We start from the raw sequence: 143,831 nt of genomic DNA, 5'->3' as shown, positions 1-143,831 counted from the left end.
AATAATACATTTAAAAAATAAGGGTAATTGTGCTCTCCATGAGAGCCTAACCATCCCATTGTGATTATTTTTTATAATTTGCTATCCCCAGGTTCAAATCCAGCCTGGGTCATATATCCCAACCAATCCTTCCCCAATCTTTGGGTTTCTTCCAAACTAATACCTCCTGTGCTCTCCTTTTTCTTGTGGCCTCACGTTTCTCTGACACCCCACCCTCCATTGAGAAATCAATTATGTTTCCCCACACTCAGTCTAGGCAGAGCAACTTTTGGGGCCCATTCAAAAATCAGAAAAAAATATTATTAAAGAATGTCATGTTGTTGTTGTTGTTGTTGTTATTGTTATTATTATTATTATTATTATTATTATTATTATTATCATAATATCATCATTGTTATCATTTCCAGAGCCGTGTATTAGTTCAATTATATGCAAGTTAGTGCAAGAGTAAAACTGGTAAGTTGGGACTGGTGCGTCTTTTCCATTCATAGCAACACAAAGTAACCCTATCACAGTAAGTGTGGACTGAGGCTCAGACTGACAATCAATCTGTGAAACTCTCTTATACTGTGGTGTTGTATAATGAAAATTTCAAAGCACATCCTTTTCAGGATCCCATGGCATTACATTTTCACTTTCTGCGGTTGTTTGGTTCCTGTTGCCTTCGTTAAAAAGGGGACATATATTGCAAAATCACTTTTTGGGGGCTTTCCTACTCATGTTTAGGTGCTGCTGACAGAAGCGGCCGCCTCTCGATTTTAAACACCGCTGTTAAATACACCTGACCGTAACTTTGATTACACACATGCATGCATGACTTCTCAGCTCATATAAAAATACAGTATATATATTTTTTTCATTCAATTTTTAATTTTTCAATCTATCATAATTCATATTCTGAAGGTTGTTGTATTCTATGCTGTTTGTGTAATTTGTAGAGCCAGAAAAGAGCTTTCAAGGACCTACACTGACTGATATAATCAAGGCTGAATGTATAGTGTCCTACCGTAATATGTAAACCTTTGCCAGTCTGTTTCTCCCTTAATATTGGTGTCAGATTCACACAAATGCAGTTCTGGGGTGCTACCTTGCTACTAAACAGGCACAGCAAGTATGATTGAAATCGGTGTCGGTCGGGTCCCAAAGTGTCTGATTTCACGTGAAATGACCCTATAGCCTACACCAGTGGTCTCCAATTATTTTTCTCCAAGGGCCAAATTATGTAGAGCAAGTGAGCCTGCGGGCTATACCAACACCCCAACCCAATGAAAAACAAATTAGATGTCTAGACAGAGAACAGAGTTGGGCTTTTCCGTTTTCCTTTTTTGTCAATGTCTGTTATGAAACTGTTAGCACAAGCTCTATCTCTCTGTGAATGCTTTGGAGAGATATGACACACTGAAGTTGTAGTAATCGAAAAATCACACACATTTATGTTTTCATTTGTTCTGACCTCATGGTGGGCCAAATGTTTGCCATGCCCGGGCCGGATTTGGCCCGCGGGTCTTTGTTTGGAGACCAAGGGTCTACACACTTACGGCACATCTAAAAATTGACACAAAATGTGTTTGTCCCTGAGCACACACATTCAAATGTGTTTGTCCCTGATCAAGCACATTTTGTAATTTCTGACACAGTAGTTCGTTAGTGTAAAATCTGTATGTTTGCAATAATTAATGAAAACACATCCCAAGTTCACAATGGATTTTATGTCAAAATGTTGGTAGTGGAGTGATGAAGTGGTTGTGGTGTAGTGTAGTTTCAGTCCCCTGGCCAAAGTGAATGTGATCTAGCTCAGTCGTTCTCAATGTGGGGGCCGGGGACCCCTGGGAGGGGGGGCGTGAAGGGATGCCAGGGGGGGCCGCGGCAGGTTGGCAGGAAACATAGCAAAATAAAATGAATATATTGAATAACTAAAGTAGCCAAAATAAACTCGACAATCCCAGTGGAATCATTTTATTCTTTACAATGTTTGTACAGGGCCTATGTATTATGCTTTCTGTAGTACTTGAAAGGGTTTAGGAATACACCAACTTCATAGAGTTGTGAAACAGGATGCCTAAAAAAAAATAGTGTGACACAGCTCACATCAGTGGGGGCCTTGACTGGAATCTACTGGTGGGGGGGGGGCTTGGCTGGAATCTCTCGGTATATGGGGGGCCTTGACTGGAATCTGCCGGTATACGGGGGGCCTTGGCTGGAATCTAGCGATATACGGGGTGCCTTGTGGTAAAGTTTGGGAACCGCTGATCTAGCTTGCACAGCACTATCAGCCTCTCTGTCGCCATCTGCTGGCCTCATTAGGCCACATAGAGGAGACAATGCTTGAAGAAGTTGTGAAATGACTTTATTCAGATACTACTGCCCCTAATACTAGTATTTCTCTTGTATGTCATTCAGGGGTACGGTGTGGTTTTTATCATGTATTTTCGGGGCTTTTTTGGCCTTTTTATTATGACAGGACAATATGAGAGGAGACAGGAAACGGTTGTGAGAGAGAGACGGGGTAGGGCTGGGAAATGAACCCGGCCGGACTCGAACCGGGGTCCCCATGGGCAATGTAAGCCCAAATGTGGGGGGCTAAGCACACTGCGCCCCCCAGTGTGGTATAATGCCTACTGCAACCGATGGGGCCTTATTTCTCCATGACATTTATATTTGATATTCTTTCTCACATCAGACCGCTCAGTTCCATCAGGTTAGATCTTGTAGTACACATCGCATTTGCTATACACAGACACCATTTATTTTTCACACAGACACATAAACATCCTCAGACATCCACATACAACGCTGAACGCATATACACACATCTATTCATATACACTCCAATATACTCTCCTCTACATACAGTCCCAGGAAAAAGTTTGTACACCCTTTGAAAATTCTTACCTTTCTGTCAGGCACGTGCAGAGCATAGTTGCCCACGGTGCCCGAGCAACGGCCCTTTTGCCCACATTGGCTGATATTGCCCTTCCAAGGGAGGGGAAAATAATTTGGCAATTATAATTTCATATTTCAATATCATTTGATTTCTTTATAATTCATAATTTTGATTGAAGTTTTGTACAATAAAGACTTAAGTCAGTCATACAAATTCATCAGACCCGTCGAGAATGCGCACGAGCGATATGAGGTAGTTCTAGGCCTACGCAACAACTCCGGTGGGGAGGGGCACGCGACAGGCGCTTGAGCGCCTATAAGAGACACGAAAGATTTTGAAGATGCCTGGGTGTCGGCTAGAGCCCTACACACAGTCTACATATTAGGGTACAAAATATGCTCACAATCAACCTCTCTATTATCAACAATGTGGAGTTTAGAACTTTTAGTTATCATACATCTGACAGCCAGCCAGCGCCACGTTTAGGTAGCAAAACAAAAAACAAAAAACCCGACAGCCAGCTGTAGATATGCCTCGGAAAAATAGGCTAAGATTTCATGTTTCAACTGATTTGCTTTGCAATTCGTATTTTTGATTGAAGCTTCCTAAATTAAGTTTTCAAATTCAGATTCACCTGCACCTCGAGAGATAGGCAAAGGGAGGGGCAGCATGCGCGTTGGGGGGGGCACGCGCAGCTCTAGGCTACATGGGAGGCAGGGGGGAGCAAGCATGCATGCGATGCGACCAGGGCAGAGACGCAAAATATGTCGAAGATGTCGTGGGAGTAGAGCGACTGCCCTGGCGGCCTGAGGTGAGCTGGAAACATAGCAGACTACACAGTATTACACTACATGACCACAATTAATGCCGCTTAAAGCCGATGTCGAGTTTAGGACTTTAATCTGACAGTCGGTGTGCCACGTTCAGATATTGGGGAAAAACGACTAGCTTGCCGTCATTGTCAACGTTTTACATGGCTCAGGTTGTTTTGTGGAAGGCTAACTCAACTAAGAAACGTGCAGATGACATGTCGTTTTATCAAGCAAGAGATAACTTAAGGGGGTAGGCTAGCTAAAGGAAGCACATCTCTGCAGAGTTGGCTGCGAAAAAAAAATGAACAGGTGCAGGTGAGGCAGAGAATCTTTTTCAGGATTGTAGAGGTTTGATCTTGGTGACCGCTTGGAAAGTGCTTTTTCCTACCCTGATATATTCTCCGACCCAAAGATACTGTTTCCACTGTCAATGTCCACGTAATTGAAATAAATCCACTCCATGATAACTGGCGTTTACTGTTCTTCTCAAGACATAGGCCTACAAAATGTGCATGAACTAACTAAAATATCTGTAATGAAAATAAAAGGTTATAAAGTATGCGAGAAGCTCTGGGCTTCAGAGCAACAGATAAGAACTGGTCGCTCCCACGCCACGGTTCTTTGCGATCTGAATGAAAGCCGGCTCGTCAATTCTTAAAGCGACAGTACACATTTTTAATATAGGCTACAAAAGACCCAACAAATGACCTAAACCTGTGAATTCTTATTGTTTTAGCTTTCCTATATAATATTCATCATTTTAATCATGGAATATGCATATTAACGAAATTTCAAATTCAAATGAAATGATCTTTTAACCATTTTTAAACTATTTCTATTTATTATAACTTAAAGTCTACTTTGGCTGCTACAAGGATTATAAAGATGACAGTGGGTTAATTGCTTAATCATCTTCATATTTAGCCTATTAATTTACTCATCATTTCATTTCATTTAAGATGAGGATGACTCAGAGCCACAGACCTCTGCACATAGGGCAGGTAGGCATAAGACTGATCATCTCTGTGACTGATAAGTTACAGGTTTAAAAACTACTAAGGCTTTTTCTCATAATTTCATTTAATTTAGGGGCAGCCACATACCACACATGAGGAAATGTGGATCAGGAGACATTTAGGGCAGGTGGGCATAAGGCTGATCATCTCTGATATGATTAATAGGTAGGCCTACATGTTTAAAAACTAGCATGTTATATCATATGGTACGCATTCAAGATACTATACAATAAAATAATATTAATAATTATGACAATAATATACTACTTCTACTACTACTACTAAAAATAATAATACCCATGGTGCAGTTTCCTAAAAATTTCTGAAGGCCGCTCATTGTTGATGGGTTTTTTTTTTGGGGGGGGGGGGTTGCCCTTTCTTCAGGTTAGAGCAACTGCCCTTTGAAATTCCTGTGCACGTCCCTGCTTTCTGTCAAAATTGGTCATAAAACATGGTCTTATCTTCCCAGAAATCACAAGAAGGAACAACCAGAGTCTGCTTTAACTAATTCAACCCAAACATTTACAAGTTTTCATATTTTCATTGGCCATAAGATGTAAACATTCACAGGACATCAAGGCATAAGTAAGTACACCCTTGCATTCAATAGGTTTTAACCCTAAGTTAGTCGCAATAACCTCAACCAGATGTTTCCTGTAGTTGCAGATCAGATTAACAAAACAATCTGGATGTATCTGGTCTCCCTCTTCTTTAGAAAACTGCCTCTCGTCAGCAAGGTTTGTGGGATGTCTGGAGTGCATAGCTTTCTTGACTTCATGCCATATAATCTCAATTGTTTTTTGTCAGGGCTTTGACTGGGCTATTCCAGAATGTGTATTTCATTATTATGAAGCCATTCTAAAGTCGATTTACTTCTAAAGTATGGGTTATTGTCACATTTCAGCACCCATCCTCTTGTGTGCTTCAACTGTGTGACAGACTACCTCACTTTTTTCTGTAAAATATCTCGATAAACTTCTGAGTTCATTGTTCCACTGATGATAGCAAACTGTCAAGGGCCTGAGGCAGCAAGGTAGCCGCATATAATGATGCTCCCGCCACCATACTCAAAGGTGGAGATGATGTTTTGGGGAAGGTGTGGTTCTCCAGTTCTCCTCCAAACGTGACATTGTGTGTTCCCCTGAACAATTCAACTTTGGCTTCAACGTTGGTCTACAGAATATTTTGCAGTAATTCTATGAATCATATAAATGCTTTTTCGCAAACCTCAAAGGTGCAGCAATATTTTTTTGGACAGAAACCCCATTAATTTTATATTGGCAGAATGAATCCCATTTTTAGCTATTCTTGGTTACATCTCCTCTTCTGAGTATGGTGGCGGGAGCATCATTATATGTGGCTACCTTGCTGCCTCAGGCCCTTGACAGTTTGCTATTATCAGTGGAACAATGAACTCAAGTTTATTGTGATATTTTACAGAAAAAAAACTTGAGGAAGTCTGTCACACAGTTGAAGCACACAAGAGTATGGGTCCAAAAATGTGACAACAACCCATAGAAGCAAATCGACTTTAGAATGGCTTCATAATAATGAAATACACATTCTGAAATAGCCCAGTCAAGGCCCTGACAAAAAACAATTGAGATTATATGGCATGAAGTCAAGAAAGCTATGCACTCCAGAAATCCCACAAACCTTGGTGACGAGAGGCAGTTCTCTAAAGAAGAGGGAGACAAGATACAAAACAGATTGTTTTGTTAATCTGATCTGCAACTACAGGACAAGTCTGGTTGATGATATTGCAACTAACTGAGGGTTAAAACCTACTTAATGCAAGGGTGTACTTACTTGTGCCCTGCTCTCCTGTGAATGTTATGGCCTTATGATCAATACAAATATGATAACATGTAAATGTTTGGGTGGAATTAATTAAAGCAGACTCTGATTGTTCCTTCTTGAGATTTCCGGGAAGATCAGACCATGTTTTATGATCAATTTTGACAGAAATGTAAGAAATTTCAAAGGGTGTACAAACTTTTTCCTGGGACTGTACCTATACATTCCTCTCCTCCACTACAACCCATCCATTTTTTCCATTTATCTATTCCCGCCCCCATTGGTCAGCACCCTGAGAAGCGAAGGTTGAAGCATGAAATTACTGCTCAATAGATATCTGTGCCTCCAGTTTCTGTCCTGCATGTTATTCAGGGGCATGGTGTGACACCGTGTGTATTGTGTGTTTACTTACAGTTCCCGTTTCGAGAAATGAAGCATTTTGTCTTCTTCCGTGGCTCATTATTTTTTAACCAAACTACACACTGTAAAAGGTGTTGATTTTTAGATGCGTCCCAGCATCTCTGTAAGAGAGTATGTCCGTCCGTCCGTCCGTCTGTCTGTCTGTCTGTCCGTCTGAAATGCATTGTTTAAATTGTAATTCCCTCTTATGTCCACAAGGCGGCAGAGTTTTTGACCTGGAGCTCCCAAGACCCCTCTGCACAGACAGAGCACGCATCTTTGTTGTTCATTGCATAGTTTAGTGGATTATAGACATGGAATGGTGATGGCACAGGTCAACATTGACAGAGATTGGAGACCTAAAAAAAAAGAGTCATTGACAGAATTAACTTCTACAAGTATGTATTGTCGTGTGGTGGTCGCTTCAAGTCAGAGTAACTCCATGATGATTTGAAAATGTACAGTATACAGTATATCCAATTATACAAAGGCACTTTGTGGCCAATTCACATCTAAAGCCTCTATTATCAGACACATTTCTGAAAAGAGGGGCCCACGAAGTTGTGGGGCCCACCGGGAAATGGCTGCTATGCCAGATGGCCAGTCTAGCCCTGACTCCTGACCGTACACACACACTGCCATGTTAGCCAGGAGGCCGGTCATGAGGCACAAAGGAGAGCTAATGACTAAGATATTCCCTCTCACTTTCTTATAACAGTTCAGTTAACAGTTCAACTCGCATCTCATTCAAGTGGGATGAGTTTGCGAAACATCTGTGAGCAGCAGACGGCAAAAGACAGAGAGAGAGAATGAATGAACAATGAAAGAGACGAGGAGAAGAGGAAAACGGAGAGCAGCGGAGATGGGGAGAAAGAGGAAGGGGAAGAGGGGGAGGAGACAGTGGGAGGAAAAAAATAGACCCAAGCTGGAGAGAGGAAGAGAAAAAAATGCGAACACACGTACACACATACGGCCTAGCTGTCGCGGAGATGGAGCGTCTCAGCATGGGACAGCACTGAGTTGCAGCACGGCTCATCAGCGGAGCAGAGACGAGCAGCCGCCACAGCTGCACCATCTCTCTCCATCACACGGATGCACACACACGGACGCATACACACATACACACATGCATACGGACACAGAGACACACAGATCTCTCAGCAGTCCTGTCGCACACATATGGAAAAAAGCGCACTCATACTCATACACACAAAGGCATCTAGACGAGTTCTCTAAGGCACAGACGCACACTCGCGCGCACACACACACACACGCTTCAGATCAAGCACTTAATAACTACAATAACTCATGAGTGTCAGGTGGAAACATTTTGTTTAACAAACAATATGCTGTCTAAATGGCGTGCTCAATCATCTTGGTAGAGTGCAACTGCCGCTCTCTCTGCCTTGTTCTGCTTAGCCCTATACATGGGTTCGCAGTGTTTGTAAACACTGGCAGCCAACCATGTGAGCTAATTTTTTGACCGACAGCGGTTTCCAACAATCAGAGGTTGAGTTGTGCACAGCTAATTTCGTGCAGTCAGGTTAAAACAATAATTTATAACCCATGTATACCATTTAGAATGTGATTGAACAACGTGTATAGTAGCCTATGTAGGCTATGGTGGGCAGCATAGACTAGGTGAGGTAGGGAGCAGGGATTAAGTGAGGTGAGGATATACTTGAAGAGTTCAGATGCAAAACCCCCTAAGTGCCTTTTCAGAAAATAATCTTAATTCATTTTCATTTAATACAAAGCTATCAAAATGGCATATATTTTCATTTTATGTATGTAATATAACTATTTATATGTATTATCAAGTACATGAATGTAAACCAAACCAACAACAGGGTTCTCTAAAAATATAGAAGTGCAGGTCTTCAGAAATGGAGTTAGGGAGTTTTGCATCTGAACTCTTCACTTGTATGTCATGTAGAGAGCATGAGGCATTGAGGTTGAAGAGTGATATTGGGTTTTTTTAGGATGATGTCGCGCTAGCTTATCTACATATATTTCGGATGTAGGTCATTGAGTGGGTCATAGACAATCAGGAGAGTTTTAAACTAAATTCTAAACATCACAGGGAGCCAGTGTATGGGAGTGATATCTCTTTGTTTTTTTGTTTTCTCCATTTTTGATCAGTTGCACCTGCCCAAGTGAATGTTGGAGAAGGCCTATATAAGTAGGGTACTGCAATAACATGTAACTCCGCAGAAAATAAAAGCATGGGTTAATTTCTCCAGATACAAAACCTGACAAAAAGCCGATTTAGTTTCTGATGTGAGCACTGAAACTGAGATCAGTATCCATCATCATCAGACCAAGGTTTTTGACACAACACTTAAAGGGACAGGAAATGGTCAGAAAAGGTACTGCAACTATGCTGCTTATTGAAATTGGGCTGCCTATTGCCAAATTCGATATTTATATGAAAGTTTACTAAGTATTAAACACATATTTTCTAGTATGGTCCAAGTACAGTCATTTTTGCAGCTAAAAATGGCTATTTTTTGAAATTCAAAATGGCGGACCATGGAGAAGATCCCCCTTCTCATGTATGAAAAGTGCAATTTTTCCAGTCATAGTGAATACTTAGAATTTGATGCTGGTGGTAAGTATTCATGAAAAAGGTAACATTAGTGAATGGGCAGCCTGAATTCTGGAAATTAACGACTAAAAATCTCACACAGTGTCCCTTTAAGTGATTTGGATCTCAGTAAGCTCATGGTTTTCTGTCTTCCATCCTCATTTACAAAAACAATTAGGCCTATTTCAGTCTTGTTTTTATTCAACTTCAAGACGTTGTGTTACAACCAACCATTTATTTAAGTTGAATAGGACTATATATTTTCAGAAGTGTTAAATTAACACTGTATTTTACTGTGTAGGCCTATAATATACATCATACGCTTTGACTCGCCTAAAATAATAAAGTCTGAAATAAAGGGCCAACAGCCGCCAGTCTAGCACACAGCGCCACAATGGACAGCAGAGTAGAGAAGGCCTTGGAATTCACTGCTTTGAGAGTGGGAGAGTTAGTGATTCGTGATCGAATTCAAAAGTAATTTGTTTCTAATTACGAGTGGAGGCCATTAACCCCATGCCAGGCTAGAGCAAGCTGTCCCTAATTGGCCCATTTCCTGCCATGCACTTGCTCAGTGCAAAAAGACGTAGCAAATAATAAGTCAACTCTCAAGTCCTGTCTCTCTTGATTAACTCCAGAAGCCACAGCCTTCTCATGTAGAGGACACACAAACAGTACACACATCACAACATAGAACCACAGAACCAGAGCGAGAGTTAGGCCAATCCCGTTGACCTCTGTGTTCCATTTGTACACAAAGATGGCGGCTCAAGGAGCCTTTGACGTACAGATTTCCATTAACATAGTTCCAAAATAGTTCCAGGAAGTCAGTGTCAAACACAGAAAGTGCAGTTAAGCTCAATGTGATTCATATTAATTAATTTTTACATCATCTTGGCTTGTTATGTAGCCTATTGGTTCTGTGTTAGTCTCTAGTGAAAATAAAGCCGCTGCCCAGAGAAGTGTCTGTGCTGTAGACCTTCTGTGGTGTTGGCTGTAGCCATGCAGTGATGCAGCCTCTACAAATGGCCCTGTTTGTAAACTAACTGTGCACTAGCAAAGTTCTCTATGCCTCGTTTTACATGTCAACAACCCCGTGACTCTGCGGAATGAAGTATTGAGCAACTTCAAGCCTCGTAAATGGGTGGAAAGTAGAGATTTTTAACGATCGCTAAACAGGTGTCGGTTCATCACAGCAGAAGCTAAATTTCACCTAGCTCTTGAATAGCGCTTGGACTTGGGAATTTAGGGGACCTATGGAGGCGAGGTATGAGGCAAAAGTTAGGGCTTAGTATCACGTTTTAACCAGGGACGTGCACAGGAATTTCAAAGGGCAGTTGCTCTAACCTGAAGAAAGGGTAACCCCCCCCCCAAAAAAAAACCATCAACGTTGAGCGGCCTTCAGAAATTTTTAGGAAACTGCACCATGGGTATTATTATTTTTAGTAGTAGTAGTAGAAGTAGTATATTATTGTCATAATTATTAATATTATTTTATTGTATAGTATCTTGAATGCGTACCATATGATATAACATGCTAGTTTTTAAACATGTAGGCCTACCTATTAATCATATCAGAGATGATCAGCCTTATGCCCACCTGCCCTAAATGTCTCCTGATCCACATTTCCTCATGTGTGGTATGTGGCTGCCCCTAAATTAAATGAAATTATGAGAAAAAGCCTTAGTAGTTTTTAAACCTGTAACTTATCAGTCACAGAGATGATCAGTCTTATGCCTACCTGCCCTATGTGCAGAGGTCTGTGGCTCTGAGTCATCCTCATCTTAAATGAAATGAAATGATGAGTAAATTAATAGGCTAAATATGAAGATGATTAAGCAATTAACCCACTGTCATCTTTATAATCCTTGTAGCAGCCAAAGTAGACTTTAAGTTATAATAAATAGAAATAGTTTAAAAATGGTTAAAAGATCATTTCATTTGAATTTGAAATTTCGTTAATATGCATATTCCATGATTAAAATGATGAATATTATATAGGAAAGCTAAAACAATAAGAATTCACAGGTTTAGGTCATTTGTTGGGTCTTTTGTAGCCTATATTAAAAATGTGTACTGTCGCTTTAAGAATTGACGAGCCGGCTTTCATTCAGATCGCAAAGAACCGTGGCGTGGGAGCGACCAGTTCTTATCTGTTGCTCTGAAGCCCAGAGCTTCTCGCATACTTTATAACCTTTTATTTTCATTACAGATATTTTAGTTAGTTCATGCACATTTTGTAGGCCTATGTCTTGAGAAGAACAGTAAACGCCAGTTATCATGGAGTGGATTTATTTCAATTACATGGACATTGACAGTGGAAACAGTATCTTTGGGTCGGAGAATATATCAGGGTAGGAAAAAGCACTTTCCAAGCGGTCACCAAGATCAAACCTCTACAATCCTGAAAAAGATTCTCTGCCTCACCTGCACCTGTTCATTTTTTTTTCGCAGCCAACTCTGCAGAGATGAGCTTCCTTTAGCTAGCCTACCCCCTTAAGTTCTCTCTTGCTTGATAAAACGACATGTCATCTGCACGTTTCTTAGTTGAGTTAGCCTTCCACAAAACAACCTGAGCCATGTAAAACGTTGACAATGACGGCAAGTCGTTTTTCCCCAATATCTGAACGTGGCACACCGACTGTCAGATTAAAGTCCTAAACTCGAGATCGGCTTTAAGAGGCATTAATTGTGATCATGTAGGCCTAGTGTAATACTGTGTAGTCTGCTATGTTTCCAGCTCACCTCAGGCCGCCAGGGCAGTCGCTCTACTCCCACGACATCTTCGACATATTTTGCGTCTCTGCCCTGGTCGCATCGCATGCATGCTTGCTCCCCCCTGCCTCCCATGTAGCCTAGAGCTGCGCGTGCCCCCCCCAACGCGCATGCTGCCCCTCCCTTTGCCTATCTCTCGAGGTGCAGGTGAATCTGAATTTGAAAACTTAATTTAGGAAGCTTCAATCAAAAATACGAATTGCAAAGCAAATCAGTTGAAACATGAAATCTTAGCCTATTTTTCCGAGGCATATCTACAGCTGGCTGTCGGGTTTTTTGTTTTTGTTTTTTTTTTGCTACCTAAACGTGGCGCTGGCTGGCTGTCAGATGTATGATAACTAAAAGTTCTAAACTCAACATTGTTGATAATAGAGAGGTTGATTGTGAGCATTTTGTACCCTAATATGTAGACTGTGTGTAGGGCTCTAGCCGACACCCAGGCATCTTCAAAATCTTTCGTGTCAAGCGCCTGTCGCGTGCCCCTCCCCACCGGAGTTGTTGCGTAGCCTACCTACCTCACATCGCTCGTGCCCATTCTCGACGGGTCTGATGAATTTGTATGACTGACTTAAGTCTTTATTGTACAAAACTTCAATCAAAATTATGAATTATAAAGAAATCAAATGATATTGAAATATGAAATTATAATTGCCAAATTATTTTCCCCTCCCTTGGAAGGGCAATATCAGCCAATGTGGGCAAAAGGGCCGTTGCTCGGGCACCGTGGGCAACTATGCTCTGCACGTGCCTGGTGTTAACACAACGTAAGCCATGTCACACCGGATGACTCCTTTAATATAAAGTCTTACTCTCTATAATACTCTCTCTTTCTCAAGCACATGCAATAACAGCTGTGTATGATAGTGTACTATAAAAAATGCTATTGACTATGAGGCATACAGGTGTGAAAATGGAAAACAAACATGTTATGCCAAAGGAACGCCACCACCCATCAGCGTCATAAAGCATTTTGCATCATTAAGAATTATAACAATAAGGTGTGTTTGGATTTTTTTTCTCTCTGTCAACAGTTTAACACACCAAATCGTTACAAATGGGGCCGCTAAACCACCAGAAGACAAGATTAACTGCCACTGGTTACACTGCCGGGGAGTGATGGAGGTGGCAGTCGGGGGGGAGCCGGCACCAACATCTGTCCCCGCCAAGATGCTGTGTACACTTCACACTTGAGTTTGCAGCAGATGAGGGCCAATATGGTGGCTCTGCTGCTGCTGCTGCTGCTGCTGCTGCCATATTTCATTGGAGCACACGTGGGCGGGCGGGCGGGTGAAGAATAGGGAAAATGCTTGCGGCTTGCCTCTATTCTGCAGTGTAAGGGTTTCTTCATTAGTCCCACTAAATTTAGGAAATATTTCTACTTTATCAAACCTTACAAAAACACATCTGCGACAAACTCACACAGAAACACAATGACTCAAGCAAAAAAAAAAAATACAACCGCAAATAAATAAACGCACATTATTTGTTATTATTATTATTGTTGTTGTTGTTGTCATTTTCATCAGAGAAGACTGCACAGTGAAAATTGCTCGGAAAGTTTTTTTTTACTAGCTTTGTGTGTATGTTTGTGGACTTTGGTGATTTGAAAGAAACTACGGAGAGGGAGGGGGGTAGGAATGATCATGGATATACAGTATATATATATATATGGATAGATAGGCTATAGAGAGCTATATATTTCTGCATTTATATGTCAAATGTTGAATTGCATGTGTGCAGGTATAGATGCATCAAGAGTTATACCAGAGACATTGTATTAGGACTTTTGGACTAAGAAAATCTTTTGCTATATGTGCAACGTGTGTTCATATCATTGTGGATGTTACGCCCCAAGTGGCGTGACTACTTTCCTGTCATGTGGCCGTTGGTGATTATGCTTTGCAGGTGCGTTGATTGCTGGGATGCTGATGACTGGCAATTGGTAACCGGTGCGCAATCCTACCGGTGCCCTATTTAAGACGTCAGTTGGCATTCGGAAGCAGAGAGCAGCGGACGCAAAGCACAGACTTTGGCTGTGTCTGGGTTGCTTGCCCTTGAGGGCCTTAAAACCCAGCCTAATGCTGCCTTGTTGCTGCCTTCGATTATTTGTATTTGCATGTGTTGGTCCGTTGGAAATGTGCGTTGTATTAGTTAACTTGTGCGTTGAAATATTGGTACGTTGGAAACTTGGAGCATTGAATTGCTATTGTCATTATGGTGCGTTGGTCCGTTGTAATTTGGTACGTTGTGATATGGTGCGTTATGGAACATGTAAAATAAATAATCGATAGGCCTAATTATCCATCTGACTCCGTCTTCCTTTTATGTTTTGGCTACCTTGAGCCAGGTGGCCTTAACAGTGGAGTAGATATGTGCAATGTGCAAAATGTGTGTAGGTCTCGGTGTATTTGTACTAGGCTTTGTGTATGTTTTGTATTTGTGTATCTATGTAAGCTGTCAGACACCTTAATTTCCCTCTGAGAATTAATAAAAGTAGGTAGCCTAATCTACTCTACTCTACCAGGTGTTTGTGTGTGGGTGTGGGTGTGTGTGTGTGGGGGGGTGATCTGGCTGTTGTATGCCAGCAGCTCTGACGCACCCACTAAGGCCAGGCCACATGGCAGTTGGCAGCTAGGGGGGCAGTTGGCAGCTAGGGGGGCAGATCTACGCGCCTGCTTCCTGGTGACAAATGACGCCACTCACATACCAGACGAGACGCCTCTGGAGTGACACTGACAGCAGACAACTCTGGACAGCAGCAGAGACTGCTGTGCCTGTGTGTGTGTGTGTGTGTGTGTGTGTGTGTGTGTGTGTGCGTGTGTGTGTGTGTGTGTGTGCGTTTCTGTGTGTGTGTGTGTGTGTGTGTGTGTGTGTGTGTGTGTGTGTGTGTGTGTGTGTGTGTGTGTGCGTGTGTGCATGTGTGCGTGTGTGTGTGTGTGTACGTGGACACACATTTGAGAGTGTAAATAAGGGTCTTAGGGTGTCTGGATGAGATGTGTTTAAATCGAGTGAAAGTGAGATAATGTAGGCCAGTGTGTTTATCATTAAATGTCCCCAAAGACCTTCTTCTCACCCTCTAAACAAACTTCATAACTAACAGGGTTGCCAGTTTGGGTGAATATCAGGGTAGATCACAGGGTTGCTGGTTCAATCCCAAACCTTACTTACCAATACCTTCCTCCCCTCCTATGGCTGACCCCATCTAACCCCACGGTGCCCTTGAGCAAGACGCCCGACCCGACATTGCTCCGAGACGTATCTCTGTCATTTTGTGAAGTATTCACGAAAAAAATAACTTTAATTTTCGTGGTGCATTCACGTTATTGCCCGTTTTTCGCGGTTGGGCAATGAAACGCTGCCTATTCATTTGAATTGCCCGACTGCTGCTATGGTTATCCAAGCGTCTGCAGGGGCGGGGAGGGGGTGCTGACAGAACACTGCTGATACACTCGGGACTCACTAATTCGACGCCCTTTCGGTACTTACGCCTTATGTCATACGACCCTAAACCTAAACCTAAACCTAACCTTAACCCTACTTAACCCTAAACCTAACCCTAACCCTAACATTAACCCTAAACCTAACCCTAACCCTAAATTGCTTGTTTGAAATGTTTGATTACCATGTGACGGTACCGAAAGGGCGTCAAACTAGTGGGTCGCTAGGCAGTCGGGCAATTCAAATGAATAGGCAGCGTTTCGTTGCCCAACCACGAAAAACGGGCAATAACGTGAATGCACCACGAAAATAGTTAAAAAGTAAGTAAGTTATTTTTTTCGTGAATACTTCACGAAATGAAAGAGATACGGTTGTTGCTCCAGGGACTGTAACCAATACTCTGTAATATCTGTACATTTTCATTGTTGGGGGGATGGCATCCCCCCTCATCCCCCCTCATCCCCCTACAACTCGAGCCCTGGTTGTATTACATTCAATGCAGAGACTTGACGGCCGCTGAGGAGGTGTAGCAGGATCTGGATTGAGCCACTGATGTCATCCGAGACCTCCCACTGCCAACACAACACATGCACTATGACTGTGCACCCATGGAATCCCCAATGTGATTTGGGTTTTGACATTGGTCCCTGCATGCATACTTTTGTCAAGGGGCAGGGATTGGACATTTTAAAGACTTCCTCTTGCAGTAAGTGCTCCCTTCAAGGAACAATTTAGTTCTAACTTATTACTAAAATTAAGTTGTTTTTTGTCAACCTTTTCATGTTCGTCTTCTGAGCACTAGGCATTTGAACCTTTACTTTAACCTTTACCGTTTGGCCGACAACAACACTAAAGAAATACCTCAAAAACATATTTCTGGCATCATTGCATGGAAACAAAAAGCTATGTATTTGCCACACAATGTGTGCCCTTTGAAACAAAGGGGGGTGAGGGGACCTCACCTGGGCAGTAAAACAGTGTAGGATTTACCACTGAGCAGGCTGAGGAATGGCGTGCAAAAGAATAAAATTGAGAGCCTGGACAAGAGAGGGAGAGACAACAAAAACAACAACAGAAAAAGGGAGAGAAATGAAAGAAAAGAGGGAAGAGAGAGAGAGGGGTGGGTAGGAGAGTGGAAGTGGCCTGGCACAGGGCTGGACTGGCCATCTGGCATACCGGGCATTTCCCGGTGGGCCCACGAGGGTGCGGAACCCACCAGTGAGTTGGTTCTGCGCTGCTAATTATGGGGAGGGGGGGATGGCTTCAAGCCCAGGTGCCCAGGCCCTATTTTTCCCCAGTCCAACACTGGCATGGCCTGGCGTGGCGTGGCATGGCATGGCAGGGCTCACCTGTCAGCAGGGTGCATTGCTATGGAAATGGGATGCAAATGTATGTGGCGACACCTGACCAGCCGACCAACCTCATCGCCGGGCAGAGAGGGGCCAACGCTCCAAAGTGTCAGTCTGCAGGACAGAGCTGCCCCTGCATGCGCTGCTGGGAACAGAGTTGCCAGATGAGACTGATCATTTCCAGACTAAAAAAAAAAAAAAATTGCTCAAAACACACCTGGAACTTGAAGCACTAAATCCCGCCCAATTTTAACTAATTTCTATTGATTTCTATGGCCATGAATTGGAAAAAAAACTGCCCAAACACATTTTTTTATCCTAAGCAGCTCAATTTGGGTGGGAAACCGCCCAGAAACACTCCCTGGGAAACACACACGTGCCCAAAACACACAAAACTATAATAATCTCTTCCATACTGGTACAGTTTGCCAAGCATAACTAGTATGTTGCCCTACAAATGCAAAGAGCAGTAACTCATCCAACATTGAAACAGAGAAAAATGCCTTCAAAGCCTTGGTGGATATTTTCATTACTGCAAATTTGCAAATAGCATTTTTTTTTTAAATGAGACACAGTTGGACCATAATGCTTTGTCATAAAATAAAGGAGGTGTAATGAAGACCATTTTCAGTCTACACTCAATTTTGACAAAATATATACGTACTTACTGCACTTTGGTTTTGTATGGCAGTATAGTTCAGACAAACACATTTGTGGTCAATAGTACATCTTCACTTATAGATAGCCTATAGGCTACTATGCAAGATGTAATTACAGAATATATTAGATTAGATTGATAATGTGAAATGTATGTGTTGTGCTTTTGGTCATAACAAATACAATATTTTTGATATGGCAATAGCAATTTCATTATGTCATAACACCCCTTCACATCATCTATCAGTGAAAGCTGACATGAGTATGATGTATGATAGCAAATTGACATTTCATAATGATTTGGTAGCACTTAAAATTGGTTAATTATATGGCTTATAAATGGTTAATTATATAGTTTATAAATGGTTAATTATATAGTTTATAAATGGTTAATTACAACTACAGTGTGCTAATGAGGGAGATTAGACTGAGGCACGTGTGTACCTGTTTGGAGCCTGGAGATATATAAACCATTTCAAATTATTAAGACAATTCAGTCTTGAATGTAACAGTGTTGCATAGCTTCCTGACAACACATTGGCAGACAATTTTTCTGACAAGAGTCCAACATACGGCCAATCTGGAGAGATGATTAGGATACACCTTGAAACAGCAGAGCAACAATACATCGTGCACTTAACCTGACATCTTTTCGACCCAAGACCTCAAAGACTGACACACACCGTCTGTATTACTTGCGGTGGCAAAGGCGGGAGAGAAGTTGCCAATCTGTGTCTAAAGCTGAGACCCATTGCATCACCTTCTCACAGGACAGGGACCAACTGGCAATGGAGGCTGAGGAGGAAGTGTGGGCATCACTCTAGGTGATTTGGTGGTGATCCGGATGACGGTCGGGATCCAGGACTTTTTTTTCCCGATTCTTCACCATTGCAGGATAGGGCAAATTTTGACATTGCCGTTTCTAACTCCACAAAACCGAGGCAGGGGTGAATTTCTCAAAACCAAAGTTGCTTACAACTACCAAAGTTGCTAACAGGCTAACAACTTCTCTTTTGAGAAACTCACCCCAGATAGACATGAGAAAATGAGGCTGCTCTGGCCAGTGGAACTGCAACTGCAACTGCAGGGCCAGCCACTGTATCCACCCCTGTGCTTTTTACTTGAGCCAGCGGTGACCAGCCAATAGCCACCCAAGAGCATGGAGATGGACCCAGAGCAAGGGGCATAGGATGGGAACTCCCATCCAGAGATGTGCAAATCCTCCACACGCCCATATAAGGCAGTGGCACCCCACTTTGAGGCCCTGCCCACTGCTGGTAGCCCCAAATACATGGGCTGGAGACACACACACACACACACACACACACACACACACACACACACACACACACACACACACACACACACACACACACACACACACACACACACACACACACACACACACACACACACACACACACACACACATTTGCTCACCCGTTGCCCATTTTTCCCCTCTCCTTTGTCCTCAGTCGCTCCGCTCCTCTCTCGCTGGGTTGCTCCTTTCCTCCGTCACTCCTCTGCTCCATTTCTGGGTTTCTCCTTTCGGTCCCATAATCCAGCTGGACGATGCCTCCACTGCTGAGAACTTGGCACATCAGAGGGGATGAGGTGGTGCTAAAGCACCTGCCCCTTTGCCCTTCTGCACAAAAAAAATCCCTTTGTAGCCTCATACTGCAGCCAGGGTCGCCTGCGACCCTATTCACTTGCTGAAAATGCTTACCTACATCATAACAACATTGTCATGACATTACAGAGAGTCATAGGTGCTGCGCTAAGGGGTTAAAATGTTCCCTTTAATTTATTTTGTCACAATTTACTGTAGTCCATGTTACCGACATGATCATCTACGGTGCAAATACTTGATCAAAAGTGCGACTGACAATGCAGCTGGAAATTCCATGTGCCCCCCCAGCTCCCTTTGAGCACCTGCCCCCCGAAATGTTGGTGCACGCCATTGCTTCCACTGCTGAGAAGTTGGCACAATACATACAATGTAATGAGGACCCAATTCTGACCCCCCTATCTCCCTGGGCCCAGGGCAACTGTCCTATTTGTCCCCCCCACCCCTGTCGGCACCCCTGCTTCCACTGCTGAGAATTTGGCACATCAGAGGGCGCCTCGAAGTTGCACTTGCCACTGCACTCTTTTCTTTCCTCCTCCTCTCATTTTCTGTTGCTTTGGTTGTTGCTGCCTCTGCAACAGAAAATGTGTGTGTGGGGGGAGGGAGGGAAAGTGTGTAATTGTTTTGTGCTTGTTGTGTGTGTGTGTGTGTGTGTGTGTGTGTGTGTGTGTGTGTGTGTGTGTGTGTGTGTGTGTGTGTGTGTGTGTGTGTGTGTGTGTGTGTGTGTGTGTGTGTGTGTGTGTGTGTGTGTGTGGTCAGCCCTCTCTTTCTCACGCTCACAAGACAGAGCTCACTTCTCCTCTGTGGCCACTGGCACCTGCTGATTGCCATGGCGACACCGTGGGAAGGCACAGCACCCCACTGCCCTCCAAATACCCCCCATTTTTGTTTTAGATTCAGCGCCCAGCCTAACACTACAGCATAACACCCGCTCAGTAGAGCCAACATGCAGCCTAACACTACAGCAGGGGTGGGGAACCTATGTCTCGAGGGCTGTTGATCCGGCCCCTGACATAATTTCAATGTTATGCAGCTTCACATGAAATATATAATAACACATTTTGCAAAGGAATCTTAGAAATTACATTTGCAGCACAAGTACATTTGCAACATAAGTTATATTCAGGGTACCAAGAGAAGGTGGGCCCTGTTTTAACCCTATTCAGACTGGGCTTTTTTGGCATTCCTGGGCCTGGGGGGGGGCTCTTTTGACCCCCCCCTCACAACTCATGAACGGAATACCGTATGACTACGAAACTTGGGGGAGATGATCTACATATGGACATCTATGAATGACATAATTTTTGTGTAATTATCTGGTATTATGACGTCATTATGACATCATTATCTTATTATGCCCAAAATCTCGTCATAATGGATTTTCCAACAAATTTAGGTAATGCACTTACATTTTAATGATTTTGTGCTTCAAACCACTTACATGCTCACAAAGTTGTCTGAAGCTAATGGAAATAACAAAAAAATATGAAAATATATGGCGTCATAGATATGGTAAAGTGATTTTTGGTCAGACATACCTGTCAGAAAACCGTTGCCATGGCAACGGTAAAAATGATAAACCTAATCTTTCGGTACCAAACTGTGACCAACTAAATGTTAGGAAAAGTCACAAAGTTTCGTAGTCATAGCTTAAGTCGTTAAGGAATTATACGACATCAAAGTTGGTGCGGGCACTTTTAGCCCCCCCCCAGTCTGGATAGGGTTAAAGCTGGCTGCCTTCAATATAGGCCTAAAGTGCAGGGGGAAATCCTGGTTTGTGTTCATAGTCCGGCCCTCGGAGGACTTTTACGGCACTTGGAGGAATTTGAAGTGGCCCCTCGAATGGAAAAGGTTCCCCACCCCTGCACCACAGTATAACACCCGCTCAGTAGACCCTACATGCAATGCGCAGCATCACTCCCCAAACGTGGGCTTGTTATCTGTTTTTGAGAATTGTCCCCATTAGCCGCCTTAATCCTGACATGCTCAAAGTCAAAAGTCAAAGTAAACTTTAATGTCCCAAAAAGGGAAATTCAAGTGGTCAGGGTGCTATACAAAGACAGGACTTAACAACAGAATAAAAACATAAAATGACAGATAAATAAATACAACCCCCTCCCCCATGTCTCTCTGACTCCTCCAAAACAGCTGATTGCTACAATACATATATCTCTCCCTCTCTCTCCCACACACACACACAAACACACAGTTGACTGATGCCAGAGAGTTTGTTTGTCAGTTTGTCAGTGGGCACATACAGATGCCATGACTGCATCCTGTGGTGGCATAAGCTTACATGTGCATGTTTGTTAGTTGGTGGGTTAAATACAGTGAAGGGACTGGGGAAGCAGGGAGAAAGGGCTCGAAGCGGGGGAAAGAAACAGAGGGGGGAAAAGAGAGTGAGGGAGGAAGGGCAGAACATAAGATTAAAAGAACCACACTGGAGCCAAAGAGTGAGATGGGGAGGTGGCACAGTCAAACAGAGCCACAGGATGTGGAGTGACAAAAGGATCAGCGACACATGTGCCAGCAGCTGCCAACTAGCACTGAGTCAGGGAACCTCCAGAGCAGGGCTGGACTGGGGGAAAAATAAGCCCCGGGCACTTTTGGCTTAAAGGGCCCCCCCTCATAATTAGCGGCACAGAACTGACTCACCGGTGGGCACCGCACCCTCGTGGGTCCCTATTTTCAGAAATGTAATGCCCGCTATGCCAAATGGCCAGTCCATCCCTGCCTCCAGAGGCACATTTTGTCACCAGGCAGGCAGCCGCTTGCGGCCCCCAAGGCACAACGGTGAACAACAGCTTATACTGTAAACTATATTAGTGCCGATTTTGGTTCAAATGTTCATTCCTTTGGATTTTTGCTTGGGGCCCCAAGTGGCCCTATAGAATCACCTCTGGGAACCTCCCTCCCATAGTCTCACGCAGATCTGATGGCGCTGAGCTATCGACAACGATCTTCTATTAGGAAGATACGTCTCATACTTTTCCGGTATCCATGTGATGTCAGGTGAACGCCCCTTTAGGAGAACCTTCGGTTAGGAGACCTTCAGAGTCTCTTGAGGTTGAGAATAAATGGGCACTGTAGATGGCGGTAGCGCACTTCTTGTGCAAACACCTCAAAAAGAGAAGAAGAAGCCCCCTTAGGAAACCCAACTTGAGCCCAACTCCTTTGCATTGGGTGGGCGGAGTTTGAGATATCTTTCTCTACTTAACCCCTTAGCGCAGCACTATGACTCTCTGTAATGTCATGACAATATTGTTATGATGTAGTTAAGCATTTTCAGCAAGTGAATAGGGTCGCAGGCGACCCCGGCTGCAGTATGAGGCTACAAAAATCTTTGCTATCGACCTTGAGCCGATGGTATACTTCCTGCGACTACCAGCGCCAACTAGCGCAAAACCATGCCATTATGTCATCGAAGCGACCGGGCTGTTTATGCTAACACATGCTACTTGCCACGCAACAGTAAATGCAATTTCTGTCAGATCCACTCGAGTAAAAAATGAGACGAGAAACAGAGATACATTTCAGAAGCTTTATTTCTGATTGCACATTTTGTGTTTGGCGGTATGGCTCTGTTCGGAGGAAGCTCCCCGGCTTCTCCATGAGCTCCATGGAGGCCAAGACAGGGACAGCAGCATCCTCAGGTGGAGTGCCTTCCATTTAGCTGGAAAGGCAACATACCCCCTAGAACAGAGCAAGCAACAATGACAACAGTATGACATTGTTTGGCAATGATAAGTCTGGTGGAGCAGGGGAGGTGGTGGGTGCAAAACGAGCAGCAAAAGGCAATGACAGGAAAACAAATTCTGTAGTTTAAATAAAGCGCGCCAAAGGCCAGCATCCAATTGCGAGCAGCAGCTGATTAACTAAAGCGCAGCTGATTCGTGAACAACTGTAGGGGTTAGGTCAGCGTCAGCAAATAGGCAAAAGGGAGCGTTGACTACGTGGTCTGCCAGAACTAACGCAGGTTGCTCGATTTCTCTCATGAACAACAGATCTGACATCTGTACCCGGGCAATTGACTTCTCTCCAAGACATTTAGCAAAAACCTTCCAATGGCCCCCTTCTGACCGTCAGATTACTAGCCTGATTATCATCGGCTTTCAAATCTCTTCCAGACTTGATCTGACCAAGACCATAACAATTAACGTTTCCCAAATGGAATGGTTGACTCGCCTCCCTAGGTTTGGTACTGGTTGACTAGTGTCCAACAAAATGGGTGGAGTTCCCGTTTTTTCAGGAGATCAGAAACAATATTTATATTGCTCTTGGCCTGACTAGAAGCAACGCTGAAGGTGTTTTTTGGCCTTTATTATTACAGGACAGTGTGAGAGTAGACAGGAAATGATTGGGAGAGAGAGATGGGGTAGGGCCGGGAAATGACCCCGGCCGGACTCGAACCAGGGTCCTTGTGGGCAATGTAAGCCCAAATGTGGGGGAGGTTAGCCCCAGTTCCCCCTGCGGTCAGGTTCTTGTGATGTAGTCAGGTTCTTGTGATGTAGTCAGGTTCTTGTGATGTAGTAAACAAACTTGAGCGAGTTGTGAAAGGACGGGGACTAAAGAGAATTTTAAAAAGTCATAATGATAACTTAAGTTGTGATAGGCCACCGCTCATCTGTTTAGAAGGTGCAGGATTCAGTAGAAATTTCAGTATAAAAAGAAGACAATCCGCACACTTCAGGTCTATTTTTGTGCAAAGAAGCTTTACTTGACTTGCAAGCTTTCGGTCTTTAGACCTACATGCCTGATGAAGGTCTAAGGACCGAAAGCTTGCAAGTCAAGTAAAGCTTCTTTGCACAAAAATAGACCTGAAGTGTGCGGATTGTCTTCTTTTTATACTGAAAAAGTCATAATGAAAAAGAAGCAGTAGAGGAAGAGCAAAGAGTTGAAAACATCTACGGTGAGATAGATAGAGGGAGGGGGAAAGAAATCACTCATAGGCAGACAGACAGTAACGAAACAAGAGACAGAGAGTGAGATGACAGGCTTCATTAAAATTGTTCAGACTCTCTAATTAAGTCGTCCTCTTTCTCACTCCAGCCCGGTCAGCGAGTAACCCACCACACACACACACACACACACACACACACACACACACACACACACACACACACACACACACACACACACACACACACACACACACACACACACACACACACACACACACACACACACACACAGCAGGGCCCAGGACAAAACCACCTCAATACCAACAATGTAATGGGTACTCAATTCTGGGCCCCTCCATTCTCTGGGGCCGGGAAAACTGACCCCCTTGTCCCCCCTGGCGGCGTGCCTGCACACACCTCGAACCCTCTGCTCTGCCCAGCTGGGCATCCCTCCCATGGTTCAGAGAGGAGGTGTTGTTGGGCACTCGTAAACGCTAACAAAGTGAGCAGGCGTGTCGGGGAGAAAATGACCTGATCGGGAGAAAAGGGTTGTGAATGCCAGGCCAGCACAACAACGGCCTTTTGTACACCGCTGTTCTGATTGTACACACAATATTGTGCACCCACTTCTAGGCTACTGGCTGGACTTGTTAAGATTCCTGTTATGTAAAGTGTGTGAGGATGTCCTGTCTGTGTCCACTTTTTAATGAAATGAGTACATCACACTTTCACTACAAATGTTGTGTTCTGTTTTAATAGGCCTATATTAGATTACAGGCAGGGGCCTAAGTGGGGCCAGAGACCCCTGGGGGGCCACAAGGGGGTGCTATGGGGGGCAAGTTGAAAGGAAAAAATATAGCAAAACAACATTAATAATTGAATAATTAATGTACACCAAAATAAGTTTCACAAAACTCGCAATACTTAAAAGCTGCATTATACATATATATATCTATTCCATCTCTGAACATTAGGCCTAGTATTATTGTTATTTTATAAATCCCAGTGGTGCACAGATACACAAAATATAGACTACTGTTGTGAAAGGGGATTTGCAGGACATAATAGAGTGGCACGCCGCACGACTCATGTAAGGGGGGCCTTGGCTGGAATCTCCTGATACATGTATATGGGGGGCCTTGTCACGCATGGTAAAGTTTGTGAATCTTTGCACTAGACCAGGGGATGTGGAGGAGGCCATAGGATGTGGAGGTTGAAGGAGAGGATTGTGCACATCCCAGGAAAAAGTGCAGGGCGAAGGCCAACTGTAGTTTTCAAAGTGAGAAGTCTGCACATTTAACGTCCTTTTTGTTGTATTTTATTATTTCATACCACAACAAACAGGACTTTAAGTGTGTGGACGTCTCACTTTGAAAACTACATAGGATGAGGAGGAGCAGCAGTGGGATCCCAGCATCCTAGCATCCCAGCTGTTGGATCTCCCTCCTTGTGAAAGGTGGCACAGGCAGAGTACTACCAGAGCCCTAATAAATGAGCTATGCCGGTTACTGATTCAAAAGATTCAAGATTCAAAAAAAGCTTTATCGTCTAATATGCTGCCATGTTGGAACATTTGTCTTGTCTTTTTAGCAGGCCAGAGAGACCCAGAGATCAGCTGGCGCCCCCATGTGGATGGGATGTTAAATGTTTATTTAATGCCTACTCTAAGTGCAATCCTAACACCATATAACTTATTTTATGCATTTGGATTGCATACTAATTAAAAAAAATATATATATATATGGTTTGAGTCTCTTTGAATATAAATCTATTTACTTTGGTTTTATCCAAATCCTTTTCCATATTGCTATCCCACTCATTTCCTGTCCTGTTCTTCACTTTCTTATCCAAATACAGGGAGAAACACCAAAAGCACACTGAAAGCTAAATGGTCAATTTCAGCATGGTCATTTTCAGCATCACTGGTGACGGTGATTGCCTTGGGCCTCTTGATCTCACAGTTTCAATCTTTTTGTTGTTGTTGTAGAAAAGCAATTGTGTACAGGGTACAGTTGTAATTCATTATACAGAATATAACAATATAATAATATAATATAATTATATAATACAACATAATAATTCAGTATTTTACCATGGAATTTGAGTTATAGCTGGAATGGATTGATTTACTTTAGTGCTTAACTATACAGTATCATACAATAACGATAAAGCTTTTGTCTGAATGTAATGACATCACATCCTTTGTGAAATGGTCGTTTAGTGTCCCTGTGGTGTACTTGACATTTATCCCTGATTTCTGAATTTTCTCTAATTCTCCGATTTTTCTAACTAATAGTGCTGATGTCTTCTTTAAATATCTCTAATTTTTCTGATTCTTTAATTTTCTCACTAATATTATTGATGTCCAGTTGTTGTCAAAGTGTGGTATGGGGCAGTGGTTCAACCGATTCTGGGGCCCAAAGCGACATATAGATAGCCTAGTAAAGTAGCGCCACCCGCTGGACGCCAAAATGTTTTGCCTGCGAGTGGTCTAGCCTCGAACCGTAGAAGTGGTCTGCCACATTGCCCTGAATCTGGCAAACCAATCACAACACAGAGATTTGTTATGAATCAAAGCGTGCAGGGTTTTGAGGGAGTGAAGACGAAGCTTGCGACGCTGGGGACACAATAAGGATTGAACAGCTCTCGTTTAACTCAGCTTTGGAATCAGTTTTGATACCAAATCAATTAGAAGGACTTTTTCGCCATTTTACCGACAGGCTATACAACGTGGATCCACATTCTTTCATGGTAGTAACTGTCAGTTGCGTTGATTGGTCAGAGCGTTGGCCTATAGGCACAGATGGTTTGAAAGACAACGGGTTGTTCTCATCAACAATCTTCTGATGTATCATTCATGGGAGCCAGACTAAATTAAACATCCAATCTCACATTTAGTCTGGTTTATCAGGCTAACATATAGACAGGCTAACCTGCAGATCATTCCAACCCCCATAACATTGACCACTGACACACTGGCTACATTTACATGAGGTTTTTAATTCAGAATTAATAATTCAGAATTAAATAGGATAGTTCTGTCTAGTTTACTTTGATCTGTCATTTCATTCCGAATTAAGAAGTGTTTACATGACGTTTTCAAAGCGAAATCAAAGGAACAGTCCACCCTTTTTTGATTTTCACATATTTGCAGTATTTCCCAGCATCATTCATGAATGTGCATATCTTTTTCGTCTATGTGTTTCCATTGCCTAGTTTAACAGTATAGCCAAATTGAGCGTAGCAACGCAAGTCTATGGGGGCAAACAAAACATCATCAAAATACTTATAAAGTACTTTAAAATGAATGTACAATTCACCAGAGTTCAAAACAGGTATTTAATCCTCTCCTGTGGATTGCCCCCATTCACTTCCAGTGATTATGCTAAGCTATGCTAATAATTCTGATCCAATAAATCTAAGTAGGCCTACTGAAAAAAACGAGAAGAAAATGATATGCACATTCATGAATAATGCCTGGAAATACTGCAAATATGTGAAAATCAAAAAAGGATGGACTGCTCCTTTAAGCTTTATTCAGAATGAAATAGAGTTAATTCTGAATTAAATGTCGACATTAAGGATCCGCCGCCAGAAAAAGTTTGAAAAACATAGACAGCTAGGAGGAAGAGGGAAAAGAAACAACAGTCTACGGCCCACAAGGAACATCTGAATTTTAGCAGGTACACACACACACACAGTGTCTATGACCAGCTTGTGGGAAATTGGGGTGGGGGGTGGCGCCCGTGCGGAAGAGAGAGAGAGAGAGAGAGGAAAAGACAGAGAGAGAGAGAGAGAGAAAGACAGAGAGAGAGAGAGAGAGAGAGAGAGAGAGAGAGAGAGGGAGAGAGAGAGAGAGAGACAGACAGAGAGAGAGAGATGGGTGGGGTGGGGTGGGGTGGGGTGGTGTGTGTTTGTGAATGGCATGGAGAGAGCTGGGTCTGGCTGGCCTCGAGGGCTGCAGAGGAATGCGATGCTTTTGTCTGTTTGAGTAAAGAGCGGGTCAGTGGGGGGAATACCCATTGATGAGAGCAGAGAGAGAGAGAGGAAAGAAAAGACAGAGGCGGAGAAAGAATTAGAGAACCTCTAGGAAGCTCTCTCTCTCTGTCTCTCTCTTTCTTTCTCTCTCTCGCTCTCTCTCTCTCTTTCTTTCTCTCTCTCACCCTATTTTTCTCTCTCTCTCTCTCCCTCTCCCTCTCTCTGTCTCTCTCTTTCTCTCTCTCTCTCTCCTGTGAGAACCTCTTGCAGTCATCAGTATACAGAGGGGTCTGAGTCCCAGGGCAGACAACAACTGCTTTGTCTAACCCATAAACACCCCACCCACACCACCACCACCACACACACACACACACACACACACACACACACACACACACACACACACACACACACACACACACACACACTGCATTGGCACTTCACCAGTCACAGTCAGCCCCGCACCCCACCGTGCCCAGGCCAAAACTGCTCAGAGGCTAGCAGTGTTGCCAGATGTGTGTGATCAAATCCCGCCCAAAACGTTCTAAAAAATCCAGCCAAAATGTGCTAAATTCCGCCCAATTCAAACAAATTGCATTGATTTCTATGGGCCCAAAACTGCAGAAAAAAAACGCCAAATAGCCTATTTTTTCCCGTTTTTACCCGCAGACCATCCCAAGTAGCCCAATTGGGCGGGTAACTGCCCAATCTGGCAACACTGGAGGCTAGTTCTGCTTCTCAGTCTCTGCACCACACACACTACTATACACTAAAATACTCTTCCATATCTAGATGGCAACAAGATGAACACCTCTTCATTTGCCATTCATTATGATGGTGGACTGTTCCATTAACCCATTTTAGCCTGATGACTGTATATGTTGTTTGACCTTTGGTGCCTGGAGCGACATATACGCTGCATTCAGGCTCTTGAGATTTTACCTTTTTTATAAAAATGTGGGTATGAACACATTCTAATGCAATATGAGGGTCCTGAGGTTTAACAGAATATTTCATGTTTTTATGTGCATCAGAGGCTGAGATATTTATATTTATAGGCTTAGGGCAACTTTCCCAACAAGGGCTTAGGCATTCAGCAGTCGTTTTTTGCAGGTGCTTTAGGCATCAATGGGTTAAGTGTTAGTCCAGTTATTTTTATCATGTGAAGGATAGAAAAAAATGGCAGCAAAAAAATTAAGGAAATAATTTGTCATTGCCATTGATTTGTCAGCTATTTCCTTGTTTGTTCATTAATAACAGTATCCATGTGTATTTAATGCTGCCCATGTATTTAACAGTGTTGTATAGTAACTAAGGACTAACCTCACTACTGTACTTAAGTAGCCTATATTTTGGAGTACTTTTTACTTTTCTCAAGTATTATTTTTTTTTGAAAACTTTCCCTTTTACTTCACTGCATTTCCAAACTAAATTGCATACTTTTACTCCACTACATTTTTAATGTTCAGTTTAGTTACTCATTACAAAAAAGAGAAACCGCAGTGTTTTGACCCCACCTACTGCAACAAAGTCAGGACATGATGCCTGGGCCCCGGGCGTAGGTCATCACGCGTAGTTTATTTTCTGTCTAAACCTTGTCTAAATTTTGTGTTTTGATTTTTTGAAAGTTTACAAAGATGCAAAAAATGTTTTTCAAACTGCATTTGCATTGTTTACTTTTCATTACATTACTTTTCATTACATTACTTGATGACATTATTTTTTTACAGTACTTGGCATACTTAAGTACAAGAAGTTTCAGATACTTTAAGACTTTTACTCTAGTAACATTTCAGTCAGTGACTTTTACTTTTACCAACGTCATATTTTAGAGGGGTACCCATACTTTTACTTGAGTATGAGATTTCAGTACTTTATACAACACTGGTATTTAATGTTGCCATGCCTACCCGTATTCAAAGAATCATTTCAAAAAGGTGGAATTTCCCTGCAAAAGAGGAAAACACCTAAGACACTTCACATTTTATCTGCTGCTGAATCTGTGCCGCCATTGTGAACACAGAGAGAGGAGGGCAAGGCAGGCACGACAATTACAGATTCAGTGTCAAGAGTATTTGAGCATTTTTTGAAGTGGGTATAGGCCTACTGTAGATATTTGTGCAACTATAAATAATGGCTCCATCAATTGTAAGTGGGTATACTGAAATCCCTGAAATTTTGAATGGACTACACCACTGAATGTCAACAGTGAACTAAAAATGTTGGCCACCACTGGATAAGTGTGCTGCATGAGCAGGCCTTCACGTGAGCCTCCAGAGGCTGGGATGCGTGTACACACACAGAGACGGTTTTACCAAAAAGCAGACAAAACAGTTTTCTAGGGCCCCATCAAATTTGCCCATGGATAGAGGACCCCAGGGGTGTAGCAGCAAGTTTTGGGCCCTATGTACAATCAGCTCCAATGGACCCCCCAGCCATATATCGTCATAGATTGGACTGTGTGTGGGCCCACCAGTCCCGGACTAAGGTGGGTCTGGGCCCCGGGGCAAGGAGATTGCAAAGGCCCCCCCTCCCGCTCCGAGCCCATACCAACCCACCCCCACCCCCCTCTGATTGCCGTCCCCCGTGGCCCAGGGGCCCTCTGGTTGCCATATCCCATGGTTCAGGGGCCCTTTGCCATCCCCCGTGGCCCAGGGGCCCTCTGATTGCCGTCCTCCGTGGCCTAGGGGCCCTCTGGTTGCTGTACGACATGGCCCAGGGGCCCTCTGGTTCCTATGTCCTGTGGCCGAGGGCCCTCTGACTGCTGTCACTCCCCCCAGCCCATTTCAGTTAACCCTTATAGACTAAAGAAGTACAACTAAAGAAGATCCTAGAATAGAGGGCTCTATCGCAATCAGCATCAACATCGGTATCTGGATTGTTGTTGGGCCCCCCCTGGCTCCCCTGGATCCATGGGCCCCGGGGCGCCAGCCCCACTCGCCCGGTCGGTAATACGGCCCTGGGGCCCACTATATACGGTACATGGGGCCCTGGTGACTCAGTCACACTTTCCCCCCCCTGAACGACACCCCTGGGGTGCCCACAGCAGTCAGTCCCGCCACGGTAAATACCAGCAAAAGCAATTCAAAAGGGCCCCATGTCTACATTTTGCCTAGGGCCCCCAAAGGGGTAGAAGTTCCACTGCTGCGTGCGCAAATGGCCCTTTCAAAGGCGGCGACAGCTGGAACCCAGGGCAAAGGTGACCTAGGCCAACACCATGGCAGCTGCAGCAGCCCGATGCCCCCTCTCACATCCTCCTCTGGGGCTGAACAGCTCTAACAATTAGAGGTCTAAACCAGGCCGTCCTCAAAATAGCTGAGGAATCCACATATTTACATAAGGGCAGACGATAATTTGGGATTCCAGTGTCTGTATGAGTCAACGGAAGATTTAAGTGTACATGTTAAACGTTTTATTTCTCTAATGACTCTTAATATTTATAAAATTGTATATGAAAAATCAAGTATATTATAATGGCATAAACTGTGAGGGCAATACGTTTGATGCAATACTGATTTTACAAGATGTTCCCACTAAGAAAGCAATGATCAGGCTGTAATTTTAAAAACAAGTGTAAACTAACATGGAAAGACAGATTATCAAAAACAAATTCCGGGGAGGAAAATTAGGAATATTTGTAAATTAATATCATATGTTTATATATGAATTAATCATATATGATAGAATAAATGAATAATTATTATTTATTTAATTGAGGGAAACATGTTACCCCTGCCACAGAGTTCAGGTCACAGAGAGCAGTTAGGCACTTCTAGTAAAGGTGTCGTATGAATTAAAAACACAGGTTTCTAATAGTCACGTTTGTAAAAGACACCTGCCCATAGAATCAACCAATCAGACCCCCAAACTCTCCTGATAAAAGACGTATAAAAGTTTGTATACCTGAATAAGCCAACGGGCTATAGAAAGTTGCAATCAAGAAGCTGGAAATAAATGAAACAACTGGTGGTGCAACTGTTTGAGAATTTGAGAAATAAAAATTGACTTGGAATCGACCTAAGTCTGGAGCTCCATACATGATTTCACCTTGTGGAGATTCAATTATCATGAGAACTGCGAGAATTTACCCTAAAATGGTACGGGAGGTGCCAGGCATTGATCCCAAAGCAGCTGGGTCCACAATCACTAAGACAACTATTGGTAACACTTGGGCCTGAGATATACATATATTACCAAACATACAGTATTCACTCACCTGCCTTGACACACATATGATATGAACTTAACTGCCATCCCATCCCTAACCCATAGGTTTCAATATGCTATTGGTCCACCTTTTGCCGCTATTACAACTTCAACTCATCTGGGAAGGCTGTCCACAAGGTTGAGGAGAGTGTTTAAAAAAAAACACATCAGTGACATCGCACACTGATGTTGGTCGAGAAGGTCTGGCTCTGAGTCTGCGCTCTAATTAATTTCAAATTATGAATATGAAATTCATATAATGGAAGGGCCCGTTACTTTCATTAAATATGACACATTTATCTTTGTCTACACAATCATGTCCCCAAATTCCTCCCTCATTAACCCCTTAGCACAGAGCCTACTGTATGCTATAATCTTACTATCACCAAAATTGTAATGGCTATATCTTAATCTGTTACTTGAGGCGCTCGGTAATATCATAGCAATGTTGTTATGGGGTAGTTGAGTATTTTCATGTTTTAACTTAGGAAGAGTTCAGAAATCAATATTTGGTGGAATAGGCCTAATTTTTAATCACATCACGCTTTCATGAACTTTGGTATGCTTTCCAAAATTCTTTCACATTGCTCTTGGATGACTTTATTCCAAGCCTGGTGCAAGAATTCAAGTTGCCGGGCTTGGGTTAATGGCTTGTGACCATCCAGCTTCCTCTTAATCACAGTGCAGAGGTTTTCAATGGGGCTCAGGCCCAGAGTTTGGGCTGGCTATGTTGGGGTATTGATCTGGTGGTCCTCCATTTACTTCGTGATTAACCAAGCAGTGTGACTTGGAGCATTGCCCAGCTGATAAAAACAGTCCTCAGAGTTCAGAGGCATTGTCAGAACAGAGGGAAGCAAGTTTTCGTCCAAGATATATAGTAGCTTTTTATGTGGTTTCAATAGTACACCCTTTGCAAAGACGAATCTGTCCAATTCTAGCCTTGTTGAACCACCCAACTCATACATACATATATAACATATATACACACACACACACACACACACACACACACACACACACACACACACACACACACACACACACACACACACACACACACACACACACACACACACACACACACACACACACACACACAGTAGGCCTATATATTTGGCTTTTAATCAGCAAAATAAGCTGCAGGGCCGGTTCTAGTCAATTTGGTGCCCTAGGCCAGTGTTTCCCAACCAGGGGTACGTGTACCACTAGGGGTACGCGAGCAAACTGCAGGGGGTACTTGGAAACATATAATTTTATCAAATACATGTAGCTAAGTTATATTGGGATAGAGAAACTTGACTTAGGGGGTACTAATGGCACAACAAAAAGGCTTGGGGGTACACAAGACAAAAAAAGTTGGGAAACACTGCCCTAGGCAACATTCCCTTTCCTTTTTGTGCATTGAAAATTTAGCATCTGTAAACATACCATACTGAAGTACATCCTATCGAGCACATCAGATCTAGTACCTACATATACACTGAGTGCCCATGAATAATGGAAAGTTTAATTATTTGTTTTGCCTTATACGTTCCAATTTTGTTGGGCCTCTGGGTGTTACTGGCGCCCCAAAGACATTTGGTGTCCTAGGCAGAGGCGAATCTTGTCACCAGGCAAGGCAGGCAGCCGCCTAGGGCCCCCAAGTAGATGGTGAATAACAGCTCACATTTTACTGCAGTCGTGGCAATTAGTTTCAAATGTTCATTTTTCGAAGTTTTGCTTGGGGCCCCAGCTGACACTTGAATTGCCTCTGGTGCTAGCCAGCCCTGATACGATGCCCTGGCATAGTATTTCTAAGGCCTTCAAATAGCTTAATGCCACATGGCTCTAATGGTAGGGCATTCAACTGCTAGCCTACACCTGCAACCTGGTTTCGATTCCGCCGCGGGTCCTTTGCCGACCCTTCCCCGTGTTATATCACAAATAAAGGCAAAATGCCCCGCCAAAAAAAATATATTTTTAAAGAATTGCCATATAACAAGGTCAAGTTGCATTCTCTGCTATCAGTCTGGTTCTATCATAACCAGATCACAATCACCGGGCGTGTAGCCTAAGCACTACAGAAAGGAAAACATGACATACCAATTGAGCTGCTGAAATCATGCCCAGGAAAAGGAAGGGCACTGTCCATCTCATCCGTTCAGCAAATGACTCTCTTTAACTTTGATGCCTTTCATTGCCTTAACTCTCTTGCAATGTTTTTCATGTTCATGAACATCTTCCCCAAATCACAATTTTGCTCAGTTTTAACAGTCAATATGTTTTCTTTGTACTATTCTCCATCTAATGAAAGAATCAGATGTTTTGAAAATTATAGTAGCACTTCATTGTAATATAGGCCTATAGCCTATAATATAGGCCTATTGTAAATAGGCCTACTAGTGTTTTATTTGTAGTTGAAAGCCTATTGTTGTTGCAGTAGGCCTACATAGCAGAGTTTTTTTTAGTGCTGTTATTTGTTAGGCCTATGCCAATTTGCTTAAGTCAGTTTTACAACACCTGCATTGGAAACAGCAACTGCCACACTGCGAGTTGATGCAGTAGGACAGCGAGTTTACTTGCCGTTATCGCGAGACTGGACCACTAACAACCTGCTACAGTGCCGAGTGCTGTCTTCCAGGGTCGACTATGACTAAAAAAAGCCCCAAGACAGACGACAACATCTGGCAACACATCATGAGAAGTGGGAGCCGGTAGAGGACTGCCTTGGTTTGGTGTTTCTATGTAAGTGTTGCGCGCAAACGTTGACAAAACAATGGACCGAAAGTTGGGACACCAAGCTACCCCCTGCGCTCTGCTTGTCGCGGTCAGCGACAGTTGCCGAGTTCCTTTGCTGCCCGTCGGCTACGAGTGGCGTTGCTATCGCTGTGGTCGTTTCTGTCCAGTCTTTACTTCTGTGATTTGATTTCCACCCAAACGCCAACGCTGCGCGGAAGCCTTAATATCTCCTGCCATAGAAACGCTTTAGTTTCTAAAAGTAAAAGCACGTGCCTTTGTGTGGACGTAGCCTAGCCAAGGGCATAACATGAGTTTCTGCTTTTCCCTTCACATCACATCATAGTGGAACCTTTATGCGTAATGTTTTGTAATAGTGTGGTTGGATATGGAATCGCTTATTAGATGAGGAACCTGCTCGATGGCTACTCGTGAAGTTGTATCGCTTGCCGCGCGCACAAATAGAGAAAAATTACTTCGAGCGAACTCTGGAATAAGTTGCGACGCAGAGGGTCTGGATTTGAAGTAGCCTAACATATGGTATAAAGGAGCACAGCTGGAGGTAGCGTTTCCACTGCGGTGATGTCAGAGCAGCTGACTCCACACAGCTTGTGGTGTAATTAGCAAACAGGGCACCAGTTCAGTCAGTCGCCTGTATTTCCCGTAACCTTGCCCACCGGCAAGAGCAGGAGACGGGACAGCCAGCCCGCATTTTGGTCTTGCGCGTATTGTAAACTGGAGCCTATGTGCTTGATTAATGAACGAGCTCACATTAACGTGCGGTAAGAGTTGGACGGCGAAGGTCTTTTGTCCGGGGTAGCGTGTGTAAAGTCTGCTGGCATTCCGCTCCTCGTCCTGTATGCATTTCCATGGGAAGCGCAAAAAGTAGCGATGAACTGATAGGAGACTGTTGCAACGCGGAGAAGGTAACTGATCGAACGTGTGCATTATGATGTTTGAAGTTTGGTAGGCTACTCTACTACACTTTTTTTTAGCTGTCTGTAACACTCACCTCAGTGAAAGGTTTGTCTTCAATTTCCAGCAACTTGATCCTTGTTGTGATCCTTGTTGATTCCTATATTATTATTTTTGGAAGATGCCATTTTTCAAAGTTTCATTTGGTGAAAGGGGTCTCGAATTATTTGCCACATCGAACGGCCTAAATGTCATGTATAATATATTTGATGACAGGAAGTTTAGGAAATTGGCTAATCCAGTGGTAAAATTACAATTGTTTCACTTTTTAATTGAGACCATTTTTTTTGCCTTTGTTATTGCATGACATGTAGCCTACTGCATTGCTGCTCACATCCTCATTGCACTCTGAATGGCCTTCCGTTGTTTATTTAATATCCAGTTTTTCCTGTTTTTTTGCTTGTCAGGTTATGAGGGAAGAATGGAGTTCCCAGACCATAGCCGCCAGTTGCTGCAGTGCCTGAGTCAGCAGCGTCTCCAAGGTTTCCTGTGTGACTGCACTGTTCTGGTCGGCGAGGTGCATTTCAAAGCTCACAGAGCCGTGCTGGCCTCCTGTAGCATGTACTTCCACCTCTTCTACCGAGACCAACTGGACAAAAGGGACGTTGTGCATCTGAACAGTGACATTGTCACGGCCCCGGCTTTCAGCCTACTCCTTGAATTTATGTATGAGGGAAAGCTGGAGTTCAGCGCCCTGCCGGTGGAGGATGTTCTGGCCGCCGCCAGCTACCTCCACATGTACGACATAGTCAAGGTTTGCAAAGGCAAGCTGAAAGACAAGGAGCTGTCGTCCCCGGACGGGGATAAGCTGAGCGAGGGAGTGACTGTGAGCATGGGGCTGAGCTGTCTGGACAGGGACAGCTCCTCTGACGACGGGGAGATGCCGGGCGGAGGTGGCAACGGAGACAACAGCTGCAGCAAACAGAGGGCCTCCTCGTCCTCGCGCAGGCAACGGCCACAGCAGCCTGGCGCCCCGAGGGCCCCTCTGGCTGACGAGTGTGACATAGACAACAGCAGCGAGGAGGGCCGGCCGGCTGTCACAGATTGCGAGAGGTTGGCCGTGGTGGCAGGAGGGCAGACGGCGAACGGTCATCGCGCCAGGTCCCCGGACCTTGTTGGTGTCAATTATGTGTCAGGTGAGGCTGAGCCCTGCTGCGTCCAAACAGCTGGAAAACAACACACCGGTGTCAGCGGTGCGGCGGGCGTGCCCTCCCTGAGGTATCGCGCGTCGTCGGATGACACGGACTGCGCTCTGGATTTGTCTTTCAAGCCTCTGCTGGCCTGCCGAGACGGCTTTCACCCCTCCCTCCTCTCTGGACAGCTGGCCCTCGACAGCCAGCAGCAGGGCACTGAGCCACTTGTTAAAGACGAACAAGACCTGCTGTCAGAGCAGGGGGACAGTGAGCCGACAAGCAGCCCGGAGAGCCAGCGCTTTGGGAATAGCGCCAGGGGCACGGCGGTGACAGTGACAGGGTTCGCTGCCCTCTTCCCGGGCAACAGCGGCTCCAACGCCAGCCTGCTATCCCCAGAGGAGGAGCTGATGGAAGGGGAGGGGGCTGAGGACGGACTCCTGGTGGGGGTGGGGGCACTAGGCAGCACGGGAGGGGGGCACACGGGCTCACACACACACACAGGTCAAGCCAGAGCCAGGGGGGCAGATAGCAAGATAGGAGACGTTGGTGGTCGAGGACTGGGGGTCAGCCTGGTGGTTGGGACTGTCGGAGAGCGTGGTGGTGGGGGGAGTAGTGGGAGGAGGAGGAGGCTGCTCGGGGATAGCGAGGAAGAGGAGGAGGACGACCTGGCCTCCTCGGACATCTCCACCTCCAGTGGCGTCCTGCTGTCTCCGGCGGCCCAGGTGTGCATGTGCCCGCTGTGCAGCAAAGTCTTCCCCAGTCCGCACGTGCTGCAGCTGCACCTGAGCTCCCACTTCCGCGAGAAAGACGGCGTCGTGCGCTCCAAGCTCTCGCCCGACGGCTCGGTGCCCACGTGCTCGCTCTGCGGGAAGACCTTCTCCTGCATGTATACGCTGAAGCGGCACGAGCGCACGCACTCCGGCGAGAAGCCCTACACGTGCGGCCAGTGCGGCAAGAGCTTCCAGTACTCGCACAACCTGAGCCGCCACGCCGTGGTGCACACGCGGGAGAAGCCGCACGCCTGCAAGTGGTGCGAGCGACGCTTCACGCAGTCCGGGGACCTCTACCGGCACATCCGCAAGTTCCACTGTGGCCTCGTCAAAACTCTCGCCATTAGCTAGAGATCCTCCTAACATTGTAATCAAGACAATATGCACATGAAACATGAACGTGCACACACATGAATTGGGCTAACAGGAAGGAAACCATACTTGTGCCTGATTATATCAAACAAGTCATGCATGTCTGTGTGTATACACACACACGTGCGCACGCACACACACGCGCACACACACACACACACACATGCACACGCACACACGCGTGCACGCACACACACACACTTTCTACTGTTAGTGCTACTGTATTGGTATGTTAGTCTGTGCTGCTGTTCCTGTGCATTTAAAATGTCCCACACTTCACTTTGAGGAAGCTCGGGGGCATTCTTTATGCATAGATGAAATTATAGACAAGGTACTTGACACACCCACACCACGTGTGTGTGTGTGTGTGTGTGTGTGTGTGTGTGTGTGTGTGTGTGTGTGTGTGTGTGTGTGTGTGTGTGTGTGTGTGTGTGTGTGTGTGTGTGTATATTACACACACATGTATAATATACACACACACAGGGAATCCCAAACAATCGAAAAATGTCTATACATTTTAAATCCTTCCAAAGGTGTTTGTTGAAAATCTTTTATTTTCCAAAGTGTCAAATAATTTACAGATTGTTTTGTTATCACCTGTTCTCTAAACTGAAATCCAAGATCTATGATTTGAGGTTCGCAACAGCCACTGAATTGATGGCAGCGACAGAAAGTGAATGCACAAAAACTGAAAGAGTATTGTGTGTGATTTGTATTGTATTGTCAGCATGTCTTGGAACAGGTGGTGACAATACAAAAAGTATGACTTTAAAATCCACTTTGAAAAATAACTACATTTTTACACACACCTACTTAATGATGGTGAAGTGTGTATATATTTTTTCGGGATGCCCCGTGTGTGTGTGTGTGTGTGTGTGTGTGTGTGTGTGTGTGTGTGTGTGTGTGTGTGTGTGTGTGTGTGTGTGTGTGTGTGTGTGTGTGTGTGTGTGTGTGTGTGTGTGTGTGTGTGTTAGTAGATGTTCTTCTTCTGAATGCTGTACGAATGAAGACGGTAAAGGAATACATGTACTGCGCTTGCTGGTACAGATTGGGAGAAAGCATCAGTATATATTTGAACAAACACTACACTGTAATTAAGAATTCCTTGCAAATTTGTATGCAAATTTGATGTATATTAAGTCAGGAATATGCTTGCCGTGTGCGGCACAAGCGTGTATGAGCGCTTGCACATACTTCTTGCTGAACTATCAGAGCACAATGCGAGACACTGGAGGTACCATCTAGGGGACAGATAAACAATGTGGCTCTCATTAATATTTTCCACCATTGATTTCAATTACAGTGTTTTTTTGTTTTTGTTTTGTTCTAGCATCGGTGTAGGCTACCCATCCTTTAGCCATGTTCTAGCATCACTGTACCCATCCTTTAGCCATGTTCTAGCATCACTGTACCCATCCTTTAGCCATGTTCTAGCATCACTGTACCCATCCTTTAGCCATGCTCTGAGTGCTTGGAGTCCTGGGGAAGTGTAAAAGCAGCTGGCACATTCTTCGCCCTTAAACAGTGTCACTTCTTTCACAGATCAAATTTGCGAACATTTTGAGTGGGATTTTGTCGGGGTACATTTCATGCACCATGCTTCCTATATCTCATTTAGACTGTCCAAGCAAGTTTTGGTGGGGTCTTTAATTGTAGGGCTTTATACACGTAGGATAGGAAGAGGACATCCACTGTCCATGCGTCAACCAGCCAGGGTCTGTTTTAGAGACTATAGCCACGTCTGTGTGTGCCGTGTTTGAATGGGTTTTGTAGGATGCCGGTGTCGTGCTCAAAAGCGACCGCCTGCCAGAAAACGACTGACTTCATAGACTGCCCCCCTGTAACTCAGGACAACAGAGGGTCAGCTGCATCAAATTCACTGTACATACACCTGGCACCCTCCACTGTCACCTCAGAAATTTTGGGGAGTATTGCTCCTTGCCATCCTGACTTACAGGGGGCAGTCACATTCTTGCAACCTCTTAGTTACAAGGCGTTGAGAGAATGTGACTGTCCCTTGTAAGTCTGGATTGCAAAGGGCAATACGCACCAAAATTTCTGGGGTGGTAGTGGAGGGTGCCAGGTGTATGTACAGTGACTTTGGTATAGCCAACCCTCCGAACTAGTCCAGAGTTACAGGGGGGCAGACTATGAAGTCGGTCGTTTTCTGGCAGGCATTTGCTTTTGAGCACGACACCGACCTTTCCAGTGCTGGACGTGACGTCATGAGGAGTGCCATCACATACTGTGTAATATGTGATTAGAATTTTGGCAAAATGTTGAGTTCTCGTCCTAATCACTTTGGAGGACTTTTAACACATACGTACAGTAGTTCTATGAGAGCTGTAGTATAATGATGATTGATTGAAATTCTAGAAGACCTGGGGGGAGATCCTCAAGGAGATGAGATACCGTACAGAGACTCGTGATGGCATCTTGCTTATCCTGCTGATGTGCTGTGAGGTCAGATTACTGGCCTCGTACTTCTTTAATCACTGACTCTTTCTGTCTCAACATGCCTTTGGTGGAGTAGAGTGAATGCGAAGCAAGATCATGACAGAAGCTGATGGCCATCCTAAATGTTGGCTAGCTGTATTGTTGGTGTCTAACCAATCTAGATGTTGTTTCTAGGTTATTTGACTTTCTTATTTGTTGTCTACATGATTGGTGCATAGCATATACTGTATGGATTGGCATGAAAACATGTAGCGTTAAAATCCACCATCTATATATTTTCATCTCTCCTGAGAAAACTTGATCAGAATTGTATTATTAGTGCGTTTCTTGTTTGGTTCAGGGTTTGTTATTGTGCATTCAATTCTTGAACTTTTAGAGGGCTTGTATCTTTCCGAAGGTCCCTTTTTCTGTTGTTAAATGGGGTAATTTTTTCATATCGAGATCAACAATGTAGTTACTATTTATGTTGTTGAAGTGGGATTCTGTAACAAGTCTAATCGACAAGCACTTGTTTTGACACTGTAGTTTTGACACTGATACTATGTAGGCTGCTATTTCTAACTGTTTGTATATTTAATATAACGGTGTACTTTATTTATCATATCTATTTTTTTTGTGTTAGACACAAGCTCAGATGAGGAAAAAGATGCCTCAAGATTTGTTTTATCCTTGAAGTATCCTCTCCATCCTCCTTGGAAGTTGTTTTTTGATTCTACGTAGATTCTGTTTTCCTCCTCAGAGGTCTGTTTTGTCATGTATGCCTTGAATTGCTTGATGTAGTGCACTAAGGGCCTCTGCCCACCGGCTCCGACAAAGTGCAGAGCACTGCTCCGCAAAAGTTCGATTCCATTGTTTAGAACAGGGCTATTCAATTGGAGGCCCGAGGGCCACATGCGGCCCAGATGCAGTCCACATGCGGCCCAGGCATGGCCCCCAACTGAAGCAGTGTACATTTCAGTTTTGTTACTGCAGTACAACACATTATTTGCTTGTGAATATTCTGCTTGTCTTATACATTCACATTCAATGTGGCTAAGTTTTAGGTTAGAGGAGCATGTTTAAAATTTGTTTGTGGACTACTGATTTTAAGTGTCTTTTCAGTGGTCGTGATGTCTGAAAATGTGCGGCCCGAATGCAGTTCTTGGTTTCGAAATGTGGCCCAGATGAAATTCTAATTGAATAGCCCTGGTTTAGAACCACGGCACACTGAACCCCACACACTGGCGCCGATGTCCGCAGACATCAGCTATCGATTAGAGAAGAGTTCTATTTTGTCGGAGCCACCCATTAACTATCCATGCTAGGTTCGTGTGAAATTGAGTTTGGGGGTCGGAATTGTGTCGGAAGTGAAAGTGCTCCGCAGTGATGTCGGAACCGATGTGCGGAGGCCCTAAGTCTGTCACTGGTCAATGCTGTCACTTTTCCACCAAGTAAGAGATCAAACTTCAAATGGCGGCTCATTTTGCCGTTGATCTCTGCCCTCGGGGGATTCGATTGTAGGTTCTGCTCTAGCTCTTAACTGAAAGAACTGTTGAACTCGCATTGCACTTTTCATTTTATTTGTTTTATTTATTTGCCTTTTTATTTACCATGGTACTGATATACTGTATGAGGATTAACACAGCTGTATCTTGTGTGTCAGAAGGCAAAAGACAGCTGCACAAGAGTACACGTACTGTACACTTTTGTTATTCTTTCCCACTTGTGTTTTTTTGGTTTGTTTGTTTCTGTTGCACAGATACTTTCATTAGAATCTCTGTAGAATAATGTTTGTTTTGTATTGTTCTCTTATTTATTTGTGTGCTTAACCATGAATTCAGACATTATTTGGCCTTTGTTGTTATGCTAAAGCATAAGATGTAGTTTGTGAGCAGAATAGAGAAAGGTGCCGGCTTCAATACCATCCCTTTCTGTGCTTTAAATATAGAGAAACTCCTGGCCATAACCATGTCATTGTCTCAAATGAATGACATGTATACAAGTCCATTCATGGTGGAATGTAGTTCAGTTTAATATTAGTCATAATAAGACACATTATGAGGCTCTTTTGGAGATTTGTTTCTTTATCTTGACTTGTTATGCATTTCACCACGTCAGTGAAGTATGTAGAAATGACTAAAACGGTTCCCTTTTTTTCTTTCTTTTGCCAAACTAATGCAATATTTAAATATGTTATCTAGGATGATGTTGATTAGCATCCATGTGTCTTTCACGCGTGGCAAATCGCACTGTTCGTGTGTTCAACATGATGTGTCTCTGGTAGTTTGATTTAAGGGGCAGTAGGTCTATTACAGAGCACTGTGATGGGCATTACCTGGATTCATTACCTGGATTCATTTTTACAACCCAGTGAAAATAAAGGTGGAATGTTAGCACACTGCTCCCATTTTTCTTTCACTTTTTTAAGGAAAACTTGGTAAAGTAAAATAAAAAAGAAAAAGAAAAGCAGGAGCAGTCTGCGGACATTCACCTTTATTTTCATAGTATTTCACTTTTTGTCGTGTACCTGCATCTTGGATGTGCGCACCACTACCTTACTTTTATAACCCAGTGCCACATATCCCAAATGACCTGGTTTTGCCTGTCCGTTTCAACCAAGTGATCCTTCGACCAGGCAATCACCTGGTTGAGTGAGACGGAGTGAGAGTCTTCTGGAATATGTGGCACTGGGTTCTGTAACCAATGAATCCAAGTAGCCCATCACTAACTGTGGTATTGGGTTGATGATACAGACTGAAGAGCTCTTTTCCAAAACGCTATATCCACCATTTTTGACTTTTTGCATCCTATCGTCTATGTGTGAATTCTTGCCATTCAAATGTTTTGAGAACATACTTTAAAACCTCTATAAAAATGCATTTTGCAATGCATTTCAATGGAATGCCCAATACAAAAAAATGTCAATTTCCCAACATTCTATAAAATGGATATATCTCATTTTGGAAAAGAGCTCTTCAGATCTGCCCTTTCACTCCAGCTCTTTTCAGACCAGCCTGGTGTCAGAGCTGGATTTCAAGATGCGCTGTCGACAGACGACATTGCTTGGCTTGCCAAACAAAAAAAGTTTTCATACTAGGTGTCTATCAGAAACCAAATTTGATATTCAGTGGGAACATATCAGTGAGTTTAAGATCTGGTGTGAGACCTAGTGCGGTTTTCTGAAGGTCTGTAAACTCCTCTGTCATGGAGAGGGGTTTTAGTGCAACACCAGTGTTAACATAATCATGAAAGTGCTGAATATGTGATGCATGGTCTAAATCCGGGAACCTGTGTCTCGCGGGCCATTTACTGCCCTTGAAGCCGTCTTATCTGGCGCGACATAATTTTAATGTTATGCAGTTTCACATGAAATCTGACATGTTTTGTAAAGAAATGTTAGAAATTACATTTGCAATACAAGTTAAATTTTCAGGGGACCTAGTGAAGGTGTGGTCTGTTGTAAAGGTCGCCGCCTTCAATACAGGCCTGAAGTGTTAGGGAAATCCTGGTTTGTGTTCATAATACGGCCCTTGGAGGACTTCATTTGGCCTCTCAAATGAAAAAAGATTTCCCACTCCTGGTTTAAATCATGGAGTTCTGGTTGATCATTGCATCTAAGTTAAGACAATATGAGTGAAAACTGTTGAACAGGCGGCAGTGAGGTTTAGCCTTGTGAATTAGACCAAACCGTAGTAGCAGAATGTATTTTTTTGAAAATGGTAACACTTTATTTTACTGTTACATCTATTAGCACTAATACATACAATGTTAATTGCCTGCATAAGTAACTTGTAAGGCATGTACTACTAAGCAAAATCCAAGGCCTAATGGGTCCTTACTAAGGTTAAATTGGTAATAAATCCCTTATTGTGCATTTGCGAATACATGCCTAACAAATGTTTGCTTTGTTTAGTACATGCTTTACAAGTTATTTATACAGGCACATTGTATGTGTTAGTGCTAATAGATGCAACACTAAAATAAAGTGGGTTTTTTTGTCTTGCTTGGCAGATTGGTTTCACTATAGGGGGGTTACACATAGCTGGGCCATGAGTCTGAATTGACTCTGCCCTAATACTAAACAACATTCTGTCTAATTTGTGAATATAGTGAGTCATTGGGATGGGCTTAGCGTGGTGACCATGCTTCGAACCCAGACTATACCGTTTTTGTGACCCCGATCACATTTAATTGTTACCAGGCATTAATCTAATATTGTCTTCTACAGGTTAAGACTGTGAAATTGTGTGTAATCATAAAAAGAGCATATTTATGGATTCCTTGTGCAAACTTCGGCTGTATCTCTGATAGATTCTACTAAATGCATAAACTTTTTCATAGACTTTGTAGAAGTGCCATTAGATTTAAAAAATACTTTTTAAAATGAAAAAAGTTATATTTTATAGGAATCAAAAGCTTCAGTGATAGTGCTTTAGAGACGATAGATGACAATCCTTTTGATTTGACACTTGTTAGCTTTTGATAATCTGCAATAGTGTGTACTGTTTTGTTAGATCTTTTGAAGTGTGGCTGTGTGGGTGTGCCGTGCAAATGTGACAATCTCAATTAAATGAATAATTCTTTTATTTAGACATTAAAATGTGTTTTGTCTCACTGTGTGTTTATTCCACTTAAATAATGAAAAAGGCATATTTGTTGACTCAAGAATAGTCATGGATACGACATGCCAACAATTTACTATGAGATGTAACTGAGTCATAGAAAAGCAACTGACCCCAAAATGTATGGCATGCGTGTTCCTAATGTATATTCATAACTGTATTTTTTTAAAGCATTTTTGGCTTGTATTCCTTTATTTGGGATAGGTGTGAGCGTGTGTCAGGAAACGAGTGGAAGAGAGAGGGGGAGGATCAGTAAAGGGCTTTGGACCAGAACCAAACCCGGGTCGCCAGTGTAATGGTGTGGTGTCTTAGCTCATTAAGCCACCATGCCCATGCCCCTGAAATTGAATAATTAGGTGAATTAGATATTTCAAAATAATGTTAATGTTAGAGTTGTGTTGAGGAGATAATTCACTGCTCACTCAATTCTTTACACACTGCTGCAGTGACAACAGTCCTCTCCTCTCTGAGCTTACTTGGGATACCTGCTAGATTTGTGTTGCAGTAGTCAATGTGAGATGTTCCTAAGCGGTTGAGCAGTAGCCTGTTTTAGTTGAGTGTTGGGTCAGTGTAGGGCACAGTCTGGTCTGGAGATGTTGCTCAGCTGGAAAAACGCAGCTCAACAAACAGAGCTTACACTGTATGTGAGTGGAGAATGAGAGGGTGCTGTCTAATATTACTCCTATTACTACTTTTCACATACTTTGCGACTGGTATAATATATTCACCTGCAGTGATTGAGATGTAATAATAATAATAATGCTAATGATAATAATAACATTGTAATAAGTTGTAATAGTAGTAGTAGTTATCGTTTTTATTATTATTGTTGGTGTTGGTTATAATAATAATAATTATTATTATTATTATTATTGGGGTATTATTATTATTGTTAATATTTGCTTTTCAAAATGTAATGGAATTCACAAATCTTACGGTTTTGTCACTGTATGTTTTCAAACAGACTTCTAAAATCTATGGCATGGTACCTGCAACATCCCTGGTATGAGAGCAGCCACTGAAAGTAAATGCACAACAAATGAAATCAGAGCTTATTTTGTGATTGGTGTGATTCCATTGACTCACATTGTTAGAAGTGCTTGGAACAGACGCGACATCAATTTGAGAATGGGCAGTGACAATACAATAAAATTATGTTGTTAAAATCTAGAAAAAGGTATTGTGGGAGAGCCTGGTCAGTGTTTTCAGGCATATGGATTGGAAAAAAATGAAAATTTAAATGAAACTTAAAAACAACATAATTTTCACAGCCTGAAAACATTGCATCTTTTGTGTTATTTTGACCATCTGTAACTTTCTGCAAATAATGCTCTAAATGACAATATTTTCTAAATTATACTTTGTATAACCTTTTTAAAAGTTTTTTTGTGATTAAAGCATACACAAAATGCCAGGTCCATAAAATACTGTAAACAATGAGTTTAGAGTAAGACGCCATATGATTTATAGTAAAAAATGGAATTTTTGTTCCCGACCACTAAAAGTACAAATTAAAAATGAAAGTAAAAGTAAAAATGTGATGGTAATTAATTTACATGACTGTACGTGACAAGCAAGTTCACCGGCATCCCACAAAAACAGCTCAAGGATCTGTACTGCACATAAGGACAGTGGAAAAATAGCACCCACCCCATCCTCCTGGATCCCTCCCTCCTACTCCATCCCTTTGGTCCAAAAAGCAGAATAGAAAATCCTTCATTCCAAATGCAGTGCAATAAAAGGCACCAGCTTCAGGTCAACATTTGGGGGGTCAAAATTGTAGAATGTTGTAATGACTGAAGTGTGCGCACAGGCAGACAGAAGACAACTTTTAACGTCTTCTTTTTTTCTTTTTTCTTTTTTGACTTTATTTTTGAGAGGACAGTGTGAGAGGTGGACATGAAGCCAATTGGGAGAAAGACGGGGAGGGGCCGGCAAAGGACCCGGGCCGGGAATTGAACGCTGGTCAGCCGCATGGCAGACGGGTGCTCTACTGGTTGGCAACGGCAGGGCCAACTTTTAACGTCTTCGTTATCATTGGGGTGCTTTTGCCCCTCCACATTAATCTTAGGGAGGGTTAAAAAGACAGAAAAAGCTTAATTCCTTTAGAATCATGAAGCCTTTGAACTCTTAATACTTGAACTCCCACTTCCTTCTTCAGTACACTTTTTTGCACAGGCCAATTAATGTCACTGCATGCTTCAGTGGCTCTATGTATGTGAGTGACCAATTAACTATCCTTGTATCCTTTTATGATTGTATCGTTTGTGCAGTATACTTGTGTATGTACTCTTGTGACACTGTTTTTCATGCGTGTGTGCACATGTGCTGGAGGCAGAGGATGGGGGGCTGGTTTTTGTTGAGGTGAAGGCAGGGGCGGATCTAGCCATTTTGGGGCCAGCCCTAGGCCAAATATAAACATGGGGGCCTCAAAAGTCATTGTGCAGACATAAGAGTCTGTGTTTTGGTGCTACTTTAGTGTTTCGCCTCATATAGGTCTTCGATTACTTGACACAAGTGACAAATTAAGATTTTTACTGCGACTGGTATGACAGTTGGGGGTCCTATAATGGATGAGTCGACGGATTTGCTCGGGGCCCTAGTCAATTGCCTAGGTTTGCCTAATGGAAAGTCCGCCTCTGGGCCAAGGTATTTGCATTCGGTCCCCAGGTAATAGGAAGACTTTGGAGAAGAAGTGAAGTAGAAAGTAAGTGGCGTGTCTTCACCTCGCAAGGCCAGCGGTGTGGTGTGGGAGCCCTTGACCTCTGCTTGCAGCGCCCGAGACAGCTGGTGGCCAGCCATGTTTACCACCTTATTTATTTATTTGCAAACAAAAGACAGGTGGTCACGCTTGAAAATGAGAGGTGCTTGTAGCGTGCACACACACACACACGCACGCACCTGTGCGCGCACACACACACACACACACACACACACATACACTGAAATAATGAAAAAAACAACAAACACCGGATGTCATCAGAGACATTCCATTTTTTTTCTGAAGAAAGCAGGCTGACTGCCTCAGGGGGATGATGGTACCAGTGCACAGCCCCAGCATCCGACAGCACACACAGCCACATGCATGTTAATACTTTGGCTGAGCTGCTGTGCTATTGCCCTGTTACTGTAGCTTTCTGTATTTTTCGTTAAATGTTAAAATATATAATTTGGTACCTGCTGACTGATAAATGTACATCTGATTTACCATTTTCTCTTTTGTTTGTTTTAAAGAAGAATGTGGATTCACTGGTGCACTCACTGTATGACTATGGAAAAAAATAATGAAAAGAATTAACATTATATCTTTCAGCTTTGATCTTGGCAAAAGGTCTATTTACTGTATAGCGGAGACCAGGAACAGATGCAGCAGGGGTTACAACATCTATTTTTTTAGAAACAGATTTTAGATGCTATAGTGAACACACGCATACTGTGCTTAGTTGAATACCCAGCACAATTCAGTCACATATGGAACAAGCTGACAAGCTATATCATGGAACAAAAAGTGACGGGGGTGACATCTGACCACGGTGACAAGAAACGCACTCTTTTACATCATATGCGTTTGTTCACATTAGCCATTTTGGGTTCGACCTGCTTTTGGGTACTTCATACCTCTTCTCAAAAAGTATACTATTAATTATCATTAATCTAATAGTATAGCCTATTATTATACAACAGCAACGGTGGTGACAGGTTATAGTTGAAACAGTAGTAGTGTTCAAACCAATTACCAAATTTAAGATAAAATAGTAAACTTACAGGAGCTTCAGTGAGGGTGAAGAGTGCAGTAGAGCCAAAGGTTCCATGACAATGACCATGTACTGTATATGCCTGAATGTATTGTCTTTTAAAAAAATATCTGACGGTGGTAAAAAAAAAAATGTGGACACATTTTTAACAATCAGACAATAATAAATATTGTTTTAAACTCATTATGTGCACTTCTGTAGAACTACTTAAATACAGTATATGGCTATGATTATGTCCTCGATTGTAAGTCGCATTGGTTATAAAGTATCTGCCAAATGCAATGTAATGTAATAATGTTCTTCCACATAATGGTGATATTATTCAGTTCCATCAGTGAGCTTTTTATGTTTAGTCAATAGAAATTATGATGTCTGTCCTTAGGACAGCAGGTTTTAAAGAATGTGGGCAGGTTTACAGCAGTGGAAAATAAAATTACAAGTAAATCTTTCAAACAACTGTACATTTGTGTAACAGGCCCATTGATCATTACCTGGATTTATTTTGTTCATGAAAATGTAATTCATTTTCAACAAAAGAAGCACTTTTTATAGCTGGGAGCCTGGGACATGTTTTTGCCAAACTTTTAAGAATCAATGGCATTCATAGGCCCACGTATAGAACAAATCACGCACTTGGGTCTCAAAATAGGCCCTATTACTGGATGTTCACACTAGAGAGAAAGGACTGAAATCTTTACTTAAGTGAAGTTGCATCCTTTTTACAGACTGTCTTATATATAGGATTTGAGGGACTGCTGTGAAGTTGTGGCATCATCTAGTGCTAACATAATTTACATAGCAGCATAGGACCTACTGCTACATCAGTTCATGCGCCAGACACCATTATAGGCCTATGTCAAATATGAGCCATCTGCATTTAATGGAGGTTGCACTACTAGAACTTTGCAGAAAAAATGGCTCAAAAAAATATACTAAAAAAAATAAAAAGATAAATAAAAAAATCAACACTCCAACCACCTGAAAAAGATACAATTTCACTCAAAATGATATTCCTAGTACTCTCTCTTGCCTTTCTAAGTATGTCTGCTCTGCAGTTTAATAATACGTATTTCCAAAGACATAGGCTACTGTAAATATGTGGAGATTTGTTCGACTTGTATGGAATATCCCTAATTTTTATTTACATTATTGTATATTCTTCCCCTTAATCCAGACATAGTATAAAAAAGAAAAAAAATGTTCAAATTGTCTTGTTCTGTGAAAAATGCTTTAAAAAATTAAACTAAATTAAGTAAGCCTACTATCGTTAGCATTTTCAGAGTTAACCTTGTTTCACAGTTTGCACTATTTTATACATCAACAAACAAGTTAAGATACTAAACTATTGGGATACACAGGCTGTGCATTTTGGCACAAGTGAAATTTTAATAAATAGCCTAATTATCATCACCGGTGCAAGGGGGTGCTAGGGGGGCTGTAGCAAGTTGGGAGGGAAAGTAGACTATAACAAAACAACTAATAACTAATAAATAACTAATAATTTAACACATTTAATAACTAATGTAGGCCTACATCAAAATACCAAAAATAAGCTAAACAATGTTCCTTTAGTTAAGAACTGCATTATAATAGCCAAATCTATTGCATCACTACTGTTATCGTTATTTGGGTGCACTTAATAACAAACCTAGACTAGTTGTGAAAGGAGGTGCTGTGCACAGAGAAAGAGAGTGAGGTGGCATGATCCATGTTATGTGTGGACCTTGGTTGGAACCTACTATTCCACCATAACGACTTGCCCGAGACTACCAAAAGAGGGCGTCAATGTACCACTGAAAATAATTGTGTTGTTATTCCATGCCATGTAACCTCACAAATTCCTGGCAGATTTTAGATGTATGTTTCCATTATGATCATGATCATGTGTTCACACAATACCGTCCGTTATCATTGTTCTAGAATGTAAATATTAACTTTTGATATCGTGTGACGAAATGCTTTGTCATGCTTTTGAGTTTTGGGCAGGTGCATGCCAATTCGTTTGGTTTGACGGCTAGTTCTAGTGGGGACGGGACAGCTGCGTCACCAAATTCCATGTAATCCAGAGGCGCAGCGCATTTAGTGGATTCACTTTGGAAGCCAAAAGCCGGTTCTCATCTGAACGCATATTGGACTTTAAATTGATTGGATTTCCCACTTCTTGGTTAAGAAGCGGACTTTAATGGAGCACATAAGTTAAGAGTGTTGTAAACTTACTGACAACTCTTGACATTTTCTAGGAAAGGAGGAATCTGGATCCTAGGCTGCTAGCTAGCTGGCTGCTAATGTTTGTGGTTGTGAAATAGAATGGAATGGTATGTCAGGACTTCCTTCTCCTCCGTCAAAGTTGGTTGCTTCTGTTAAATCCTGTACTTGAGTCTCGCCTTGCCCGGAGCTGGGAGATGTCCAGGAGAGGTTGCACAAGTAACATTTGGTAAAGAAACACATTGTCTGATTTCATATAATAGTTTAAATGACTTGAATCGATATGTCCTATCTGTAACTTGCTAGTTTGCTAGCTACAGGTTAGCGAGGGCGCTGACGTGAATCGTTCTGTGTGTATTCCCATTCACGATGTGCTGTATCAGGCTGACTATGGTTTGTAATGCACATAGAATGTATATAATAACTAACATGGTAATGCAGAATGAGATCGCCATATTGACAATATTTCTTTGTTTAGTCAGTTTTAAAGCTCAGTTGTTATTGTAGAATGTGACTAGAAAAAAATGACCAATGGACATCGCATTTACTGTATTTGCATAGCCTTCGGGAAATGGCGTACCCTGTTACGCCTTCAGTTCAGCACAATGCCAATAATTATGGGTGAGTCTTTACAGCAATAATGTTACTTATAGGGTCACATGCATGCTGTAAAGTAGTTGCAAAAAGTAGCTCACTCGACCGGATTCAACCATAAAGTAGTGTGTGGGTAGCCTAGCGCAGCCAGACCCGTACAGCAAAAAGCTGTACCAGGGTCTAGGAGAGCTGGGCAGCAGTGTGGGCGGGATAAACGGTTGCTTCAGCACTCAACGTCACGCAATTGGATGGCAAACAACCAATCCCCACACATGTCTGTGTAACGTCACAGCTGTCTCGTGCACGCCACACGCCCCTTTGTAGTTGAAGCGGCAATTTCGAGCCGTCGTAGCAGTGAATTCGTGTGATGACCACAGCCACAAACAAGTTTCCTAATAAATCGTGTTTTCACTTATACAGTTCAAAAATGCATCGTTTTCAACCACATGGCCCTCCTTGATCAATCAGCGAAATGTCGAGCAATTTGGGGCTTGTTAAATGGTTATATTTATGATTGTTGTCAACATGGCATGTTCGGTGTTAGCTAGCTAGCTGTATACCCATAACTAATACATGGCTAGCCGCTAGCTCGGTAGACCAGGTGTCATTCCCATCTATTTAGTAAGCGACTTACAGACTTTCAAAGCTCCCAAATGTCTCGTTTTTAATGACATGGATCTTATTAGAATTTGGGGCAGGCATATAATACAAGGCTGGATACCTAGCTCTGCTATTGACGACAGGTTAGCTAGCCACTAGCGAGGGCCTCTTTCAGAAGCGGCAACTTCCAGCCGTCGTAGCAGTGAATTCGTGTGATGACCACAGCCACAAACAAGTTTCCTAATAAATCGTGTTTTCACTTATACAGTTCAAAAATGCCTCGTTTTCAACCACATGACCCTCCCTGATCAATCAGCAAAATGTCGAGCAATTTGGGGCTTGTTAAATTGTTATATTTATGATTGTTGTCAACATGGCATGTTCGGCGTTAGCTAGCCAGCTGTATACCCATAACTTTCCCGGACTGTCGCTCCCAATGCAGGACGCTCCCCGGTCAGCTCGCTCCCACTAGCCAGACCGATCCCAACGCCATATAACGGAGCTAGTTATCTTTTTGATGTTCGTTTTTTGTTTCTAACCCTAGTTTTTTTTTCTAAGACTAACCCTAACCTAACATGGATACCTAGGTCTGTGTTGTTGACGACAGGTTAGCTAGCCACTAGCTTGGTAGACTCGGTGTCATTCCCATCTATTTAGTAAGCTACTCAAAGACTTCCAAAGCTCCCAAATGTCTCGTTTTTAATGGCATGTGTCTTGTTAGAAATTGGAGCAGCAATTTCATTCTACACCTACGGTAGTGGTCTGATAATAACGTGTGACTATCTGGTTTTGTAAAATGCTCAACTTAGCTTACCGAGCTAGTTTAAAACACCGAATGATCAAATGGTAATGTGTTGAGATCTATTTGTGCCCCATAAGTTCATGGTGTATTATTACATCAATCCATGTCAGCCACGAAATGTATTATCATCCAGGCTTTTTAAATTAAGTAAACACTTTCGTGCTGTACGTAGCACGGACGGACACCATGCTTCTTCTTATAAAGTTTCCTGTTTACTAGGTAGCCCGGCCCCCCTCGCGATTTGATTGGCCCTGTCATCGGATAACTTTCAGCCTCGCAAAACGACCGGGGTCCGCTAGACTGCCCCCGGGAGCAAATTCAATTTGCGGTCGCTAGGGGCGTCTAGATTTCTAGGCTAGTGTGTGGGCGGAGTGTCAGGTGGGCTCACAGAGAAACTCGTCTCGAGTGAGAAGGGTCACTCCCATTGACTCCTATTGTTTCCTCAAAAATATGCAGTTCCACCTAGATGGCGGCCGCGGGCAATTGATGACACTGGGGAACCTAAGTGCTAAACAATTTTTACTCTACTTTTCAGTCATCAACCCCATACAAATTCCCTGCTATGAACTTTGTTTTGATGCCCTCTGCGAAAATCTACAATGTAAGCCTACTGTAAATAGCTACAAAAATAAAGAGAATACATTGAACAGGAAGGTGTGTCCAGAGTTTTGGCCTTTAGGGGCCTAAAGTAAGTCGCTTTGGATAAAGGCGTCAGCTGAGTGTAATGTAATGTAATTCAGACTAGCCCCTGCATGTAGCTACAGTCAGTGTGCCGCCTAATACTTTCTCTAAGAGCCATGGCGGTCACCGTTACAGTAATTCCATTGACCTCCATGTTCCATTTTTACACAAATATGGTGGATCATGGAGCCATAGACAGAAATCGCCATTGACCTAGTTCGAAGTTCTAGGATGTGAGCTTTGAACACAGAAACTACAGTAACTGTAAATGTAATTAATTTGGATTCATTTTTGCGCCATCTTTGCTTGTTATGTAGTGGTTACCTTAGTCTCTGGTGAATGCTGAAGTTCAGCTCCGTGTTATTTAATAAAAATAAGAAAACTGTGAAACTCCGCTCCGCTCATTATTCGTCACGTAGGTTAAATCTGCTGCAAGCCGGATAAACACCTCAACACCACCGTTTGATACACAGAACGTTTTTTTAAATGCACGTTTTGTTAAAAACGAAAGTCCGGGAGAAGCGTAATGACATTTGGCATGCCTAATTTACCACCTGCATTCTATTTTCCGCTCAACTGTCATTCATCTGAATTCAGCGCGAAAAGAGGCATGCCTATTTAACCAGCTGCATCTCATTCTCCGCTCTGCCGTCATTCGGTGGAATTTCAGCGCACTGAAATTTGGAACGCCCTTTAATTATACAGCATTTATTCTCTTCTCACATGTCTCCAGTCAGAAATGTGTTTCTCACTTGCACCCACCACCTCCCCGTTCGCCTCCCTTCTGCCGCTGTTCGATCGATTCGTCAGGCGTCTTGCCCTAGCCTCCTCCCAGTTCACCTTGCTCCATTGCCCTCCGACCATCATCCGCAAGGGGGTGTCTGCTTAGAGTTCGCACATATCTGTGAGCGCAGAGACTGCCCGAGCTCTCAGTGGCGCCACGTACTCCCGAGCTCGAGAATGTTTACTGCATAAACATTTCTCGGCTGTAGCAGTACTTCAGCACCACGGTTAGCGATCTTGCCCATTACGCCGCGTAAGCTATCTCAGCTTCTTGAGTGCAGTGGTCCGTGTGTACCCCGTGAAGCACTTTGATGATTGGTCCACCGCGTGGACAGCCGCTCTCCTGTAAGACGGGCACGATCATGAGAAGTTTGACAAATTGACTAATGAACTAATGAAATGTATGTCTTTAAATGAATTCATTTGATTTTTGCTTTTATTTCCGGACTGAAGGGTAACAGGTCTTTACAAGGGTGTATCGCAATACCCAGGCTACGCCCTCTTAATGACGCGATACCTTTGGCGCTGCGAAATTACTCAGGAAAAGAGCTCGTTCAAGTACTTTCTGAGCTCCGCCGTGCTGGGGAACTCCACCCACTTTTTCGGGAACCAGTCAACTTGGAAAATCTCCAACCTTCCTGGGTAGAGGCGTGTTCAAGGCAGTAACGTGGTTTAAGCAGAGACATTCTATTTGGACTAAGAAAATGTTTGGTTTAAACTTAGGCACAGTCCTTTCTGGCATGGACAAGTTGCAAACTGAGGGAGGTGGGTTAACCATGCCATTTGGAAACGTTATTCTTGGTCTGAAAGTTGATGAAAATCAGGCTAGTATCGCAATACTGCCTTCTTGCATCACGATACAATATTGTAGCGTTTGGTAGCCAGGGAACACACAGGATGTAGACAGAAGTGTCCGTTTAATGAAGACTGTTGTTGGCCACAGCCACGCCACATAAATATCGGAACAAGTACACAGCTTAACCCAACTGTAGCTCAGCTGGTTCGGTCTCGCAGTAAACACCAAACTTCCCGCTCCCCTTATTGGAACCCCAACCTCGCACACACAAAACCCTAGAACAGAATGAATAGAACACGACATACAGAACATAGGTAACCCCAGACTCGTTACAATATTGTGACTCTGTGTATCACGATTTCTTGGTTTGATACAATATCGCCACAGTACCGAGGTTGTCACAACTCTGAATTCCATGGCTTTGACCAAATGTTCTCTCTCTCTCTCTCTCTCTCTCTCTCTCTCTCTCTCTCTCTCTCTCTCTCTCTCTCTCTCTCTCTCTCTCTCTCTCTCTCTCTCTTTCTTCCTATAGCATGTTGCTCCTCCGTCGCTGGTGAAAATGAGCGTGACCTTGTCATGGTTCCTGGTGAGCAGCTCGGGCACGAGGCACCGGTTGCCACGGGAGATGATCTTTGTGGGGCGGGACGACTGTGAGCTCATGCTGCAGGTGAGCACCAAACACTGCTGCCAGATGTACGATATTTATCGTATTTGTATCATGATTTTTAGAGATGCACCGGATCCGGTTCCGGTTCCGGATCCGGCAGGATAATAGGGGTTTTTCAGACTATCCGGATCCGGTTCCAGGATCCAGGATCCGGTAGTCGAGGCTTTTAAGTCAAAATAGTTTGAGCCAACGTGATAAAAAGGGCCCACGTGTGTGAGTAGGCTATTAGTCCACGGGCCAGGTGAGATGTCGGTACCACTCAGAGGGGCAAAGGTTGCTTATATTTTTTGAAAAGATACATGTCTGAAGTTAACATTTTTGTATGATAACCCTTCTGGAAGTACAGCCAAGTTAGGGTTATCAGCCGTTAAAGTAACACCCCCCCATCAAAAATAAAGGTTTTTAAGATGGGTGCCTGTCTTTCTACTGGCCCTTGTTTAAGACATATAGGGATGGTTAATTTTGTTATGTGTGGTATCGTTGCGAAGGGGGGGCCCCTGAGCTTTCATCCGACACCTTTTGAGAACATTTTGGTAAAGTATAGCCCTCCCTGCAGCGTTTCAAACATTTACTCAGACACATTTTTTTCAATTTTCGCCGATATCATCTCTTGTCTTTTCATACTGTGGCATCAGGGAGCATCAGAAAGACCTATTTTAAACTCTAAAATATTGTCTTGAGTATCAGGAATCTGAAAATGTATCCTTTCACTATGTTATCCCATGTTTAGGGGGTGATTTTCAGTCTTGTATGAGGCATGTTATTTTTTTCAAAACACAGTTTTACCATTTTCTCATAAAGTTCAGGAAGCAATACCTCTAGGTGCATTTTGCAGTTGGTTGTCATAGCTTGTTGTATACCATATGAAAGCTTGGAGTGGGTAGCATATTCATATATTATCATATATTTGGTGTACCTGTTTGCAGAGCAATGTTAACTAGGCAAATCATTTTCCATAACCAGTATCAATGATATAGTTTCTCAGTGATTCCATTGTGTCATATGGTGTCTGAATCCTGACTACTTGTCCTAAAATCAATGTTGTTATGCGCCCAGAGGTTGTATACCAGAAATATATGTGATAATGTCCCCTATGATATTAGTCTTTCAACTGAAATCATAGCAATTGTATATAAACACAACATAAACTCATTCCTTAACTTGTCCCTTTTTAGTAGTCTTTAGTAGTAGAAAGTGAAGTGAAAGTTCAACTAGTTAACTCCTACATCCATTCACATTGTGACACCAGCCCGCCACAACACACTACACACTGTGCACATGACACACACCAAAATTGCATTTATGCCTCACCCGTGCAAGGGGGCAGCCCCCAAAGGGCATCCGAAAGGCAGCAGTGCAGCGGGACGGTACCATAATTGGGGTGCCTCAGTCATGGAAGAGGATGGTGGAGAGCACTGGTTAATTAATCCCCCCACTAACCTGGCGGGTCCTGAGTGCAGTTGCACACTTGCAGGAGGAGATAAGTGCTGCACACTCTCGAGTTGTCACATTAAAAACTTGTTTATTTAATTGGAGAATTTGCGGCACTTCTCTCCTCCTGGAGGCCTTGGTCGTACCACATGTATCATGATTTACAGCAACATTTAAAACCCTCCGCAAGAACACTTGATTTGAGGTGAAGATCATGAAGAGGTTTGCAAAGGAAGAGTGGGGTACAATGTCATCAGAGCTTTGCAAAGACAGCACAAGTTCTGAACTTCATACTGCTGCAACAGCTACTACACCATGCCACAGATGAAGCAACATGCATACATGTACTGTATTCACATGTGTATTTTTTGGTGTACCAACTGAGCAACTGCAGCTCACTTTCCAGGCATACACTGAGACCCATCCCTAGACCCAAGCAGCAGTAATGAATAATGGAGTGGAGTGAAGTAGAGTAGAGTACTGTATGGTACAGTAGAGTGTAGTTCAGAGTACAGTGCATTACAATAGTAGTCCATGCTGAGCATTGAACTCTATGAACCTGGTAGTCACACTAGATGTAATGGGTGTTATTGCCCTGCTACTCTACATGTGCTAATGTCACAATAGCACAGAACCTCATATCACACTGAATAGTACTCCCTGCACATGCACTGTAAATGTAGAGAGTAGGACCAACTGTGGCATTCATACAGTTACATAAGAGCCATGTTACACATACTATAACAGCACATGGGGCAGTTGTGGCGTAGTGGTTCAGGAGATGGACATCAGATCAGAGGGTTGCAGGTTGAAATCCCACCTGTATACTGACTTATGCATAAAACTGTATACTGTATACTACATACCACTTTAGAAAGAAAACAATGCATACACAAAGAAGATGTGCACTTACCTCCTACTTAGGTACACCTTGCTGGGCTGGTACTGGGCTGGGTACTGGGCTGTAGCCTACCCCTTTTTCAATAAGAAGCCATTTAACTGCCTGCAACAACGTTCAAGTAGACTGGGGCATTGTAATGATGCTTGATTGGTACAAAGGGGCCCAACGTGTGCCAAGAAAACATCCCCTGCTGAAATTATATTTTTGTCTTCTGATACAGTCCTCACCAGTAGTATTTGGGTGCACAATGACAATGACAGCTTCCAAACATGTTTTTCATTCATCAATGAGCTTTTTGTACTTTTCTGATGGTATTGTCCCTCACTCTTCCTTTGCAATATGTTCAACTTCTTCATGATCTTCAACTGTTATATCACAGACAGTTTTTACATTTTGCTATAAATCATGACACCTCTGATACAGTCTAGGTCTCCAATACCAGATGCAACAAAGCCCTGCTGCCTGTTCAAATCACTACCCAAGACTGAAGTTGGCCTTTAGGTTTGTAGATGATAGACCTGCTGGATTTCCTGCAAGAGGGCCTGTCTGGGAACACCAGATGTGTCATTATTGACTAAACAAAACCACTAAATGAAGAGCATCTCAAAAGGACTAGGCATGGACCGCTAGATAGGGCACCAGACTGCCGCCTCTCTCTCTCGCCAATCCTTTCCTGTCACAAAATGAGCCATAAAAGACCAAAAAAAGAGGCCTAGGCCACTAGAGGACATCTAATTGAAAGTAACAAAGAACTATTTTTCATCAAATTACATTTTAAGTTCAGTACTTTTTTTGAACTATTTACCTGTACTTGAGCAGATTTTGGATGAGTACATGACTTTTACTTACCCCTCGAGTAAGATTTAAGAAAGATAGGCCTACGCTCACTTGAGTACAACTTCAACTCTTTTCCCATCTCTTCTGCTAAGCACATGTAAAATTAAGATACATGTATGTCTGACATGTAGTAACCAAACATTTTTAAGTCATATATTTAACATGACACAAATATGTCTACAAAAGTTGACACGATATGTTTAAAGGCCTATTGTATTTCTCACACATTTGCTATGATTTCGGTTGGTAGGACTAACATCAAATGGGCCATTATCACATATGTTGCAGATGTTGTATATAACCTCTTGATGTATTGCATCACAACACTGATATTAGGACAAGTAGTCAGGATTCACGTATCATTACACAATGGAAACGCTGAGAAACTGTATCATTGATGCTGGTTGGTAAGGAAAATGCTTTACCTGCGTTGCCAAGCAAATAGGTACAGCAAAATATATCATAATATCCCATACACTGCAAACTCCAAGCTTTAATATGGTGTATAATGAGCTATGATAACCAATTGCAGAATGGCCCTAGAAGCGTTGCCAGTTTACCACTACATGGAACTGATAGAGTAGTGTGGGGTCATGTACAATGCAGTATAAAAAAGAAAAGTGGAGTGGGAGTCAGATATATTACGGTTACCACTCAAATTCATCTTCAAGGTTGAAACGTCTTGAGGTATTTTTGACATATAATGAAGTTTCAGTCATAACAACAAATTGGCAACCGTTGCTATGCAAATAGGTTACTATGCTAATAGGTACACCAAATACATGGTCATATCTGTATACTATACAATCCAAGCTTTCATATGATATACAGGGTCGCTGACAGCCTTGGCTGGGCCTGGGACAAAGACATCGGAAAGGGCCCCAAATTCAATACATACAATGTAATAAGGATCAAATTCTGGGCCCCCTCTGTCCCTGGGCCCGGGACAAGACATCCCTTTGTCCCCCCCTGTCGGCTTCCTTGATGATATATAACAAGCTATGATAACCAACTGCAGAATGTCTCAAAAAGGCCTGACTATACGAGACATTAGCACACAAAAAAAACAGCAACAAAAAAGTGGCATGCCTGATACAAGACTGAAAATCACCCCCTTAAAATGGGATAACATAGTGAAAGGATATATTTTCAGATTCCTGATACTCAAGACAATATTTTAGAGTTTTAAATAGGTTTCTCTGATGCTCCCTGATGCCACAGTATGAAAAGACAAGAGATGATATCGGCGAAAATTTAAAAAAATGTGTCTGAGTAAATGTTTGAAACGCTGCAGGGAGGGCTATACTTAACCAAAATGTTCTCGAAAGGTGTCGGATGAAAGCTCAGAGTCTCCCCTTCGCAACGATACCACACATAACAAAATTAACCATCCCTATATGTCTTAAACAAGGGCCAGTAGAAAGACAGGCACCCATCTTAAAAACCTTTATTTTTGATGGGGGGGTGTTACTTTAACGGCTGATAACCCTAACTTGGCTGTACTTCCAGAAGGGTTATCATACAAAAATGTTAACTTCAGACATGTATCTTTTCAAAAAATATAAGCAACCTTTGCCCCTCTGAGTGGTACCGACATCTCACCTGGCCCGTGGACTATATGTGTTTCAACCCTTTCGTAGGATCCGGTATCCGGTTCCGGATCCGGCAGGATCTTAAGCAGTGGATCCGGTATCCGGCAGGATCCTAAAAATCAGGATCCGGTGCATCTCTAATGATTTTGTCCATTATGTCCTATGTACGATCAAAAAACATGGTGTACAATAATTTTAGAGTTGTCATTCAGTTCATTCAGATGCCTTGAAACAACAATTTGGGCTTTGTACGATAAGTAGAGTAATTCATTTGTCACATATAATGCAATAACCTAATTTTTTATGAGTTTTTATGTTATTTGTTTTTTTTTTCTTTCTTTAATTTACACTTTTACACATATCACACAAACATCACACAAAGTGGACAGCGCTTGTCCACTAGACAAAGGAAGAATAAACAACAACAAAAACAAACAAACATAACACCCAAAAAAAATAAAAAATAAATAAAAATACATACAATTATTTCCTACCCACTTCGCATAGAGGTCTACCCTATATGCTTAACTTAGGTTTGTAAGTTTTACTGTGTCTATGTATTTATGTACTAAGGACCATGTAGACTTGACATCCAACTGTTTCAGGTGTTGTGTGTTTATACTTTCTTCCATCGTTAAAAAGTGTATTATCTGATCTAACCATTGTGAAAGAGTCGGTCCTGACTGCGATATCCAATTCATGAGTATGCATTTTCTGGCAAAGTGACATAATATTACAAAAACACATTTCTTTGCGTAAGGGAACACATTTCCCAACCCATAATTCAACAAATACAACCTAGGACAGAGATCAAAAGTGCACTCACACATATCTTGGATTGCTTCGTGAATCTTCTCCCAGAAAGAATAAACAACTTTGCAGTCCCAAAATAAATGCATAAATGTCCCCAGTTCAGTTCCACATTTCTTACACAAAGGAGAATTTACTTCATCAAATTTGTTAAGCTTAACTGGGGTTAGATAATATTTGTAAAGAAATTTATAATTACTTTCCTTAATTTTAATATCTGTAGCCACGGGAGAGGTGAAATCTGTACACATTCTTAACCACTCTTTCTCACTGAAATTCTTTTTTAGATCAAGTTCCCAAATTGATTTCAAGGGCAAAAAAGAGTTCTGTGATCTTTCAGATAACTTTTTATAAAAAAGAGATATCTTCCCCTTAACAGAGGAGGCCGAGGATATGAATTGTTCCGGTTCTGTAGGGCAGAATCTAAGTTGTCCCTTTTCTTGCAAATGGACCATGATGTGGCGGACCTGCAAGTACTTAAAAAAATCTGATCTAGGAATTTCATATTCTCTAGTGATGTCTGCAAATGACTTCACAGACTCAGAACCCTTGTCAAACATGTCTGAAAAAGTCTTCAAACCATTAAGTGTCCAGTTTCGAAAATTTGTTTGTGAAAGAGCTAAGAAGTCTTAGCTCTTTCATGTTATTTGTTGTTTGAAAGTCTGGTTAATGGAATTATCGGGAGTTGAAAGCATAGTGGGCTGTTTTTGCATGTGAGTGGGATTGTTTTTTTTCTGTTTTAATGCGCAGCTCCGTTGTTCACTTAGAATTCTCCACACATTTCTCAATGCAAGATAGCCAGCCACCCACTAACCATGTCCCATTGCACAAAGACCTAATAATCACAGGGCCCCAGGGTGCGAACAGTGTGGTGGCACGTGTGCTTATGTGTTTGGTCAGAAGAGCATAATCAATAGACAACACTAAACACCCATTATACTGAGGATACAGTTTCAGGTCATTCAGTTTCTTAAAGCTTTAAGTATGGGGCAATTTGTCTATATCTTATCATAGTACCGGTAGCTGATATTTGCTCCCATCTGCTGGTCAAAGAAAGTAACAACAGCGTGAAGTGATATCAAGCTGGTTGCGTCATCAAGTAAAGGTGCAGGACAGGATCCAGCGGTGTAGTCTACTTTTTTGAAGTGGGTATACTGTATATTAGAGCATTTTTTGAAGTGGGTATACTGTATATATTTATGCTATTCTAAATAATGGATCAATCAATTTTAAGTGGGTCTACTGAAGCCCTTAAAATTTAGAAGTGGGTATACTCCATATACCAGCGTTCTATAGGGCAGTCAAAAGTAATCGATGCGGCAAAGGATCGCGATCCAGGGCATTGACGATTCAGCATCGATTCGTTTTTTAAATTTTAAATAATCATACCCGCGCCTCCCATTTTGCCTCTCCTCCCTCCCTGTCTTTTCTTTCAATTTCGGTTGCGCGTGCATCACTACATCCAAAGGGTTGGTGCTGCCCACTCTCTCTCTCTCTCTCTTTCTCTCTCTCCACATGAATTTCATCAACCTCTAACCTATTCCGTGTCTCGTTCTCCGTTCTCCCAATAATCAACGTCTTTGAAAGCGTGACATTAAATCGGCATTGCGCGTCATACATTTTTGAAACAAATAGGCTATGGGGACAGCACCGCTCGTGCTTATAAATCAACGTGGATCAATGACCATATTCATAGACCGTGCTCTCCACATTAATTTCACCTAGGCCTACCTCTAACCTACTCCGTGTCTCGTTCTCCGGTCTCAATAATCATCGTCTTTGAAAGCGTGACATTAAATTGGCATTGCGCGTCACACGTTTGAAACAAATAGGCTATGGGGACAGCACCGCTCGTGCTTATTCGACGTGGATCAATGACCATATTCATAGACTGTGCCCTACATCTGCATGACATGAACCTATGATTGATAATGCAAAAAAGCTTCTGGAATCTTTGTCTTGGAGCACTTTTGTGTTCCCACCAATGTCAAAATCAAAGTTTCGCCCTTGGTGCCCATGCTTTTCAATGATGGGTGACATGTTTAATTTTCCCCGTTGTGGACGAATGGGATAACAAGGCTTGGTTTCATATTTCGAGTCGATCACACATGGAATAATTCGCAGGCGTTTTACTGTCATCTGGTTACTTTTCTTATAGCATCCATCTTAGGTCGAGAAACTGGCACCAAATATTTGCAAATTAAGATACCGACCTCCAGAAGAGACACTGAATAATAACACAAAGTAGACCCATGCGTTTACAAAATATCTATAGGCCTATATTGTCCTTGATTTCCCTCGGGATTAATAAATGATAGTATAAAACAGGTGATGCTGTTCATCACACGGTTCAGTTAAAGCTCCCCGCGCTCGTGTTTGCATTAGAACTAGAGCTAAAATGCCACTTACGCCCCTCTGGCTCTAAGCCCTCGAAATGTAACCTCTAGCGCAGCTTTGCCGGTAGGAGGGGGCGAGACTAACGAATGGCTGAAGTCAGGTCAGGGGTCTAGGTGTCTATAATGGTCGCGATGTGAAGGCATGCGGCAGTCAAATATTTGTTTGCATGGATCTACGTTGATTATATCAAACAAGCTTCGTTGAAATAAGACAGCTTAAGGTAAGACAATAATGGGTTAAGCGCCAAGGTAGGCTTTGTGGGGGGTTTTTTTGTATTATGCGTTGTTCCCCCATGAATCCTTTTTAACGCATTGGTGCAGCAACCAACTTTGGCAAATCGCATTGAACTATCAAGCTCGTGAAATGCTTATGTGGTGGTTAGCCCTGCTCAGTGACTATTCAGCAGATTGGCTTGGCTACATATTCTGGGCCAGTGTGTAGGCTATATCGCTAGTAGGTTGCCGATTTCAGGACATAGTCAAGTAGGGCCCAAGTTATTTGACAGCTGTTCAGTTCCTCCCTCCCGACCCCTAAACATTTTACCTAGCTGCTCCCTTAAACTTCGGCTTTTTTCCGCACACCTCAGCTGGCAGGTGCGTCGGAGATGGCACCATGGGTCACTCAGCAATAGTTTTTAAAAAACTCCCGCACACTGATCATTTCGCTGTTCTTTCTTTAATAAACGGCGTGTGCGGGAGAGTTTTTTTAAAACCTAGCTGCTCCCGAAAAATTGCCCCTTTCGTGGCATGCAGCATCTAAAGTTTGACCATCATGATCCTTCATCACATTAATTGAATAGCCTATATGCACGCAGTGATCCCCGGCCGTTTCCACATGTCTCCCCAAGTTTCACCCTTGGCAAAGCGGAACCATAGCCTATCGACGAGAAGGCTGGTAATTTAAAAATGAATCTGTTTCGGACAAGGATGGGGCCGCGAGTCTTGGTCGTGACAGTTATCTTGGATATGGAGGAGGTATGTGTTAGTAATATATGGAAGGAGGGCATTGAGGTCGATTTGGATAAGGTGGTTGACAAACGAATTACTGTTGGCTGCAGTTGCGCCCACACAGTCGCCTCTTTCTTTTACTTTAATTGCACATTAGAATAATATTAATGTTTGAGCTCAGCCCTGGTGGGGTGCGAATGTTGTGAACAATAACAGACAATTAGGCTAGACGTTTGTAACATCAAGCATAGCGTATGGGTAGAGGACCTCGACATAACCCCGTCACAAACTTGTGCTCCATCCCTGCGCATCGCAATGCATCGTTGAATCGGATCGGATCGAATCGAATCGTTACCCTCCGGATCGGAGGGAAGTCAAATAATGTGTGATGAGATAAGTATTGGTAACATATTTAGACATCTTTGATATAATAAACCATTAATTAACCATTTATAGTGGATGTTTTTATCTGCACAATTTCACATTTTGGAAGTTACTTTGTGTGTTTTATAAGGAAACTGGCTATAAATCATTTGATGTAGGATATCAGAAAAATGTGGTTGACGAACATACAGGTTTTTGTACACGTTATTTGATATGCTTTATTGAAATGTCTTTGAGCTTCTTATTTATTTGTTTTATTTAGAAACACATACTTTTTGTAAGCAAAAAAACATGTCTCTCAGTCCCGCAGTGTGGATAAGCAGCATGCCGTAATCAACTACGACCCAGCCACAGACGAGCACCTGGTAAAGGACCTAGGCAGCCTGAATGGGGTAAGTTTAGATATTTTGTTTGTTTTTTTGTGCCTTTATTTGACAGGATAGTGAAGGTTATGACAGGTAGTGAGTGGGGAGAGAGAGATGGGGAAGGACTGGGAATCGAACCGCATAGCAAACGTGTGCCCTACCATTTGCGCCACGGTAGGGCCTGAATGGGGTAAATGTAACCCTTTGAGGAGTAAGGATTTCCCCCCGTTCTACAGATCCCATCCATGAGTTTGACATAACGTTCCACTGTTACAGTTCAATGGCAGTCTATGAGAAATTCAGTGCATCTCGGCTGTCTAGCTAGGATCAAATATTATTTCCTTGTATGAGTAAGTACAGGGGTTGGACAAAATAACTGAGACACCTGTCATTTTAGTCTCATTTAGTTCCTCTTGCGTCCACATTTAATCCTGTTGGATGTGGTTCATCCTTCTTGGTGGTATGCAGACACCTTGGATACCGTGGCTCTTCATCCATCACAAAGACTTGCTGTCTCAGTCAAAGATCCAACAGTTACACACGTACCAAGAATTTCTCCTTTTTGAACTCTGACATGTCACCCATAATGTTGTGTGCATTGCAAAATCTTGAGCAAAACTGTCCTCTTACCCTGCTAATTGAACCTTCACACTTCACTTAACTTGTGCAATGTGCCAGTAATGAAGATTGTCCAACAGGCTGGTACACTTGAGCCATGAAACTTCCCACACTAAAATGACAAGTGTCTCAATTATTTTGTTCAACCCCTGTATGTTTAGCTGTTGATGGTAACTTGTAAGGGTGTAACGGTACACAACAATCACACTTCCTCAGCACGTTGTTTATTTCAACAAAATGTTGTCGAAATACAAACGAAAAAAGAACAAGCCTCTACACCTGTTTTTTCTTGCATTCTCTCTCAGCGTTCTGCATGAGCCACTGCATGTAGTGGCAGCATAATATAATTTAAAAACAATTTGGTACAGCACTGTTCGATTCGATACAGGTTTGTTCGGTTCGGTATGAATACAATATATTATACCGTTACAGGCGTAGTAACACGTGTTCTTTTTTGTGTTGTCTTCTTCCCCTCCAGACATTTGTCAACGACCTCAGGATTCCGGACCAAACTTACATCACGCTCAAGCTCTCAGACGTCATCCGCTTTGGTTATGATATCTTTTTCATAGTCTCTATTGCTCATTAACAATATACCCTCATAAAAAAATCACAATACAATATTTGGGATTTACATATCTGGAAAATAGGCAGCACTCTGAAATTCCATCTCGGATCAGGAGTGCAAAACAGCTTTCGTGCTTGTGAGCCGATGTTGCCCAAAGTGTCAAATTAAATTGTGCTGTGATGTGTCAGGCAGACTCAAGACCATGACAAAACGGGGACATGCGAGGGGGTAACCCTTCACACATTTTTTTATTGAAAAAACAGTAGATCTAGAAAAACCACAAAAACAGAACAGAAAGATGAGCTGAGATGTAGGCCATCCAATCAGCTCTCACCAGCGGAATTCTCTGGTGAGACCAACCATCAATGCCTTCGTTAATAGCATCGACATCTCACGTGTGAGAACAGCCAAAAGGCTAGGTTAGAACTAGCCTGATTATCACCGACTTTCAAATCTCTTACTACCCCAACACAGTCGTATGTGGGATTGCTTTGTTTGTTTGTTTGTTTGTATTTGACCCAACCAAAATGTTGGCGAGCAGCATCACCATTATTCCTTAATAGCAGCCACATGCCCACGTCTACATCCTGGAGCGGAGCCAGCACCTCGTCCCAGAGGAGGCCCTGAAGGTAACCATGCCTCAAACTCACCCACTGGGTGTTACGGCTGCACAATTACGGTAGGGACACATAGCAGGCGAAACGAGCGAGGCGAAGATAGGCGAAATTCAGTGTTCAGGTCGTCACGGTGAATCAAATGGAATGGAACAGTTATCTTGTTGATTTGATTGGGCCGCAGAGGCGAATTCGCTCCTCATTTACATAATATTAAATTTGTTTTAATAATTTTGCTTCGCTTCGCTTCTGTTGGCTTGCTTTCGCTTGCTTTCGCCTCTCTCATAGGAATGAATAGCGAAGTTCGCTTCGCTTTGCCAAATTTGCATCTATGTGTCCCTACCGTTATGGAAAAAATCATGTATTGTAGTAACGATGCCTCACACTCACTGGGGGTCAGTTGTATTGTAGTAACCATGCCTCACACTCACTGCATGTTATTTGTTATCTATTTGTTTATCAGCACGAGAAGTACACCAGCCAGCTCCAGCTTGGTGTGAAGACGTCTGCTTTGAAGAAGCGAGCACATGGGGAGGAGAAGATCAGGACCACGATGCCTTTAAACCCCAAACTGGACACCAGCGAGAGCAAGCCCCCTGTCACAGGTACTTGTTGTAGAGTGAACTGTTGAGACTAGGGCTGGGTAAAATAATCGATTCAATCGAAAATCGATCGATATCATTTAAAATTCACATAATCGATTCACAGGGCACAAAATCGATTTTTTTGCTCTTTTTCTTTTTGTTCTTTTTGTTTAATTTAGGTCTATGGAAAATACCCAGTCAATTAGGCCTAGGCCTACTTATTAAGCTTACAAATTAGCAATCTGTTAACACTGTCAAGCCACAGCCCTTTGACATTTTTATATAACAATAGGCAACAGCATCTTTTGGGGGAAATCCTGGCACCAAAAAGGGAACGGATTGAATCGATTCGGAGTGAATCGAATTGAATCGAATCGAATCGTGATTAATCGATTCAAAACCCTCAGAATCGAAATCGAATCGATACAGGAACATAGTTGCAATACCCAGCCCTAGGTGAGACTGTATACTGCCGTGCAATACTAGAACGCAGTAACTCAAAATGGTCGAATTTTTTTTTATATCGGAAATCGGTTCTAAACTACCTCATTTGTCTTGTGTCCAAAATGGTGGTCCAACACCGTCCCGTTTTGGAGAAAACTCATTTTGAAAGTGCAAAAATGACCCAAAAAAGGTTAAACAAAAACGCAGTAAGTCGGCGAGTTACTGCTGCACGTTCCAATGGGACTGGTTTGGGAGTAGACAGTAATACAAGCTAAGAACGCAGTAACTCCTGCAGTAACTCCATTTTGTGGCAGTAATACCAGCCAAGAACGCAGTAACTCTGTTTTTTGTGGCAAAAAGACACATAAATGTTGTTTTTTTGGGGGGTTTTTTGTGCATTAAATTTCTATCATAAACAAGCATTACCAGGAATTGTCACCACCAATTTACCGACAACACAGTTGTCGCGCCATATGGAAAACTTTGAAGCCTTTTTTCTCAGTTTGCCGTTTTCAGAGTTACTGCGTTCTAAGATTGTAGGGCAGTATAGTGTAGAGCAGTGATCTCCAATTATTTTTCTCAAACTATGTAGAGTAAGTGAGGTTGCGGGCCAAACCAATGCCCCAACCCAATGAGAAACAAGTTAGATGTCTGGATAGTGAACAGATTTTTGGTCCTCCGTTGTCCCTTCTTGTCAATGTCTGTTATGAGATTGTCAGCATAAGATCTAACTCTCTGTGAACGCTTTGGTATGACCCACTGAAGTTTTAGTGATCAAAAATCACATACATTTATATTTTTATTTGTTCTGACCTCATTGTGGGCCAAATGTTTGCCACGCCCAGACCGGATTTGACCCGCTGACCATTGTTTTGAGACCAGGGGTGTAGAGCCTACTATAGCAGGGATGTCAAACTCAAGCTCAGTGGTGAAGTGTTTATTTTTTAAGTATGTTTTGGGATTTCGATGTATTAATTTTTACACTCTCACAGTAAAGCATTACACAGTTAGTCGCTGACATTGTGTGTGTGTGTGTGTGTGTGTGTGCGCGTGTGTGCGCGTGTGTGCGCGGGTGTGCGCGGGTGTGTGCGTGTGTGTGTGTGTTTTGTTTCAAAGAGACTCCAGTGATGTCCAAGCCCACTCCTCTGTATGGTCAGCCATCATGGTGGGGAGAGGACGTAGAGGAGCCCCTGGCAGGCAAGGACACACAGCCATCAGATGGCAGCATCTCAGGCCTACACACACACACACACACACACACACACACTCACTCACTCACTCACTCACTCACTCACTCACTCACTCACTCACTCACTCACTCACTCACTCACTCACTCACTCACTCACTCACTCACTCACTCACTCACTCACTCATTCTCTCTCTCTCTCTCTCTCTCTCTCTCTCTCTCTCTCTCTCTCACAGAGAGAATCAGAGAGAGAGAAGAACACAGGCACGTTTAATCCCATTGATCTGTTAAATCTGTCTGGTTCACTTAAAGTTCAGCACATGATAGTGTTGAGCTGTTTCTTTCCTATGTTAAAAGGGTATGCCACTATTTTTGGGGCTAAATATTGTTAAAATCGTTTCTCTGGGTTTATAAAGGAATGTAAAGGACTGTTGCCTTTTTTTGGACTCCCTCAGGCAGGGAGAATGTAGCTAAGCCAGCGAAAGACAATTGATCCCTGTAGCTCGGCCCCCTACAAATTATTTGGGAAATATTTTTAGCTTAGCAAACTAGCCCCACCCGCCAGGGGCCAAAATTATTTTTGCCTGTGAGTGGGTCTAGCCTTGGACAATGCCCCAATGCCATGATACTGACTACATTTTTACATTTAATCTCACATTTAGTCTGGCTTGTCATGCTAAAACATTTTGGCTCTTAACTTGCACGTTTGCTCCAGTTGCGGAGTCCACATAGCAAGAGAGGGTCACTCACCGCCTCGCCGCTTTGCAGATGGGACTGTTGGGATCCTCCATTTCTTCGAACTTGAGCTACAGCTACATTCTCTGACAGCTGATTCAACTTCCCTGTCAGCTGCTGTCATGGCTGGGCTGGCCATCTGGCATAGCGGGCATTTCCCGGTGGGCCCTGCAACCTTGTGGGCCCCTATTTTCAGAAATGTAAAAAAAACAATCTGAATATTTCTGAAAATAGGGGCCCACGAGGGTGCGGGGCCCACCGGTGACTTAGATCTGTGCCGCTAATTATGAGGGGCCCCTTTAAGCCAAAAGTGCCCGGGCCCTCTTTCTCCCCCAGTGCAGCCCTGGTTGCTGTGCAGCGCTGGTATATGACCGTGCTCTGTAGCTCGCAGTCAGCAAGAACAGACCCAACAGTCCCATAGGCCAAGGCAGTGAGGCTGTAACTTTCTCTTGCTATGTGGTACAAACAAACATCTACTGCCAGTTAAGAGCCAAACCACTCCATCACACACACACACACACACACACACACACACACACACACACACACACACACACACACACACACACACACACACACACACACACACACACACACACACCACTCTGGCCTTTGCATGATGTTGCTTGCAGATAGATAAACATGCCAAACCAAAATCAATACCCCTGATTCTCCCTTGAGGAATGGGGTGGTGAAAAGAACGCTAGTGGGGAAAAAGTGAAAAAGATTAGGTCAAGCAGGAGCAAGGAAAAATGTGGCCTACACGTTTAAGAAGCTTATAGACTTAGTTCTCACAGGCATTCCCCATACTCAAGTGGCTTAACACAGGGGTTTTCAAACTGGAGGCTAGGGACCCCTGGGAGGGGCGTGAGGGGATGCCAGGGGGGCTGCGGCAGATTGGCAGGAAAAATATAGAAAAATAAAATGAATACTTCAATAAATTGAAATCTTAAGTAGCTAAAATGAACCAAAAATGTTAAAAATCCCAGTGGAGTCATTTTCTTGTTTACAATGTTTATATGTATTGTGCTCTCTGTAGTACTTGAATGGGTTTAGGAATGCACAAACTTCATCAAGTTGTGAAACCGGGTGCACAGAAAAAATAGTGTGACACGGCCCATGTCAGGGGGGCCTTGGCTGGAATCTACCGGCATGTGGGGGGGCCTTGTCATGGTAGAGTTTGGGAACCCGGGGATTAACACAATAGGGTTGTTTTCTGCAGTGTAGTGCTGTGTTCCTGCAGGACAGGCATTCACTAGGCCAGGGGTGCTCAACTGGCGGACCCAGGTCCGGATGCGGACCCAAATGCAATGTCATCCGGACCAAGACAAAATCCATCTGTATTTAATATGTATAAATTAGACATGAGATTTCGCTGCCATGCGATCTGTATTTCTGCGAAGCCAGTCTTATGACAAATAAAAGTATCATCACTATGACAACTCAGTGAGTGAGCAAGAGGCCAGTGCGGCCAGCGAGTGAGGCTATTTTCTGCATTGGTCCGTAGCTACTTTTTTGGACCCTGGAAACCCTGGCGAGTGGACCTTTTCAGTTTCTAGTTGAGCACCCCTGCACTAGGCTGTTGGCTTATCACCAAGGCTCTAGACTAACTTTTTTACCACCAGCCAAAATGGCTAGAACTGTAGATATGTTAATCTTATACTAAAGTAATCCTAAAGTTGGTCTTTTCCACGAGCCAAACTGAAATTTCACGAGCATTTGACTGTTTGGCGTGTGTTAATTCACAGCCCTGCTTACCACAGTGTGGTTGTGTTCTACAGTGTAATGCAGAACTCAACCTATCCCGGCATAAGAACTCCAGCCCACATGGCATACACTGCTGCACCTGTTCCAGCAGCGATCTGCAAGGGTAAAATAATCGATTTAATCAATAATCGATCGATTTCATTTAAAATTCACATAATCGATTCACAGGGCACAAAATCGATTATTTTCTTTTTGTTCTTTTTGTTTAATCTAGGTCTATGGAAAATACCCAGGAGGTATAAGTCAATTAGGCCTAGGCCTACTTATTACAAATTAGCAATCTGTTAACACTGTCAAGCCACAGCCCTTTGACATTTTTATATAAAAATAGACAACAGCATCTTTTGGGGGATATCCTTGCACCAAGAAGGGAACGGATTGAATCGATTCGGAATGAATCGAATCGAATTGAATCGTGATTAATCGATTCAAAGCCCTAAGAATCGAAATCGAATCGATACAGGAACATGGCTGCGATACCCAGCCCTACTGGTGAGTGTTGCTGAGTGAGTCATTGTCAAATTCTGGCCCAAATATTCAGATAGTCTCCAAGAGTGGCACCAGATTTTTTCCTTTTTTCCCCTTTTTACGTAGTAGCTTAGTGTTAGCTGGTGGGTGTTCCTCAGCGAGTCATTGCCAACTTCTGGCCCGATACTCAGATCAAGTGTCAAGTGGGAAATTAGTATTTATATACTGTATGATCTTTTTTGCCATATCACTTCCGCAATCACATTCCTGAGCACCGCAGATTAACCTCTAAATCTCTCGCCTCCTCCCCCTACCCAGCTGACACCAGTGATGGCTCACAACCAGAGCAGGGGATCAACAGTCGACACAGTGGCAACCCTGTTAAAGCGGGCTACTTGCAATCAAGCCGCGAGCCCAGCTACTTTGAGATCCCCACCAAGGAGTTCCAGTCGTTTGATCCCAAGAGCATGACCAATCCCCAGCAGCTTCAGGAAATTCCCACCAAAGACACAGATGCCCAGGTGGTGGCGCCACCGAGCCCGTCCTCCACACTGGCCACCCATCCAGACGTCCAGGCACCTGTGGTCCAGAGCCACGCCTCCTTCACCATCGAGTTTGACGACGTTGAGCCAGGCAAGATGATGATTAAGGACCACGTGACCAAGTTCTCTCTCAGGCAGCGCCATCGGCAGGGCGGTGGTGGTGGTGGTGGTGGTAGTGGGACGTTCTCCTCGGCATCAACCCCGGAGGCGACCGCCGCCACTGCGCCTCTGGAGGAAATGTCTGTCCAGAGCAAGGTTGCTGATTGGCTGGTGCACAGCAGCGTCGGCATGACGACGACGAGAAGGAAGTCGCGCTCTGATGACATGTACAGCACCAAGAGTGACCTGCCCACCAATAGCAAGACGCTCAAGGGTGAGTGTGAATGTGCACCAAAGATTTAAAAACAGAGCAAGATATTAAGACAATGGGCATGAGGTATACTCAGATATTAAATAAGATTTATGAATATGGGTTGTCAAATAAGATTATGCAATATTTACTAAGACAATGAGTATGAGGTATGCTCAGAGCCACCAGGGATGCCATTTCTGTAAGCCCACATTCCACCAGTTCACTCTAACATTCCAGTTATCAGTTATTCTGAATGTTCTGAACCATGCGCAAAGCTAATCATAGAGCTTACTATTATGTCGTCCATAGCGGAATACTTCCATGCTGGTCAATGTATTTTCCGTGCTTTAATTGACTGTGTCTTGAATCTCTGGTGTGCACGTGTCTGTGTTTGTGTGCAGCACAGGTGACTGGCTGCTGGTGTACCATTGGCTTGCACTTGATTTGTAAGAGGGGATTTGCGAAGCTTGAGATTTACCTTTGCCTGACGTCTTAAAGTCTTAAATGTCGCACCAAAACCCTTGTAAACGCAGCTTAGCAAAGGGCTGTGTGTGTGTGTGTGTGTGCGCGCGCGAGTGTGTGTGTATGTGTGTGAGATTTAACTGCAGATCGGTGTGTGTATGATGCATGGGGAATTTAAGGTAATATTGTATGTGCCACTGCTTTCCACTACAATGGCCTTTCGTTGCTCTTTTTAACAGATCACCAGCACGAGGATGGGACTCTGAGCAACTCCGAGGATTCCCCTCTAATGGAGAAGCACAGGAGGCAGCGCTCAACCCCTGAGCCGTCAAAACACTTCACCCCTCCTTCATCCGAGGGCCACCTCACCTCCTCCAACACGCCGCAAAGCAAGACCAGAGGTGATCCTCAGCAGGCCTTTGTCATCGAGTTCTTTGACAACAACAACATGCGAAAGAAGCGGTCCCAGTCGTTCAGCAACAACATGGGCGACGGTGGCGAGAGCATTCCCGTGCCCAAAGGTCACATGGAGAAGAAAAAGGCTGCTGCCGCCCTGCAGGGCGAGAGGGGTACTGCAAGCCAGGGCTCCATCCCAGCTACGCAGCAGTTCACCGTGCCCCTCAAAGGCGGCTCATCCACCTCGTCAAGCAGAAGCTTTCAGCGGGCGGGCTCGCTGCGGCGGGAGAAGAGAGACGTGCGCCAGAGCTCTTCCGCTAACTTCTCCTCGTGCTCTGCCTCCTCTTCCTCGTCTCCGCGGCCCTTTGGGAGCGTGGGCCGTCGCTCTAAGCTGGCGCAGGACTTTGCCAACGAGTTTCTCAGACAGTCCTCAGCTGCCCCCGTTGCCAATCCTGCTGTCACCAATGTCCCCGGTGGTGCCCTCTCGACGCCGTCTAGTTTGTCTTCACCGACGCCAACGACAACATCTTCCTCTGCCCCGACAGCCTCTTCGCAGGCCGCCCCACAGAAGAGCACCTCGGCCTCTCAGTCGTACGCGTCCACGACCGCTCAGCAGCAACTCCAAGCTGCCAACATCATCAAGATGACGCCAAAAGGGGTCAAGATGCCAACAAGAGGGCCCGACCCTGAGCCTGTGGCCGGCAGGCACGCGAGGAATGAGGAGGACGACAGCCTGAGTGACGCGGGCACCTACACGATAGAAGGAGACGCGCAGGACAAGGAGGTGCAGGAAGCTCGCAGCAGAATCGACAAGGTAATACTAAAACCCTGGCTTGCGGAGAGTATTTCTAGTAACATTTTGTCAGGGAATGAAGTTCGACCGCAAACATTTTCGAAAGGATACCTGCTACGTACAGTGACATTAAACAAAACCAAAGTAGCAACAGCAAACTAACAAATGGAACGAAAATGCATTAAAATCTTAACACATAGGACAGGACAGGATTTAGTAATTTCAAAGGTCAAGGCCAGGCAATGAATTCACATAGCTTATAAAAGGGTCATGGCCAGAGTAGCACATTGTACTATAGCAGTTGCCACCATGGTGAAAGCCTTGGGTGGATTCCAATCTTCCGTCCTTCCTTACTCACTTGCCTGCTTGTGACCTCACGGTGATGTCACTGACGACAGAAAATTAATTAAATATCTTGCAAAAGCACAATTCTAATGTCATTTTCTCATTTGGAATTGGGATGGTGAATGAAAAACAGTCCCCCAAAAGTTGTTGTGGCAAACATTTTTTTCCTTAATTTTAGAAGGTTTAACTTTCATTCTTGGCTTGTCATTTGACTAGTACTACACTAGTGTGTGTACCAAGGGCTGCTGACAGCTTTGGCCAGGCACATGACAAAGTCCTCTAAAAGAGCCTGGTGATTGCCTGCCTGGTTGAATGATCACTTTTCAAGCTGTCTCACTGACCAGTTAAATCAATGACTGCATAGTGATTGTGTCAAACATGTTATGTGGGTGGGTGCTGTTGTGCAGCGCGCTAATACAGTACACCTGAACATTATGTAATGGAGGCCAACTAGCAGAGTGTGAGGTTGAATGTTAGTGAACCTCATACCAGAGAGAGTAGAGAGAGAGAGAGGTTCCATTGGCCCATTGTTTCCTGGTTCTATTATGGCCCCCCTTAGGCAGACCTAGGCAGACCTGAGGACTGTTCTATTCATTCTAGGAGCATTATGACACGCCCCTTTAGGCAGACCGGAACCTGGTCATGTTAGGTGCCCATAGAAACCTATTATGTTGGCATATCTCTATACTTATAGAATCTCTGCTCATACAGTATCGGTATCTCTGAGCTATCGGACTGGTCCTTTAGAGCAGGGGGTATTGTCTTCTCCTTTTCTCCCATTTGTCTACTGTAGAGATGGTGGTCTTACATGATCATACATTTCTTGAGCAGGTTGCCGTGGCTGCACACTCCTTTTTCCTGCCTCTGCTGCTCTACATTTGTGCCGCTATTGGTCCCTCTCCCATCCATCCATCCATCCATCCATCCATCCATCCATCCATCCATCCATCCATCCCATCTACTCTTTCTTTCTCTCTTATTGTGCATTTCTCTCTGCCTCTTTCTGTCTTTCTTTCTTTCTTTCTTTCTTTCTTTCTTCGTGTGCCTCTCTCTCCCTACTCTTTCTCCCTCTCTCAGTTCTCGCTCTCTGTCTCTACTCTTTCTCTCTCTCTTATCTCTTTTGTGTATTTCTTTTTCTTTCTTTCTTTCTTTCTTTCTTTCTTTCTTTCTTTCTTTCTTTCTTTCTTTCTTTCTTTCTTCTTGTGCCTCTCTCTCTCCCATCCCCATTCCCCTCCCTCCCTCTCTACTCTTTCTTTCTCCCTCTCTCGTTTCTATTACACTCTGGCTTATGACAGGTGTTTGGCGTTGTGGAGATCCACTCTGTCCCTCTCCCATCCATCCATCTCATCTACTTTTTCTTTCTCTCTTCTTGTGTATTTCTCTCTGCCTCTTTCTTTCTCTCTTCGTGTGTATTTCTCTCTGCCTCTTTCTTTCTCTCTTCTTGTGTATTTCTCTCTGCCTCTTTCTTTATGTCTTTCTTTCTTTCTTGTGCCTCTCTCTCTCCCATCCCCATTCCCCTCGCTCTCTCTGTTCTCTTACCCCCTGGCTTATGCATGCTTTATTCCTGACAGGTCTTTGGCGTTGTGGAGAGCCCCAGCCTCACTCGGCCAGGCTCTGAGGCCTGCGGGCCTGAGCTCTCCACCGAGAGAGGCGTGAGAGAGATGCTTTCTAACAGCGTATCTCATAGGGACAGTAGTTCTGCCCCTACCCCACAGGGCACTTATCCGGCAGCTCTTAGCCAGTCACCTTCCTCATGCCAAGTAAAGGTAAAACTACTTCCTCCCCACCAGGGGCGGACATTTAAACGGGGCTGACAAAGTAAAAGCCTTGCCAGATATTTCTTCTTCTGCGTGACTACATTCCAAACAGTACTTTTAGCTTGTATATCGTTCTGGCAGCCATGGCCTTTACAGTTAGGGAGTTGGTCTTTCAATTTGGGGGTTGTAGGTTCGAATCCCACCTGACCTATCCCTACACCTGCATCCATGGCTGAAGTGCCCTTGAGCAAGGCACCTAACCCCACATTGCTCCGGGGACTGTAACCAATGCCCTGAAAAATAATAAATGTAAGTCGCTGTGAATAAAAAGCGTCAGCTAAAAGAAATGTAATGTAATGTAAAGGTAGTCATTTTAATGAGACTGTCCCCACTCCCATTGATGCCCACTGTACCTAGGGGGCGATCACACGCAAGTGAAAAATGAATGGGAGTCAATGGTGATATCTGGCTGCAGTACCACCTGGAAGACATGGAGCACTGAACCTTCTGCACTATAGTTGGGTTTCTTGTTCTACAAACAGTGGGAACTGTGCACACAGCACAGGGAGAGAGTTCTACAGTGTATTAGGGTGCATCAATTAATGGACCTTGAAAATTAAAACAGCACTTGCTGTATTGTTCCTTTGCACTATCTTAACTTCCTTGCAAATTTCTAGCTAATTCAATTTATGTTAAAGGGTGACACGATAGGCTTGATTTTTTTTTTTAAATTGCACTGACGTTTTAGCAAAATCTTTACAAAAGTGTGTTTTGCGGCTGTTTTGATCAAAACTAGTAAGTGGAAGGATACTTCAGGTATCTTTCTACTTCCCCACATCAAGTTTAAACGTACTTTAAATATAAACCACCCAGCTGCTTAGCATTTCTGGCTCCCTTGGCTGTGTGTGCAGTGCAGAATATTTGGAAACAAGAAACCCATCCCACCTTCTCTGCTGAAGGATTTGGGATAATCAGGATCAGCTGGTTCATCGAATTGAATAAAGCAAATGGCAGGGTTTTCACTTTCTGAACCTGGGATGTCTGCCCCTGCTCCCCACCCCATTGGTCGATCTTGACAGTCAATCCAATCACTCAACCAATCACTGGGGTCATTCTGCAGTCCTCGTACACTAGGTGGGAGCTCAGTCCTCTGTGGTTTGTGCCTTTTGTTTATGGTGATTCGCTCTTGTTTAGGGTGATTCTCTCTCTCTCTCTCTCTCTCTCTCTCTCTCTCTCTCTCTCTCTGTGGCTTGCTCTTTCTCTCTTCACCAATGTAATTGTTGTTTCCCTTCCTGGTGAATAGTTTGTTCCGTGTTGATGATCTCTGTGTTATTATTAAGTTATGTGTATTTCTTTGTGTTGTGTTGAGTGTTGTGTTGTGTTGAAGCAATGCCGCACCATTTCTGGAAATAAGCTCATTTTACACCCCCCTCCCCTTGAGTTAAATCATTGAGTTGTTATCTTTCTCCTGTACTTCTGTCCGTTGTCTTAGTCTGGCGATGTTATTTCTTGTTCCAAGCTAGCAATTATCATTGATTCCTGTGGGAACAACTAGATGCATTATTTAAAATGAGCTTATTTGCAGGAATCGCTTTTGAAGGGGTAAAAGACCTCCTAAATCTCTGAAATCTATTGAGTAGTGAAATGTCTAGACTATATTCTAGATGATCTGGCCCTCTCTAATTCTCTTGCTGTATGTGCAGATCAGAAGCAGCTAAAGCGACGAGAGCGACATAAGTCATTATTTCTGTACAGAGGATCTGCAAATGTATTAACCAAAGCAAATATGCAAAGGACAAGTCAAACTTGGCCACCAGAGCGAATTTCAGATGCTAAAAAAAGTCAGTTACGGTAACTGTATGGCAATGAGCTATTGTATGACGGGAGTTTAGGGAAACAATTGGAATGTAACACTTTTCTGGATGCCTGCGTCATACACATGTCATGGCAGTGTCATAAGTGTCGTAACCATTGACAGTAAATAGAATGGACGCCAAATCAACGCTATTTGCCATTCAACGCTTTGAAGCCAGATTTGGGAACATTCCAACTTACATTCCACCTTAGCAACGCCAAACGCAGGTGCTGATTGGACAACAACAAGACTTCTAACGGTCAATCAAACCATGTTCTGATGCTCATTGGTCAATTTAACTTTTAATATCTCTCTAAAATAAAACATCACCACAAAAAATCACCACCCTGGTAAGTTGGAGAGCAAGGGGACCTACTAGTTGAGCGAAAAATGATCCCCCTGGAGTGGCATTTAAGGGAGATACAGGGTTTTATGTCTCTCATAGGAATGAATGGGATTTGGCCATTTTTTGGTCTTTTTGGGTCCAACCTTGGCTCCAACTTGGCTTCAACAATGAAATAGAATTTTGGCCTCCATTCTATTTACTCTCAATGGTCGTAACACAGTCATGGACGTGCCATAGACATTATGTAAATGTCATTCACATTTTATGACTGTTGACAGTGATATTCGGTTATGGTAAAGACAGCCCAAACAATTTCAACCTCTCATGACTTCTCCATGACTGTATCACGAGTCCGACACTGTTCTGCGATGCCAATGTCTTAAATTGTGCCAGGTTGACAAAATCGAGCCATTCTGTATTAAGCTTAATCAAATCAGTACTGAATCCTCTCGATAAGAGTGACCATAGTGATTTCATGCCTTCTTCAACAACCTCAGCTGCCTGTTAGCTTTTGTTGCCTTTGGTCTTCTCAAGCAGTTACCCAGATACCCCTCTGACCTAACCACTCCCTCCCTCCCTCCCTACCTCCTTCTCCACAGGGCCCAGTGCACTCTTCGCCTGCCCCTGGGGGACCCAGGTGGGTGTCTAGGTGGGCAAGTCTGGCCGACAGCTGTTTGGAGCCCAACCCCACGTCAAGTCTCTTTAACATTCCCGCACAGTTGGACCTCTCAAATTCTGGTGAGATTGATGACGTTTTGTTCAACTGGCTTTGCATATGATACAGCAGGGTTTCCATTGTGTACGAGTCATTGAGCCGGGCTTACCTGGTTCTCACGATGGTTGTTACCAACCACGAAGTGTAACGAAGATGCACGAAGCACGAAGGGTCTGCGTGAGAGCCAGGATAGAGCCGGGCTGCCATACCCTCAGAATTTTTGGAGTCAACAGATTTGTGTCCCAGCGGAGCGCAGCTCCACTTGCCTATACTGATAGGGCTCGCACTTCCAATAAAGATTTTTTACCGATCAGAAAACCAAAATATAAACAGAACAATATCCATTAACCCACTGATGCCTAACGGCTGCAGGAACTCCTGCTAAATGCCTAAGCCATTTTTGGGAAAATGTGCTGTCAGTCTATACAAACTCATATCTCAGTCTCTGAAGCACATACAAACATGAAACAAAAGCTAAGACCCTAATCTTGCATTAGAATATGTTCATTCAGCTCTATCATACCAACATTTTTCATTATTATTATTTTTTTTTTAAACTCGCATTTTATGATCCTACATCATGCATCATGCATCATGCAGCTCCCGGCCTTAGGGTCAATGTTGCGCTAAGCAGCATCCGCTTCCACCACCCTACTGGTTAAAGGAGTACAAGTGCATACTTTCAAATACAAATGTTAAGGCTGGTTTTCAGAACAGATTGGGAACATGCTTGTAATTTAATCTGAGACGTTCGCTTAATCTTCCAACAAGATAATAATAACAATAATAATAGATCCGTTTATGTAGCGCTTTTCTAGGTACTCAAAGCCGCTTTAGCCCAAAGTATACATGCAAATTAGTCCAAAGGTTTCTGGAATACAACAGTTTGGAGCAGTAGAACATTTTGCAATGGATGACTGGGACAAAGACTCTCAGGGAACCTGTGCCAATTACCGTATTAGCCCGAATATAAGACGATCCTGAATATAAGACGACCCCCCTTTTCAGGTTCATGTTTTGGGGAAAAAAGTTTTTTGAAGACTAAATTTAGTTTCACATTGGAAACTTCTTTCAAAATGCAATTTTTAATTTGTTGGAAAAGCGTAGGCTTTTTACATAGAACAAATTTCACAATGTAATTTTCATGATAAAAAACTACAGATAGCTACACATACCCTTTTCCTTTCTTTGCTCACTTCAGTGGTTACCTGACAAGCGCCAGTAGGCACCTACTGTAGGCCTACAGCCGCCTGGGTGTGACTGTTCTAAGTGCGACACAACATTCCATAGGCCTACTACACTCGCAGAGCATCAGTCTGCACCAGCCAGGCAACCAGTCCAGTAGAGATAGACTATCTATTGTGCAATGCACAGATTTTGGCAAAATGCTTTGTTGACAGCAATATCTAAACAGCAGCCGTCTCGCCAAATCGCCGTTCATTTTATGCATCCAAAGTTTTCCGTTGGACTGTAGAAACCGAACGTGACCAAAAGCAGATTGATGCATTGCATTTGAAACCCATGCGCTGCCTATCAGCACCGTTGACATTAGAAGTCCGATTGGCATTCATTTCGTGCCAAGGGTAAAACTCTTAGTGATTTTATATGAACAAGACAATCTCTTCCCCTAACCATTACTCTCTGTCGCTGTATTGTTGTGAGGGATATCGTCAAATAGGCACCACCTGTAAAGGCGCCGCTCTCTCGCGCACATGAATGACCATTCATTGGCTGATGACAGCATCCAAAACTTAGCCTACAGGTTGTTAATCAAATCACCCTTCATTTCTTTAGTTTCAAGTTGTACTGGTGACCAGAGAGAACAACCAAAGCTTTCCTGATGAGACTGTAAAACCGAACACAAATAAAAACAGAGCAACGCATCGCGATTGACTGTTGTGTTTTTTCCCCTCGCATTGTCGGCCCGCATCGCGTTGACATTGACAGTTGATAGACGGGCGGTGCAACACTCATTACGAAACGCAGTTAGCATATGCACATTTGATATGGGCAAAACAATCTCTAGCCCTATCCATAAGGCTATTGAGTTTTGTGTCATTGTTGTGAAGCATAATGGCCGCATTCAGGTAGAGTAAATTAAAAAAAAAAAAAAAAAAATTTAGTCTAGCGCGCGGAAATAAGACGACCCCCCTTTTTAGAGTACTATTTTTAGAACAAAAACCACGTCTTATATTCGGGCCAATACGGTAGTTAATAACTTGTCAACTCGATAGTTGTGGCACACTATTGAATGTTAATGGCCAAGGAATAATAATCTTTTTCCATGCCATTTTTGTGTTTTTTGTTTCTTTATTTAAACTCTATGTATCATTAAAATGTCCTGCTTAGATTTACTGGACATTCTCCACAAAGTGTATTTGTTTCCAGAATAACAACAACTAGTTGATAATCGTAATTTTCACTGAATAATCAAATTTCGTAAGGTTATATTTATGTTTTATTGGTTTTTCTCAGGTGGAGCCCAAATTATCCATCAGGCCATGCTCAACCGGAGCTTTGACAGCTCCGAGTCCGAAAGCACGGTGCGCTCACGACGCATCCTTCCTCAGCTGCCAAACCAAGACAAGACAGACGTCAACTACTCGAACGTTAGCGTTCAGCCGGACCCTTACGCCACCTACAGCGTCCGAAGTCGGGGTGCAGCCAAGAGCGGCCATCAGAAAGGGTCCAGCCAGCGCCTTAGTGTGCAGGATGATCTTGATCCTGACAGCCTGAGCGACACTAGCACGTCAGACAACAGCACCTCTGTCACAGAGCCAGCAGAGGAACCCAGTTCGACAAGGACCAGCAAGAACTGGTCTCGTAACTGCTCCGATACTGTAGAAACCAAGTCCAAGTCCGTGTCTTCTCGCATCACCTCCGAGGACAGCCTGTCCATGACGGAGGGTGACCACCAAGGCGACACACCCAAGTTCTCCACAGCGACCATAACCAGGCAAAGTAGACGGGGAAGGACCAACGACAACGCTCTGACCAGCGCAGACTGTAGGGATGGCACTGGCAGCAAAGCTAACAATCAAACTCCGATCTTTACCAGGCAGGAGAGCTACACCAAGATCCAGAGTGGAGGAGATGACGTGGCGGCGCAGATCAGGAGGCTGCCCAATATCTCCAGTCAGGATGACCTCAATGACTTCAGTAGAGGGACGTCCACATCCACTCAGGACACACATGCCTACCTGAAGGAAACGGAGGATGTATTGGCTGTGCTGGAGGCCAAGCTGCACGACCATGGCCAGCTGCAGCAGCTCTCGACGCCAAGTGGAGAGGACTCGCTATCCGGAGAGTCCGACTTGGACAGCTCCAGCACGCTGAGCCAGCGGAGCAGCAAGAACTCCAGAGAGTTGTCGTCGTCGTTGGGAGCCAGAATGAGACCGGCCAGCGGTGGTGGCACCACCACCTCCTACAACAGGGCACAATCTCCTCTTGATAGAGTCGAGCGTGACCGTGAAGCCACCCGTTCAAAATCGACCGCCGCTTGGATCTCTGAGAAGCAGCAGCAGGCTGACCCATCGTGCCGCGGCAGTCAACCCCAACTGCACCGCAACGTTGACAGGCACGGCTCCATGGACTCCCCTGCTGCAAGGCACCTGTCCAACTCCATGATGTCTGATCCGGAGTCGAGCTCACGAACCTCGCTGTTTCGGAAGAAGAGCTCCACGCCTACTACTACGCACAGGGATGAATCGGGGAAACCAGGTGATCGCGGTAAGACGGCATCACAGGCCTTGGCCCGGTCTCATTCCCTCACAGCGCCACGGCCCACGCGAGCCTCCATGCTTCGCCGCGCCCGCCTAGGAGACGCTTCCGACAACGAGGGCCCGGAAACGGAAAGAACCTCAAACAGCGCCAACGAGCTAGGGACGACGGCGCGTCCAGCACCCGAAGCAAAGCGCCCGCTATCACGCCTGGACATGTTGGCACTGCCACGCAAGCGGACCAGCTCCTTCAATACTACGCCAAGTGACACCGAGGCATCGGCGGCAGCACCGACTCGCACCGGCTTCTCCAACCGAAGTGCCGAGTCCTCCACCACCTCCGCCCGTAAGGCTTCGTTGCCAGGGGACAAGAACCAGAGCAGGAAGACCCCGGTCCAAGTGGTCAACAAGCCCATCATCCGCGGCCGCTCAAGCAGTGCCAAGTACGCCAGCGCAACAGCCAGTGAGTACAACCCTGTTCATCCTCCTCCTCACACAATATTACGACGTTAACATTTTTTAAATGTATTACAGAATATCATCTCATTATTAGTGGTTCAGTTTAACTCATTTTAGAGCTAGATAGTATTTTTGTTTACTAGTTGTAGGCACATTATGGGTTTTTTGCCATTTTGAAGCATTGGCTTGGGAATCTGCTTGAAGGTGCACTGTGTAGGATGTTGGCCAGAGTAGGCATTGAAACTTCTGCTGCCCATTGCTGAATTTGATCTTTTCATGAACATTTACCAAATAATAAACTGATATGTATAAGTATGACCAGTACAATACGTTTCGCAGTTAAAAAAGTCAATACCTGGAAATTGACTGGAAAAATTGACTGGGTTTACCCAGTCATAACGAAGGCTTAGAATGTGATGATGGTGGTAAGTATTTTTGAAAAAGGTAACATTTGTGAATGGGCCGTATGAATTTGGGAAATAAACTACTAAAAATACTACACAGTGCACCTTTAGGAATTACTGTGCTATTGCCAGTCCATCCAGCCTTCCCCTGCCAAACCATTATACTGGCATTCCAAACTATTCCGAACTAACCAGCCAAACCATTACTGGATGTCTGAGTATAGTTTTGTGATGATGAGTAGACATTTCAAAATGGCACAAACATTCTGTATGCTGCCTTTAGTATTATCGCTCAAAACTTTCACTTGAAACACCTTACAAACGTCTCTTCCTTATATCAATCATCTCTGGTCATACCCTCAACTGTTCTATCTGTAGTTCTATTTCGTTCCTTCTGACCGCCAGATTCTGTGCTTTGAGCACATGGAGATCATCACACGAATCATGCAGGTCGAGAAATAATAACAAAGTCACACATGACCTGGGAGACGTCACCTGTTGACCCAGTATCAGGGGTTAAGACACCGGTGAACCCAAGCTCTGGCGGTCATCTGGAACTCTGTATACATAACCTTCGTTTTGAGGGTGTAGTGAATTGTATCAGCCTACTGTATGGGACTTCGTGGTCTGTGACTGTATTTCTCCTTTTTTCTCTTTCCTTTCTTACCTGACATGGCTTTATTTATTTTCCTCTCTCTCCATTAACTCGGGGGTGCTTCCAAAAAAACACATTAATCCCCTCACCTCCCTATCAACTTCCTGAATCAAAACAACCCCCACCCCCCCTAAACTAACTACCCCCCGGGCCCCACCCCCACTCCCCACCCCCCCTGGCCCGCGCGTCAGGCTCCCGGAGGAGGCAGAAGGGTTCTGACTACACCTCCACATCTGAGGAGGAGGGCGAGTCCAGCCAGAGCACCCCTAAACACAAACGCTCCCACCACCCAGCAGGCTCTCAGGTCTCAGGAGCGGCCCGCGCTCACGGGGGTCACGGGGGTCAGGGTGGTCAGGGTGGTCATGTGACGCCTCTTGTGGGACGGCGAGCCCACGGCGCCCCCCCTGGTCAAGACTCTGAGGAGGACGGCCCGCCAGGAGATGCCTTCCAGAACTGGACGTCGCACAGTGCAGAGATCGCCAGGTGAGACAGCCAGCGCTGAGTTTGGCCAGGTAGTTTAGTTTAGTTTAGTTTAGTGTATTTGAATAGTAGAGTAGTAGAGTAGAGTAGAGTAGAGAATCATTTAGTAAGTCCAAGGGGAAATTAAGGTGTCCAGTAGCATCCATAAATACAGAATATACAAGACATTAGTGGACAGATACATACGTTAGCATGTAGGTAGTAGAAGGTTGTATAACAGCCCAGCGGCAAGCATAACATTTGTAACCGAAGCTAATTTCCAATGCATGTCCCTAGAAGGGCTTTTAAAACAATACAACAGCAACAGTTTCATGCCAATTGTCAATCAAGCAATGTTTGGCAATATCGTGTGATTATGATCGGGAGCCGATTGATCGGTGCATCTCTAATGCCACACACATTTCTGCCTTTTTTTTGTAATCTCTGAAGTCTTAAACTAAAGCTGAAATTGAAACAGAATAAACTGACACGCAAGTAGTGTATGCTTCAGGGAAAAGACAAGAGACCACTTGAAAACCATCAGTTTTTTTTCTCATTTTACTATTTTTAGGTATGTGTTTGAGTAAAATGAACATTTTTGTTTCATTTGATAGATTTCTTAAACCTTGTACACCTTCTTATAACATTTCATTCGAATTTCACATGGAAATATTGTTTTTTAGAACATTTATCGGTAACACTTTACTTGACGCCAATGTCATAAGCATGTTATTACAGTGTCATAATAGTGTCATGACATAGTCATAGATAAGTCATGAACATTATGTCTATGTCATGAACATTTTATGACTGTTGGCCTTAAGTGACATTCATAACCAAATGTCACTTAAGGCCAATAGTCATAAGTTTATGACATGGACATAATGTTTATTAAACATGCATACCTGTGCCATGACACTATTATGACACTGTAATGACATGCATATGACACTGGCGTCAAGTAAAGTGTTACCCATTTATCTGCCTAAAATGATAAATGGTCAAAAGAAAACAATAGCAGTAGCAATAAGATTTGTATAGCACATTATCATACAAACTGCCATTCAATGTGTTTGAGAGGAAGGACAGAGAAGAAATATACAGGGGGTGGACAAAATAACTGAGACACCTGTCATTTTAGTGTCATTTAGTTCCTCTTCAATCCACAGTTAATCCTGTTGGATGTGGTTCATCCTTCTTGGTGGTATGCAGACATTACCTTGGATACTGTGGCTCTTGATACATCACAAAGACTTGCTGTCACGGTCAAAGATGCAACAGTTACACACATACCAAGAGTTTCTCCTTTTTGAACTCTGACATGTCACCCATAATGTTGTGGGCATTGCAAAATGTTGAGCAAAACTGTGCTCTTACCCTGCCAATTGAACCTTCACACTTCACTTTACTGGTGCAATGTGCCATTAATGAAGATTGGCTAACAGGCTGGTCCACTTGAGCCATTAAAATTCCAACACAAATGACAGGTGTCTCAGTTATTTTGTCCACCCCCTGTATTTCAGGAAGAAGAAAGTATAGTGAGAGTAGATAACTAATCTTTACCAAAGGCAGATTATAATATAGCCGTTTTTAATATCTTTTTAAAGCATGATGCTGGGGCAGTTCTTATTTGGGGCAGTTTGAATTTAAAAAGTGAAGTTGGTTCCAGCATTTTACAGCAAGACAAAAACAACAACAACCAAAAAAAGCTTTTTGTAAACAAATGTAAACACATTTTTTACATGGCAAACACATTTTAGATGGTCTTGTAAACAACGTAAAATGCGTAAAAGCCAGACAGCGTGTCGTCATCAGAGGTCTAGTGCAGCAGGTGCAGAATGAGGAAGCTCCTACGGCCATGTGTAAAGGAAAAGGAACCTCATAGCTCTCGATTCGTGTAGCACTCCTGTACTATTTTGACACAGGGGAAGATTGGACTTTGAAGCTGAGGGAAGTGAAATTCTATTTCTGTGCACTTCATGCGTTGTGTTCATAAGAGTAAGAGTATGCACATCCCACCTCTCTGAGGCCAGGTGCAGGACAAAGGCGCATCTGGTAGTGGAAAGAGTAGAGGTCCGCACACTGTAGCTCCACACATGCCTGATGAAGACCCTGTTGGGTCGAAACGTTGTATGACCTGAATACATTTTCAAAGCGGAGCTACAGTGTTCAGACTTCTACTCTTTCCACTTCATGTGTTGTGTACCTTCTCCAACGTTGTACAGACCAAAATAGTTTTAGCCATAAAGGTACAGCAGAAGACTAGAGGTGTTGCATTGTTACAGCAAACCTGGCAGTCCTTATTTGGAGGTAGACCTGTACAATGTAAATTAACAGAGAACAGAGGGTCTCACCTCTGTCAAAAAATGACTTGATTACATTACATTGCACTTAGCTGACGCTTTCATTTATTCAAAGCGGCTTACAGTTATTATTTTTCAGGGTATTGGTTACAGTCCCTGGAGCAATGTGGGGTTAGGTGCCTTGCTTCAGTCATGGATGGAGAAGTAGGGAGAGGTCAAGGGGGATTAGAACCTGTAACCCCTAGATTGAAAGACCAACTCTCTAACCACTAGACCACGGCTGCCCACACTTCTTGATGTGAACATTTCTATCGAGACACTATACAAGGACAGTAGTTGAAATTCGTCGCTAACTAATATGAACAGATTTTAAAATGTATTTTACAGATTCATAGGATTTAAATAGATCAAATCTGTCACTTTCAGACTGGCAGGACCAGCGAAGGGCACAACAAACCTTGCATTTGGATTCTTAACTGCTGCTCTGGATCTTAAGTCTTAAATATTAATAGTAATAAAATTCTTAATGCCATCATCTCTCACCCCCAGACTGAGTCAGGACCTGGCTAAGGACCTGGCCATACTGGCTCGGGAGATCCATGATGTGGCAGGAGACAGCACAGAGTCTTCGCAGACACACGCCGCCCCTCCAGCCAGTCAAGAGGTCACTTCATTTTTAATTTTTTTTATTTTTATTTTTTTTTATTAACCAAAAATATTTCCTCAATTTAATCACAGTCTCCATTTCAAATAAAGTGTATTTTATATCTTGCTTAATACTTTGTATTCCACTGAAACATGATGATTGCCCCTTAAAAAGATGTCATCATGAACCCCCAAAACATTTAAATTTAAATATACCTGAATATATACACAGTTTTAAATTACATATCTATCTGATGTGTGTACCTACAGTGTCATGGCAATTGCTTAGTTTGACCTCTTTGCTAGAGATTTTAAAAAAAAAAATAGAATTCAATGACACAAGAATTTACTTTTTGTTTCATGTCTATTGTGTGTTATATTGAGCAGCAGGACATTCCAGATGTCAGTCAGAACTTCAAAAGGAGTGCGTCGTTCTCTGTTTCGAGCAGACAGCCAGAGCAGCACCACCAAATCTCTGAAGTTGGCGGCCGAGTGCAGGACAAGGTAACCGTTGAGTATCAAGTGTCAAAATATCCCGCCCTAGCCTTGTGACCTTGTGACCTTGTGCTTCACTGACGCCCGACCTGCGTAAAGGAAATTGTAGCGAAGGGGACTAGAGTTGCCCAGCTGGGACTCGAACCCAGACCTTCTGGAGTAGTAAACTGGGGCTCTGACCACTACACCAAAGAGCCAGGCTCGTTGGCGTGACAGTCAGAACACACCCACAACCCTAGTGATGGTCACTCCATCACATTGCCTTCCCCGTCGGGAAGCGCACCCATGCCCTTCACACACTCATGGTGTCCCTCACGCAACTGTCCAGCATGCTTCTCCCATCCAGTGTGCCCCACTATCAATGCTTCACCCATCACTGGGGTCCCTCGCACCGGGGTCACCAATCATGGGGGTCCCTCACATGGAATAACGGCTCACACACAATGGGTACGCTTCCGATGGCCTCACGTCAGCCATCCCACTTCTGACATCATTTGTAGAGAAGGGGACTAGAGTTGCCCAGCTGGGACTCGAACCCAGACCTTCTGGAGTAGTAAACTGGGGCTCTGACCACTACACCAAAGAGCCAGGCTCGTTGGCGTGACAGTCAGAACACACCCACAACCCTAGTGATGGTCACTCCATCACAGAAATGATAACGTTTCCCTGCTATCAGCCTAGGCACAACAACTTTTAGGAGACCCACAGTAAACAAGAATGATCACCGCTAGGGATGCAAACGATTAATCGATTAAAAATCATTAATCGCAATTAATCGACAAGAGACCCAGGTGAAATGGGCATGTGAAGAGTGTGTGTGAAGAGGGGTGTGAATAGTGAGAATATTTAAATCACCTTTGGATTAAATCATTGAAATAGAATTGATTTAAATGTGGTATTTTATCTAATTTTTTTATAAAAATGTTAGATTTAGTATTTTTCTTTGAGAAACATTGAGATTTCGGGGGGGAAATGCTGCTTATCAATTAATCGTAAGTCGATCGATAAGGCTATCAACTAATGATTAATGAATTAATCAATAATTTGCATCCCTAATCACCGCACACTAGTGGACTTAATTTTGCTGCTTTTTATTTAGGTGAACAACGCGTTTCACCTTGCGCTTCGTCAGGTTCACTTGCGAAAAAGCAGCAAAATTAAGTCCACCAGTGTGCGGTGATCCTTCTTGTTTACTGTACTTTGTAGATTACTGATGACTGCACTTCACCAGCCCCTTGAACCTGGCTGTGCAAAGGAGTTTCAGATCTTTGAACATTTAGGAGACTTTTCCCCATTGGGCATCCTGATTGCAATTCAAAGGTCATTTTGTCATTTCCACTTTTTAAAGATATTGAATTAAACTTCTATCGTCAATGTCTTGCAATGTCATCACTAGGCCACAAGCACAAGAGAGGATGGGTGATTACATATTGAAATGGACCTAATGTCTACACATGCGCAACCCAGATTCACCTCCTCACCCACCATGGCGTCGCCCGTGTCCTTACGGTAGGGACACATAGATGCGAAGTTGGCCAAACGAAGCAGACTTCGCCATTCATTTGTACGTGGGAGGCGAAGGCAAGCGAACAGGAACGAAGCGAAATTATTAAACCAAGAATAATATTATGCAAATTAAGAGCAAATTTCGCCTGTGGCGGCCAATCAAATCAACAGCATAGCTGTTCCATTCCATTTGCTTCTCCGCAAGGACCTGATAACGGTTGAGCTGTCAGAATGGAACACTGAATTTCGCCTCTCTTCGCTTCGGTCATTTCGCCTGCTATGTGTCCCTAGTGTCAGGCCGCTCCCTGCATTTTCCTGCATATGATCATTCTTACTCGTCTAATTTCTTTGGTCAAGACTCACTTCTTTATGCCACCTTTTATGTATTCACAGGGGGCAGGAGACAATCAGCTTCTGAATCCAGTATCACAGGTCTCTCTGGCCATACGAGAAAACACTGAACAGCTGACCGAGAAACTGAAGTGAGAGGCAGTTAACCATTCAAAATGTTGTACAAGAGTGTTCCTTAATTCTAAAAAAAAATTGTGAAAGAGTTTTCAAGCATTCTGCAAATACGAAACTAAACTGGGAAGTGATGTGTGTGTTTTGCAGAGTTCTGTTTCAGAACAAAGGGCAAGTGTGGGAAGAAATTGAGACCGTCAACTCTGACAATGACACTGCTTCTCAGAAAACAGGAAACAAGGTTTGGATGCTCTGTTTTTATTTTCCAAATGGACTATTGAGACAATGACATGATGAGTCAATTGAATGTCATTACTTTTTCAGTATGTGGATTAGGATTGCTATCACTTATGCATTCTCTAATATTTTCCTGAATATTTCCGTTTCAGGAAGTTGCTGCTATTTTGAAGGAGCTCAGAAGAGTTCAGCGACAGCTAGAAGGTTAGTGTTGATATTGACAACTTGACGAAGTTCAATTTTTACTTTTTGTCTATGTTCCAACATCTCTTAATAGTGTTCACTACAGCTGGGACTCACTCAAGACTCTACATGCCTCAGAGTGCTTGTAGCGAAGGGCAGTAGAGTTGCACGGCCCAGACTCGAACCCGGACCTTCTGGGGTACCAAAGAGTAGGGATGGTACAAACCGCACCGAAAACCGAAACCATACAATTCACACACCATACCGAACCGTGAAATGCAGTCCGTGGCAAACCGCAATTCATGTACTGCCCAGAAAAATATGTAAAGCAGAGATTCTAGGAGTATCTTATCCAGTCTCTCTGTCTAAAACATTAGTATATAGGACCAATCAGAGGATGAAACAATTAAAAGCACACCATTTTCACATTGTAAGCCTATACAAACCGTATGTAGGATATTTAGTGATAAGTCTGATTCTATTAGCCACTTGAAAGAGGGCATTTGGAAGGCTCAGACAGCACACATCAGCTGACGACAACTGATTCAACTTGCGCATCATCACTTTATAATTGCAGTTATATAAATATGGTTTAATATTCCCAGTGCACCATTTATCATGAACTAAAAAATAGAACCGTAGAGAACCGAAAACCGTGACGTTGATACCGTGATATGAACCGAACCGTGAATTTTGTGAACCGTTCCACCCCTACCAAAGAGCCCTACTGGGCAGTGGGGCTACCACTACACCAAAGAGCCAGGCTCGTTGACATTGACAGTCAGAGCGCACCCACACCTGTAGTGATGGCCCCTCCCCATCACACTGCTTTCTCCTGCGGGACGCAGATCCGTATGCTTCACACACTCTTGGTGAACTTCGCGTACCACTTATTGTGCTTATCATCCTGGGGCTCTGACCGCTACACCTAAGAGCCAGGCTCGTTAGCATGACAGTCAGGGTGCACCCACAACCCTACGGTAGTGATGGCAACTCCCCTCACTGTGCTGGTTTGTGGGGTGCATATGTCACAGTCATGTGCAAAGCACTGTCCCATTTGAAGGTACTTTTGAATCTTTTTGACAAAACCTGCACATTTATCTCACTTCATGTTCTGCTGTCTATCAGAGGGTGCTGGTGGTGGATCCTTACCATTCCTCAGAATGTATTTCCATCAGCATGCCCAAACGCAAATGACAAACAATGGTTTTAAAAGTACAGCACACTGGTGACATGAACCACCAAATACTAGTGGTGTCCAGGGCTTGACATTAACTTTTTTGCTTGCCGGCCACTGTGGCTAGTAGTTTTCCCGAGTCACTAGCCATTCAGGTATTCCACTAGCCACAGATTTTATATTGTTTTTTTTCCCTTTATTATGATAGTGTATGTCTAACCTCAGAAGATGAGGCGCTAAAGCAAGATGAGTGTATAGTTTTCTACATGGAAGTATATCAAGTAAATAGAAATAGAGTTATTTAGTTTTTCTTGAACTGAAATACAAGCAATTGATACACAAGGGGAAAACAACATAGTACAGGCTACTACGATACACGTCATACCAAGGAACAAACTGCCAGCCAAATTGGCTAGTGACACTGAAAGTATTACTAGCCACAGCCAAGTTTTACCAGCATTTGGCCGGTTGGCAGGTGCCAGTGTCAAGCCCTGGTGGTGTCAACAATAATCGATTCGGCGATGCAATGCAATGCGGGGCATGGGCGATCCAATTCAATGCGGCAAGTTCCATAATCGACGCGGCAATTTTTTAAGTTTCAATTACTTCCGTGGATTTTTCGGGAGTAAATGAATGTTAAATTCAATAAAAGCACTGCAAAGCATTGAAAACTGCAAGACTGATACAGAAAACAGCCAATAAATTGTTGCTCAGTATCTGACTACTTGTTTTGCCTCATCATGACTGATGAAACATTTGCTGTGCTTTCAGTAGAAATGTAATGCATTGCAATGCATTGTAAAATTGAATCGGATCGGATCGAATTGAATTGATACCTCCCGAATCGTTATCGAATTGTGAGGGCAGTGCCAATGCACACCACTACCAAATACACCATTCCCATGGACACTTGGGCACAACAGGCTGCTCAAGCGGCATTTATCATTATTGTTGTCGCTGTTATTGTGATATCTTTGTTCCTTGCTGTTGTGTCATGTTTCAAGTGGTTCCTCCGCAACTTCATTTTATTTATTTCCCTCCATGTGCACTTCAGTCATCAACAACATCATAGAGCCGGATGGGAGGGCTGACCTGACCCGAACTGCTTCCGTCAGTACCCCCTCTCTGTGGAGCGCGAGGGGTGGCGGCGGCGGCGGCGGCAGGGTGGCGGCGTCCCACCTCAGGGACCGAAGACCCGGCGGCGCCTCTCCAAGAAGCAGTGGAGACGTAGGAAGAGAAGGAGGAGGAGGACTCAGACAAGGAGGTGGCAGCAAGAGGTCGTCTGGGCCCTCTGCTGATGGAAGCAGCTTCCTGCTGTAGAGGAGGGGTGGGGGTGGGGGCAGGAGTGGTGTTCAGGGGGGTTAATACGTGCGACTGAGTCACCAGGGCCCCATGTACTGTATACAGGGGGCACACACACAGTCCGGTGAAGATATGGAGCTGGAGGGTCCATTGGAGCGGAGTGTACTGTAAATAGGGCTCCAAATGTGCTGCTACGCCCCCTGGAGGGCGTGGGAAAAATGCATAGAAGTCAGTAGAAGAGGGGGAAAAAGTGTGCGTTGCAGGAGAGAGGTTGAATGACTTCAAACAATTATAACGGTGTGGGAGAGAGCCACATGGCAAAGTACATGCCAGTGACGATGACTACTTGTAGTCATGGGGAGAGCATAGTAACATGTGCTAGTGGACCTATTTGCACTTTGTCAAAATCGTGCCACATTCTCGAACATGCAGAATCATGAATTAGCTTGAGAGTCGCGTGCGTGCGTGCGTGCGTGCGTGCGTGCGTGCGTGCGTGCGTGCGTGCGTGCGTGCGTGTTCTCACTATGGGGCACTTTTCATGTGGTGACAGAGACACAGACAGAGGTTTGCAAGATGCCTGCGTCTTCGATACAGTTTGGGAACATTTGTGTGGGAGAGCAAAATATGCTCTGAGTCTAATTAATATAAATTCACGTTTGTGGGACTGAAAAGCACTGTAGGAGTTTCTATTAGTCAGATATGGGAGCCAAGTAAAAATGCACTTTGGTTTGTTTGATGTGATTTTTAATTTTTTTTCCATAAAAGTTTGAGCAAACTGGTTCTACACTACGTGGCATTGAGTAAAACGACCTAATTAAAAGCAATTAAGCAGGCCAAGCCCAACAGTCACACCGTTACACCAGTGACGCAAGAAAACCTTCCTGAGTGCCTATAATATATCCACTAAAGGTGGTTATCAAATCTATCGCTAGTAATTGTGAAAGCTGATGCTAAGTGCCTTAATGTGTATCAGAACTCTGTGCAGAAGTGGTGGTGTTCATGCTCACTTTGGTGTGGGATTAGATGGTGGATGGTATTTTTGGATGGAGTTTTGTCTTCAGAGTCTTCTCGTTGGTTAGCGTTGGTAATTCCACCTCGTTTAGGAGCTAGACCGAGGCTTGTGCTGCAGTATAACTTCTCACATCCTTATTTTAGTAAGGAGGACCCAATGTGTCTTGTAATCTGTATTTTCACATTTGCAAAGTCAGGTTTTGTACAATGCGGCTCCTCTCACCATGCTATTTTTTCTGTAGAATTACAAATGATGCAACTTAGCGGCATTTAGAATGTAGACTAAAATTATCGTACTGTAAAAAGAAACCAAAAACACCCCAGGAAACAAGGAAACAAGAGGATGTGTGTTTGTTTCAGGTGTCCTTGAACTGTTTGCTGCTATTACTATGTTTGACAATCAATTCTGGTACTGATTTAAGTAATCAGGTTTATGACTGGCCGAAAAAAACCTGATCTGATGATTGTAGTGTATGTGTCAGTCCTTACAGTTATTTCACTACAAGCGAGCAACACTAGCTAAAGCGATGACAATGCATGCAATAAAAAATGTAGGGGACGCGACTTGCTACATATCGATGCATAAAGGTCCCCGAAACATAGGGATGCGTAGCCTTGCGGCTGTGTATGCATCATGGTGTGTCGACTATGTAAGGGCCTCCGCTCACCGCTTCAGACCAGGGGTGCATCCCAATATGTGACCTTGCCTCCTCCACTTGCCTCCTCCACTTGCTTCTCGTCATGATGACATCACTGACAACAGCATTATATTTCAATATCTTGCAAAAGCTCAATTGTAAAGTCTTTTTCCTCATTTGCAATTGGGATGGTGAATGAAAAACAGTCCCTCAAAAGTTGTTGTGGCGAGGCTGACAGCTGGGAAACTTTATCGTTTTCTCCACGGAGGAGGGGCCAGGAGGCGGGACGAGGAGACAAGAACAAGTGGAGGAGGCAAGGTCACATATTGGGATGCACTCATGGTGTGTCGACTATGTAAGGGCCTCCGCTCACCGCTTCCGACAAAGTGTGGAGCACTGCTCTGCCAACGTTCAATTCCACTGTTTCCTATACAACCTTGCACACCGGCGCTGATGCTGGCTGCCGATCACCAGCTCTACTTTGTCGGAGCCGCCCCTTGTTTACCCATGCTCTGCTGTGATGAAATTGACCATTCATACTGTGTAGCATGTCTGTGCCAGTGTGCAGTGGTAGGTAACCGAAATTGTCGGAACCAAAAGTGCTCTGCTGTGCTGTCGGAACTGGTGTGCGGAAGCTCTAAGCCTCCTAAGCGTGTGGACACCTTTTATTATTTGTTTGGGGACAGAAACGACACCCCCGCCTGGGTGTGTACATTTGGACAAAGGAGGTCTGTGTTGTCATGGTGACATAGCGCACCATGTTGTTGCCTGTGTGCTCAAGGTTCTGGGGTTCAACTATTTTTTTGATCTGCATTGCAATCATGTGGACATCTGTTTTTGACAGAACACTAATAATGTTATAAAATGTAAAATCACTTTTTTCCCAATCAAGTGTATTATTTTGCTCTTAGATGACATGAGATTCACATGAAGTTCCGTGGCTAGAACTGGGACCAAATCAGTGTCACTTTATGAATGGATTAGTTACACGCCTGTAACCAAATCAAAGTTGAAATATTTAAATGTCCTTGCTCACATATTTTTACAGAATGTTAAAATTCCTTATCAGATGAAAATGTAAAAAATATTCACTGTTGATTAAATGAGTAAAATAAATCATTTATTTGTGCACAATATTACTCTGAAGTATGTTTTTTTTTGCAATAGATTGAGCTGGACATTTTTTTTTATGTACAGTGGATATAAAAAAGAATACACACCCCTGTTCAAATGTCAGGTTTTAGTGATTAAAAAAAAGACAGAAATAATTTCACAACAACCTCCTCTTTGCAAAAGCACTCAAAATCTGAAAACTGTGAGCGCATCTTCTGTGCACAGTCCTCAACAGATGTTCAATGGGATACAGGTCTGAACGCAGTCTGTCAGGTTTGGAGTGCTTTTACAAAGAGAAGTGAACTAATATTACCACACCAACATGTGCCACACTGATCGACTCTTACCTAAAAAAGACTGACTGCTGTAATAAAAACTCAAGGTGCTGCGACAACATCAGTTCGAGAGTGTGCATATTCATGTTATTTTATTTGAGAAATTATTGGCTACTGTATGTATGTGTGATTACGTGTGTATGCACGTATTTAAGAGCAAGGGGGATGTTTTGTGTATTTCAGGACAACCACTATAAGATAACAGCATATTTTAATAAGGCTCACCTGGCAAAAAAAGGAAATGAGAGTGGAAACAGGAACTAGAGATAATCTCTGCTGAGCTTAGACACTAAATGTTATCAAAGTAGACATCTCTCGAAGAGACCAATGCTGCCTAACAACCAACTGCAGGTAAATACAATGTGCTTATCCCTTTCAGTAAAAGTTACAGTGGGTTTAATGGACATCTCAACATGCTCGACTTGTTGCATATAACAAGTATTTCCTTATAATAATAATTATTACATGATTTTTATGTTGACGTAGGAACATCTCAGGCATTATACGGTATGGATAGATTCAAAATTCCTCTGCCTCAGAGAGTGAGAATATCAAGAATCATCACAAAAAACTTGGATTATGGAAGAGTTGGATCATCATATTCATATGACAACAGTCATGATGCTGGTTATCCCAAACCACAGGTAACATTGCTGTCAAACTTAATATGAATATCAGGAACATACTGTGTGTTATTGATTTCTTAAATGGAGGCAATATAAGGGGTGGCAAGAAGTATTTGACCCCTTTGCTGAGTACATACAGTGCACCACTTTTGAGAGGTAACATTCTGAGAAATATTTCAATAAACACACATTATTTCCAAAATGTGCGTAGAGGAAGTGTAATACAATATCTGCAGAGGTTAGCAGTTTTAAGAAAAATATACATACCAGACCTCTTTAACAAAGCTTCAAGCAAGTTTATAGTTGAAAAAGCGTTCAGATTTTGTGATTGAAAAACCCTTTTCTCACTCTTCTTTCGAGTGCGTGACACATGATCAGCCTGAATATTCCACCATTCATTTCAATGGAACACAAAAGGCACTTTTCCACATACAACCCAGCCATGTCGTGCTGTGTCGTGTTGAGCTGAGTGGTGGTGTTTCAGGCCCGTAGCCAGTATTGTGGTGGGGGGGAACTTTTCCCCCCGGAAAGTAGACTTTATTTGGCTCCCGGCTCAAATGTTACACAATATTTATATACACAAGCACACTAAAAACATTTTAATTTAGACATACTTCGTTCATTATAAGTTTGTCGCAAGTCTGTTGTTGCTGTCCTTAATTGTTTGTCTGTTGCTCCCCACTCATAACATAAATGGACATGAATTGCTTCAAATGAGCTATCTCCCCACATAGTGTCGGCCCAGTGTTGGCTCAGTTACTGCTATCTGACAGTTATTGTCTATGAAATGGCCTTCCAGTCAAAGTGGGATGCAACGTAGTTGGGGGGTTCGAGTGGGGGTGGGGGATGGGAGGGGGGGTTCGAACGAACCCCTCGAACCCCCCCTGGCTACGGGCCTGTGTTTAGTCAGCCTGGTTTGTGTTTTGCATTTCCATTGATTTTGTCAAGTAGCATTACTTTACGTACTGTAGGCCAGTGGTTCTTAACCTGGGGTGCGGGCACCCCCTGGGGGTGCGCCAGAAATTTCAGGGGGTGCGCAGAATTTTGTTTGTGTTGAGAATGTAACCAAAATTCTGCTTGCAGACATTGAAACTAGATCAAATTAAGAGCAAATGAAAACATATTTTGGTCCCCATTTAAAGGCATTAAGGTATGGATTAATGGTTCAAGCAAGAGTCATTGTAATTAATCACTTAGATAATTTTTTAGTGTGTAATCTGTGTATACACGTGTAAAAGTTTGGTTTGGGGGTGCGCGGCTTGTCTTCGGCACAGGGAAGGGGGTGCGTTAAGCAAAAAAGGTTAAGAACCACTGCTGTAGGCTATTTGACTAGCGTAAGGCAGACTGATATCTAATCTATTGAAGTAGGCTATATAGTAGGCCTATGAGCGGCATCAAATTTGGATACATCATATAATGTGAAATTATATTTTAAATCTTAATGATAAATGATACACTTTTCATTGACACATTCATTATTTGTTTGGTAGTGTCCTTTTAGACTGGTATACACAGCTGTAGCCACTGGCTGTGTGGTAGGACTTGCGCTTTTACTCTGCTTCTCCATCATTGAGAAAGTGAAGCACGAGGGGCAAATGATGAAGCATCCTAGTGATCACAGGGCAGCAGTTATACACGGACGTAGAAACACAACCGAGCAAAGCAGGTAAGAGCGAGTATGAAAAATTGTGTCAGTGTTGATCAAAAGACTAGCTTTAAATAATTGTGTAGTATTAGTAAAGAAATTAGCCTATTAATGTTTATGTAAATGGATGGTTTAAGGGCTGAGATAATTGCAATTTTTCATATCCATTACAATTTGCACTAAATGTTAATTCCCCTATTCATGTTATAGTTTTATTTGTATTTTAATTGACCATTGTTTAACCATGAAAGGTTAAACTAAGGGCTGTAACACGCTCAACTCAAACAAAGTGAACAACTGGGTGCTCATTCCTCGAGAATATACAGTATGATTAAAGAAAAAGCAGGACAGCACTCCAAGTTTTTGTGGTTTATTGCCCGTCAGACGTTTCGGGGTTAACCTTCTTCAGTGTCGGGCAAAAAGACTGACACTGCCTGACACTGAAGAAGGTTAACCCCTAAACGTCTGACGGGCAATAAACCACAAAAACTTGGAGTGCTGTCCTGCTTTTTCTTTAACCATGAAAGGTCCCATATATATAAACTGCTATAAAACTGACTTTATATCCTGAAACTGTAAACATTTGCAGGATCGAGCTTGTAGAGAGCATCCCTGTTGACATGGAGTACGGTCCAAATGTCACCTTCGGAACTCCACTGTACAAGTCATGGAAGGCCCTCCTCTCCATGGCAACCAGGCGTGTGGAGGTGGCCTCCTTCTACTGGTCTCTCACTGGTGAAGACATCGGGGTGAACTCCTCAACTGATAATCCAGTGAGTAACAGGCCCAGAGACGATCAGTTACATGGTGCTATTCAGACATGCCGCTATTCAGACATTGATTTCTATTGTCTGAATACCGGCATGTTTCCCACCGAAATCTGCCATTTCTGTGGTTTGTGCTACGTTGCTCAGGTTTTTCAGTTTAGGGAGAGTGCATGCAGTTACCCTAACCTAAACCTAACCCTAACCTAACCCTAACCCTACGGCATATCTGGTGTCTGAATAGCGGTATGTCTGAATAGCGCCTGCCCCCCGAGAAGATCAGATATGGCAGAATAGCTGCTGGCTGAACCCATAGGATTCAATGTTAATTGCTAGCATGGAGGTAACATTTGCACTGCCATACTCCGAGAACAATTAAACGTACAGGAGAAAGGTATAACTCAAACATTTAACTCAAGGGGAGGTGTAATATGAGCTTATTTCTAAAAATGGCACAGTATCATTTTAAAATTGTTCAACAGGATAAAGGGACCTCCATAGATTCCTAAGATGCACTCACTCTGGGCAGCCTAGGAAGGTACAAGTTGGGTAAAGAAAAAAACTCATGTCTGATTCAAATGACAATTAATGACTTGATCTGTACATTTCCTTTAATCTAAAGGGCAAAGACATTTTGAAAGATTTGAAAAGCCTGCCTGCAAGAAACATCTCTGTCCGCGTTGTGGCCAGCTTGACGTGTGTGGCAAGAAACTCAACTGACCTAAAGGAGCTGGAACAACATGGTGAGCTCTCAGTTGTACATTAGGATATACAGAGCAGTGTTATGCAAAAGTATTTGCCTCCATACTGTATTTTTTTTGTACCTTTGTCACTCTCAACACATTGAATGCCACACTGTGTTTGGAATGTTGGCAGTAGAGTAGAACCAGCAATCTATGTAGTTTTCAACATGTTTTCACATTATTCTTCTTGCTACTAAAATGATAATGATAATGGTGCTCATATAATGATAATGATAAATAATAATGATAATGGTGCTCAGATTTGTAATAGATTATTGCAATAGTAACGGAAAATCACTGTCCTATCTTACCTGACAGGGGTCCATGTGAGGAAAGTTAACTTCAAACGGCTGACCAAAGGTGTTCTTCATAGTAAATTTTGGATAGTGGACAAAAGGCACATATATATTGGAAGTGCCAATATGGATTGGAGGTCTCTAACACAAGTAAGTGATACACAAATGGTTTTAGTGATTTTCTTCATCTCTGTTGAAAAAAAAAACATTTGCGACTATTTAAACCAAAAAACACTTAAAACCAAACTGTCACAGAATCTCAAATCAAGTGCATCATCTGACTTGTATGTTGGTTCTCTATCAGTCGTTCGTTCGACTACTCTCCCATGGGAGCACATCTCCTCACAGAGTACATCCACCGAAGGGTTGAGTTTAACTTGGTGGATGTACCCTGCGAGGAGATGTGCTCCCATAGGAGAGCAGTCTCTCTCCACTCCTTCAGAGAACCAGGGACATATACAGTACATGTCCTTATGTTTTCCTTCCTCTAAGGTGAAGGAAATCGGGGTGATCATTTACAACTGCCCTCGGCTGGCACGTGACCTGATGAAGATCTTTGAGTCCTACTGGATGATGGGGGCTGAGAACTCCTCCATCCCAGACCCCTGGCCCGCGACCTTTGACACCACTATTAACCATGACCACCCCCTACTGGTCAACATCAGTGGTGTTCCCAGCTCAGTCTTCATCGCTGTGAGGGCCATTTAAACTTTCTAACAATGATGATGAGGATAATTTAGCCTGGTGTTTGTTGCTTGTCAGTTTTGGGATTGACTCTTCCCATCCTCCGTTTACCACTGCCACCACTACTACTAAAAATAATAATAATTATTAGTATTATTATTGTTAAAGGGACACTGTGTGAGATTTTTAGTTGTTTATTTCCAGAATTCATGCTACCCATTCACTAATGTTACCTTTTTCATGAATACTTACCACCAGCATCAAATTCTAAGTTTTCATTATGACTGGAAAAATTGCGCTTTTCATACATGAAAAGGGGGATCTTCTCCATGGTCCGCCATTTTGAATTTCCAAAAATAGCCATTTTTAGCTGCAAAATGACTGTACATGGACCATACTAGAAAATATGTGTTTAATACTTAGTCAACTTTCATGTAAAGATCAAATTTGGCAATAGGCAGCCCAATTTCAATAACCAGCATAGTTGCAGTACATTTTTTGACCATTTCCTTCACAGTGTCCCTTTAATACTGTCAGGGTAGGGGAGCAATGTTGCGAGACCCACGTTCAGGGCTGGACTGGCTATCTGGCATAGCAGGCATTTATCGGTGGGCCCCACACACTTGTGGCCCCCTATTTCCAGAAATGTTTTTAAAAAAAAATGAGGGTGCGGGGCCCACTGGTGAGTCAGTTCTGCACTGCTAATTCTGAGTGGGCCAAATGTGCCCCCGCCCTATTTCTCCCCCAGTCCAGCCCTGCCCAGAGCATTAATGCTCGCACAGCTTTATTCCAGAGCCATACAGAGGGAGAGTCGGGCAATCTCCACTGTGTCCTAAGGCCGACTTCCGCATTAGCAAAATTAGCTGTTTAGCGTCTCAGAACTGCTTAGCGTTGCGAATGTTAGTGCCTAGAAGTGGGCGTAGCACACAGCAAATGCAATGCGATGCAATGCAGGGAATATGACAAGACTTGCTGCTCGAAGTAATAACTTCAGATAAACATCACAGATGGTAAAACTGTTGTGATTATCATTACTGAGACAGTTGATAGTTTACATATTTGTGGTGATTACCCTGCTGTATAGTTCGTTAGTCCTTATTTTTGGCTGTTAATGTGGTGGTTCTATGTTGAGTCTATGGAAAGACAGCCGCTTTAGGCACGACCTCGATCTCGTTGAAAGGCGGGGCTGCAATTTAATTCCTGGTCCTCCATTTGCGCAACTCTCCCTCTGTATGGCTCTGCTTTATTCACCTCTGATTGGCTGAAATGGTTCTCCTCCTATTGACTGAATTTGACAGCCAGAATGTCAAGTACTTGTAGACATGTCCTCTTCTGCTAATCTCAATACGTTTTTTGTTGGGGCATTATATTAATGTTCAAGTGATTATTACTTTACTTAAGCTACTTATGAAGAGGTGTTGTGTAAAATGTTGCTAGATTAAAAAAAGTTATCTACTTTAAGATTTTTGGTCTGGAATATACTCACTTGTCTACTTCTCTGTAAGAAAGGTAAATGTTACCGTTATGTTATAAAAGTAGGCTATAGTTATTTATGATCAGATCTCAGAGTGGTGCACACACTTTTGCATATTACCTTGTGTGTATGTACTCTGTTAACGCTTTCATGCAGAGTCTCTGTTATAACACCATTGTCACCTAAATTGACCATGTGTTATTAAAGACACATGTAATGTCATAGCCATGTTGATAGTACTGTATGTAGTTATGATTGTAGTTATGCATGTAGTTATGATTGTAGTTATGCAATCCTATCTGCCTGAAAAGATAACAGCATCTGAATTTTAAGGGATGTTGTCTATTCCCAGGCCTCTCCACCTCCCTTCTGCCCAGAATCACGCTCCAAGGACTTGGACGCTATCTTGCTGGCCATCAGAGAAGCAAGCCAATTTGTATATGTAGCCGTCATGGACTACTTTCCTGCCACTATGTTCACATATCCCCCTAGGTCAGTGGTTCCCAACCTTTTTCTTCAGGGACCCATGTTTTTACCATTGCAAACTTTGGTGACCCAACCGCCCGAGCGCCTGCATCATATGATACCCTCTCTTTCCTGTGAAAACTCATTGGAGTAATTTTATTCCTCAATTCATCTTCGGTAGCACTAACATTTTGTTGCTTCTATTAGTTAAATGCTTTGTCATTTATTCAACATGGGCTATATATGATATTTAAAATGAAACCCCTTAAACTCAAGAGGGTTCGCGACCCCCTGTGGATCTTTGGCAACCCACAGGTTGGGTCCCGACCCATAGGTTGGGAACCACTGCCCTAGGTAATCCAGTGATGTAGCCACATTTACACCAGTACACACAGTAAGCAGTGATGGGGAAACTGTGTCCATTAGTTAACAATCCAATACCACATATTCCAAATGACCAATTCAGGTAAATCCAGGTCATTTGGAATATGTTACGTTACATTACATTACACTTAGCTGATGATTTTATCCAAAGAGCCAGGATGACAAATACAATCTTTTTCATTACTATTCACCAGCAACATCAATTTTTAAGAATTCATTATAGACTAGGAAAATTACACTCTTCAAACATGAAAAGGTGGGTCTTCTCTGTGTCCACCATTTTCCCTGCAAAACTTACTGTACTTTGGTCAGACCAGTATTTTAATTACTTAATATTCATGAAAAGATCAAATTCGTAAATAGGCACCATACATTTTTAAAATGAACAATTTAAATAACTTATGCAACCTTAACTTTTCATAATCTATCTATCTATCTATCTATCTATCTATCTATCTATCTATCTATCTATCTATCTGTCTGTCTGTCTGTCTGTCTGTCTGTCTGTCTGTCTGCCTGTCTGTCTGTCTGCCTGTCTGCCTGTCTGTCTGTCTGTCTGCCTGTGTGTCTGTCTATCTGCCTGTGTGTCTGTCTGCCTGCCTGTCTGTCTGTGTCTGTCTGTCTGTCTGTGTGTCTGTCTAGGTATTGGCCAGATATTGATGATGAGTTAAGGGAAGCAGCATTTGGCCGCCTGGTGACCATCCGTCTCCTTGTCAGCTGTGGCCGGTACACCAACCCCTCCATGCTCCCCTTCCTCCAGTCTCTGGATGCCCTGCACTACCCCAAACGCCACGTCAATGTGGAAGTGGTAAGTCTTTGACAAAGTGATAAGTATCTAAAAAGTGACAGTAGGCCCTTTTTTATTTATTTTTTTATGATTTTTGTCTTTATTACATGTAAACTATGACATTTTAAAAGAAACCTGGATGAAATACCAAAAAACTGTTAAGTCTGAAAAACACAAGTACCTCTCTGCCATTGTCCAACGTAACAATAATAAGCCATGTGTCCTTTTTAGCACCATTAACACTGTCCTAAATCCCAAACAACATATGGAACTGGGCCCCTCCTTAGTTACAGTTTTTCCTCAATTGGTTTTGTACATTTCTCACAACAGAATAATCATTCTCAAAACTTCTTGTTCAATTGTGACTTCCTGCCGTTACCTGTGGACATGGTAAAATGGGTCATTCCACGCCAAATCAACAAGTGCCCGCGCACTTAGGTCTCAAAAAATTCTGAAAATATTACCAAGTGTACCCATGGTACTTAAGAGAAACACTGTACATTTATTTGAATGTAAGATGTATACTCTCCGTGTTACAGCCAATTTTACTGGGGGAGGGGGGTGCCCATTTTGTTCACACTCTTTTTTTTTGTCAAAATTCACAAGCCCCTAGCTCAATAACTAAACCATGTAGGAAGCTCAAATTTGGCATGCTGGTACATAGATAGGAATAGTTTGTTGCTAAACTGTCAGTTTTGGTCTGTATGATCCTGCATTGTCATAGCATTCCCTCAAAGATGATACAAATTGTACTGGAGTTTTTGGCTGTGCTCTGTTTAGGCCTTCAGAAGACATATTTGTGCCCAACATAGCCTCTTGATTTTTTCCCCTTGTAGAGACAAGTAGGAACACTCTCATAAAAAGCTATACATAGAAAGGAAACCCCATCAGTGTTTGAAAAGAAGACCTCACAAGTCTGACAAATCATTTTGGGTGTCATTTTCAGAGCTCCAGAACCCCTTGTGGGATTGTCCACAGATTTTTATTTTAGTTTTTTCTTCATTCTCCATGATTTTTTCTTTTTAAAAATGCCAATGAGACTTGTCTTATGTGATGTTTTCTTTTTTAATTTCCAACCCGAACATGGGCACCATGCACATTGAGAGCAATGTGTTTTCTATGCGTTTCTTCCGCTGCCATCTGCTGGTCAAAAAAAGTAACAACATGACTCTTTGTGCCTGACCTACTGTCTCTTTTGGTGTGCGAACCTGCTCCCACATTGAACGCTCCTGAAATCATTGAAATTGAAAGGGATACCTGCACCCCTGCACAAGGACTCTTGGGTGATCATGTCTGGGCAAAATTTGCATTTGATTATTTAGTCTTTACATTAAATGTTATAGAAAACATGTTGCTCTCTTTTTGCATTTTGCCCATGTTCAGGGTGGAAATTAAAAACGAAAAGATCACATAAGACAAGTCTCATTGGCATTTTTAAAAAGAAGACTTCATGGAGAATGAAGAAAAAAATAAAATAAAAATCTGTGGACAATCCCACAAGGTGTTCTGGTGCTCTGAAAATGACACCCAAAATGATTTGTCAGACTTGTGAGGTCTTCTGGTCAAACACTGATGGGGTTTCCTTTCTATTTATAGATTTTTATGGGAGTGTTTCTACTTGTATCTACAAGTGAAAAAAATCATGAGGCTATGTTGGGCACAAATATGTCTTCTGAAGGCCTAAACAGAGCACAGCCAAAAACTCCAGTACAATTTGTATTGTCTTTGAGGGAATGCTATGACGATGCAGGATCATACAGACCAAAACTGACAGTTTAGCAACAAACTATTCCTATCTATGTACCAGCATGCCATATTTGAGCTTCCTACATGGTTTAGTTATTGAGCTAGGGGCTTGTGAACTTTGACAAAAAAAAGAGTGTGAACAAAATGGGCACCCCCCTCCCCCAGTAAAATTGGCTGTAACACGGAGAGTATACATCTTACATTCAAATAAATGTACAGTGTTTCTCTTAAGTACCATGGGTACACTTGGTAATATTTTCAGAATTTTTATGAGACCTAAGTGCGCGGGCACTTGTTAATTTGGCGTGGAATGACCCAAATACGTTTTTCATAGTTTTCAGCATTTAGCAAATGCTTTCGTCCACCATGCCATGGCTGTGTACAATTCTCAGTGATTTCGTACATTATCAATTGCTTTTGTCATATCACTCAAAAAGCTTTGTCACTGAATGCATGAAACTATCTCAATCTTATCTGATCAATGTAATATAAAGCCGAATTTACAACATTTCCCATCCAATCTAAACAACATTTCACTTCAGAAAAGATCCTCAAGAGTGTACTATTCAATTGACAACATGAGAAATTGATTTGACTAGCTTGTCCATACACTATGACACAATGACTAACCATTTTGCTGGCGCTGATACGTTCATTGACACAAAAAACTTGATTTTGAAAGACAAATAAGGGTTTTGAGCAAGAGACTCGGTTTTGCAGGTTATCCACGGTGTTTTGCCATTTGTTAAAGCTGTTTTGAGAATGAATATTATGTTTCGCAAATTGCGAGAGAGATTCGAGAAATGTACAAAACCAATTGAGAAATACTGTAATAGTGACACTCTCCTCCACTTTTTTTTTTTTTTACCTCCAAGGTCAATAGTATAAGAGCTACCATAACCCCTCCCCCTTTTGATCTCTCTATCCCTGTAATCTGTTCTGCAACCTTCTATCAGTTTGAACCCATCTCCCTGCCAACTTAACCAAAACTATTGGCCAAATGAAAATTACCTCTGGTCAGCCCCCATCTCTCATCAAGCCAACACTCCAATCCACAGGTCCCAGCATTCTGGACATCATGAACTGTAGTCTTGCCTCTGGATGTGTCCCACAATCATTTAAGCATGCATTTGTACAACCTTTAATTAAAAAACAGAACTTAGACACTTCTATCCTCTCCAACTACAGACCTATCTCTAAGCTTCCTTTCCTCTCCAAGGTCCTGGAAAAATTAGTACTTCAGCAGGTGCAATCGTTTTTAGACTCCCATGGCATATTAGAACCTCTCCAGTCTGGCTTTAAAGCCCTGCATAGCACAGAGTCAGCTTTACTTAAGGTTTTTAATGATCTTTTAATGACCACTGACTCTGGTGACAATGCCATTTTAATTTTACTGGACCTCACTGCTGCATTTGACACTGTCGACCACAACATTTTAATCTCTCGCCTTGAAAAAACTCTGTTGGTATCAGAGGCACTGCCCTTGATTGGTTTAAATCTTATCTTGCAAATAGATCCTTTTCAGTGTACTTTGGCGACTCTGTATCCCCTTCCGCTCCTCTCCCCTGTGACGTTCCGCAGGGTTCGATTCTTGCCCCTCTTCTCTTCTCCCTTTATTTGCTACCTCTAGGATCCATCCTTCGCAAATATAATGTCTCTTTTCATTGTTATGCTACTTGACTGCCTTGAGGACATCAAAGCATGGTAGCCTTACATTTTTAAAGTTTTAACGAAAGCAAAACAGAGGTCCTTGTCTTTCGGCCTAGTACTACCTCTGCCCCCCAAAGGATTCAGGCCCCCTCAAACCATATGTAAAAGACTCAGCAAAAAACCTTGGGGTGTTTTTAGATTCATTTTTTAGCATGAAGAAACAGGTCAACATGGTTGTTAAGTCTAGTTTTTATAGTAGTCTAGTTACGAGTAGTATCCAAGGCCAAACCCTTTTTATCTTTTAAAAACTTTGAAAGACTCATCTATGCTTTTATCTCGTCAGGCCTTGACTACTGCAATACCTTGTATGCTGGCCTCAGTGCTTCCTCCCTCTCCCGCCTGCAACTTGTGCAAAATGCTGCTGCCCGCCTCCTTACCAAAACTCGAAGGCGGGAGCATATTACGCCTGTGCTTGCTGCTCTTCACTGGCTCCCTATACGCTACAGAGTAGATTTTAAGATTCTTTTATTTGTTTTTAAAGCTCTTCATGGCCTGGCACCATCTTATTTATCTGACCTACTAAAAGTAAATGCCCCCTCCAGGTCCCTCAGGTCATTAGAACAAGCGCTCCTCATTGTGCCATGCTCCAGGTTGAAAACCAGAGGAGACAGAGCTTTTGCTGTAATGGGCCCCAAACTGTGGAGTGACTTTCTGCTCCATATAAGCTTGTGCCCCCCCCCCATAGCTGCTTTTAAAACTCACCTTAAAACTCACTTTTATGCATTAGCTTTTAACACTGTATGACCTCTATGTATGCACCTAGTTATTAAGCGGGCTTGCAGAGCAATATAGTAATCTCTAAGTACAGTTTATTATTATTTTTTCCAGTTGTGGCTGTTAAGGTCTGCCAAAGATTCCAAAGGCACACTGCTGGTAAAGTTAAAAAGCCTTAAATGAAATGGGCCATCCCTGCTCATTTGTGCTCCCTCCCCAGCACACCACTGCACAGAAGAGGGCACTTCACTGACCCAAGAATTCTTACTAACTGCTGCCTTAAACCCATTTATGCTTCTGGAATACAGTAGAGTCCATTATTTGTGTGTATCATTCTTCTTCTTTTTTTTATCCAGTCCTCGACTGGCACTGACATCACTGTTGGTCGGTTCACTTTTCAGAAAGCCTTCATCGTGCCTGTTGGGAATCACTCTCACATACCGTATACTAGACTGAATCACAACAAGTACATGGTAACTGATAAGACTGCATATATTGGTAAGTTTTACAGTGTGTTTTGGGCTCGTGGTGAATATTTATTTGAAACATCCATCTGTTTACACAAGTTGATTACGTTATGCCTGCATAGCTTTACCTGTCCAACTTCAACCAGGTGATTACGTTCTGCCTGACTTTACCTGTCCTACTTCAACCAGGTGATTGCCTGGTTGAATGATCACCTCGTTGAATTGGAACCAGGTCATTTGGAAAATGTGGCTCTGGATTGTAGTAACTAAAGAATTTGGGTTGCCCATCACTGCGCATCATATTCATGACGTAAGGTAGTTACTGTACATCAAACATCTTCTAGTAAGATAAATCAAACTCTGCCTACCCAATGCAAAGGAATGCGCTCATTTATTTAATAAATGTATCCTAATTTATTTGACTGAACACGAACACACACACACACACTCACGAGTTAAGCCTATAGGCTTACTATGTGACCTGAAACAGTTGTGTGTGTGATTCACATTGTCAGCAGTGCCTAAACCAGAATGGATGTCAGTTTGAGAACAGGTGGTGACAAGAAATCTCTCTATGGTCTTTCACGCCATAAATACACCATTCATTTTTTCTTGTTGTTATCCCCTCTCCAAGGAACCTCTAACTGGTCAGAAGAATACTTCAGCACCACTGGCGGTGTTGGCCTGGTGATCTCCCAAGATGATAAGGAAGGCTCACCTGCCGCCGGGTCACTCCAACAACAGCTCAGGGAGTTGTTTCTTCGAGATTGGGACTCTCCGTTTGCTGTGTCTCTGAATGAACTGCACAACTATACCGACTGCAGCATGTCTCGCGACTATTGAGGGAAACAGTGCTGTTTAAGAGACTGTTCTCTGTTGTTTTAATAGCATGTTTTATGCATTTCTTAGGGTCAATTTGCGAGTGACGTGCCTTCTTTATTACCTTGCCTCCTCTACAGAGACTATTGTTTTAACAGGGCCGGTTTATTTGGCTATTGTATTTCATACAGAGGTGCAGCATGTGCTTTGTACAAGTAAAGTAGCATTTAGACATGAAATAATAATAATAATATAAAAATAACAATAAAAATGAATTTAATTCAAGTCATAAGCAAGATTTAGGTAACTAGACTACTTTCGTTTCCGAGCTTGAAAAATGTTCCGTGCTTTTCACAATAACTTCTTGAGTTTCCAATTAAATGTGGGGGAATAGGGAAATTAAAGGTGCACTGTGTAATATTTTCAGCAGTTTCTTCAAAGAATTCATGCCGCCCATTCACAAATGCTACCTTTTTCAAGAATACCATCACCATCAAATTCGAAATCAAAGTCTTCATTAATTTTGAGGGGTCTAATGTTTTTCTTCTCACTCATCTTCCTTGTTTATTTTATTTATTTATTTCTTCTTAGCCATGGGCACACAATACACAAAGAAAATAGCCACTGCAATACAGCAGCATGCAATTGCTCACTGAAAGGAAGGCCATGTCTCTGACCGTCCTTTGAGTTGTGGATATGCTTTGATTGATGCCATGCCAAAGAGCTCATGGTTCTGTGAGCAGAGAGCATGGCAACATTGTTGACATTGGAGGAATGCAAAATCCTGGACAGAATATAAGGTTTTAGCCTTCAGATAAGATGAAGCAGATCCTGAAGCAACTTTGTAAGATATCCTTGACACAGAAAGCCAGTGAAAGCCCACCTGGGAAACTCCAACTCCCATTGGCATTGTGACACAGTACACAGTGGTCACTGCAAACAACAACCTTGCATTTATGCCTCACCCGTGCAAGGGGGCAGCCTCCAATGACGCCGCATGGGAGCAGTGCGGCAGGACACCATACTCAGGGTACCTCAGTCATGGAGGAGGATGGGGGAGAGCACTGGATAATTACTCCCCCCACCAACTTGGTGGGTCAGGAGTCGAACCGGCAGCGTTTGGGCTACATGCCATGGAAATAATAGGCTAACAATAAAAATATCAACTTTTAAAAAAAAAACTTAATGGCAAATGTGTTATGCAAAATGGCGGCCATCTTGGATTTTGCCACTACATTTAAATAAAAATGGAAAAAAATGGAAACAGGCTGATTTGTGTATTTAACCCCTTAGCGCAGAGCCTATGTTATAACCTTACTGTCACCAAAATTGTAATGGCTATGTCTTAATCTGTAACTTAAGGCTCTCAGTTGGTACTGTCATAGCAATGTTGTAATGATGTAGTTGAGTATTTTCAGCAAAAAGTGAATAGGCCCGCCGGCGACCCCATCTGCAGTAAGAGGCTACAGGGGTTGTGGCACAGACCTATGGGGCATTCTACGTTTCCAGGGCGCTTTTGGCAAAAAGATGACAATTATCAGTATTTTTTTTTCAAATAAATGACCTAGATGTTTCCATAGTGTATACATTTAAGTTTCCAAACAAACAAATTGCCAAGCTTAATCTTAAATCATTTCATAAATACTCTTATGAAAGCGAACATTTGCTTATTTTGTCAACAGTGTTATGGACAACTACTATGTCATTTCAAACATATATCAAAATACTACAGAGTTGAAACAACATACGTTTGAAAGTGCTTATGTCCCTTACCAATAATGTTGTCATTAATCTGTGCAACTGATATAGAAAATGTGGTTGTTGAGCTTCATAAGTAGGATTTTATGATTCACTGTGATACAGACTGACACATTTTTCATTATAAATCCCTGTAACGTCTGATTTGAATTTAGTCACCCTCCTTACACAAGACTTCCCTCTCCAGAGATAATCCCTAGTGTCTGTTCATAGGATTTTTCCAACACATAAGGGATCAATAGCACAAAAACACTTTCAAAACAGTCAACTGTGTTACTCAACTGTGTTACGGTCAACAGTGCAGGGGAACAAGTCGGCACTTTTTTAGGAGAAAAAACAGAGCAGACAAACCCATCTCCCTAGAACACTAATTATTTTGTTTGTTTATCTATCAATATGGAGATATAGTCCTCCTCAACTGTCACAGCTGATGCGTAACACCATTGACGGTAACACAGCTTGACATTTCAGCCATTTTCATGGTGTTGTGCTAACTGAGGACCTCAGAAGTGCCACCACAACACCTTAATCAATTAATGTATTTGTATACTATATCTGTGTTTTTCTACATGTTATTTCTAATTCAGATTCTTATGAATATGTTGATAACACAGTTGACAGGCAGTTTTCCCGCTATGGGAACATGACAAAGAATGGATTAAATTATAGAGCTTGAAAGTCCCGCCCCTTAGTTCCGCATTTCACAGGACCTAAGCTGACCATCTAACAACATGGTAGTGAGTACATATTTTCTGATCTCAGTCATTGTATGCGCTGGGCTACAAATATGCTGTTTAAGAGGCTAGATAAAGATTATCCATGCAGAGGTATCAATGTTTTGTTCCGAGGCCGTCTGCATGAAAAATGTGAAGAAACACAGCTTTTTAAAAAGTTAAAAAATTAAACAAAAATATGACAACAACATATATGGAGCTCGTTGCACAACTTGAAGGGGATCAAAATATCATTTTAATACCGACATTGGATTACATGCTACGATTTTCGGCTAAAAACGCCGTTGAGGTCCCATGAAAATGGGGGAAGTGACGTCACTTTCAAGCTCTATGGAAGAATGGAGCTCAAAACTTACCAAAAAGTATTCCCATATCCTGCCAAAGAGGATATGACATCACGTGATGATATTCATATGGCCTAATGGTGCATTCCCCAGGGCTGGGAGATGGGATGTTTCTGACCTCCTACTTGCTGAAATGCATTGGAACGCCTGTTGAAGCGGGATGTTCAAGTCGCCAGCTGGGGCAAAAGCGAAGCAAACCGACTTCGCCCCATTGACTATCGTGATGTCATCACAGCAATGGCAGCGCACAGTGTTAGGAATAGTTTATGTTGCACATCACCATTCTATGGACAAATAAAGTTGATTCAGACAGGTTAACGGTTGCAAAACAGCCTGTTAACTTTTCTTACAGTAGGTGTAGTTATATTGACATTTCGTCTTTCAAAGATGAAATGCGGCTAAATGAAAATAACGCATGATGTTGTTTACATTGCTGACATCTTTGAGAAGTGGATATGTAGTTTTTGTCCCTCCATGTTTGTAGTTTGTTTGACTTGCTGGTTGGAACGCTTTCAAGTGGGAGGTAGCTGCCTCCTTGTTGCCTACTAGGAAGCTCCTACCTCTGGGGAATGCACCATAAGACGAAACCCTTACTGATTTATGGAGGGGGTTTCAGACCGTGACACGGTTAACACAGTTTTCGTGGACACACTCAAAATGGCAAATTTCATAATGGAAAGCACAATGGTCTTTCTGACAGTTTTGTCATATTGTGATGATTACTGTGTGAATCAACATTTGCAATCGTCTTGGGCAAAACAAGTTTCTTTACATGCTAATATGAAGACTGAATCTGACATTTGGAAAACAGGACGGCATGAAAATGCCCAAAACCAGTATTAAATATTCATTCTTGCTGAGGGAAATAATGTTATGTCTTGACTGTTTGTAGTCTATGACAGATAAATGTGTGCTAATGTCCAAAACATCATTGGATGCAGTTAATAGTTAGTGGAATTGGCAAATAAAGTCAATGGACCTAAAAGCACACACGAATCGTAGAATGACCCATGTGCTAGTGTTGTACTTACACCATGAATTTACTTTTACTTTTGACACCTTTGAATATGTAGCAATCATTAACGAGATGAGCTGAGAAATTATTGGCTGAGATGAGAAGAAGAAGGAAGACTAGGTGGTGCCAGAAATTATAAAATGTCTGAAAATCAGGTGGGCCTACCTAAAAAAAAACAAAAAAACGAATGCCCTGTTGTTATTACTAAAACAGTCAATGGCATTTACTGAGCGTGTACTGTAGGCCTATAGGTTTTAGTGCTAATATTATAACCTAGTAGGCCTATGTTGGAACCTGTAGGCCTACTGTCATGCTGTACTGAAAACAAATTACACCTGCTTTGCAGAGGGATAATAAACCATTAATTAATTAACTCATTCATTCATTCATTCATTCATTCTGATTGGGTCAGCATGATTGACAAGTGCCCATCAGAGTTTGCAGACAGTAGGCTACACTACGTGTGTAAAGTGTCTGTGGAATGAAAAACACTACTATGCGAGGTGCGGCCTCCTTCTTGAAACATTGAATTTAAAATTTGGGCCAGGACCCTCAGAGGTTTAAATAATTAAGAGTGACGCCTGCTCCGAGAAGAAAACAGACAGTACACTACGCTTCAAAGACAAAGGACCATAACAAACCATGAAATTGAAACGGAGAGAAACACCTTCATAAAATCTGCTTGCATTGTGCTTTCATTGTTAAAGGGACACTGTGCAGGAAATGGTCAAAAGAGGTACTGCAACTATGCTGCTAATTGAAACTGAAAAAACAAATATTTTCTAGTATGGTCCAAGTACAGTCACTTTTGCAGCTAAAAATGGCTATTTTTGGAAATTCAAAATGGCGGACCATGGAGAAGATCCCCATTTTCATGTATGAAAAGTGCAATTTTTCCACTCATAATGAATACTTAGAATTTGATGCTGGTGGTAAGTATTCATGAAAAAGGCAACATTAGTGAATGGGCAGCATGAATTCTGGAAATAAACAACTAAAAATCTCACACAGTGTCCCTTTAAAAGAAGTTACACCAGAGACTTTACGTGGTCATTGACACTGATAAGCCACCACTCAGCATCACAGTAATGGGTGTGGAAATAAGGCTGACAAAGAAAACACAGGCTGTAAGTGAAGGCATGTCATATCCCCTCCAGTCAGATAAAGTTGCTTCCCATCAGGCAGGATATTCCGGCAGGCTCTCATCATTCCAAAAGTTAATTTCCACTGGCAAAGCACATAATAAATTCTGAAGAACTGAACTTGTGAGCTGCCCAGCCTTGTTTGTTTAGTCCAGTCCAATTTTCATCAATGACCACCTCTGCTGCAGTGTGGGAAACCACCCTGGTGTCACACCAGGTCAAACACACAGACAGAGGGTGCATCCCAATATGTGTCCTTGCCTCCTCCACTTGTGCTTGTCTCCTCGTCACGCCTCCTGGCCCCTCCTCCGTGGAGAAAACGATAAAGTTTCCCAGCTGTCAGCCTAGCCACAACAACTTTTGAGGGACTGTTTTTCATTCACCATCCCAATTGCAAATGAGAAAAAGACTTTACAATTGAGCTTTTGCAAGATATTGAAATATAATGCTGTTGTCAGTGATGTCATCATGACGAGAAGCAAGTGGAGGAGGCAAGTGGAGGAGGCAAGGTCGCATATTGGGATGCACCCAGACAGACAGACACGCACGCACGCACGCACGCACGCACTGGTGGGGTTGCGGTAACACCTGACTTTTATTTTAAAAGAACTAGTGCGGCTGGCTTCACGCCACTAAGAGGAAGAGGCGGAGTTACGGAAGTAGAAGCTACGTGTGCTTAACCCAGAGCTGTTGTAGATAAAAACCAAACGCTTATTTGTACAAGGAGTGTTGCTAACAAACTTCGATTTGAGGCAAAGCAAACCAGAAGGAATATGGTGCTGTTGGAAAACGATGCGGTAAGACAACAGCACTGCTACGTACTAGCTATATTTGTGTCCCCCCCTGACAGACCATGTTAAACAGCCCACGACTCTTTAGGCACTTGCTACCCAACTGCGAATCACAGCTACGCCGATGCTAGCTAACGATTGACGAGTGAAATGCTAACGCACGGCATGTCATATTCCTTTTTGAAGAAGAAGAACCAAAGAAGAATAGCATTTCTAATGGTTGCCTGTAACTGGTCTTTAGGAGTACCGACTGGATGCAAAAAACACCCAGTTGGGGGTTGGGCGGTGACAACCTGGGTGGAAAATGGTAAACAGTAGCTGGTCAACAAGCTAACTGGAAACCTACATGCTTGAAGCACTGGTTTAAAGTAATGCCACTTCAGTGGCATTTCACTAGCAGAAGTCATCTGATTGGACTAGTAGGGCCAATATTGTTGAAATGGATGTCAGCTGCTAGGCTACTGCAGTTAGGTTTCCATATCGCTGGAACACATGCCCTGCCACAAAATGACCGTTCACACTAAAAGACCCATATCAGTGATGTAAACGTAGGACGTGTAATTTTCTATTCTGTCTCTTCTGTATATTGCGTGACATATGTAATAATTGCTTGGTCTTCTTGCTGTCTTAACCCAAAACCCCCGAAATGAAGGACGTGTCATTTTCTCTTCTGTCTCTTCTGTATATTGCATGACATTTGTAATAATGTCTTGGTCTTCTTTCTGTCTTATCCCAACACCCCGACCCCCCAATGCCCCCCAGTTTCTTACAGAGCTGACACGACTATTTCAGAAATGCAGAACGACCGGCAGTGTCGTCATCACTTTAAAGAAATGTGAGTTGGAATTGTCATTATCTCTGCACTGACCTCAAATCATTAATGATGAGCTATTGTGAGAGTATTTATCTCTACAGTTAATCAATGTTGACCTGAGCATCTAACTTTTTACACCCCCACCCCAAACACACACACACACACACACACACACGGCAGATGATGGTAGAACGAAACCTGTCCCGAGAAAAGGCCATACGGACACATTTGACCCAGCAGACAACAAATGCCTACTGAGGGCCTCCGATGGCAAGAGGAAAATAAGCACAGTGGTAAGTCTCTTGATGGCCTGCCTTTCATGCTACAGTTTGCTGTGAGGTTTTGAAAGAAAATTAATTATTAACTTGGTTGGCACAGGTTCACAAGGGATGTCGGCCCATACCTCCATTGCAAATTGCTCTATACCTAGCTGGTTCAAATTGCATGACTTCTGAGCATGGACCTTCATTTTCAGCACCTGCCATGTTATGTTCTCTTAGTTACTACTTACGACCTGAGTGGAGGGTGGCTATTTAATTCAACTGAATAAACAGTTAAAACACTTAAATAATAAATGAAATGACAGCACAGCAAACTTAACGTCCTCTCAGGCTTTACAGAACATCAATCTATAGAATGTTACACAGGCACGAGTAATCAATCACCCAGGCGGCGATGGTAACTACTTGTAGACAAACATAATAGAACACAGAGTGTCTATTCTGAATCCACCACATGCCACAGATTCTCGATAGGACTGAGGGCTGTAGTGTTTCAGTATCCTTGCAGAGCGACCTAGACCCACCTCATTTGGAGTTCAGTTGTGAGGGCTCACCATCACATTTGGCTTTGAGGCCATCATCATAGTAAAACTCCTTTACTAAAAGCAGCGTATCAGAGCCTGACTGAGGATTTCCTTTGAACATTTGAAAGCTAAAGATGAGTTTTAAGTCTGTGCTTTGGTCTGAAGAGGTTACTTTGGACCTGTTTGGGCATGTAGATGTTGTTGCTTAATGGAGAAAAGGAGAGGCCTTAAACCTTGAACACTGTTACCACAGTTAAAAGGACACAAGGTTGAATTAAAAGGTTAATTCATTATTGTCCCAAGTTGGCTGATGCTTAAATGAGTCAAAAGTAAGTGAATGGTGACTCTCCCAACCACTTTCGTGGTCCACTGTCAGAATTCCCGACGTGTGACTTCTGGCTGACGGAGTCGAACGAGCGTCATGTGAAAAAACTACTCACTTTACGACGTGCCACAGAAGGCAAGATTATCATTTGTATTCATTGTTGGTACTCTGGGATGAAAACATTCACACCGCAAAGGGAGTTTAACAGTAGCCTGGGAGTACCCATGCTGCCTTGCGCTTTCTTTTCGAACTGCTGGACACACTTGTGATTTAGTCTGGCGTTTGCCGCCAGACAAGTTTAACAGCATTATTTAATGACCATGTAGATTTTGAGACGGGCATGCCGCGGGCACCACGCAAACTCGGCCAAACTGCGGAGAGTGACTTTAAAGGGACACTGTGTGAGATTTTTAGTTGTTTATTCCCAGAATTCATGCTGCCCATTCACTAATGTTACCTTTTTCATGAATACTTACCACCAGCATCAAATTCTAAGTTTTCATTATGACGGGAAAAATTGCACTTTTCATACATGAAAAAGGGGATCTTCTCCATGGTCCGCCATTTTGAATTTCCAGAAATAGCCATTTTTAGCTGTAAAACTGACTGTACTTGGGCCATACTAAAAAATATTAGTTTATTTCTTAGTAAACTTTCATGAAAAGATAAAATTTGGCAATAGGCAACCCGGTTTCAATGGGAAGCATAGTTGCAGTACCTTTTTTGACCAGTTCCTGCACAGTGTCCCTTTTAAGAATAATAACAAAAACTCTGTTTTAACTGAGAAATATAGAACTTTTTTGTCCTCTACTGTATCCTGAGCTGCTGTGTAGTTCATGTTGTTTTTGAAATGTTGTGAGAAGGCTGCTGATATGTGAAGTAGCCTAATTATCTCACTGGCTTGTTTCCCAGGTCAGCACCAAAGAGGTTATCAAGTTTCAGATGGTGAGTACTCCACTTTTTCCCAGTTGGGTTTCCTCCATTTTGACAGTTGTGTCTGTATATACTGCATGTTGAAATTGACCTAAATTCTCAAAGCGCATGGAAGTTCTTGTGCTCAAGCACAACCCTTCAGTTGTCCAGGTGTAGGTGTAAGGGAGGAAAACTTCATCAATATTTAAAGTTCATTACACACTGCACAGTGGATACGGTTATTTTTTCTCTTTATTTTTTTGGTGTGATTCGCCCAGTGCATCCAAACAATAAAGAAAAAAAGAACAGCATCCAGTAATGAACTTATCATATTGGCCTAAATTCTGCTCTATAGGCCTATTACTACATTTATCTACACAATGCACATATTTGCTCACTTTGACATCCTGGGGCCTGTACTACGAACGGAGTTCAACCTACCCAGGGTTATTGCAAAAGTTCAAAGATCCATGCACAGCTTCTAAGAATAAAAGAGCATAAAGTCAAACAAGTGTGCGGTAAACTTTTTCCTTTTGAACTACCCAGGGTTAACTTTTTAAACCAGGGTCGACAAAAACAGGCTAGCTTGATTGGTGCTAACCCATTCTACAGCACTGACTTAATTGTTGGTTTGTTTGCCCCGAGTTGCCTAAACTGGGGCTAGTTTCTCGAAAGCTTAGTTGCTAACTTACTTAGCAACTAACGACTCAGGTGCGACAAAACTGTTTCTGGAACACTTCGTTTGGACTTACGAAGTGCCAATGTTTACAAGTAATGTAGTTAGTCGTTCGTCCGGTGCTGAAGCAAACGACTCAGGTGTTGCTGCAAAATGAAGTAGGGGCTGTTCGTCAGTACCACTGTCGGATTTGGAACGAATCGCATGGTTAGCTAGTTCACCTTTGTTTTGGGAAGCACGTCACTCTTGCTCGTGGTTTTGGGGCTGGTTCAGGCACAGTTCAAGCAACATCGATCGATTACTGCCACTAAGTGCACAAGCCTCTGACCCATACTACACCAAATGTCTAGTCATGTTACGAACAGGGCTGAAAAAAACACACCAACACAGTGTTCAAATATAGAAAAAATATTGTCCAAATATGGATATAGTAGAAAATTCCATATTCCACAATCGTGCTTCACGAGCTCCGATCAATCAAAGCGGCGCCAATAAAAGAACCCTGTTTGATTACCATCGGGATTTGAACCCACACCAAAAGCAGCATCTCGCATGAATGCAAAATATGTAACCACTCACCTATCTCCACACATGACGGAATGAATAGTATATTTTGATTAAACTCCAATAAGCATAGGCTACATGGAAATAGGCCACATGTAGTGGTCATTACGAAATGCGTTGTTCACTAATTAAAAAAAGGTCACCAGTGTGTTGTGATCCTTCTCGTTTTCCTTGCATTGGAGGCTATGCCTTGATCTACAAGAACTCCAAACTACATCATAGACTACAACAAGTTCAAAAATGGACATTATGCAACTGCATAGCCTGTTGGAATAGTGCGTAATGGAAAGGCACTCGGAAAGGCAAGTGTGATGACAAGAACTGGACACTTCTTCGCATTAGTTCTTATTTCATAGTATTCATATTTTTCTTTTCATTTAAATTCTACTATTGTAATATAAGCCTGTCACAAGCAGCCGGCCAATAGGCTACTGTTAAAACAAATGTTTCAGCAGTGAGCACACTCCAAATAGCGCCATGGCCCATGGCGCACAAAGTGTCCGTCATGTAGTGCAGTCAGGGGGATCAGAAAACAACACAGCGCATCGTGTCCTTATTTCTCTCTGTGTGTAAATTGGGCCATCGTTTTGTGTCTTTGTAAAATGCAGGTGAAAAGCAGTTAGTTACTTGGCCTTAATGTGACTGCGTGTGTGGCTGCGAGGCAAATAGTCGGATGCCACAGTTCCACACGCGCACACAACAGCACGCATGGATCGGCCACTTTACGCACAGAGAGAGAGGGTGGATAAACAGTTGCACAGAGGAATAGGCATCTTTGCATAATGTATCTTACTGAGGGAATCGAAATCTTGTCACATACACTGAAAACGCAGCAGTGTTTATGCCTTCGCGCTTACCATTCACCGCCCATTGCTCTTCAGTCATTGATGGCGATAGTGATGTGTAGGCCGACATTTGGTTACTGCATTTAATGGGGTGGATTTTGGGGATATGATTGTGTTGACAGGTCTTTTCCGACGTTGAAGGACTTTGAATGTACCATGTTTACAGACATTGACGGCTCCTTCCATAGGACTACTACTTCATCCATCCTTCCATCCCTTCCTGTGCGTCTTTATGTACAACGGCAATAATGGCAGTTCCACCTTAGCTTACGTTGCGCGTAAAGACGTGCAGACTGGAAAATGACATAAACATCCTGATATGTTTTATTAATTCTCGAGCGTAATTTCAGTTATCATTTCAAGCAGCATATTCTGTCCAATATGCGTGGCCATGACCTGTTGAAAATGTTGCGTTGCCTATGAGCGTGAGAATGACTTGCCGTTCTTAAAAAAAGATGTGATTGGTGGTGGTTATTATCAGAGATGTGGACTTGTGACTTGTGACTTGGACTGACTTGTGACTTGAATCACAAATGACTCGACTTGAGACTTGACTTGCCAATATTAGGAATGACTTGTGACTTGACTCGACTTGTACGCTATTGACTTGAGACTTGACTCGACTTGACAGTTTTAGCTTGCAATGACTTGCAATAGTGCTCCAAGTCAATGAATATATATATATTTTTGCTTTTGTGCGTGAAAAAAATGTATGAAAGAAAGAAAAAATAAACGATTTACCTTTAACCATAGTCACAAACCATGCTAAAAAAATATGATCAATTGTGGGTTGCATGGTCACCCAAAAAAACCATGAAAGCTTGTCTACAGCTGTGGTGTAATGGTTAGGGAGTTGGGCTGATGATCACAGAGTTGCAGGATCAAATCCCACCCCTCGGCCTACCTCTCCCTACATCTCCATCCATGACTGAAGTGCCCTTGAGCAAGGCACCTAACCCCACATTGCTCCAAGCACTTATAAACCGTGGTAAAACCATGGTTCAATTTATACTTAAACCTAGTAAAACCGAAAACCAATGCCGAACCATGGTCAAAAAACTGAAATCATGGTATAACATGGTCGATTTTCGTAAGGGACATGACTGGCGAAGGGGGACATGCAAAGCAGTGTGGAGAGGTAATGAATTTATGACCAAAGGTAATTGTCAATATTGCACATAGAATACAAGGTGACTTGTTAAGGACTTGGAAAAAATAAGACTTGGACTTGACTTGGCTTTGGCACGACTTGGACTTGGACTTGACTTGGTCAAATGTGTCGTAACTTGTGACTTGACTCGGACTTGATTGGAAGGACTTGAGACTTACTTGCGACTTGCAAATTAGTGACTTGGTCCCATCTCTGGTTATTATAGGCTAGGCTACTTTATTCACCGTGGACTGAGCTCACGCCACCAATAAGGAAGCAGCAATCGTGTATGATATTCCAACATTTTAACCACTCACCCACCAACTGTGCTTCCAAATTCGTGGTAGGTTCGGCCTATACAATATTAATCCAAACATTAGGCCTAGGCCTATACAAAATGTAAGTAAAAAAAATAATGCATGATGGATTGTAATGTCGCATTTGATAACTGTGGTTGAAGTGGTGAATTCGGGGACATGATTGTGTTGACAAAGATTTGTGGACTTTTGATAGGGATGTAGGCTAATTACTGCATTTGACAGGCACTGTGGTAGCGTCACTGCTTTGCGATAAATGCACCCGAGCTGAGGCGAGACACTCGGAGCATTTCCGACAACTTCATCTGACTTACTTTGTACCTACATCGGACCACATTTTACTGGGCGAGAATGCACAACCTTTATTCAAACAGTTTAGTATATTAGATGAGTAAATTAGCATAAATTGACTATGAACCAAGATTACTTTAAATACTGCAATCATGTGGAGCCACTTTGTCACATTTCTAACTTAAATCCTGGAAGTGTGCTTGCTAATACTGCACAATTTAATTCTCATTATGTGCAGAAACGCTGCATGCTTATTAATATTAATAATTTATTGTGTGTATAATGTATAAATAAATGAGAAATGCAATGTTTGTAAATAAACTACTTAAATTACATTTTGACTGTCTTTGTGATTGCAGGCGTACTCCAACTTGCTACGAGCGCACATTGATGGGCTGAAGAAAAAAGATAAGAAGAGTAAAGGAAAGAAGACCAAAGCCACGCAGTGAATCCCCACCGCCTGTAGTGTTACATGTAGGGAGTAATTCAGTTTCAAACTGAATAGCGGCAGTATTCGGGTTAAAACGAGCTCCGGCATATTCAGGTTACATGTGTGCTCGTGACTCGTGCGTAATAGAACATTGCCAATATTCCGTCTAAAATCAGACTATTTCCTGCATGTGACTGCAGTTGCTGGCTTTGGTATACATACTGGTGAACCTGCCAGTGCCATTTTTTTTTCTCGTTTTCATCGCCCTTTTTTCATTAGTTTTCTTGTCCGTCATCTCCCAGGGATCTTGCCATGTACCACTTTTTCCTTGCCATGTGATTACAAAAGAACAAATCACTTTCCCAAAAACATTTTCGTATGCGGTGCTCCCTTTGCAATATATCACATTACTAAAGGTTTATATATACAATAACTTTATAGGCCTACGTACTTTTCTCTCTCCGCACATGCAAATAAATTGCTTGCACAGAGTGCATGTGCGTGGTAAAATAGCGTACATATGAACTTTTAGTTATGTGAGACCTATTTCCGATATATTGCCAAAAAGGCAACTCATACTCAAAGCAGTACTTCAAGCCTAAGTAGTACTAAAAGTTTTTGGGAAACGCAGCCCAGATCATTGATAGCTGTGGCCCTGGGTGCTCACCGAATCATGCCTGCATTTTGAACGCCAGAACTGTGACATGACTGTGGTCAGTCCTGCTAATGTTCTAGTTCCAGTTCCATGTTCTTGAATCTGTATTCTTACTGGAGGAAAGGTGCCACATCAATCTGGAGTGGTCAGACGGATGGTTTTTTTTTAATTTTTTTAAAAATATTTTTTCTTATCTTTTTGGAGCCAGCAGCATACATCACTCTTTCTTTTTATGTTTTTTTTTCTTTTTCTTATTTATAATTTTAAAGAAATCCAGAGTCTCTTTTTTTGTAATGTCCTTATGGGTTTTTATGTCCTTTTGTTTTTTTAATTGCTGTCAAAAGCTCAGATATAGATAATCCACATAACATTATTTATAAGGAGTTCTTTTCCCTTCTGTGGTGTAAACATGTGCCTTACACCAATTCTACCCTTTGCTCCCAAATCCATGCTCTTTGGGAAAGAAGGGTTTGGACTGTTGCTGAACGACTGAAGGAAAGCGAAAAGGAGAGTAATATGATTTGGTAGTTATTGGATGAAGCATGGTTTCTGTCTTGGATCAGGGCTGAATGCCTGTGCATTTTGTGACCATTTTTTGTTTTGTTTAAACAAGCAGTGCAACTCCTCTGCAGGCCTGACCATGAACTGCTGTACGGGAGGGAAGGTCTGCATATGTGTTTTACCCTTCGTGTAGGGTCATCATCTAAAAGAAACAAATTAGAGGCTATATAATTCTTACGTAATTTAGGGCCGATGAGGGATAACTTGGTTTGTATTTTGGTTTTCATAGGTTAAATCAATAAATAAATGCACTGTATTCATCTGTAACCCCATGCCTGGTGTCTCCTCTGATTCGCTGAATATGAACACCCTTATTTTGTCTTATCGTAAAATACTTGTTTCATGACTCAATCGCAGAGTAGCAACATTTGTTTTCCTACATATATGCAGACTTGTGACTGCTTTCCAGACCAAATGTCTTGCAGTAGGGTTATATACTTGTATTTTAATAAACTGAAGTGTAAAAAGTGGTGTGCAAAAGTCTGGGCACCTTCCAAGTAGTTTTGCATTTATCACCATCCAGCTGCAGCACAAACTTTTGCAACAGTTGTTTTCAAATGTAAAGACACAATTTCTGGTACTTGACAACACAATTCTGAAAACATCTCACCCATTTACCAAAGTCATGAACCAATGTCAGTGAAAATCATTTCAGTCCTAAAACACACATTTCCAAAACACTGCACATTACAACACACAATTCTCTGGATTTGACACAATTTGCTTTGGCCTTGGTTTTCTGAGGGAACACTCATTCAAAATATTAAAATCGGTTGCCATACCAGGTGCCCATCTCATGGGCAAACTCATGGGCATACCCGTTTACAATCCGCAGTCACAATAAAGGCAAACATTACAATGATATTGATGAAGACATGTGGATGCAAGCCCGCAAAATCATGGTTCCAGAGTGGAGTGGCCAGCACAATTCCCAGACCTTAATCCCATAGAAACTTGTTGGCTGACATAAAAAACTGCTGTTCTTGTGGCAACAGACCTCTCTCTCTCTCTCTCTGTTTCTGGAGCTCTGGAGCCCCCTGGTGGAGTTACCACACACATATTTAATTTCTCTGGATGCCTGGTGGACTGGTCTCTGCTGAAAATGTCCAACCCAGTTTTTTTTTCACGCCAGATCAGTCCTGTTAAATCATGATCCTCTATATGGGATTTAACATGGGATTTACTCTATTTGGTGAGGAGCATTTTGAGACATTAATGTCTGTATTTCAAATTATTTTGAGAGAGCAATAAATTGATGCAGTTATACAAGTTGTACAACTGTTCATTAGTGACATTTCTTTAATGTAGTCCCATGAAAGGATATACTTACAAATCTGCAGAAATGTGAGGGGTGTACTCACTCACATGTGTAAAGTAGAGTAGAATCCTCCCAAAAGTCACTCAGGCAGGTGAAACTAATCCAAAATGATTCAGCTAACTTAATTTTGGCAGCTTTTGAGGAAGTCTTCAAACAAATACAACAACCTCACACCAAATCAGCAAAACTACATTTTAAAAACCCAACATTTTGCAAAGGATTAGTTTGGCTAATTTGGTTATAGGTCAACTGTTGATTAATTGATAGGTTTGTACATCTATGTCAAGAGTTCCATAAAAGCAGCCAGTTTAAAATATGTTCTAGCTTTATTTTCATCTGTCTTTGATAAAGGTTATTTAGCAACCGTCTCTTCAATATCTGTAGGCTAATGTTTTTTCCTCACAAACTTTGACATGTACATTTTTCACATTTTATTGAACCTCAACCATGGTGGTAAGCTTGTATTGCAGTTGTCATTTAAAACATAACACAAACTATATACAAATGTGAAAAGAAACAGGGTGGGGAAAGGGCTTACAACAACACTTTTTACACACAACAACAAACTTAAAGAAACCCAATCGCCACGCACGCCCATGTGTTGTTCTTATTTCATAATCACGGCACAACAAAGATAAGAACACGTTGAGCATTAAAAAAGGACAAGGTATACAGTATTACTTTACAAAAGACACACATATTTACAAAGACAGTTTTCTGTCAAAGATTTTGTCTCTGAACTAGTTAATGTCATTGGAGCTCATACTCTGCCAGGTGACAGTTTTAACCCATTGATGCCGGATGCTGCAGAGCACAACATTTACCCTACCGCTGGGAACTGCATGATGCAGCTTTAGTCTCATGAAATTTGAGATATTTAAAATAAAAAAATGCTAGTATGTTAGAGCTGAGATGAGGGTTCTAGCTTTTAAATACATAGTATTTCATGTGCTTCTCAGCTATTTAGGAGATATTTAGGTTTTTATAGGCTGACAATCTTTACCCAAAAATGGCTTTGGCAATTGACAGGCATTTTTTGCAGGCGTTTTAGGCATCAAAAGATTAAAAGTGATCTACAAGTTTGTATTGAAAGCTATAACCACAGATTATATATTTCATTCCTGAGATGGAAGTTGCTGAGCACAATCTGAAAGACAAATGAAAGTACAATGTCAAATGACAGCTTAAAAGACTTCCTGTAAAAAAGAAACCACTAAAGACCACAACTAAGATTTGTTCCACAGTTTGAAAGATATATCCATCTTAATAAAATATTAACATCATAAACAGAAGGGTGACCAAACATACAACAGGTCTTCTAAAATAATATTTAAAAAAATACAATGTCACCATGCTATCTTCTGGCCACACTCTCTTGCAGCAGGACATTTCATGAAGGAAAAGAAATGATTGTGAAAGAACCCTGTAAAAAAACAATTAGCAAAATACCTCACACCGAGACAGTTACACTTGCTAACAGGAAATCCATGGGGGCGAGATATCATTGAAAGAGAAAAAGACAGACAGAGAATAACAAAAACAACAGGTAGGCTACACAGGTGGTGGCATAGAAAGTGCCTCGTCAATACTGCTGCAGACCTGGGCCATCCTTATACTCTGTACAAAATTGAAGGTTCCTCAAAGGCAGTTTAAAGCGACACTGTATAATCTCTGGAAATAAGATTATTGTACAGTGCTATTTCAGTTAAATAATTGAGTTCGACCTTTTTTCCTGATCTTTCAGCCGTTCTCAACATAGTCCGTTGATGCTACTTCTAGTTACAAGCTAACAATTATCACTGTATCTTATGGGTGCAGCTAACCGCTAGCTGGACCCAGAAGATTCAATGATATACGTTAGCTTGGAGGTAAAATTTGCACTGCTGGAAGTACAGGAATTAGGGTATATACTCAATTATTTAACTGAAGGGGAGGTGTAAAATGAGCCCATTTCCAAGAAAATGGTACAGTATGGCTTTAATTTCCACAGAGGTGTTGGAGGTCAGATGGGCTTGGTGGTGCTGTTGTACACCAGCTTCTCCGTGTCCTCCAGTGTGACGACCTGCTTGCCGTTCATGCCGACGCGCTGGTGCTGCGGTGCCTTCTTCTTCTTGCCACACAGGCAGCAGTAGGCCAACACCGCCAACACTACTAGGATAGCCACGCCCAGCACAATCGCAATGATCAGAGGGCCTGGAACAAGGAGGGAAAATAGCAGCCAGCAGTGTTAAAAGTAAAAGTAACAAGTTCGACAGGCGGACAAAGATGTGTCAGTCTGTGCACTCTGCTGCCTTGTGGACACAGGAGGGAATTACAATTTAAAGAATGTGTTTCAGACAGACAGACGGACATAGCCTCTTATAGAGATGCCAGGACGTATCTTAAAAGTTAAAAAAGAAACAGTTTTCTTCCAACACAGATACACAAGTTATCCGAGTAACCAGTAGACTGGTGTAATTGTTTTACAAGCAACTGACTGCACAGGTTGGATCAAGTTTGTGGTGGGTCCTTGTTAATTTTTTTGTGGTTTTCAGTAACAACACAGTCCATCTACGCATCTTATTAGGTACAATGGAGTAAATGGTGTAACAGTTATGCAACATCATGTGCTACTGTTGTCCTTACACCATGAATACACTTTTACTTTTCACACCCCTGAAAAATAACAACTGGTTAAATGGACTCCAACAGATTAGATTAGATTTTGCATGGACATAAAAATGTCATACTCTGTTGAAGAGGGGTCAAAGAGATGTACAATTGAATGGTGCGGCATATGACACAAAAACAGCAACAACCAGGCAAATTTACCTTTGTCATCACCTTCCGCTAGCTGATCAAATTTTCCTCTTGGGGCAAAGACATCATTACCTGTTCAAGACGCAAATGTTAATTAGGATATGCCGATAAGAAAATATACAGTTTTTAATGCAGATTAGATCACAAGCACGTCAACTGGGCATAAATGTATTATAAGAAAGCCTCAAGTAATATGATTTTCAGGACTTGACTAGCGAAACATACCTCAGGGCATATCACAAACCATTACAACTTTTTTAAAAGCCTTGTTTCTGAGTCAAAATGCATCCATGCATGTGAAAAAAAAAGACTAAACGCAGACTGCCTCAGGACCTCTATTTTGCCTACCCTCTTCCTTTGAAGAGCGCTACGCACATTGTTTGAGAACACTCACTCATCTCTACTAATTTGTATTGTCATGATGTGGAAAGAATGACTTAGGTCATTGCACTGGCTAACAGTGAGATTTAGAATTGAGTTTAAAACTCTTCTGAAAGTTTATAAGTCACTAAATGGCTTAGGCCCGAAATATATTGTAAATAAGCTTGAGCAATGTCATCCTAGATATTGCAGATCTTCAGAATCTCCTCTACTGGTTGTGCCTAGGGCCAAGTCTAGATAGGGTGAAATGGCATCTAGTCATTATGCTGCAAAATGCTGGAACCAACTTACTGTCCAAATTACAACTGTATCTGTGGCTTTATTCTCATCTGCCTTTGGTGATAGTTTTCATTATCTACTAATACTATCGATAACACAATATAGTTCCTTTTTCGTCTCTTTTCTCTTTCTCTACTCTTTAACACATTGAATGACAACTATGTATGATTATGTAGAAGTCATTTTGATTGATTGATTGATTGATTGATTGAAAAGTTGTACCCACTTGTTACTCCACTGCACACCGCCAGGCATTGGCCGTCACTTTCAAAGTTGTTTTCGTTCCCCTTGCAGCCGCCGTAGTTGAAGCGAGAGCAGGTCTTATCGTACGGGTCATAGAACCATCTGGTCATGCTCGCCCGGCACGGCCCAGTAACGGGGGGCTCAACACAACGTGCTGTGAGGGAGAAAAGAAAAGGGAGAAAGTGAGAGGTAACAACCGTTTCCCAATGTCTACATTACATTACATTACATTAGCATTTAGCAGACGCCTTTGTTCAAAGCGACTAACAAGGAGCAATTTAAACAAGAACAGGGTAAGGCACAGTGTACAGTTGCAACACTGATAGCATTGTCCTACACAGAGAAAAGAAGAGGACGATGCATTAAAAAGTAGCAGAAAGTAAACCAAGACATCAAGGTGCAGTGTGCAGTTGCAACACTGACAGCATTGTCCAACACAAGGTAACAGAAGCAACATTAAATAATAAGAAGGTAAGGCATATTGGATTATAAGCAACACAAGGATGAAGCAAAAATGTCTAGTGTGCGTCCTTTGAAGTGTATCAGCCTTCGTAATCACGCCCAGTGATTGGATACTCTTTGGTGATCTCTGCGGAGTAGCCAATCACTGGGGCGTGACTAATAAGGCTGACACACTTTCAAGGCTCATACACTTGACATTGGGAATTAGTGAACGTATTGTCTACAGGTGATCGCCATTTGCCAACAGGACGAACAACACCACGACGCCAAAGGCAAAGCAGGTTTTGTTTCATCCTGAAGGGAAATATTTCCGATAGTCAAATGCAGTCATGCAAGCATATTGAAATAGGGAAAATTTGGCACTTCTATCTTTAGCCGTGTTTGATACTGGCCACCACGCTGAGCTAGCTAAATGGTAACAAAGCAACTTAGTGCTCCAGTCTTGGTGCAGGCACACACAAAAACTAGTTTGAGTGGCGTCAACTCATCTCAGGTCAAGAGAAAAACATTATTAGTAATAACTACTTGTACGAATGAACTACTTTAAACTCATTGTAGGACAACCCCTGACTGTGCACGGTCCCAAAACATTTTTAAAAGATGACAAAGGAGAGAATGAAAGAAGGGGTGATGAAAAAGATGTACATTTCTTTTTCAGACTCACCTTTCTTCTCATCCACTGGAATCTCAAGAAGCCTCTTCAGTCCTTTGCTCACTAAGGGAAAATTAAGATCATGTTTAATATGTTTTTCCTCCAATTGTTAACATCAGATTTGTATGTGTACAGTTGTGCTCATATGTTTACATACCCCAGCAGAATAAACGCTTTCTTCGCGATTTCTCACAAAATATGAAGGATTACACAAAACCTTTTTTTTCACTCATTGCTAGTGACTAGCTTAAGATATTTATTAGCAATATTTTGTGTTTGCTCTTTCAAAAGCATGATCACAACCCAAACTACCCAAATGACCCTGTTCAAAAGTTTACATACCCTAGTTTCTAATGCTGAATATGGCCCTGTTTAACATCAGGGACCGCTCTAAATTGTTTGTGGTAGTTGTGGATAAGGCTCTTAATGTTCTCAGATGACAAAACAGCACATTCTTCCTGGCAGAATGGTTATTTCCTATAATATTTTTGGGTGTCTTGCTGGAACCTCACATTTGAGGTTTCCCCTGAATGGCGCAATGATGTTGAGATCAGGAGAGTGAGACGGTCGCTCAAAAACTTCATTTTATTCTTTCTGAAGCTAGTGACGGGTTGATTTGGCTTTCTGTGTTGAAATATTGTCATGTTGGTATGTCCAAACAATGGACCATGTGCAGTTTCAAGGCTGATGTGTGTCAAGTTTCCTCCAGTATTTTTCACAGGGCAATGTATTCATCATTCTGCGAGTATGGATCAAAAGTATAATGCATTTGTAACTCAAATGTCCCCATGAAATCAGTGGTCCATGACCATGTTTCACAGAAGGGTATGGTGTAACTTTCATCATAGGCTCCATTGACTGTTCTCCAAATGGTACTGTTAATAGTGGCCTAAAAAAGTTCCATATTGATCTCATTTTTCCAAATGACTTTGTCACAGGCATTTTGATGCTTCTCACTGTGCTATTTGGTGTATCATATGCAAAATAACATGTTTGCATTTTTGTGGTAATGGCTTTCTCCTGGCAACCCCCAACAGCCCATCTTTCCTCAAGTGCCTCTTTCCTGTACAGTTTAAAACATTTTTTCATGTTGTCCTATATTTCACCTGAAGTTATTTTTTGGTTGTCCTATGCCTCCTGAACAATTTCCCTTGCAATGATCATTGCAATGCAATGATTCCCTTGCCCATTGGCTTGATTCCAACCAAACTCCTCATATTGCATTTCTGAATTGAAATTCCAACGGTGCCAACATGACAATATTTCGACACAGAAAGCCAAATCAACCCGTCATTAGCTTCAGAAAGAATAAAATGAAGGTTTTTGAGCGACCATCTCACTCTCCTGATCTCAACATCATTGAGCCACTCAGGGGAAACCTCAAATGTGAGGTTCCAGCAAGACACCCAAAGATATTATAGGAAACAACCATTCTGCCAGGAAGAATGTGCTGTTTTGTCATCTGAGAACATTAAGAGCCTTATCCACAACTACCACAAACAATTTAGAGTAGTCCCTGATGTTAAACAGGGCCATATTCAGCATCAGAAACTAGGGTATGTAAACTTTTGAACAGGGTCATTTGGGTAGTTTGGGTTGTGATCATGCTTTTGAAAGAGTAAACACAGAATATTGCTAATAAATATCTTAAGCCAGTCACTAGCCATGAGTGAAAAAAAAGGTTTTGTGTAATCCTTCATATTTTGTGAGAAATCGCAGAGAAAGCGTTTATTCGACTGGGGTATGTAAACATATGAGCACCACTGTATATGTACCGTACTCACATTCGGTGCAGGACGCCTCATCTGAACCGTCGCTGCACTGGGGCGTCTTGTCACACTCTAGCCCTGGATTCAGGCAACACCCATTGGTGCAGGTGAACTCATCAGCTTTGCATGGTTCCCCACATCTCTCAGCTGAAAACACACATTTACACCATCATTTAAGCATGACCAACACACACACACACACATACAAATGTGCATAGTGAGTGAGTACAGTATGTAGGAAAGGGTTCCATGTAATTGGTCCGACAGCCCATGAGTCAGACATACCATTAGTCCGACAACTGACTTGGTGCCGGTCTTAAAAAAAGAGACTCACTACTCTGACATCCCATTAGTCCGACGACATTATGTCTGGCTTTAAACCAGAGGAAACAAGCAAACTGCCTGGTCCCTGTCACCCCCCCCCCCCCCCCCCCCCCACCCCCCCTTCTCACGGTCTCGCTAATTTATTTACCATCACAAACTGTGTATTCATGAACATTTGTGGTATTTGAACTGTCAGAGCAGTGAGCAAACACATGCACACACAGATACAAACTCGCTTTAGAACACATTCATCTACAGCATCGGCCATTGCCAAAAGTCAGGGCAGCCACTGAAGCGATGCGTGCTCCTGCCGAGTGGCAGAGGGAATGTGGAGATATTTTGAGTCGTGTTTATTATTATTATTATCATCATCATCATTATGAACTATGGGACCTGGGATATACAGTATACATGTGCATGGGCAATGATATGCTTGTATGTGTTTGCTGTATTCTTCTTCTTGTTAGGCCAGGTAAACTGGCATTTTTGTTTACGATGGTCCAGACAGAATTACAATTACAAACCAATCGTGTGTATTCAACGTTAAGTGAACAGTTGAACAAAGTGAACAGTGCTCTCCCCCATCCTCCATGACTGAGGTACCCTGAGCATGGTACCGTCCCGACGCACTGCTCCCTTTCGGGTGCCATTGGAGGCTGTCCCCTTGCACAGGGCAGTGTGCAGTGCTCACTTGCTTGCTGTGTTACAATGACAATGGGAGTTGGGAGTTTGCCAGGTGGGCTTTCACTTTCACTTGAACTTGACTCACCCTCAGAGACGGACGGAGTCACTCTCCTGCCTGATCCCACAGGGCCTCCTTCAGGTGGCATGACTAGACAAGACAAAACAGGTTTCATTTTCATTTAGGATACCCCCCAAAACATAACATTCAACTCACTTACAACATGCATTATAGGCTTGAGTGTAAAGTCTTGTTTAGGAATGTATACGTGGGTTCACAGTGTTTGTAAACACGATGTTGTGAGGAGGGGTAAGACACTGGCAGCCAACCATGAGAGCGAATTTTCTGACCGACAACGGTTTCCAACAATCAGAGGTTGAGTTGTGTGCAGCTAGTTTCACGCAGCCAGGAGAAAACAAAAATATAGAAACCATGTATACATGCCAAAGACATTCCAGATTACAAGAAATCCCAAAAGGATGCATTATCTCTTTTTCTTTTCCATCCCACTGTATAGCGGTCGCTCTGCTATCCATACCTGACACCCCGTCACATGCGACCTGGCAGTCGGCCTTGGTGAGGTAGTTGTTGAAGTTCTCCCTGCACCCCCCAAACAGGAACTCCTCACACTGCTCCGAGATGCCATTGTAGTGCCAGCGTGGGAAAGAGCCGCGGCACGGCCCAATCTTCTTGGGGACCAAGCAGTGGTCTGAAATACGACAAACACAATACAATACAGAACAGTGTTTCCCACAGACCAAGTAACACGGTGTGGTGCTGTGATAAACAACACAAAATGTACACGCCTATCCTGTATCTGCATATCCTGCAGCGAGTATACTCCAGTAATTACTTGACCTGATTTTCCCATGAGGGGATCTACTCTACATCTACATCTACATCTACATGAGGGGAGTGTTTTTGATGAGTATTACTATAATTTGACATTTGCTTTGAAATGACTGGTCATTTTTGGGGTTGTTATGTCCATGCCCAAAATATCCCTGAAAAGGCCAAAGGTTCTAGTACAGTCATTTCATTCTTCAGATTTCACACACTCAAAATATAAAACTATACCACGTATTTCTCACAATGATTCTTCAATAAAAGTTTTTTTTTTCCAAATCTCAGAGACAGGACATATTGACAAAGCATTTCCTTTGGTAACACATATGAAAATGCCTAACCAGAGATAGCACCGTCACCAGAGAGTGCTCATCAACGGTATCAGTGATTTGTGAAACTGTTAAACCTGAAGAACCAGTTCCCAAGCAGGGAAGGAGAGAGGGAAGAAGGAGTTGATGAACAAAAACCTGCCTTGCTTCACCTACCGGAAAAAAAGAAAACACATCCACAACCAAAATCATCCATTATCCAAACTCCAATCCTCCCTTGTGCTTGTGGCCTTGTGATGATGATGTTTCAAGACGCCATTGACAACAGAAGTTTAATAAAATATCTCACAAAAGCCCAATTCGTTTTCTGATTTGCAATCGGGATGTTGAATGGGCAAATGTACCGGTTGAGGACATGAGTTAAGATAATGGAATGTACCCAAAGGGACATCGCCTACGTAGGTTCCCGTTTCCCGTGGCTACGTAGGTTCCCGTTTCATCTACTTGTCCAATCATGATAACCAACCACCAAATCAGATGCCTCTGAAAGATATTAGCTAACCGCGACCCATCTTGAACACACGTTCTGAACGAGGCACTTCAAAAGGGCTTTAGTAAGGTCAAGAACCATGAGGGTGAGATAGAATATTGTGTTTGATGTTGGCCATAACTAGATGTTTTGAGAACTCCTTTTGCAATATAACATACCCGACAAGTACCAAGTCTGTCATTTCTGATACTTTCCAGGCTACAACGACTTATAATTACAAAAGCATCAAATGACAAGATAAGATACAACATTATTGTCGGTTACATATGAAACCGTGGCGTGGCTTCAGTCATTCTCACAGACAATTCTCATTAAACAAAAACATGACAAAACAAGACACAACAAGACAAGACATGTTGATATGTTGAGGCTGGATAACTGGTTATATATCTTGTGATGAGTAGGGCTACAGCTGAGGGGATGAATGATTTCTTATGTACAACCCCTGGCAAAAAGTAGGGAATCACCTGTTGTGGAGGATGTTCACTCAGTCGTTTTAATTTCATAGAAAAAAGGCGAATCACAGACACGGCACAAAACTGAAGTCATTTCAAAGGGCAACTGTCTGGCTTTAAAAGGTACACTGTGCAGGAAAATGGTCAAAAAAGGTACTGCAACTACGCTGCTCATTGAAAATGGGTTGCCTATTGCCAAATTTGATCTTTTCATGCAAGTTTACTAAGTAATAAACTAATATTTTCTAGTATGGCACAAGTACAGGCATTTTTGCTGCTAAAAATGGCTATTTCTGGAAATTCAAAATGGCGGATCATGGAGAAGCTCCCCCTTTTCATATACCAGTAAGAAAAGTTCAATTTTTCCAGTCATAATGAATACTTTGAATTTGATGGTGGTGGTAAGTATTCATGAAAAAGGTAACATTAGTGAATGGATGGCATGGATTCTGGAAATAAACAACTAAAAAAACTCACACAGTGTACCTTTAAGAAACACTAAGAGAGGTCACAATGAACTATTTTGTTGGTAGGTACTTAGGCAATAATCTCTTTTTTAGATTACACAGATAAAAAAAAATGGAATCTCTCAACTGTAAAAAAAAAAAAACAAACAAACAAAAAAAAACAACAACAAAAAAACTGTTGTAAGACCTCTGGGTTTTAGAACAACTCGCTGATGCATGGCATTAATGATAGAAATGCTACCGTAATTTTGCTCCAAATTTATCTGTGCTTAATTTCATCTCTGCTTCATTTTCTGATGTTATGTAATATGTGTGTTTTGAAGTGATTCATCACATTATTTTCTGTAGGCGACAACACTTTTGTCTTGCCAAAATCTGCCCTTACCATGTTCATTAAATGATAAATCTGTCTTCAGAGCAACATATTTATTTTTGTACATAAAACCTTATTTGGGAGGGTGGTAGCTTTCAAATGAGTAACTTCTGAAGCCAAATGATAAATTGAAAGTCAGGTTATTAGCTGTTGTTCCCACAACAAGGATAGGCAATACAACTTTTGACAAGGGCTGTACTCTCCATAGAGTCCAAAACTGTTACGGGTCTTGAATATTTAAACCATGTAAATTGCCCCTTTGTAGAAATGTCTTGACATAACTTACTGAATATGAATATATGCGTCATTCTACGTTTCCAGTGCGCTTTTGGCAAACGCAAAACGTCAATTGTCAGTATTTTTTTCAAATAAATGACATAGATGTTTCCATAGTGTATATATTTAAGTTTCCAAACAAACAAATTGGCAAGCTAAATCTTAAATCATTTGATAAATACTCTAATGAAAGCGAACATTTGCTTGATTATTTATTTAATGCCATGTCTTCACTTTCGGTATTATATGAAAGATAAATGTGTGGTAATGTCCAAAACATCATTGGATGCAGTTAATAGTGAGTGGAATTGGCAAATAAAATCCATGGACTTAAAAGCGCAGGCGATTTGTAGAATGACCCATATACTCTTACTTCTCCTTGCTTGTGTATTTCTATCCATCTCCATAGAGCCACTGATTGAGAACTTACAAGAGGTTTTCAGTGTGGATAAGATCAGAAGACTGAGATGGTCAATCATGAGTCGCTGCCTCTTGAAACATTCGGGACGTAAGAAGGATGTGCTGAACCTTGCAGTGTGAGATGGAGCATTACAGTGGTGCTCATATGTTTACATACCCCAGCAGTATGCTTTCTTGGCGATTTCTCACAAAATATGAAGGATTACACAAAACTTTTTTTCCCCTCATTGCTAGTGACTGGCTTGAGACATTTATTAGCAATCTTCTGTGTATACTCTTTCAAAAGCATGATCTCAACCCAAACTACCCAAATGACCCTGTTCAAAAGTTTACATACCCTAGTTTCTGATGCTGAATATGGCCCTGTTTAACATCAGGGACTGCTCTTAATTGTTTGTGGTAGTTGTGGATAAGGCTCTTAATTTTCTCAGCTGACAAAACAGCACATTCGTCCTGGCAGAATGGTTGTTTCCTATAATATCTTTGGGTGTCTTGCTGGAACCTCACATTGGAGGTTTCCCCTGAGTGGCTCAATGATGTTGAGATCAGGAGAGTGAGACGGTCGCTCAAAAACCTCATTTAATTCTTTCTGAAGCTAATGACGGGTTGATCTGGCTTTCTCTATTGAAATATTGTCATGTTGGCATGTCCAAACAATGGACCATGTCCAGTTTCAAGACTGATGAGTGTCAAGTTTCCTCCAGTATTTTTCACAGGGCAATGTATTCATCATTCTGTGAGTGTGGACCAACAGTGTAGTGCATTTGTAACTCATATGTCCCCATGACATCAGTGGTCCATGACCATGTTTCACAGAAGGGATGGTGTAACTTTCATCATAGGCTCTGTTGACTGTTCTCCAAATGGTACTGTTAATAGTGGCTGAAAAAAGTTCCATATTGATCTCATTTTTCCAAATGACTTTGTCAAAGGCATTCTGATGCTTCTCACTATGCTATTTGGTGTATCATATGCAAAATAACATATTTGCATTTTTGTAGTAATGGCTTTCTCCTGGCAACCCCCAACAGCTCATCTTTCCTCAAGTGCCTCTTTGCTGTACACTTTAAAACCTTGTATACCTTGTCCTATATTTCACCTGAAGTTATTTTTTGGTTGTCCTATGCCTCCTTAACAATTTCCCTTGCAATGATCATTGCAATTCAATGATTCCCTTTCCCAATGGATTGATTCCATCCAAACCCCTCATATTGCATTTCTGAATTGAAATTCCAACAGGGCCAACAGGACAATATTTCGACACAGAAAGCCAAATCAACCCGTCAAAGAATAAAATGAAGGTTTTTGAGCGACCATCTCACTCTCCTGATCTCAACATCATTGAGCCACTCAGGGGAAACCTCAAATGCGAGGTTCCAGCAAGACACCCAAAGATATTATAGGGAATGTGCTGTTTTGTCATCTGAGAAAATTAAGAGCCTAATCCACAACTACCAAGCATCAGAAACTAGGGTATGTAAACTTTTGAACAGGGTCATTTGGGTAGTTTGGGTTGTGATCATGCTTTCGAAAGAGTAAACACAGAAGATTGCTAATAAATGTCTTAAGCCAGTCACTAGCAATGAGTGAAAAAAATGTTTTGTGTAATCCTTCATATTTTGTGAGAAATCGCAGAGAAAGCGTATATTCTGCTGGGGTATGTAAACATATGAGCACCACTGTATCTAACATGAAAATTAAAAGTTGTTCTTCAATGGGTTTCATTTCCTGTTGAACCAGACCATGAAGTCTACCTCCAGGAATTTCAGATAATTTGCAGAATTCAGCTTCACTCCCACTCCTTTTTTTTTGCAGAAAAAGGGTCCAACTAAGATACTATAATAATTCACTTCCAGATTACCATCAGCAGGGTTCTAAATTAACCCCAGCCAACCGGCCAAATGCTGGTGAAACTTGAGTTTGGCTGGTAGAAAAGACCAACTTTACTAGCCCCTTTGACCCATTAGTGAGTGTGTATTTGGCTTGTAAGCCTGACATCTACGAGCCATTTTGGCTGGTGATGCAAAAAGTTAATTTAGAGCTCTGATCATCAGCAACTCCACCACCACCACCACCCTACTGCCATTTGACACACATATGAGAACAAAGAGGGGGTGAAACTGAATTAAGAAAATAACGTGAACATGTTAGAGATGGACATCAGTGTGTGGTTTGACAAGAAATCAAATACTTTGAAGAACAACTTAATTGTCATGTTAGATAAAGCCCCATCTCCCTCTGCAAGGTTCAGCACATCTTTCTTATTCCCAAAGCGCTTCAAGAGGAGTCTCAGTCTCCTGAAACTTATCCACCAGGGCTTGACATTAACTTTTTGCTCACTTTTAATTCACCAGCCACATTAACTAGTTGTTTTGCTGTCACTAGCCTGGTTTGTTCTTTTGTCTAATGTCAATTAAGTTGTAACAGGAGGAGATATTGAAAGTAAGAACTGATTGTAAGAGGGACCGGTAGAATAGAATCAGAATGTCCTTGCTGACCAATAATGTCCTAATGCAATGCTGATGATGAAAGGGTCACACAGCAATTTGTGGCTTAAAAGGAGGAAGAAATAAGAGAAAGGACACCCAATAAAACATGAGACCAAATAGCACATGGCCAAGTGTCAAGATAAATGCGGACAAAGTCGATTGATCATCAATGACCTGAATAGAGTGGATAATACAATAATAGGATTTATAGCCCAAGCCGCTGCCAAGAATGATTTGAATCAACATGAATTATGTCACCAGCCGACTTCTTGTACCCAGGTTAAAAAGCGTCTGCCAAACGCAATGTAAGGTAATGTAATGTATTGCAATGTAGAGCAGTGGTTCCCAACCTATGGGTCGGGACCCAACCTATGGGTCGCCAAAGATCCACAGTGGGTCGCGAAGCCCTCTTGATTTTAAGGGGTTTCATTTTAAATGCCATACATATACTGTATAGCCCATGTTGAATACATGACAACACATTTATTGAACTAATATATGCATAAAAGCAACAAAATGTACCCGTAAGCGATACATTAAACAGTTATTCTTTTTAAGACTGAAGACAAATTGAGGAATAAAATGATAACTAATGAGTTTTCGCAGGAAACAGAGTATCATGTGACTCCCTCTCGTGCGGGCGCTCGCGTGGTTGGGTCACCAAAGCTTACAATGGTAAAAATATGGGTCCCTGAAGAAAAAGGTTGGGAACCACTGATGTAGAGTCACCCTGAAAAGCTAATTGACTCACGGTTGGACTGCTCCGGCGTGAGGACCAGGATGGTGATCTGGGCAGAGTTGGACTGGCCGATGGAGTCGATGACCGTCAGCTGGAACTTGTACACCCCAGAGGTCAAGTTGGACACCCTCACCTCATCATCAAATGTGGTTTTCTGTTTAGACGGAGAGACAGGCAGACAGAATAAGCATTATACCATCAAGTGAAGAGAAAATGCGAAGTGCTCAGGGAATTGTTGAGAAAAAATCTTGGAGGTGCTCTTTGGTGTTTGGGGAAAAAATCATCTCATCAAAACAGGAGTCCAAGGCACTCTTCTTGTGCAAAAATATTAGGTCACCTTTATTGAAACTTGACTATTAAGTTTAAAAACATGAGGGCAGAGACCCACACGTACCGACGCAAGCCTTCTTCACCCTCATGTTTTTAAACTTAATAGACATGTTTCAATAAAGGCTTTTTAAAACATTTTTGCACAAGAAGAGTGCCTTGGACTCCTTTTTCGATAAGCATTATACCACATCATAAGCATCATATGACTATTGCCATTAGTGACATTCGGTTATGGTTAAGACATGTTTATTTATTATTATTTATGTTATAATGTTTATGAGACTCATCCATGATTGTCACGGCACTTGTTGTGTCATAAATAAACACTCATTGGACACCCTCACCTCATCCACAAAAGCTGGTTTTCTGTTTAGACAGACAGGCAGACAAGACAGACAGAATTCAGTAACATGCGTTTCCATTGAGTGACATTCAGTTATGGTAAAGACAACCCAAGGCTATCAGTCAACTTTTCATGACCACAAAATGTTTATGACACTGTCATTATGATGATGATATTGTCATTTGCAAAGATGGATCTGTCCAATTCAAGCCTTGCTGAAGCATACTCAGATCATCACCAATGCTTGGCCAAATTTCAGATCTAATCCAACACCTGCTCATCCAATGCTAGACACCTGGTGAGGTCTACAAACCAGTGTCTTGCACCTGCTGAGAAATTGAGCAGAGAATAGGTGATTATCTGAGGGAGCTTCAGCAAGGCAAAAATCAGTCAGCTTCATCTTTGCGAAAGGTCTGTTACTGAAGCCACATAAAGTCATCTTGGAATAAAACTTGCTTCCCTCGACTCTGACAAGGTTCCCCAACTCTGAGGGTTCTTCAGCAGAAAGCTGCAAACATGCAGCTTTGTCAATTAGTGTGAGGATTAGGGATGTAAATAAAATCGAAATGTATCGATGTATCAGAAGTATTGGTCGGCGATTTAATCGAATTGCATCGTATCGTGGGGCATTCTTAAGAATCGAATCACTGGCCCCTGTGCAATGCCCTAGCTCCATGACACAATAGTAGTGGAAAAGTAATTGAAAAAAATCGAATCGAACCGAATCGCATCGTATCGTGGGGAATTCTTAAGTATCGAAAAAAATCGAATCCCTGATTTAAGAAATCGATACCGTATCGTATCGTCATGAAAGCTGTGATTTACACCCCTAGTGAGGATGGAGGACCACCAGATTCAATGCTGTAAATGACAATATTTTCATTCGAAATTCGGAGGAAATGTCGTCGGTAGTTTATAGAATGAAACAGCAATGTTTGTTTTACTCAAACACATACCTATGATTGTAATTATCAGGAAAACTGAAAATTTCAAAGTGGTATACACACACACACACACACACACACACACACACACACACACACACACACACACACACACACGATATGGGATGCTGGAATCCTTAGATCAGCTCCGGTCTCTTTATACAAATGTGCATTACCTGGAATGCTTAAACAGATATTCATGTACGTAGGCCTACATGCAGGTTGGAGTTGGAAATGATGCACTAAATGGGCAATATGGCCAAACTAGTTATGCTATTTTCCTCATAATTATGCATGTAGAGTAAGCTACATTACAGTCATGGCGGGTAAGCGGTTAGGGCGTCAGACTTGAAACCCAAAGTTTGCCGGTTGAACTCCCGACCCGCCAGGTTGGTGGGGGGAGTAATTAACCAGTGCTCTCCCCCATCTTCCTCCATGACTGAGGTACCATGAGCATGATACCGTTCTGTCACACTGCTCCCTTGGGGCGCCATCGAGGGCTGTCCCCTTGCACTTGTGAGGCATAAATGCAATTTCGTTGCATGTTGTGTCACAATGACAGTGAGTTGTTGCTTCCCAATGGGGCTTTCACATGACTTCACCTCAATAACAGTAGTTGGGTGGCATGCAGTGTAGGCTACGTTACTTCACCTCAATAACAGTATATTGGTGGCCCGACAGCATGGTCCACTGGTAGCTTGCGATCTCGTGGTCATCGGTGCTCTGGATGCCGTTCAGCGTCACTTCCTCCTGGGGCTGAATGACTCGGTCCTGGCCAGGATTGGCAATTGGGGGTTTGTCATCTTCCTCGGCTGAAATGTAAAGAAAGAAAAAAACACACACACACACACACACACACACACACACACACACACACACACACACACACACACACACACACACACACACACACACACACGGTTCAAGGGCAGAATGACACCTGCCTTCACAAACATTATGATGGGGGTGATGGGGAAATGGAAAAGTTGGGAAAAAAATATCTGTAGGCCTATTTCTAGGTTGATTCATGTCAATTTGAACTGATTCTTGTAGGCCACAGCCTACTGCTTTACGCAAATATTTAACATAAAAGAAAAACAAAGTTTGTTGACTTCCATGAGGGCTTGCGACATCATGCAAACGGTATTTGTGGTTGATGGGCAAGGCAAAGCTATTTTATTTGTAGGGCTAGCGCATTTAAAGCAGTGCATAGTGCGTCACACAGAAACACAGCCCTTATATTTTACGCACATCTTTGCGCACACATGGAAAGATACCTCATAAACTTCACTGCGATAGGGAATACTTTGAGGCATGAAGTGA

General features: G+C 42.5%; 5 protein-coding genes across 8 annotated transcripts in view; 4 read left to right on the top strand and 1 right to left on the bottom strand.

The window, feature by feature from the left end:
• The first annotated feature begins 35,067 nt into the window (after positions 1-35,067).
• zbtb42 (zinc finger and BTB domain containing 42) lies at positions 35,068-38,747 on the top strand. The gene is made up of 3 exons (XM_063223981.1): positions 35,068-35,148; positions 36,522-37,687; positions 37,841-38,747. Exons 2-3 carry the CDS (start codon positions 36,536-36,538, stop codon positions 38,366-38,368), a joined length of 1,680 nt encoding a protein of 559 aa, XP_063080051.1. The 5' UTR covers positions 35,068-35,148; positions 36,522-36,535; the 3' UTR covers positions 38,369-38,747.
• Positions 38,748-51,255: 12,508 nt separating this feature from the next.
• Positions 51,256-94,581, top strand: cep170ba (centrosomal protein 170Ba). Of its 4 annotated transcripts, none has more exons than XM_063183467.1 (19): positions 51,256-51,636; positions 56,196-56,330; positions 65,932-66,021; positions 67,091-67,171; positions 67,753-67,809; positions 68,258-68,399; positions 69,939-70,019; positions 73,298-73,894; positions 74,575-75,545; positions 77,441-77,635; positions 80,427-80,565; positions 83,018-84,724; positions 86,076-86,262; positions 89,091-89,205; positions 89,574-89,690; positions 91,581-91,669; positions 91,800-91,890; positions 92,039-92,090; positions 94,301-94,581. In XM_063183467.1, exons 2-19 carry the CDS (start codon positions 56,223-56,225, stop codon positions 94,564-94,566), a joined length of 5,085 nt encoding a protein of 1,694 aa, XP_063039537.1. In that variant the 5' UTR covers positions 51,256-51,636; positions 56,196-56,222; the 3' UTR covers positions 94,567-94,581. The 4 variants fall into 4 exon arrangements, with proteins under 4 accessions (XP_063039537.1, XP_063039536.1, XP_063039535.1 ...); XM_063183466.1 differs by having other exon boundaries at positions 86,073-86,262; XM_063183465.1 differs by having other exon boundaries at positions 85,971-86,262.
• Positions 94,582-98,047: 3,466 nt separating this feature from the next.
• Positions 98,048-112,194, top strand: LOC134469957 (5'-3' exonuclease PLD4). The gene is made up of 10 exons (XM_063223980.1): positions 98,048-98,289; positions 99,762-99,937; positions 100,506-100,689; positions 101,303-101,423; positions 101,742-101,869; positions 102,212-102,412; positions 104,230-104,369; positions 105,369-105,534; positions 110,085-110,181; positions 110,785-112,194. Exons 1-10 carry the CDS (start codon positions 98,155-98,157, stop codon positions 110,991-110,993), a joined length of 1,557 nt encoding a protein of 518 aa, XP_063080050.1. The 5' UTR covers positions 98,048-98,154; the 3' UTR covers positions 110,994-112,194.
• Positions 112,195-116,596: 4,402 nt separating this feature from the next.
• srp14 (signal recognition particle 14) lies at positions 116,597-125,422 on the top strand. Its single transcript, XM_063183464.1, has 5 exons — positions 116,597-116,759; positions 117,516-117,588; positions 117,748-117,860; positions 119,610-119,642; positions 123,812-125,422. The coding sequence occupies exons 1-5, from the start codon at positions 116,736-116,738 to the stop codon at positions 123,899-123,901; spliced, it is 333 nt and encodes a 110-aa protein (XP_063039534.1). The 5' UTR covers positions 116,597-116,735; the 3' UTR covers positions 123,902-125,422.
• Positions 125,423-126,832: 1,410 nt separating this feature from the next.
• Positions 126,833-143,831, bottom strand: part of spint1a (serine peptidase inhibitor, Kunitz type 1 a) — an 18,016-nt gene continuing 1,017 nt past the window's right edge. Inside the window, exons 3-11 of the mRNA XM_063183463.1 lie at positions 143,160-143,320; positions 140,904-141,045; positions 134,546-134,716; positions 134,095-134,157; positions 133,017-133,148; positions 131,245-131,295; positions 130,102-130,272; positions 129,228-129,287; positions 126,833-128,609 (exon numbers count right to left, since the gene is read on the bottom strand). Of these exons, the coding sequence (XP_063039533.1) occupies positions 128,419-128,609; positions 129,228-129,287; positions 130,102-130,272; positions 131,245-131,295; positions 133,017-133,148; positions 134,095-134,157; positions 134,546-134,716; positions 140,904-141,045; positions 143,160-143,320 (1,142 nt within the window). The 3' untranslated portion in view covers positions 126,833-128,418. The remainder of the gene's footprint in view (positions 128,610-129,227; positions 129,288-130,101; positions 130,273-131,244; positions 131,296-133,016; positions 133,149-134,094; positions 134,158-134,545; positions 134,717-140,903; positions 141,046-143,159; positions 143,321-143,831) is intronic.

The sequence above is a fragment of the Engraulis encrasicolus genome, chromosome 19 (genome assembly GCF_034702125.1).
Source record: "Engraulis encrasicolus isolate BLACKSEA-1 chromosome 19, IST_EnEncr_1.0, whole genome shotgun sequence".
NCBI classification, from domain to species: domain Eukaryota; kingdom Metazoa; phylum Chordata; class Actinopteri; order Clupeiformes; family Engraulidae; genus Engraulis; species Engraulis encrasicolus.
This window is presented reverse-complemented; position numbering and strand designations above follow the sequence as displayed.

Excerpts from the sequence above, each read along its gene's own strand:
- zbtb42 (XM_063223981.1), top strand. The coding sequence starts at position 36,536 with ATGGAGTTCCCAGACCATAGCCGCCAGTTGCTGCAGTGCCTGAGTCAG. Across the intron at positions 37,688-37,840 it reads GGGCTGAGGACGGACTCCTG|CGTGGTGGTGGGGGGAGTAG; the intron begins GTGGGGGTGGGG and ends ACTGTCGGAGAG.
- cep170ba (XM_063183465.1), top strand. The coding sequence starts at position 56,223 with ATGAGCGTGACCTTGTCATGGTTCCTGGTGAGCAGCTCGGGCACGAGG. Across the intron at positions 56,331-65,931 it reads ACTGTGAGCTCATGCTGCAG|TCCCGCAGTGTGGATAAGCA; the intron begins GTGAGCACCAAA and ends CATGTCTCTCAG. Across the intron at positions 91,670-91,799 it reads CAGCTGACCGAGAAACTGAA|AGTTCTGTTTCAGAACAAAG; the intron begins GTGAGAGGCAGT and ends TGTGTTTTGCAG.
- LOC134469957 (XM_063223980.1), top strand. The coding sequence starts at position 98,155 with ATGGATAGATTCAAAATTCCTCTGCCTCAGAGAGTGAGAATATCAAGA. Across the intron at positions 100,690-101,302 it reads ACTCCTCAACTGATAATCCA|GGCAAAGACATTTTGAAAGA; the intron begins GTGAGTAACAGG and ends TTTAATCTAAAG. Across the intron at positions 101,870-102,211 it reads ATTGGAGGTCTCTAACACAA|GTGAAGGAAATCGGGGTGAT; the intron begins GTAAGTGATACA and ends CCTTCCTCTAAG.
- srp14 (XM_063183464.1), top strand. The coding sequence starts at position 116,736 with ATGGTGCTGTTGGAAAACGATGCG. Across the intron at positions 117,589-117,747 it reads CGTCATCACTTTAAAGAAAT|ATGATGGTAGAACGAAACCT; the intron begins GTGAGTTGGAAT and ends CACACACGGCAG. Across the intron at positions 119,643-123,811 it reads AGGTTATCAAGTTTCAGATG|GCGTACTCCAACTTGCTACG; the intron begins GTGAGTACTCCA and ends TTGTGATTGCAG.